This window comes from Furipterus horrens, unplaced genomic scaffold, assembly GCF_987537825.1.
Source record: "Furipterus horrens unplaced genomic scaffold, mFurHor1.1.pri manual_scaffold_1, whole genome shotgun sequence".
In the NCBI taxonomy this organism is placed as follows: Eukaryota; Metazoa; Chordata; class Mammalia; order Chiroptera; family Furipteridae; genus Furipterus; species Furipterus horrens.
In genome coordinates this window covers 187,674,844-187,819,022 of record NW_028327171.1, presented here as the reverse complement: position 1 = coordinate 187,819,022, position 144,179 = coordinate 187,674,844, and the positions used below count along the sequence as shown (strand labels likewise).

Sequence of the window (144,179 nt, the reverse complement as noted above, 5' to 3'; positions counted from 1 at the left end):
TATGAAACTAGAAATCAATTACAAGGGAAAAAACTGAATAAAACATGAAGGCTAAATAACATGCTACTAAACAATGAATGGGTTAACAATGAGAATCAAGGAAGAAATCAACGCCCTGGCTGCTGTGGCTCAGTGGATTGAGCATCAGCCTGTGAGCCAGGTGTCACTGGCTCGATTCCCAGTCAGGGCACATAACTAGGTTGCACGACAGGTCCCCAGTTGGGGGCACAAGTGAGAGGCAACCACACAGTGATGTTTCTCTCCCTCTCTTTCTCCTTTCCACTGTATCTAAAAATAAAATAAGTAAACAAACAAATAAATAAATAAATTACTTTTTTTTAAAGGAAGAAATCAAAAGATACCTTGAAACAAATGAAAAGGATCATTATGACAACCCAAAATCAATGGGACACAGTGAAAGGAGTCCTAAAAAGGAAATTCATAGCATTACAGGCCTATCTCAAGAAGCAAGAAAAATCTCAAACAGTCTAACTTTACACTCAAAGGAGCTAGAAAAAACAATAAGCAAAGCCCAAAGTGAGTAGAAGAAAATAAACAGACTATAAAAATTACAAAAGATCAATGAAACCAAGAACTGGTTCTTTGAAAAGATAAATAAGATCAATAAACCTTTAACCAGACTCATCAAGAAAAAAAGAGAGCCCTGGCCAGGTTCCTCAGTTGATTAGAGCATTGTTTTGTATACCAAAAGGTTGCAGGATTGATCCCTAGTCAGGACATATACCTAGGTTGCAGGTTCAAGCCCCAGTCAGGATGCATATAGGAGGCAACCTATCAATGTTTCTCTCTCACATTGATATTTCTCCCTTCGTCTTTTTCTTTCTCTCTCCCCCCTCCCTCTCCTCCCTGCCCCGACTAAAATCAACAAAAATATCCTCAGGTGAAGATTAATTTACATATATATATAAAAATACATGTGTGCATGTATATATGAAGTGTGTGTGTGTGTGTGTGTGTGTGTGTGTGTGTAAAAAACAGAGGGCCCAAATAAAATCAGAAATGAAAGAGGAAAAATACAAAGGATTATAAGAAAATATTATAGACAACTATATGCCAACTAATTGGACAACCTGGTTGAAATGGATAAATTCCTAGAAACATACAGTCTTCCAAAATTGAATTAGAAAGAATCAGAAAATCTGACTAGAGCAATTACAACTACTGAAATTGAAGCATTAATCAAAAAACTCCAAACAAATAAAAAATCCTAGATCAATGGCTTCACAGGGTAATTTTATCAAACATTTAAAGTCTAAGACTTACCCTTCTCAGACTATTCCCAAAAATTCAAGAGAAGGGAAGACTCCCAAGTTCATTTTACAAGGCCAGCATTATCCTAATTCCAAAACCAGATAAAGACACCACAAACAAAGAAAACTGTAATCCAATATTCCTTATGAACATAGACGCTAAAATCCTCAACAAAATACTAGCAAACCACATCCAGCAATACATTAAAAAGAGTATACACCATGATCAAGTGGGATTTATTCCAGGAATGCAAGGTTGGTACAATATCTGCAAATCAATATACATGATACACCATGTAAACAAAAGGAAGGATAAAAACCACATGATCATATCAATAGATACAGAAAAAGCATTTAATAAACCCCAGCACCCCTGTATGATAGAAAGTCTCAGCAAAGTAGAAATAGAGGACATACACTTCAACATAATAAAGCCTGTATATGACAAACCCACAACCAACAACATATTCACTTATGCAAGCATTTCTCTTAAGATTGAGAAGAAGAAAGAGATGTCTGCTTTCACCACTAATATTCAACTTACTACTGGAAGTCCTAACCACAGCAGTCAGACAAGAAGAAATAAAAGGCATCCATATTGGAAAGGAAGAAGTAAAACTGTCATTATTTTCAAGTGACATGATGCTGTTTATAGAGAATCCTTAAGATTTCACCAAGAAACTACTAGAACTGACAAATGAATCCAGTAAAGTAGCAAGATACAAAATAAATATCCAGAAATCAGTTTCATTTTTATATACCAATAATGAACCATCAGAAAGAGAAACTAAGAAAACAATCCCATTCGAAATTGCTTTAAAAAGAATAAAATGCCTGTTGTAACAATATAATCAATAAAAAACATTAAAAAAAAAAAAAAGAATAAAATGCCTAGGAACAAATTTAACCAAGGATATAAAAAAACCTGTATTCAGGAAAATAAGACACTGAAGAAGATACAAATAAGTGGAACATATACTATGTTCATGGATAGGAAGAATTAACATCACTAAAATGTCATATTACCCAAAGCAATCTATAAATTCAACAAAATTCCTATCACGATACCAATGGCATATTTCACAGTACTAGAACAAATATTCCAAAAAAAATTATGAAGCCATAAAATACCACAAATAACCACAATGATCTTGAGAAAGAAGAACAAAGCTGGAGGAATCACACTACCTGACACCAAACTATACTACAAGGCTATAGTAAGCAAAAGAGTATTATACTGGTATAAAAAACAGACATATAGATCAGTGGAACAGAATGGAGAGCCCAAAAATAAACCCACACCTTTATGGTCAATTAATATTTGACAAAGGAAGGGAGAACATACAATGGGATAAAAATAGTCTATTCAGTAAATGCTGTGGGAAAATTGGGCAAATACATGCAAAAAAATTAAATTACCTTTTCACATCATACACAAGAATAATCTCAAAATGGATTAAAGACTTAAATGTAAGACTCAAGACCATAAAAATTCTAGAAGAAAACATCAGCACTAAAATCTCCAGTATTTTTCATAGCAATATTTTTTCTGCTATAGCTTCTTGAGCAAGGGAAACAACAGTATGGTGCTTATCAGAGAGAGAGGGGATGGGGAGAGGTAGAAGAGGGTAAACGGGGAATAAATGGTGACAGATGAGACTTGACTTTGGGTGATGAACATACAATACAATGTACAGATGATGTATTATAGAACTGTGCACCTGAAACCTGTATAATTTTATTAACCACTATCACCCTAATAAATTCAATAAAAATTAAAAATAAAATTTATGGGGAGATGAACAATTAAACTCTTCCAGTTTGGGAATGTGCTCATGTAGCCTATATCAAATCCAGGCCAAAGAATGATGATCTAGTTAGATTTGTGTATATATTCAATAGATTTCAAGTATCTACTATACAGTAGGGAATTCTGCTTATTCCCATATGACCTAGTTTCTTAGTGAAACTCTTACATCATTACTGTAAGGAAATAGGACTATAGAGATCTAGTAACAAACCGCAAATTGATTAATAGTTGTGGTTGTGATATCAATCCTGTTTTCAGTGTACTTTGGTAAGGAAAGTAGTCATACTCTTGACAATAAAATGATGGCGATTACCTATTTCACACTCATATTTATGCTTCTGACCCATCCCATGTATTGGCACTCAATACCAAAACAGTCTACTTTAAGAAGCCTCCCCACCCTGTCCTATTTCCTCACCCCATCGTCACTCACTGCATTCCTTCACTGCTATTATCACTGTACTGCAAACTCAAAGTCTAGAACACTAGATTGAGTTGTTTCCAGCCAGTATGTGTCAGGCAACAGTAGGGGAAAAAAAGGAATGACATTAAAATAAAGTAAATTTCAAAGTAAAAAGCATTAAGTAAGTCACAGAAGGCCAGTTTATTGTGATAAAAGGTTAAATCTATAATGAATAACCATGTCTAATAATATAGCATCAAAAATATAAAGTTAATAACTGTTAGAAATACCAGGAGAAAAAAACACAACTGGGAAACTTTAATATCATGATTATATCTTAGATTTAAATAAATAAAACCTAAAAAATTATATATGAATAATACATACTGAATTTTGTACCTTGCAAGGAGAAAGATACTTATTTTCTAGCACCCATAGAACATTTCAAAAAATTGATTTTATTTTAGTCACAAATTAAAGCTCTATAAATTCAGTAAATTGTACTGGGCTATGTTCTCTGACAAAAATGAGTAAGAGAAGAGCATTGTGCAAGGCGGAATTGTTGAGAGACGGACTCCCTGGCAGGCAAGATTGCCTATTGAAGGGGCAACAAGTGGGTTGATACAGCCTAGATAATAGTGCCAAGAGCTCTGTCATGGACATGACAGCCTGACTCCTTCTCAAATGACTGCACAAGCTTAGGAGCTGGTTTGGCCCACTATCCATCACTCTTATTTTTTCCCACATACCTCTAAATATTACAAACCATCTTACCTATGATTTCCTCAGCAGAAAATTGTCTCAAGGCAAAAATCACAAAACATGTGAGAACAACAAAATAAGTGGGGTAAAATAAAAAAGAACAGACCTCACATTCACATCTAATTTCTCCTTTCTCTTGAAAGAAAAATAAAGTTTACAGATAACTTTTACCTCAAGCTTATGTAACCTGGAAATCACATATCTCTGTGGTCCAGTTTTTCTTCTTTCAACAAATGTTTATTTTTTAAATTGACATATTACATTAGTTTTAGGTATACAATATAATGAGTCAATATAAGCCGTATGTATATATTGCAAAATAATCACCACAGTAAGTCTGGTTAACATCCAAACCCTCACATAGTTACAAATATTTTCCTGTCATAAGAACTTTTAAGATCTATTCTCTTAGCAATTTTTCAAATGTATAATACAGTACTATTAATTATAGTTATCACACTGTACATAAGTGGTCCACTTGGAAATGTTTTCTACATGTTTGTATTATCAAAGCAGTAATTTCCTGCTCACTTTTTTATTACTCAGATAATTAACATAGGATTCTATCAATTTGAGTTCATTTTCTCCACACTACTATATCAGATAAGATACTTGAAATTTATTGTACATGCTCTTGGCCTTTCTTCAGTACTTTAGACTTTAGTTATACTGATATACTTCATCAAACAGTATTGTTTTAGAGTGTTGCATGTATTGCTTATCTTTAAAACTTCAGAATGAGCACATTAGTAACAGAGTGTAAAGTTTCTATAAATTGCAAAACAGCCTATTTTCCTTTATTCTTTCTACAATGAAATATTCTCAACCAAAACTGTATTAGCTCTTCATTGTGAGTTGAAAAAACAGCCTCTTATTTCATCTTGTAAACCCTTAAGAAAGTTATTTATGTCACTCTGAAGCTTTAACCAAGTTTTATTTAAAGGCTTCTTCTCTCAACTTTAAAAATTGGCCAAAATATTTTTTACTTGAAAACTATTCATAGGGTATATTTTCTGTTTCTCGCTGTCAATTTTATCTTTTTCATATAATGGTTATACCACATGGTATAACACAATCCCAAATAAAATCTTGGCAAGTTATCTTGTGGATACCAATAACTTATTCTAAACTTTATATGGAAATGCAAAAATCCCAGCATGGCCAACATAATGCTAAAGGAGAACAGCTGGAGTACTGACACTACACAACTTCCAGACATAATAAAGCTACAGTAATCAAGGTAGTCTGGTATTGGTAAAGAATAGACAAATAGATCAGTGGAACAGAAAAGAGATCCCAGAAATAGACCCACATAAATATAGTCAACCAATCTTTGACAAAGGGGCAAATACAATACATTTGAGCAAAAATAGTCTTTTCAAAAAATAATGCTGTAATAACTGGATATTCACATACAAAATAAATAAATAAATCTAGACACAAATATTCCACCCCTCACAAAAACCTCAAAATTCATTTCAGACCTAAAGATAAAACTATAAAACTCTTAGAAAGTAACACAGGATAAAATTTAGATGACCTTGGGTTTGATGATGAGTTTTTAGATACAACACCAAAGGCCCAATCCATGAAAGAAATAATTGACTAACTGGACCTCATTAAAGTTAAAAACTTCTGCTCTGAGAAAGACAGTGTCAAGAGAATGAGAAAACAAGCCACAGACTGAGAGAAAAGATTTGCAAAGAAAATCTGATAAAGAAATGCTATCCAAAATATACAAATAAATCTTGAAAATTAGCGACTTAGTTTAAAAAGGGGGCAAAGGCTTCAACAAACACCTCACCAAAGAAAATACAACTTACTGAAATAAATTTATAATAAATGTAATTTTCTATAAAAAAATAACTTTTTTTAAAATCAAGGCCATGGAAGAAATATTAAAAAAACAAACTTTTCAATATTATAAGGAAGTTCTTATGCTTTTGTAAAGTCTTAGAGACTAAACTTTTGATAGTAAAAGAATAATTATAGATTTAACTTAAATATTATATTAACTAATACACAAACACTTGTCTTCTTATATATTTCAGCAGGTCCTCGAGTAATACCATTTTGTTCCACATCATTTCATTATAACAATGAGGGGGGAAATCCTGGCCAGGGCCACCATCTGTGTGGAGTTTGCACATTCTCCCCATGTCTGTGTGGCTTTTCTCCAACTACGAGTAGCTGACTAGGCATGATGGCTGTATATATTACCACGGTAGATTTCATTCTTTTAACAAATATTTATTGAGTACCTACCATGTGCTAGCTAGTATTCTAGACACTGAGAATACATCAGTAAGCCTTATTAAGTGGTATTGGACAATCTTAAACAGGCCAAAGAAATTCAGGGCGATCTATAAAGTTTAGCAAACTGGACAAGTTTGAACCTCTAGAGCCATGCCGTTTCCAATATGGTAACCACAAACCACATTAGGCTAATTTTAATTTTAGATTAATTAAAATTAAATGAAATTTAAAATTCAGTTCCTCAATTGCTAATAGCCACATTTCAAGTGCTAAATAGTCCCATGTGGTTAGTGGCTACCATATTTGATAGTGTAGATATAGAACCTTTCCATCAACATAGAAAGTTCTACCAAGAAGTACTGTTCTAGAGATCTGGAACAAATAAGAAAATGTTGAGCCTATCTAAAATTTAAAATATGTCATAGAACAGCTTGGTTCCCTAAATTAGGAGCTGGCCTATGCTCAAAATGCCAAAAAGCTAGTAGCAACTAGGTTCTTTGTTTGACTCAAACTAATATTAACACGCACAAAAAAATCTCAGGATGATACAGATATATGGAATTACTCTGTATGCCTGTCCTACCAGTGCCAACTTGAAGGGTACATTTGGGGTTTTGGACAACTTTCTAAATCACCTGCTGCCAAACTCAATTCCCCTTTTAAAAACGTGTTTTTGAAAACCACGTAATGATGTCTTCAAAAATAGAAGGAATGTTATAACTCAACTTGTTTTCTATGTTCACATGTTCTTCATTTAAAGTACTAAACCACTTATACTATAATACTAGAAAAGAGATTATCTAAAATAGATTGTTAGTGGAGAGACATGTCTAGACTCTGGATGCCACCAGAAAGCTTTAAGAAATTAAGATTGGCCCAGCCAGTGTGGCTCAGTCGGTTGGGCATCATCCCACAAATCAGAAGGTCGCTGATTTGATTCATGGTCAGGGCACATGCCTGGGTTGCAGAATCGGTCCCCAGTTGGGGTGCTTGTGGAAGACAGCCAATCAGTGTTTCTCTCTCACATTGATGTTTCTCTCCATCTCTTTCTTCCTCTCTTCGCTTCCCTCTAAAATCAAAAATAAAAAGAAAATTTAAAAACTAGAAAAAAATAAACCGTAGTTACTTAAAAAAAGAAATGAAGATTGATTTTGGAAGTCGACAAAAGACCCTCAGAGATGGTCTGGTACCTTACTTATTCACATGGTTCAGGGCAGTCTTTTCACGAAAGGGATGAAGGTTGCTTTCCTAGGAGATGGCAAAGAAAACCTCAAGACATTTTTGGGAACCTCAAGACATTTTTGGGAACCTCAAGAACTTGAGGAATTCACCCAAATCTATAGGTGTTGCAGGCAATGTCTGATGGCAACTATGTAGCTTGGTTTCTTTGCCCTGAGGGGCTAATTAAAGTTCAATCTGGAGATTCCTTATGAGATTCCAGCAAAGCAGATTTAAGAGAGCCTGTATAATTAATTACTATTCTTGTGTTTATGCAAATTATCAGGCCAAATGGAAACTGGATTTAATGCAGTAAATAGTCTTGATTTGGCTGTCTTTGATAAAAATGAGGTTGATATTAGGGGGGAAATTGTGTTTCAGTAGAATCTATAATATACAGTTGTGGATATTAGGCTCTAGTTAAAGTTCTATTTTTCACCTGCAAACTAAATTGTTTTTATTTTTCTTCCAAATTAATGTTTCATTTTCCTCCCATCCTTTGACATAGAATTATTAGAATGGAAATTTTTTTCTAATCTTTGCACTTGCAACTTACATCCAAAGGACCTGATATAACCTTGAGAAATCAGTACAACTCATACTTAAACAATCTCAGTGACTGATGTTATGTAAACCATACAAAATTTATATCACTGGAAATGTTCAAACTGCAGATAAGGAGGATCTATCAGATTGTCACTGCTTGCTTTTATTCCAGCAAAATAAACTTTGAGTCTTGCATCTAAAACTCTTCTTGACTTCTTACAGACTCAGAAACTGGTTTATAATTTACTGTGATCATTAATCTTTTTTCCTTCTTTTTTCATAGGCATACCTCTTATTAAATATCTGATTGCTTGTTTACACAATATAGGTCTCACTTTGGGAGCCCATGTGAATCACCACCTCCTGAAATGAGACTCAACAATTTAACTGAACTGACTTATTTTCAGGAGTACATAATTGAGTCAATGAAATATGAAGCAATCTACCAACTTCACTTCTGGAATGATACAACAATTCCATATCAAGATGATGATGCTTCAGGGATTCCGGCCTATCCCTACTTTGGAAGAATTCAGCTAAAAGCTTCTTTGCTCCAGTCTTGGATCCTATTTCCCTTTTTCCTATTAAATCAGACAGGGAAAACATCCATAAAAGAGACAGGCGAGGACCACAACTCCTGTCAGCAGGAAACAGTTACTGAAGACAGATTGTCCTCCCTCATCACCCCTAAAAGATTGCAGGGGTGAAAGTCTCTGAGGGGGGAGTGAAACAGGCTAGTAAGCCAGGACAAATGGAATAGGTGAGACAGATGGTTAAACAGCCAAGCAAAAGTTCACAGCCATCTAGTAACTCGCAAAATCCTATCTTCTCTAACCAAGGACACTGAAGAAGAAATGGTTTAAGACTTCTCCCCAACCAGAGAATAAATAACCTAAAACACCCTACTCAGGGAAATAGCAGAAATCTAATTAGTGCCATTTGCCAATCACACCCAAGGAAAGATGAAGGGAGTAAATCTCATTTTGGTGCATCAGTATAAGCCTGACAAATATTGTATTGAGATCCCCCCCTAAAACCTCCCCCTGAAAAGCCCAGCTTTTAAAACCCTTTAAAATGAAGGACACAGCATGCATTCTCCCTCCAGGGAGCATCCTTGTACCTTTCCCTTCCCCTTCTGCCTCCCCCGTAGGTATGCATCTCCTAAACTCCCAGGAACCCCACAAGACTTGCAACCAGGAGAACAGTGGGCAGTGGCAGCTTGTCCCAAGCTCAGCCCCTGAACCTGTCTCTGAGGACCCCTTTTCTCTGACTTAGCCAAAGCAGCCCTGCCCAGGATCTCTCCTGTTGCTTTTTCTATCTATCCCAAGTCTATCCTTGTTTCACTGTCCCCAGTTTTAATAAACATACTCTCAAATCAAAAAACAAATAAAATAGATTGTAAGCTCTGAGAGAGCAATGAGTAAGCCTTTCCTGAGTTCTGGCCCCAACCTGATCTCTAGCCTCTCACTTCATAACACACTAATATAATTAGTATCACATGCCCTGCAAGTATTTACTAAATGTTCATCGATGTCCTACACTCATTTGCTCTAACTTATACTTATTGTTTCCCCTTCCGTCTTTCTGATTTGTATTTTCTTTCTCTTTACTTAACAGACAGTGTGGAGCATTCATTATTAAGACAAATGGGTAGCTCTAGTCCAGCTCAACTGATTTCTTGTCCAATGATCCTTGTGTGGCCAAGATCCAGCTTCAACAAATCGGCTAGAAGCTGCCCGTTGTGAAACTTAGGGTTAGTTAATACCTCACCATACTTATTTATTTCACTATAAAGTGTCTAAATTTGATTAAATTTGCTTTTTCAGCTGTTCTGCAAAATTATTTAGGTAGATGTGACATGTTGGATTTTTTAATGTTAATCTAACTGTAGTGATATTTTTACATGTTTATCCATTCCATAACTAATAACCACTGAGAATAATGAGGTGTCTTTCATTTTCTCTGCTTTGTGTTATTTCTTCTTAACTTTCTAGAAGTTGTTTTATAATTGTTGCTGTTTTAATATTTAAGATGAATCATTTTTAATTCTAATATAATTTTTAATACTTTCATGCCTTTTAGTATATATTTAATCTTAATGATTCAGTTCTACTGCTTGCTATTTTGTCATTTAATATACTTTTGTCTAATTTCTTTTTTTTACTACTGCTCTTTAACTTTGCATCTGTCATGGTTTTTTAAATTTCAGTAGTATTTATACTTTTTTTTATAACATTTACCTAATGTTACAAATACCCTCTACATGATCCGTATTCTTTCCTTTTCATGTTATTATTATAAGTACATTAAAATTTTTCTCTAATGTTTCAGATAATGCTGCAGTCTCCCTATAACATAAGCCATTTGGTATCAAATATTGCATAATACAGATCACCTAATAGAATCGTTTTGATAAAAGAAGGGCTCGCCTTAGACATGATCCCATAACATTGGCTGGTATTCCACTGAATTTTGTGTTCTTTGAATGTTCTAATCTTTTGACCTTGTCTTATATGTTATCAATATATTCAATTTTATGTTATTCTTAAAAGGATGATTACTTTATGAAAAGCAAAACTATTTCTTACACCAAAGGAAAACTTTAAATTCTGATTCTAAAACCCAGTGTGGTGAGAAAGGTCGCTGGGGCGTTTGGGGTGGAAGTGAGAGGGGGAGATCCTTAAAGAACACAATACTTTTCAGATATAATTATTGTCTCATCCAAGAGTTATCTTTTGTTGGATCACTAAAATTAAATCTTATACAAATTAAATCTTAGACACAAATAAAATGTCTATTCTAATCCTTTCAGCATCTGGGAGTTTGGGTTAAAAATTATTTTAATTCTAAAATAAATTGTGATAAACATGAAATTGTTTAATCTTTTGAGTGCCATGCATAATCTGAAGTTTGGATCAACATGAGAAAAAGTTATATCAATATATAACCTGAGGTACAAAAAAAGAGAACAAAACATAAAATACAAATTATTCCATTGTTATTTACATTTATAGCCATTGAAAAAAGAGTCGCTGGGAGCAACACTGGCACTTTGGGGAAAATTTGTGAGCATCGCTCACAGCAATGTTGGCACTCAAAGGGCTAATCATGCTTTTATCAGATAACCTAAGTATGTACAGTTTCCTAACCAAAATAGTGGAAATAGAATTATTCTATAATTTAGTTTAGACTGTTAATCAAAATTTTTCTCTAGAAGTGTTATACAACTCAGCATTCTGGGAAATATAAGAAGGATCACAAGGTAAGAACGGCCTTCTAAATTATCTATAGCTATAAGTGGTGCCATCTCCTCTTTCTATTTGGGGAACATGGCACATTTCCACGTTTTTGAAAGCATACAGTCCATCAAGAAAATCAAATGAAACTTTGGTTGCTTTTCTTCTTTCTTTCTCTTCTTCTTGCTAATAACTGCAATATAGGTATTTATCAGCCTTTGTATAAACCCTCCATGTAGTACTTGCTGTTTTGGGAAAGGGTTATTGTAATTTAGGGTTTTTTTAACATCTTAACAACAAGTACCAAACTCATACCACTCTTCATACTAACAAAATGCATTGTATAATTTTAAGATAAGTCAATTATTAACATAATTGCCTCCTGAAGTCTCCTTAGCTCAAAAATTGCAACAGTGCCTAAGGTTAAAGATAGCTCATGTTTTTGGAGTAAATTTTCTTACAACACTGATTTTGGTAATTTATTTTACAATAATTCATAAATGTTTCTTTTCTTGTTAAAAGACTGTTTTGTAACTTCACAAAGTATCCTGAAGTTATATGAATAAACTCGGTGTAATTGAACTATTTAAAACACTTTTTATCCTAGAAGCAGCGAAGTCTGATAGTCCCTTAAAAAATTACCCATTGTTTTTATGAATTACTTCTGATAAGTTACCTATTCTAGCATTGGCAAGTTGTTTCATTGTTAGCATACATGCTCAGAGTCTTCATAGATCAATAGAGTGTCATATGTGACCAAGTCATGGAAAATGCAATGGTATATTATCAGACATCACTATTTAGAGAAATTTTGCTTTTTGCTTGGACATTTTGGTTCATTTCCCTAATTATATGTAGGCTGCTAATTTTTATAACTACTAGAACACTTGGAATTAAATTTCTGTTGTCAGATTCAGGCAGGGCAATTGATTTGGCCTACGTGCTTCTTCCCAAGTTCTGTTCAACTGTATGAAATAAACTCAGGCTCCATGATTCTTGCATTTTTCTTGAATCACAACACTCAAACTCAAATCATTTAAAGCAGGCAGAGAAAATGATGAGTTTTCAGGCAAAAGCATTTGGCTAAACACTGATGCTCTGAAGTAGGCATTTAGTCATTATAAATGCCTTAGCTGAAATTTTCCTATTTGAGTGTCTTGAGCAAACCTGTATCTCTAGCAATCCTTATACTCAGCAGTGGATCAAATAAAAATCACTTGTTGGAACAGAGTCTGTTCATTGGATGTTTTACTTCACAATAGAATAAAATATTACTGTTAACATGAAAGTTTATTAAGAATTCCCTGATTTTCTCTGGATAGTTGCATTCTCAACCATAGGATCCAGCTCTAATTTTATATATCACTAAGTACATAAATCTTCTTCTTAACAAATCTATACCAAAATTCTGGGATAGCACAAAGGAAGTGTAACCTTATAATTTAGAAATACCATTAGATATGGCTATTTTCAGATCCTTTGTAGTTAGTCTTTTTATAGGCCAAGAATGCCTTTCTATCCAGCAGCATATTATAAGGTAACCTACTTTTCCTAACGGGAATTTTCTGAAACACATCTTGGCTCCTCAAAGTCTAGGCCCAGTTAATATTGTTCTTAAAATCTTTCCCTTAAGTAACTATAAATAAGAGCCATTTTAAATGTATTAAAATCCTAATTTTTTAAAATCTCTTAATAGGAACCAAGGTTACATTGTGTGAAAAGAAGCCTTTCTGAGCCTTCATCTGTAGGTTTGAAACCTCAATATTCTCGAAGCCCACACTTTCATCTGAGAAAAGATTTCAAAGCAGAGGATTCAATTCTTACTCCACCTTCCTCTATTGATTCTGTTAAGTAGAGTCTTGGATAATATTTTATCCAATATTAGAAAACAACTAGCTCCATGTGTGATCTGATAACAAATATGAGAATTTTGGGTGTGCTTAAGGTTAAATGATTTTGCTTTTTTTAAAGGGGATTAAAGAAATCTTACTAGGCAGAACATTGGAAGTGCAGGATAAAATCATGGTTTCCTTTATTACTTCACACATAGTTAAGTAACATAGACTTGTATTCTGTAACAAATAGAACAAAGGATATCTATAAAACAAATATCTTGATAAAGTTAGAAAAATTCAGTCATCATCTGGCTATCTTATCAACATGATAGTGTCAAAAACCACCACTTAAAAACATCTTTGGTGGTTGGATTTTTCAGTTTTATTCCAGATGTTTCATAGATGTAGAATTAGCGATGACATACACATAATATACATAACAACAGGCCATTTGATGTAATATGGAAAATTCAGAAAAACACTCTTTGGGGGGTGATAATATATAAAAGATTCTAGTTTCTACATTATTTTGGTTTCACTGTATTAAAGTTTATGTATATTTTACCTGTATAAAATTTTTTTATAAACTCTAGGTTTACATTAGAAATTTTGACAGGCATTAATACATTTTAAAATAATGTGTATATATAATATTTGGAAATGTCATATTATGACCATTTATTTTATACCAGTTACTATGGACAAAGTTGACACTGTTTCTGGCCCTCTTTTGCCATTCAGACAAGAAGTTTAAGGGTTCTTACAGCATCTTAGCAAGTATAAGCATTCACTGCTTATATCAGGTCAGACTCAGGACACTGTCAGTATTCCTTCTCGTCTTCCATTCAGGTCTTAGTCTGTGAGGTTATTTTATTCAGGCTAAATCCAACTGTTTGTGAGAACAGTTTTCAATTAAAATAATACATGAAATATCCTAATGTCTATGCCAAAGGAAAAATGAAAATAAAGTGAGCAGCAATCCTATGTTTACCAAATAGATTTTATGCCTGTGCCCTAGCTGTGTGTCTTTAGCGAATGACTTGCTTAAAACTCTTTTGAGTTCAGACTTACCTACCTTCACATACTGAATAGTTAAAAAGAAAAAAATCTACCTCTACAAACGTATAAATGATGAGTTTTGATATCTTGGGTGAACTTGGCTAGAGCTCTTCTCACTACTCTTGACATTAAGCAATAAGTTTTCACCATTTTTCCTTTGTTTTTCTGAGATCAGGATTGACTTTCAAATTTTTATGCTTAGGCATAGTTATACACTTATACTGGTTTTTATGCCCCAGAACTGATAGCTCCACTTTTAGATGGTCACCATGGATTATGGAAAAACAAAGAAGTGCTATATACTCTCCTTAGGCTAGAAAACTAATATGACATCAGTTACATCCAAAAATGCTTTATTTAAACTTTGTTATGAATTAACTACTTTTTAGAGGCTGACTTACTGTGAACAACATTTTAATAAGAAAAAACCTACTTTGAAGATTATTAACTAATAATTTTTTTATCCTAGGCCAGTGACATAATGAATATTAAAAATATTTCCTTTACATTTAGCAAAAAAAATTCCTTCCAAATCCTAAAATGGTGTGAAAATGCAATTAACCACACATATTTTCAATAATTCATTTTATTTTAGTATTTACAATTTTCTTCTATAATACCAAAATAAGCTTCTTACCTCTTGTTCAAATGCATTCCAGTAATGAGTTATAAATGAAACTAAACTCAGGACTAAAAAGTTTTGCTTTCTAAAAATGTAAAGCGTTTCCATAAAATAAGTTTTATAGAAATTAAATATAAAATGCAGTAATTTCAGTTTACCAGGATTGAAGAATCTTTGCTTTATGAAAGCCTTTATAAATTCATTTACTTAATGATTTTTTAAAGGTAATCAAAAAATGTCATATATTACTTGTAATATATACAGCAGTGTGATTCTATTAGCAAATCATAGTCTGCCATGCAAAAAATACTGAAAAAGTGCTCGTCGTGTCTTGCAAACTATGGGACTATGTAGCTTGAATTTAAAGAGTTCTGATTAAATTATTTACAACATAGAATAGATATAGGTGTTCTTGGCCTTCCAGTTAGCAAGGACTTTAATAACTTCTGATATGTTTTTTAAAATACAATTTACATGATAGCTAAGTTTTATATAAACATAGGTTTTATCACACTTCTTCAAGGTGTAGCCCATGTCCAACATAATAGCTACATCTCATAAAACATGTAAAACATGAGCATATTCTATCTGCAATTCATAATGAGGTCTCTAATTTTGGGAAGTTAGAACAGGCTTTGATGGTGATATATGAGACTATATTTTACTAGGAATTATCCAGTATGTGGCATTTTAGCTAATGGAGTGGTATTTGCTTTGGTTACAACTGGAGTCAAAAATTGTTTAATCTGGTTTCTGTAGGTTTGCTGGGAAAGATGTCATAAGTAATAAATGTTCAATAAATTCATGGAATTTAAATTGTTAGTAAATAGATGAGTCTTTATTTAATAAGTTCATTTGTATTAAAACTGTTTGTATGAAGTGAAAAAGTTTCAGCATTTGTAACCTCTAATAAAACTCTCTGGCCTTGTTACTATAATAGTTAATTCAAATAAAACTTTTGAGTATTAGTATGTTTTCATGTATAGAGATAAATGTGTATTTTAAGTATCAATTAGTAAAATGTTATTTCAAAACACTTAGCTTCATGCATATGTTAACATACTTTCACTTAGAGGAGAACTGTTGGAGCCAAGAATTTGGAACACTGTTCTGCAAATAAGAAACAAAATAATCTTAAGGAAAAAGAAAAATAGAGACTATAGCGTTATTTAAATTTTTTAAAATTTAAATCAGCACACATAAGCAGACTTAGGATAATAAACTAATGAAAGCAAAAGAGAAATACATCATATTTTATGATAAAGGTAAGAATTTTTTCTAAGTTTTTATTTTGGCAGCCATCTGTTTCATAATCTAGCTATCCAGAATTAATTCTTCATGTTGAAACACTCGATGTATTTCAATTAAGGATTCTTTAGACTTTTCACCTTCAGGTCTTTGGATCTGATTATACTACTTTCTCCTCCCCACAATACAGTGCCTTCAGTATATATACTCACTGATTGATTGTGGTTTTGCTGCTAAGGATGCTGCTGAATCTCCGGCATCAAGACAAGTTTAAGTCAAGGCTTTCTTGTTTCACAAACTGTATAACCTTAGCCAAGTTACTCAATCTCTCTGTGCCTCAGTTTTTTGTCAGTTAAACAGAAAGAATAATACTTCACAGAGTTAATGGGAACATAGAACTTTTGGTTTCTCCCTTCGCCTTCATTTATTACTGAGCTAACAATTTTAAAAAATGGCAAAATTATGTTCAGGAACTTCTCCCTTTTTAATACCATAGAGAGGATTTACTGAAGAGGTAATAGATTTCCTGATTTCTATTCAAAAAGCAAGTTATTATTTTCACAGAGGCAATGCATGGAAAAAGATGAAACGTCTAGTCACAAAGCCTTGCCTGCCATAAAATTTTTACTTATTTTTTCATACTTAGCAGTGATGATCCAGTTGGTAGTGAACATTAAAGACTGCAGTACTAATATCTAGTGTAAGTTATATTTTTACTTTCTCATTGCAGCTTTCTCTGAGCTCATGAAAGGCAGTTTTGGGGGTTTTTTTTAGACGAACATTTTTCATTTTCATTTTAGCTTTTTATATTTCAGATCATACAAGTTCATAATTCATATAATTTATTGGTATGATTCTACTTAGGTTGCCTCACTTTATCTTTAGTAATGAATTTCCCTTCAATATAGATTGTCTACTATAAATGTTATACCAGCTTTCTTTTGGTTAATATACACCTAGTGTTTCTTCATGACATATTTTGCTGTTTAAGAATGTACCTTCTAACTACATATAGCTAACTTTTTAAATTTAATCTTGAACACTGCTGTCTTTTGACAGAGGTTCATCCTATGATTTCCCTGGCTGGTTTGGCTCAGTGGATTGAGCGTCGGCCTGCGAGCTAAGTGTCGCTGGTTCGATCTTCCAGTCAGGGCACATCAGAGAAGGAAAACTCTGATTCCAAAAAACCTCCGCTGCCTTGCGGCATACCTCTTCAGGGGAAAGGCTAAGGGAGTAAACCCCGACAGAAAATCCGGAGCCGGAGTCCCTAAGGCGGTTTGACGTTGTAGTCAACACCGGCAACTCCTGCGGCGCACCTGAAGCCAAGCTGTATTGATTCCGTCTTTCCCTTGGACCCTTCAGCTGCGAAGAGGGGGGGGGTCTGCTGCATGGGCAACAGCAGACCCTCCATATCACCCTGCCCAGGCTCTGTAGCTTCAGCTTCACTGGAGAGGACACTCCAGTGTCATCGCAAGATGTCGAATCAACACAGGAGACAGATACCGTGTCACTCCCGAGTCGGACTGCACAGCCATTCTCGGCGGTGCAGATAGACTCTTAAGAAGCTACACCATCGTCTCTCGAGGCTCTGTAGCTTCAGCTTCACTGGAGAGGACACTCCAGCGTCATCGTAAGATGTCGATTCAACACGGGAGGAGACAGATACCGTGTCACTCCCAAGTCAGACTGCACAACCATTCTTGGCGGTGCAGATAGACACTTAAGAAGCTACACCATCGTCTCTCGAGACGGACGGCTGCCGACATCCTATGATGTTTTATTTTATTACAGTTACTGGTATATTTCTGCCATCTGATCATGAATTTTCTTTTACCAAATTTTTTGTTTTTCTTTGCCCTTTTTTCTCCTTCTATTGGATTGAGTTTTAACATCTCTTTTCATATGGCTTGAAGGAAATATTCTATTTGTATTATTTAATGATTAACCTAAAATGTGTAACCTGCCTGTTAACTTTATATTTTTAATATTTACAGCTTTTTAACCAATAGATGTTTCTAGTCTAGTTCAAAGGAAACCACAGTACTGAAACAATCTTATTTAATGTGTTTCAGAGTAAAAGATACTACCCTTTTAAAATATTTTAATCAGGAAAAACGTAATTTGTCATTTTTTTTACTGAATGTGTTGGATTAAGAGAATAGAATGATTCCAATCTATAACAATCACAAATTAGTTTTTGAAGGTTCACCTTTTATGTTAAATTCCATAAACCAGTAATTGTCAACTAATGGGGGTACATGCACAAGGCATAGCCTTAGAAGTAGTACAGTATGAGGAGGTTAGTAAAATTTTCACCATACTGTACACTAAGAAAGGTGGCATCGTCCACTTCCACAGTTATTCCTAGAGTTGTCCCTCTAGTTTACTGTGACTCTTCCAGGCCTTCTGCAGACATTTCATCCCAAAACCCTTAGTGACTTGAAGGCAGGTCCCATTTCTCCTTGGAGCTATAATTTTCTTCTTGCAGATGGAGCACTTTGTTTCCTGAAATATCCTGACATCTCATCTTGTTCTTGAGGAGGTATGGTGGACTTTAAAATCCATGATGAGTTCATCTGTGTCATAAACCAAATGGGGGTTAAATTCAGCTCACAACAAAGGGTGGAACTTCCGTACTACAGCCTCGCCTTACTTTGGGGAAGATTCAAGTGTGGCTGAACCTCCCAATATAGCTATTCATGGGAAGAGACACAGTAGAGTATATTAATTCTAGTTCTTAAGGCATTGGAAGATCTTCTTGGGGGTCAGCTCTTCCCAATTCCCTTTCCTCATCATGAAAATATAAGTAGAGACTGATGTGATATAATCTTAAGCAGTGTATTTTAAATGTGGTCAAAGATTTCTATCAGATGGTTTCCTTAATTCAGATGGTCTATACTGGGTAATCAAAACTACCTAAACATGAAGGAAGAGCCAATTTCACCTCCAAATGGATTAGTACTATCAGAGGAAAGCACCTTATGCTGGGGTTCTTTCATCCTTGGTCTCAGAAAAGAGTAAGACACTCGTCTTAAAAGTTAAAATCCCCACTAATTAACCTTAACTAACTTGGTTGTTACTGTCTGGCCCTTCAAGGAATATTAACCTCCAAATTTGGTGTTACTACTGTTAAAAGTTAACCAATCCTATCCCAAGCTTCTGCAAGAGAAAGGGGCAGGCTAGCTGTGTTGTGTTGAAATGGCATAGTTGATGCTTAGTTTTGCAACGGACTTAAAGGTTTTCTTCTAGAACTGATCCCCCTAACTTGTGCTCTTGGTTACCCCTAACCTGTACCCTAGCTCCCCCCAAGCTCTCTGAATTACGTAAACCTTTGCTGTAGAAACAGATACCTGGCTGTATGTCCACACCCTTTTAGGTCCACTGATACTCTGGAAAGAGTGCAACAGCCCACCAAGGCTTACAGCACCCCAGACCTCACCAACAATAGTTGTTCTATATCTGGTAGAACTGTGGAGAGAGTGCCCTCAGCAGGCAATTAGAGATTATCATACGCAGCTTTATGGATTAAATCTTAGTCAAGAGGCATGCATGGCCTCCCCCATAACTCAAGGTTATATTAATGCAGGCCAACACTGCAACTATATTCACTACGGGTCAGGCAGTTCCAGGAAACCATCCCCACCATAATGCCCAAGGAGGAATCTGTTGAATGCCACTGCCACATGCTACCCACATTACTTTATGATTATTAAGTCATTCTAGTTGGAGCCTCACAACCTGATCAACTACTGGTTTTATTTCAGTTTTAGAACTTCCCAAATAAAAAAGAGCTATGTCCCAATCACAGGTACAACTGCAAAAAAAAAAAAAAAGCCTCAGAGCCCATGTTTCAACCTAAGCATTCTTGAGTACTTTAGCATCAACTTAATAGTCAATTCATCAGGCTCTTCTTGGCACTAGTCACACAGATCCTTCAGAAAAATGATGAGGCCCTGACTGGTGTGGCTCGGTTGGCTGGAGCATCATCCCATAAACCAAAAGGCTGCAGGTTTGATTCCCGATCAGGGCACATGCCTAGGTTACAGGTTCAGTTCCCAGCCAGGGCATGTACAAGAGGCAACCGATGGATTTTCTCTCCCTCTCACTCTCCCTCCCTTTAAAATTAATAAGCATGTCCCAGTTGAAGTTTGTTTTTTTTAAGCAAAAGGAAAATGATGAAACCTACTTCCAGAATAACTGACATTTCAGTGAAATCAGAGATTACATCTTTTTCTTGTCCCTGCCTATTCTTGACCTCTATATAGCCAGAGGTCTTCTGACTTCAGAGATGCCTCATCTATGAGTTTACTTGTGGAATTGCCCTCTAATATAAAATGGTGCCAATTAACATACAGGGTCTGTCCAGAAGGTACCAAGCCATGTAATATGAAAAACAGATAATTATTGAAAAAGATACAAGAAACAGTGCACATAAGACAATGATACCTCAGTCAGCTGCTCTGTCGTATTTTCTTGAATCTCAGACAGTCTGAAATCTCTTCGCATTCAAAGATGATTTTAATTTTGGGAAAAACCAAAAGTCACAGGGTCCCAAACCTGGGCTGTAGTGGGTGCTGAGTCATCTGGGTGATTTGATGTTTCACCAAAAACTCTGCATGAGATGTGATGCATGAGGGAATACGTTATCATGATGGATCTGCCAATCACCAGCTGCACATAGCTGCAGCCTTCAGAATCATCCGAATAGTTTCCATGGAAGAACGTCTAAGCTTAATGCAAAATTTGATGCAGACTCGCTCTACTCACTCATTTTGAAATGCGATAGCCACACAGTACACATGCTCTTTCACAAGTGTCTACCACCCCCACTGACTAGTACAGTGAAGTCATCCTGTTCACTCATGCGCATTCCAGTCCTCTCTCCTTGGCTGCCAGGTTACATCGATGTTGCACAAACTATTCTCATTTTATTAACAATGGATGGACTTTTTTCCAGACAGACCTCATATGCATTGCCCACAGCCTCTTGCATGACTTCATAGATAGCACTGTAGTCTACTGAGTTGAAAGTTTGTTATTACTATAATGTGACATACTGTGAACACCTGATCAGTGGTCTATCATTACCTCTTGCAACACTGCCTCCCAAGAATAACCTAAAATGAAAACTTGAGAGTCTCCAGGGTAGTGTTTGGAAGAAACCTCCTTCCTGGTCAAGGGTTCTAAAGATGCCAGATAAAAGGTTAATAGTCCTGGTGTAGGGGGATGTCTACAAGTTTATCATCTCTCAAAAGTGATTAGGATATCTCTTGGAAGTGCATGCACTCAAGTTTTAAGTTTTACCTATCCTCCACTTGCCATTCTTCAAGTGCTGGGTCAAACTGGATACATCAAGTACCCAAAGGATATTTGCCTCCTGCAGGGAATCAAACTGGTTCATCTTCCATACCACCACAGAATAGGTGAGAGCCAACTATCTACACTTCTTCACTTTCTGAATCCCCTATTTCCTTGTGCCCTCCAGTACCACAAATACTCTGATTGCCATTTAAATGCCAGCACAAATGACATTAACTCCATTAACACCCAGCAAGCCAAGGCCAAATGTACTGACCAGCACTAGGCCATTCGAAAGCTAAGTCAAGTGGAAGACACTGTCTCTCCGTTCATGGTAGAAACTCTAAGACTGCTTAAAGGGTACTTCAAAGACAGAGGTTATCATTGCATTGGTTTTCCAACCCTGTTTTCCTTCATCCATGTAAATACATACCGTGTATTTCACTACTCTGCTCTATCCAGTCCCAAGAGATATTACACTCCATCCTAGGCCCCAGTAATCTGCCCTAATAATCCCAGCAGGTAACTGGAAGATGTCCTGTGGAAGCCCAGGATTCCATTAAAAGTATAAGAAGTGTCTGTAGAAATAGTCCTTCCACCTTTAGAATGCTTTCAAGCATTCTTTTTTTAAGCATGTTTCCAAACAAAGAGAAATCTCTCAACAGAAACTGGAGCTATAAATAACACATAGAATAAACTTGGGGGAACTAGCAGCCTAATAATTTATTTCATAGTGAGCCTTCTCTGCTTGCTACCATGCTTAGAATGGCTACTTCAAGGCAAGTTATCATTTTAAACTTCGGCTACCCATGCAATCAATCACCTATGAGATATAAAGTTGGCTTGTGTTGTAGTCATTGTATAAATTGATACCTTAACATCTTCTCTGTGGTGTTCCCTTATGGAGCCTTGGAGAGATCCCTATTGAGATTCTTGGACCACTGATCATTTCCTTCCTTAACATTCATCTTCAACAAATGCAACAGTACATATCTGAATAAGATACCTACAAACTTTTAAACTTTAATAATTTAAAAGAGCAAAAGAAATAATCAGTAAAAACTATTCAAAAGTAAATGTACGTTAACATTTGTAATAACTATTCTACAATTTATATATTGTACTGTAGGTCCTGATTGACCAAAAGAAATCAGATAAGGTAAATTATGTATGTGAATAACAAAATTAAGCAATATAAAGAAAATACTGCCCTTTTGAACAATTTAGATTTTTTAATCATACCTCTAAATCTACTGTTATTAAATAAGCTTAAAATTTTTAACATACCAAGTACCTCAAGAGAGCTTTATAATTTATCATAGATAGTTCAAACAAACTTGATACATTTACTTATTAGCTTACTAAACATTTAATTAGAGCAAATGCCCTTTTTCAGTAGTCTGAAGAAAACTGAGGATCCTGGTCTTTTTTAATTGCTTTTTTTGTAAAACAGCAGTGGTTGCAGTTATCCCTCATTTTAAGAAAAAAATTTTTTTTTAATTCTGCAAAATTAGAAAGCAGAAAACAGATTTATTCTAAAGATGCTGAAACCTCAGTGTTAATATATGAGACTAGAGCCATCTACTGGTTGACGTGTAATGCTACAAAGCACAAGTCGGACTATTAATATTAACAAAATACAGGAGTCGTGGTTGTAAGAACTGAAAATATAAACATTGTCAAAAATAATCTAGTCTAGGTCACTGATTTTTAAAGGTTTAATAAAAGAATCTCTTTTTAACAGGAGACCCAACATAAATAACAAAGTTGGGCTAAAAGCTGAGGTAAGGGGCCTCCAATCCCCACTCTTAATTTGCCCAGCAGAGGACAATGCCAATGGAAAAAAAGCCATGAGAGGTAGTCTGGGCAAATAACCTAACTGTGGTTTGGAAGGAGGCACAGTAAGAAGGAATAGTATCAGCAAACTTGTCTCTTATCCATCTTTCCCCTTGAGACATCTTAGAGACACTGGTGTGCAAAGAACAGTGGTTAATGGGTACAGAGAACTGAAGAGTCAGGAGCAGGCACCTGAAAGGTTATAAAACTTTTCACAGGGACATTGCTTATGTGCTCATCTGATGCAATACTTTAGAAAACATTAATATAACTTTCCTGAAAATGCAAAATAACTTTTTTTTTTTTTTTTTTTTACCACAAGCCATAAACCATAAGAACTGAGTTTCTAGGTCCTATGGGCTTTCACCAACCAGGCCCTGGACTGGTCCAGTCGTGGAAACAAGAGCCCAGTTTCAGGTCCCAGCCTCCTCCCTTCAAAAGGGCAAGGGTGACCATAGAATCGAGGCAAGAAATAGAGCTCTCCAAGGCCTCTCTCTGTGGCAGAGACCCCCAACCTGGACAGCAGCTTGTCAGCTAGGTTCGGGGTGACAGGCTGGAGCAAAGTTCCAAAGATTCGCAAACATTCCAAGGCCACATGAAGCACAGTACCCAGCCAGGGAGCATCCACTGGGCTCTCCCAGTTCAACTTCCATGGTGCGTGCCTTTGGACAAAGCCATTAGTTTGCCGGACACAGCTGGACACAGCCTCCAGAGCCTTATAGATCTGAAAGTTAGCATAGTGGTCTGCTACCTGCTTGGGCAAAGTGGCCACTGCACTCACCAGAGCATAGTCCTCTGCCTGAGCACGAACTGATGGCCCAGCCAACCCTGGCTCACTGGGAAAGCAAGTAGTGCAGAATGCTGGATAGGTCCCAGAAGGATTTATTCTACTGGCAGTGCATCGGTTCAAGAGACCTCCCAAAGCATCTGCCAGCTCAGAGTCTAGCAACTTAACCACCTTTTCATCATAGTAATCACAGTCCCAGTTGGGAACGCCCTGACGAAGGAGGAAGTAGCGGAAGCCATCCACAGTATAGCGGTCTAGGCAAGTTCCAGGATCCACCACATTGCCCAAGCTCTTAGACATCTTTTGGCCACAGACTGTCCAGTGGGAGTGGACATAGATGCGGTGCGGTGGGCTCATGCCGGCCCCTAAGAGAAGGGCAGGCCAATAGATAGCATGGAATTTGAGAATGTCCTTGCCTATGATATGAGAGGTGGTCGGCCACCATGACTTGAACTCAGCATCTGGGTAGCCAATTACAGTAAGGTAGTTGACCAAGGCATCCAGCCACACATAGATGGTCTGGGAATCGTCCCCAGGCACCGGAATGCCCCAGTGCAAGTGACTACTCCTGCGAGAGACTGACAAGTCTAGCAACTCCTCCTCCAGCCACTGAAGGACTGTGTGATGGAATGGCTCAGGGGTGATCACCTCAGGGTTGTCCCGCAGCCACCGCTGGAGCGGCTCCCGGAAATGGGAAAGCCTGAAAATGTAGTTTTCTTCCTTGGTCCAGGAGACGGGATGCCCGCTCTCGAGAGATACAAGACAGGAATCCCCCGACAGGCCCGGCTGCCGGCTGACCTTGGTCTCCGGCAGGAAGCACTCGTCCGAGGCGCAGTACCAACCTTCATAGAGCCCCTTGTAGAGCAGACCCCGGGCCTCCAGCACTCCCCAGAAGTGCTGCACTGCCCTCCGGTGCCGGGCCTCGGTGGTGCGGATGAAGTCGGTGGAGGAGATGCCAGCGTCCCGGAAAAGCTGCTGGAACTGGGCCGAGACTCGGTCGCACAGCTCAGTCGGGGCCAGGCCCGCAGCGGTGGCCGCCTGCTGAATCTTCAGCCCGTGCTCATCCGTACCGGTGGAGAATCGCGTAGCGGCGGCGCTGGGAACTCGTAGGCGACGGTGGCGGCACAGTGCGTCTGCCAGCAGCGCCGAGTACAGGTGCCCGATGTGCGGCGCCGCGTTCACATAGAAAATAGGTGTCGTGAAGTAGGCGCGCGCATCGTGGGCATCGTTGCGGGCACCGAGAGGGTCAGAACTGTAGAGGCGCGAGCTAAAGTACTCCAGCAGCGCGAGCCTACTGACCCGTGCGTGTCCTAGCAGCCGCAAAGCAGATATTCGCAACATGTTGCCCACCCGGCCCAACCGGCGGAGGGGGCGTTCTGGAGGCACGTGTGAGGCGCGCAGGCGCAGCCGGACCTCTGCGCCGTTTCCGGCCGGAAAGCCAATAGAGTCCGACCCCAAGCCCGCCCTTCCGTGCCGCAGCCCGCCGGCGCCCGCGCCCCATCCCTCCGCGAGTCTCGGACTGCGGACTTTTTAGCGATTCGTTGCAGTGGCACGTAAAAGGGTTTTAGCTTAGAGGAGATTATGAAAGCGGGTAATTCTTTATATAACATCCTGGATGACCTGCTTTGGGTTATAGTTTTATATTTACGGATCTGCTTTCCTCTCTAAACTAAGCCGCCAGAGGGCAAGAATTTTGTATTCGCGCGCTCCTAAAACCCCAGTCAGTACCTGGCACAGTGCAGGACACGGAGTATGCCCTCTGCATAGGCCCTGGTCATAATAAGGCTCTGAAATATATAAATTTTATCTCAGAACCTAGTGAACACAGTGTGGAAGGGGCGAGGGAGAAAGAAGGGAGAAAATAATTACCTAGAACAGCTGAGGGAAGGATAAGAACTGGAAAAGTAAAGGAAGTCTTTAAACACACTCAATATTTGGTAGAATCAACAAAAAAGAAAAAAATACATTTGTAATGTGCCAAGTCTTCGCCAAAGAGTATTTAGATCCAGGGAGCTGGAATGTAATGTGTTGTCACTGTGCACATAAGGAAGAATCAGTCTTCCAATTTTTTTCACAAAGTAGTTATTAATTTATTTTAAAATGGTCTGGGTTTCTTATTAGAGCAGTTTTTTAAAGTTTGCTCTTATTAACGGAACTCAAGCTCTATTGGAGGGGATGCTTCAGGAACCCAGAACTGAATTCATAGTAATCCTTGCTTCAGGGCATACGGTCATCTTTGAGCTATGGCTAGCTATCTTTTTTTTTTTTTTTTTTTTAATACCACAGTCATGTAATAATAAAATGGAATGGAACACCTGTGAACCCACAACTTAACCGAAGAACTAGAAGTGGTTCTCTTAAATGTGCTCCCAGAAGAGCAGCATTAGCAACACTTGGGACCTTGTTAGAAATACGTCTTGTTAGTTCCCACCCCCAACACATGCAACCCTACTGAATCAAACTCTTGGGGTGGGACCCAGGAATTTAGGTTTTAATGAGCTCTCCATGTGATTCTGATACACACCGAACTTTGAGAACCACTGAGCTAGATTACCAGTGATTTAGATGTGTTCCTTTTCTCCTTGTCTTCCTGTTCTCCCACAGGTAATCATTGTCAAATTTTGTACTTTTGCATTCACATTATCACATACATAGTATATCTAAGCAACATATTGTTGCATTTTGCTTGTATTTAAACATTTTTAAAATGATATTATACTACTTGTAGTCTTCAACTTGCCTTTCCCCCCTAAGCATTTTGTTGCTAAGATTCATCCATGTTTTTGCATGTAACTCTAGTTAACTCATTCTGACTGCCTTATAATAAGAATGGAGGCATATAGTAAGTTGGATCTGATTTCTGTGGTGAAATGGAAAGTGAACCGGTCAATATTCTATAGGAGTTACAAGTACAACAAATATCCTTTGGGTATTTAGCTGATGTGCTCTATCTGATTCAGCAGTTTAAGAAGGGCAAGTGAAGGATAGGTAAAACTTAAAACTGGAGGGTATGTACACCCTCCAGAGCTAGGAAACAAATCCAGGCTAAGTGACAGAGAAACCAGGCTCTTCAAGTATTCTGTGCCCCACACCCCTTTTCTTTCTATGGAATCTATTATTTAGCATACAAACGTGCTATTTTTTTTCCTATATCAAAAATAAATTCTCAGTTACCACTGCTGCTCCATTTTTTCCCTTCCCTTTATAGCAGAACTCCTTGAAATGAATAGCTGTTGATGCATATTTGAGTGGTTCAAGTTTTTCTTCTTCGGAACACTACTGCAGCTAACTGTCTCATATATATTTCCTTGTACTTACATGCTACAGTTTATCTTGGATATATATATCTAGGAGTGATGTTAATCATAGAGGATGTGAAGTTTCAATTTTGAAAAATAACTAAAAATAAAAAGTCAAAATACAAATCTTAGTCTATGTAGCTACTAAGTATGTGATAACTAAGGCAATTCTAATCATTAAAAAGTTTGTTTCATTAAGAAGTACTTTCAGTAAGTCATTGATTAACAAGGAAGTGTGACTACGTTATGAATTTAACAGTACATTAAATAGTTAAAACTTAATGTTGGCCTGCTAGCTTGTGAATTCTGGAGAACATAAACTAGCTTTTTCATCTTTGTGTCCAAATAGTGCCTTACATTTATAATAGGTGCTCCATAAAAACTTGTTGAATTACTGTTAAATTTACTTCTCTAGAGCAGGGCCTCAAGAACTTTTTTCTGTAGGAAATGGGTTGGATGATACATAATTATCTCTTAGAAGCATTAAAACTGGTTAATTCAAGTGATCTAAACTTGAGTAGTAACTGAGAATTATGGAGGATGTTTTCATAAGATTCACTCATTCATTAATGGACTAAGTGAGCCCACACTAGAACAGAGGCAAAAACTGATAATACAACTGCATCATATTCATCCACATTAAACTCTGCCTTCTCCGTTTAAAATACAGAACTGAAAGCTGTCCCTGAAATCTACAGTTGGCAACAAGCAAATATAATTCGGCCCTGGCCAGTGTGGCCTAGTTGGTTGGAGCATCATCCCGTAAACGCAAGGGTTGCAAGTTCAATTCCTGATCAGGGCACATGTCTGGGGTGTGGGTTTGGTTCCCAGTTGGGCCTGTGTACAAGAAGCAACAGATCAATGTTTCTCTCTCACATCGACATTGCACTCTCTTTCTCTCTCCCTGTCTTCCTCTCTCTCTAAGAGCAATGAAAAGCTCTCCTCAGATGAGGATAAAATATATATATATATATATATATATATATATATATATATATAATTCACTACAGAAAAAATAATTTGAGAAAACATTCACAAAATTTAATTGTTATAGGTACTCAATATATGATGAGCCTGGGAAACATGATTGGTAAAAGATTATCTGTGAAAACATGGTTGTAATAGTTGGATATCAGAATGGAAGAGTACTGAGTTAGACCCATATCATGCCTTTTATATTATAATTACCAGATGCATGAGAATAAAACAGGAAGTAGGGGTGGTGTGAATAGGTGAAGCATAGATAGTTAGGACAGTGAAACTACTGTGTATGATACTATAATGGTGGGTACATGTCATACATTTGTCAAAACCCATAATATGTATAACACCAAGTGTAAACCCTAATAATGATGTGTCAATGCGGGTTCATTGATAACAAATGCAGCACTCTGGTACTTCACGGTAGTAGAAGGTTGTGTGTTGTGGGGCCAGGGAACTCTCTCTACTTTCCATTCAGTTTTGCTGTGAGCCTAACATTGCTCTAAAATATCAAGTGTATTTATTTTAAAAAAAAACAGAAATCATAACATTTGTTTCAAAATGAGAAATATACTATTGAAGAAATGTACATTTTTCTTAAGGACAAAATGGAGGGGCAAAATTTTTTTTTTTTTTACTTAACGTATTTGTTTTAAAATGCAGAGGCAATAAAGAGATATACAATGGTCTGTCCAGAAAGTATCCATCCATGCAATATGAAAAATAAAGAGACATTTATTGAAAAAGATACAAGAAACATCATACAAAGGACAATGATGCCTCAGTCGCCTTCAAAGTCATGGCCTTCTTGAGGAAATCTGGTTCATTGGTAGCGGTTTGAATCAAGCCATTAGCAACTGCAGCACGATGTTCCTTTTGCTCTGGTAGCAGAAGCCACAGAGCAAATTTTTCCATGACACGTTTCATGCCAAGATCCTGCATTAAAATCTCAGAGACAGTAGTTTTTGGAATCCCCAGGTCAGCTTCTAATTCTCTCACTGTCTCTGGTGTTCTGCTTGTTGCAGGTCTTCCATAACGTGGATCATTTTCAACAGATTCTCAACTATCTTTGAAGCATTTGTGCCACACTTTTATTTGTGTTGCACTCAATACATCGTCCCCAAAAGCCTCCTGAGTCATCTGAATAGTTTCTGCTCACTCAGTCATTTTGAATGTGATGGCAACACTGTACAAATGCTCACTCCACAGAATCTACTGCCCCCACTGACGAGTACAATGGAGTTGTCACTGTTCGCGCATGCGCATTCCAGTCTATTCTCTGTCTGCCAGGTTACACTGATGTCACACAAACTGTTATGTTATATTAACAATGGCTGGACTTTTTCTGGACAGACCTCATATGTGATAACCAACAAGAGCTTATTACAGTGCAAAATACAGTTTTAAAGAAAGAACATATAAGGTTAGTACCTTAAATAGTTTTATTGCCAACCACATATTTCTATAAGTAATACAAAGAATTATTTACTCATTAGAATGCATTTTCTCTACTTTCTGATTCCTTGCATGCAAACTATTCTAACTGATTTCCTTGTATGTAGACTATTTCCTTTGACCAAATATAAAGTTGAATCTAAATATTTAGAAAATAGGTAGGGAAAAAAATAATTATTACAAAAATCTTCACTATAAAAATTTGAAAATAGCCAAAATGTTACTAAGCACTGTACTAATACAATGAAATCCCACATAATTGTTAAAATAGCAGAAATGTGTGCCATACTGATACACATACTGGAAATGTGTTTCTAAAATATCATTAAGGGTCAAATAAAATTTCATTTTATTAGAGTTTGGAGACAAAAATGATTACATGATGGCTCAATTGTGAACTAAAGGAACTATATAGTTCCTTTTACTAAAGATAAAAGAAATTATTTAAGGACATATGATGCATTATATTCATTCATTCAGTCAGTCAGTCAGTCAGTCATCAGCTATCAAACTGTGATACTCTCCTGACTGACCAGTCTCCTTCCATTCTAGCAGTGATGAAGACCATCTTCCTCAAAGCAGCCTTTGTGACTCTTCAAAAATACACACTGATGTTCCTTGCCAACTTCAAACTCCTCCTTTGATTTTTTTCATTTTATTATTTGATTCTCCTTTGTTTCCTACAAAATAAAGTCCAAATTCCCTTTGTATGGCATATAACCCACTACAATTTAGTTCTTGCCTGCCTTACAGCTTAGTCTTTCAAAATTTACAACCTGGTAATTTCCAACTGCTTCATGTTCCTTCAAGTGTATATCACATTGTTTCATGATTCTGTGGTAGTGCTCATGCTTTTCCCTTCTCGTGACACATGCTTCCCACATTTATTGATCTTGCCCCTGTTCATCCTTTAAGACAGTTCATATATCAACCTCCAAGCTGATTTGGAGACTTCTTCTTGGATTCTATAGCATCCTATGCATGCTTTATCTCAGCAGCTACCAAATCATGTTGGAATTATCTGTTTATAAGCCTGCCTTCCCCATTAAACCATAAGTTTCTTTAGGGCAGAAACCATATTTAGTCATCTTGTGTACCCAGCCTGCATCTAGTTCAATGCCTGGTATGTAACAGGGACTTAATAAATATAGTGAGTACTTAATAAGTAAGCTTTAAACACTGCAATAAAAACTAGTGAACTTTAAATATTTCATTTTCTATCATCCAGGAGCTCACAGCCCATCCATCATACAAAAAAGAACATGAAAAATGACAGGCAACCTTGACTGGTGTAGCTCAGTGGATTGAGCCAGCCTGCAAACCAGAGGGTTGCCGGTTCGATTCCTGGTCAGGGCATATGTCTGGGTTGTGGGCCATGTCCCCAGTTGGGGCCACACAAGAAGCAACACACATCAATGTTTCTCTCTCTCTCTCTCTTTCTCCCTCCCTTCTCTAAAAAAAATATAAATAAATAAAATCTTTTTAAAAAATTCTTTTTTTTTTTAAAGAAAGCACTGTGAATAGTCAAACAAGTCACACTGGGTCAGAGTCTGCTGTCTTTTTATACAAATTTACCTGGAAATTGCTTACCACCAGCCACGCTCATCTTTGAGAATGAAGGACTATGAAATTTTCCTCTGTTAAACACATTTCTGAGAAGTAAACCATTTTTTTAATATGCTTTATTGATTATGCTGTTACAGTTGTCCCAATTTCTTTCCCCTTTGTTCCCCTCCATCCAGTGACCCCCCTCCCTCCAGTTGCCCCTCCCCTTAGTCCATGCCCGTTGGTTGTGCATATAGTTCTTCTCAACATCTTCCTGTCTGCTCCACTCCCTCCTACTATGCTTCTTAATTCCTATACCATCTCCCTCCTTCTCCCCCCTTCCCCCTCCCCGCTGACCTCCCCCCATAATGTTCCCCATACCTATAATTCTTTTCCCACTCTCGTTGCCTACTTAGTTTGCCTTTGTTTTGATTCCCTAGCTTCTGTTGTTGGTTGTTGTGATACAGTTTTCATTTTAATGTTCATAGTTTTGATCCTCTTTGTCCTAAACAAGTCCCTTTAACATTTCATATAAGAGAAGTAAATCATTTAAATACAAGTAGACACAAGGAAGAGGTCATAGTGATCTCCAAACTAATCCACCCCTCTACCCCCAACTCCCAACCCCACTTTGAGAGTTTTCATGTGTCATCTTGAACATGATTGAAAAAAATCTCTTCAAGGTTGTGTTCTCTAGAATCTGAAATACGATCGGGGTTTATTTTGTAAAAAATGGGAGTTGTGGCAGAATCACTTCCTTCCTATTGCTATTCTCAACCCTGTTTTATAATGTAAGCACATTAACAAATTTATTCTGTGTTATTAGGTAGACATAGTGTTAGGATATGAGATAAAATTATCTCATTCACCCTTCATAACAAGCCTATGAAGTAAGTACTATTATTAACTCCATTTTATAGGAGAGGAAATTGAAACTTGAAGAGGTCAAGTAACTTGCCCAATATCTCATCTCTAGTAGGCATTAGAAGCAGGATTGAACCCAAGCCACCTGATTCCAGGGCTCTCAGTTTTGATGAATGCATCATACCACCTGACCTGTAAATGGCAAAATACAATAAATACTCATTGCAATTGGTCCATCATAAATTGCTCTTAATTTCAGGTAAATGGCAGTTTATAAGACTGAATGAATCAAGTCATCAGTTATTTTCTTTTTTAATTATGGATACTTTGGGACATGTAGAGTGTTATTAGTTAACTATCATAAGCCTTCTAATAGCAGAGCATTTTAAACTTTAAGGATGTTGGAAAAACTAATCATTCATATATCTGTCTCTCCTTTGCAATTAAATAAGGTCTTTTTATTAAAATATTTTAATATTTTTTTTCTATTTGGCAGTTTTAATTAGTATAGAATTTTTCCCAGCAAAAAGAACCTCATGTAGAAAAAAATCCTCAAAAGTGCTCCCTAAAGACTGAAGTGTTTAGTTTTTTGTTTTGTTTTTTTAACTTTACTTTTCTCCTTTTAGACTCCAAAAGTTTCCTCATAAAGCTTACTTCCGTTCTGGAAATGATTTTTGTTTCCCACCATGTTGACATGTTGAGAATCCATTTCTTTCATCCCTTCTCTGTCTCTCTCTGTCTCTCTGTCTCTCTGTCTCTCTCTCTGTCTCTCTCTGTCTCTCTCTCTCTCTCTCTCTCTGTCTGTCTCTCTCTCTCTCTCTCCTTTAGCTCTTGGTAGAAGCCGGGAGGGAGGAGGGGGTGGGCACAGGAAAAGGGGGGAAAGAGAAAAAAGAAAAAAATCGCATGCCAGTGTCTGAATATATCCTCTGCTTGTAGATATTTCCATCTGAGTTGCACTTTTGCCTTTTTATTTCCGTTTTTGGACACCTCTTTTATCATCCAGCCAACTGGAATAGACAAAGCACAGTTGGTGCCCTGAGCGACAGAGCTCTGGTAGGGGGCTGGCTGTAAATTGACGTGGCATGGAAATTCTCCGCTAAGTTGTAGCAGCTTGCATGTTTCTCCTAAGATCAAGCCCAGCCTCCCGGAGCTGTAGCTTAATCATGATGGGCTCAACGACTGTACAGAAAAATGGATAGAAAAAGTCTTCAGCTCCTTTCTTCGGACTCAGATGTTTTCTTTTTGAGTATCTATGGTTTAGCTGAAAAAATCAAAGCAGTTAAGTCTATAACTTCCTTTCTGCAGCTTGAACAACAGAATTTGCTGCTCTCCCTCCCCTGTCCTGCAATTTAATTCCTTACAGATTTTGCCATGGGGTGCGGACTTAGAAAGCTAGAAGACCCTGATGATAGCAGCCCTGGAAAAATATTTTCTACCCTGAAGAGACCGCAAGTGGAAACAAAGACAGAATTTGCTTACGAATATGTATTGCTGGATTTTACTTTACAAGGTACTGTTTTCTTCTGTTTTATTCGTTAAATTAAATGTTTCAGAGATAAAGGACTACTAGTTTTTCTAAGTGTTGCTTTGTGAATTTTTAGAGTATTCTTCATAATAAGATTGTATAATCGATCTAAAAAAAGCACTTTGTCTCTTAATCACATATTGAAAGATTTTGTTTTGTTTGTTTCATTTTTTGTAACCGGCTCATATGTACTTTATAAGATTAGAAAAACAGCTTAGAAATATTTCTTTCATTTATAAATCAAATGCTTATTCATAGAACGGTACACAAAAAATGTTTGATTTCCAGGCCAAATAGCCATAAACTTAATGACAGTTTGTGTTTTGAAAAAGATCTGAAAAGCACAAGAAGGTAGCATGCAGGAAATATTACTTGTATCGTGTGGAAGACCATTTGCTAAGCCAATTCTGAGGTTTCCAACTATGTTGAATTTTGTGACTATGCTAGTTATTTGATATTTTTACCAAACTAAACTTGAAGTTTGAACATACAATGAAAAACAGAAAGAAAGAAAAGAAAAGATAGTCTTCTGTAACACACTTCCTTGCTTGGTGCCCTGTGCCTAACAGAGAAACTCCCTGTTCCAGAAAGTTGGAAACACAAACAAACAAGCCCAGATGGCAGCCTGTGGAAGCAACAGAGGCAGCTCAACTTCACAAACACTTTGCTTTGCTTCTTTTGAAAACTTAAAACTACCATGCAACTGTAGAGCTAAAACTGAGTTTTTAAAAAGCAGAACTGTTATCTTTAATAATGGGATACTAAAAATGGAATTTAGAGTGTCGTGCTTGCTGTTGGAATTTCCTGATATTCATATTTTAAGTTCTTATTACAAAGCTGTGCTTTTAATTTAAAAAAGCCGTACATGTTATGCGAATAGAAAGTTTATACTAAGCATACTGTCATGTTGGGTATTATCTTAATTTCTTTTCAACTTAAAAACAAATCTCCATTTTTTTGGTTCGCTCTGTGAACAGTGCATCTTTGTGTGAGAAACAGGAGCAGCCCATTTTTCTTTGTCAAAAATTGAGTTAGCCAGCAAGCAAAGTCCCTTCCAGGGACATGCACAAAATCTGCACAAGTATATACTTTTAACATGTTCAGATTTCCATTTTTATCTAAGGCTAAGGCTACCAAAGAAAAAAGTGCCTGCATTCTTAATTTTCTTTTTAATTATGAAAGTTAAAAGTCAATTAAGATAATGGTGATCGAAGAAGTAATCAATCATATGAATTTTTTCTATACTTTCTCAAAAACCATTATTTGAGAAAATTTCTGTGATGTAGCACTGTGTTTTGTCCATTGATTGTCCTTGTTAATTATTTTTTAGGACTAGTTTCTGTAAACCCATAGGACACAAACACAAACTCTCAAACTCAAAACCTGTCTTCATAAACTTCAGGCCAGAACCATTTTGATCTGCACTTTAAGACCTACTGCATGATCCCTCATTAGGATCAGCAGGTTTAAAGTAACTTAAAATTTTTTTCTGATTTAGTTCCTCCCAACAGTGTTAAAAATCTCAAGCAAATGTGTATAAATGCAGTCATCCTTAAATCAGAAAGATCTACAGCATTTTTTAGAAGTCATTTGGGTTTTGTTATTATCAGAAGTCCTTCTCGCTGTAAAAGGAACATAATTTATACTTTCCACTCTAGGTGTTTGGAGGAGGTAACAGATTATTACGCCATAAAGTCTAAGTGTGGGCATAGTTTGCAAATGTTAAGCCACAAAGCAGGCATATATTTTAAAGTTGCACCTGGTTCCTATTTGGTCCAGGCCCCTCGTCTCCTGATGTCCCTTTTCTCTCCAGTTAGTCCACATGTTTTTGTTTTGTTTTATTTCTGTCTTTGCCTCAGAAACCAAGACTTTGCATCAGCCCAACTCCACAAACCACCTTCCTCTCCCATCCCTGACCTCCACCTGCCACTCTAGCGTACGGAGCAGTGAGTCAAGGGGAGGTTAAAGATGCCAGCCTTGCATTTAGCAATCTGTCCTGCGGCTCCTGTAAGGAACACCTCCTGCCTCTCAGAGGCCACTGTGCAATGAGCAACCTTTCAGGGAACAAAATGGTCCACTGACAGCTGTGTGCACTCATGATGAGCCTGTCACTTACCTTGTCTTCCTCTGTTTTTCCAAGCACAAGACACAAGACAAAGAGTCAAGTCCCAGTGGGGCAAGAGGAGAGACTGAAATTTCCAGTGTCCTGTCAGGGGGCCTATAATTATCTTGAACAACTTATTTATTTTCCATTCAGTTACATTCTTTTTTTTCTCCCTTTCTCTGCCTTCTCCCACACTTGTTTGTTTGTTTGTTTTCTTTGTTTTGTTTGGTTTGGTTTGGTGGTGGGGCATACTTTCAGCCATTATTTACATCTCTACGGGAGAAATAATAGCATAGTCATTAAGCATATAAGGCTCTGAAGTCAAAGTTCCTAGGTTCTGAATATAAGCTCTTTCACTCACCAACTGTGGCAAATTTGTAAACTTTGCTATATCTCAGTTTCCTCATCTGTAAAATGGGGGTTCTAATGGTGCTTGCATAATAGAGTTATTCTAAGTATTCAAGGAGATAATATAAGATGATTTACTTGAAAAGGTACCTGACATTTTAGTAAACACATAATAAAAAGTTAACTATTATTATACCCCTTGGCTTTATGCCAGGTCCACCAACTGCACTAGTGAGATTTCAGTACATTATTTATAATAAATTTATGGTTTATTGAATAATTATGTATGTATATGTATCAGTGTGTGAGTGTATATGTGTTAAATATAATTTATTAATGAAAAGTTAAATTAACTCTGCCAATTATCCAAAAGGGTTAGTTAGTTTACATCCCTGTGCAATCCCAGAAAACAATCTAAATAATAATAGCCTTAAGGATTTTTAGAGCATGTATAGCTTTATGACTAAAAAGAGCTTATACAATACTAAAAACCCAACAAAAGGACAGATGGGAGGTTACTTACTTGAATTTCTAGTAGAATTATGTAAAATATATCAAGTAAAATTTTTCTGGCTTCTAGGTTGCTTCCTTATTACTTGAACAAGAACCTCTCGTTGTCCTTTATCATCACTATTAACAGCAATAAGTACATATGATGTATGTATTCTGTAGAACATGCCAATAAATACTGGAAGTACAAAGAGGAATAAGACATAATTTCAGCCCTCAAGTATTTCATATTCTAATTGGTCAAACTGAGCAAGATGGTGAACTTCACAATGTCAGGAACTATATCTTAACCAACTTTGTATACCCAGAGTCTAGCACAGTGTTTGACACATTACCAATGGCCAATAAGCTGTGTTGAATTAATGAATGAAAAATTGCAATAGATGATCCAAGAGGTATCAGGAAAAGGAAAAGACAATAAATATGTTTAGTTAGAACTCGAATTAGGATTTTAACTGACTCTTAAGAAAAAGTAGGGCTTAGATAATCAGAAAAAAGACTAAGAGGTTGAGTCATGTTCAAGGGCTATTGAATAGAGCAGTGAGCTAAGGGAGGTTTTGTAGGAGAGAAACAGAAAATAGTTTGGAAATAAAGAGAGAATGGAATGCTCTGACTTGTCTGAGGAGTGATTCCTTGATGCTATGGGGAATAAATAGCTGTAAAGACTTGATAGATACAGATAAGTGTTTTCAGAAGATTCATGTGAGATTGCAATGGGGAGAGATGGGAAGGAGGAGAAAAGTTAGCAGACTGATTGTAGTGATGAAGGCCAATCAAGGAGGACCTGCGCATGAGGGGCAGTAATAAGGATAGAATGCAAGGGGTAAATATAACAGACAATATGAGGGAAGAAGTTAGTCTGTGGCTGACTGGGTATGAAGGAACAGAAAGAATGAGGAATCCAGGATGACTTCCAGGTTCAGAACCTGAGTAACTGGAAATACTAATGCCTCTTACAGTAGAAGGAGGCGTCCCAAAAAGAGCCTGTGTGTGGTGAACGAGCAATTCCATTACAGCCATGTTGCATTTGAGGTGGCCAGGGAATGTCCTGGTAAAAACAGTTACAGATGCAAGGCTGAGAATGATTTCCAGGAGGAATTGAAATAAAGTCTTAAAAAGAGGGAATATGGGCAGAGCACAATGTCTTGGGCTGAGCCATCAGGCATATTTAGCCATATTGAGCACAACTCAACAAAATGGCAGAGAATTAATGGATAGCACCAGAGAACACAAAGAAAGGGAGGTTTTCCAAAACAAGAAGTGGTCAGTAATTTTAAATACTAAAGAACTTTCGAGAAGAATGAAGATGTAGCACTGAAGAGAAGCATTTAAAAAATCAAGTGATAAATAAGGGATCAGAAATGAGGGAAGAGAGAGGGAAGAAGAAATGGAGGGAAGCAGGAATAAGGAAGAAAGAAAAGAAGGAAGGGTCCAGCTAAATTTTCTATTTCTGTCTGAATTTAATAAGTTGTTGGGCATTTCCTCAGACAGTAAAAAGATTTTCAAATGTAAAGTACTACAACAAATTAATTTAAAAATGACTAAATTTACTCAAGCAGCAACATAATCTCTATCATGGTGCCTAGCCTAAATTCCTATCAGGTGGAAAAAAATATACAAACAGTTCCTTTTTTTTTTTTTTTTTTTAATGGTGAGGTATTTTGGTTTATTGAAAAATAAAAAGTCCTCACAAATTCAGACTATTGTAGAAGAGAAAGATTCCATTCTGAACTGGGAGAGGAGAAAATCTCTGATAATAGCATGCAGTTGACCCACTTAAATAAATATTGATGTTGGGAGAAAATGCATATACATTTCTATTGGCAGTCTACACAATATTGGTTTTTTTCCTGTACATATATGCTTCTTATATCTAGTTGGGCATATATTCGTTGTCTGAACTCTCACTTAGTGATGAGCACATACAGAGCTAAGAGCTAGGGTACAGTGATAAATAGAGCCTAGTCCCTGTGCTCCATGAACTTACATCCTGAGCATCCTACTGAGAGACATCAATAAATGAGCCTTCAGTTACAACACATACACTACATACTGTGATATGAGGCATGAAGGTTATAGAGACAGAAAGAAGAGCATCTCCACCTGATTGGTAGTATCCAGAAAGACTCCTTTAAAAAAGTGCCACCCCATCTGGGATCTAAAGAATGAATGGGACTTAGACAAAGGTTTGTATCCAGAATATATAAAATATAACTGCAAATAAATCAGTAAGGAAAAGACAAACAATGCAGTAGAAAAGTGCACAAGAAACTTGAACAAACAGTTCACAAAACAGAAAATCCAGATGGTCAATAGACATATGAAACTGTGCTCGACCTTGTTAATAATCAGAAAAATGCATGTTAAAACTACAGTGAGATACCACTGCAAATTATTCAAAATAATTAAAATTTAAAAAGACTGCTAACAACCAGTGTTGGTAAATTGGTGTGATCATGTAAAAAAATTGCTTTGACATTATCTAGTTAGTTGAATATTTACCCAGCAAAAATGTGGGCACATGTTTGCCACAAGGAACATGGAAGAATGTTCACAGAACCATCATTTGCAATAACCCAGAAGTGTGAACAACTCAGATATCCAAGAACAAGAGACAGGAAAAATGAACTGTGGTATAACCACACAATGGAACACTATCCTGAAGAAGTCAGCAACCTTCTTCTATTAAGGGCCAGTAAGTCTTTTAGGCTTTGCAAGCCATGTGGTCTTTGTCACATTGATTCAGCTTTGCCGTTTCTGTGCCGGCATACTGTGTTGGTGGGGACCCCCTCACCCACAGAGATCCCCTGGTGTCGTGGATGAAATGAAGACTTCCCAGGCAGCTTGTGCTAGGGGAGAGAAGGCCAGCAAATGTCTGAGAGACAAATGCCTCGATTGCCTTCCTCCAAGGTCTTTTATTGAGTGCAGTAAGCTTAAGGGCATATAGCATATATATAAAGCTCATCAATTAATGTTAAACAGTGCTGATTACAGAAAACAGATATTGTTCAGGGATAACAATTGAAGGAATGTTGAGATCTCCCTCAGGTCAGGGTGTGTTGGACACAAAGACTTCAGATGGCCATAAAATAGGGAGGGTAAGTTCATTTTGAGTTAAAGTTAAAACCTCTGCTGCTTGTATGATAAAGCGATCAAGTGAGGTAAAAGAACAGGGCAAGCTTCAAAGGACATAAAGCATTTTCTCATGGCCTGATTCCCACCAGGGCCCACGGGCTATAGCATCGAGGCACATATGCACCCAGCTTTCCTGGTTTTCCGGTCAGGTCTTACAGGCTTCATTTCCTTCACCTGGCCTGCGCGGGGCTCCAAGTCTTGATACTTTCCCAGGGGGACCCCAACAATACCATACGTAATCAAACAAGCGATAGGCAGTACTTTGCCATCCTCTACTATGCTGCAATGAAAACGAATGAATGGCACCTACCCAAGCAATACCAGGTGAATCTCATAAACATCACGCGTGAAAGAAGACTGACCCAAAAGTACATACTGTATGGTTGATTCCATCTATATAAAGCTCAAAAAATTAGCAAAACTGAACGATAGTGTTCAAGGCTGTATTCTTGGATGACAAACTAAAAAGAAGAGCAAAGAAGTGATGACCATAAACATTCACGCAGCACAGGGAGGGAGGGGGGAGTTTTATTGGAAAGAGTGAAATGGGGAGTTTTGGGAGTGCCCGCCAACTTCTGATTTTTAAATGGATGGTGGTTGCCCAAGTGTGGGTAGTTTTAAGTCTGTTTTGTGCCTTTTTTGTGTGTTACATTTCTGCCCCCACCCAAAAATTTTAAAAAGGTCAAAAAAAGACTGAGTAGGAAGTGGGTGTGAGGCAAACAAGGCTGAAAGACAAGGTGTACCGACTCAGAAATGAGAGAAAAGGTTAGGGTCTGTCCAGGAACTCAGAATGAAATGGAATGGATGGGGGATAGCACACAAAGGAGGCAACAGTGGGACACAGGCTGCGGGAGTTTGAGAGAGTCATGATTGGATCCTTCTTATATCTGCCTGTAATAATGAACTGCATAGTTTAATAGAGTTTTAGTGTATTTCAAAACTGCTGTTATATTCAATTAACTATATTAATGAGTGACGACAAAAAATGCCAACTTTTATTGAAAATATAGAAGATTACACATTTGGATGTTGTTTATAGAGTAGTTTATATTTCTAAGTAATTTAAAACATTTTGATAAGTAAACAGGATACTCCTTTCTGTTAGGATTTTACTTATTTATTTTTAGAGAGTGGGAAAAGAAGGGAGAGAAACATTAATGTGAGTAAGAAACATCTATTGGTCACTTCTCATACGCACCCCAACCAGAGACTGGACCCGCAACCCAGGCATGTGCCCTGACCAGGAATCGAACTGGTGATCTTTTGCTTTGCAGGATGATGCCCAACCAGTCAGAGACAGATACTCCTTTTAATACCAACACAGTAGTTACTTAAGAGTTTATTGTATGTAGTCCAAAAGCTTTAGCCCAGCTCAGGTCTAAATTTTCACAGATTCTGAATTAACATAATGCAAATCAATGGAGTTTTACTTTCCTGTAGGAACTAGCATGTCCTTAGACTGGAACACTGGCTTTGGAGTCACTTTGTCTGGTTCAATTATAGTCTTACCACTTAGTAGCAATTTGGGCAATTTCTCAAATCTCTCTCTTACTGAGTTTCCTCATCTGAGAATAATGATAATATCTACCTTATGGAGTGTCATAAGGATTAATTAAGATCAGACATGTACAACCATAATTATTGTTTTGTAGAGTCAGCAATAAATCTTTGAAATTTGCAAAAAATAAAAAAGATTAAGCAAGTAAAGCATTTTGCATAGTGTCTGACACAAAATATATACTTGGTGTACATTACTTCTTATTTTTACTATAATCACTAGATAGCATATGGAGTTGACAGTCTGTTCCCTTTTGAAAACACAGTAAAATTAGTTGTTAGTATTTGCACATTGTATTTCTTTATCTGAGGAAACAGTATTTCATAGTATTTCAAAAATACATACTAATGTTCAGAAGTAAACTGGTGGAGAGAACATATATATATCTTGGACTATTTTCATAGAGTTACATCATCAGAGCAAAGCTTTTGGCATTGAACAAGTTCTTGGCTTTATACTGAAAAGTGACTTTTTCTGCATTCAAAAGCTGGTCTTTGTCCATGAAAACTTTAAGCAAAGGAACATATAAAAGTCTATTGATCATTTTATTTTAGAAACTATAGGGATAAATGATAGATTGTTGCTTAACCTTCAGCATGTTTCCATTTTAATCATAAAAATTCACTTTGCACTTATATAGTCTTCAAAGCAAATTACAAAATGCTTTCTTTCATCAGTTCTTCACAATAGCCTTGTAAGGTATAATGAAGCTTTTACAAATCATGTAGCATCATCATTTTAACAATAACCAACCACATCCATTAATGTTATAAACGACACCTCTTGTTCCTTCTCCCAAAGAACTGAGAAAGAACTGATGGTGCAGAGCTAAAAGGAAGATGATTTGCAGCTGCTGCCAGCCACTGGGGCTGTTCAAATTCTAGCCAAAACAACCACCACCTTCCCCTTAATTTCCTGTCTTTAAAAAGTAATTGAGCCCCTGATATCACTGCCCCAGTGCAAGAACATCGAATCAAAGGCTTGCCCCACCCCCACCCCCCCACCCCCCCCCACCCCCCGGCACTGAGCCTATCATGGAGATGTAATTATTCACTTGCTAAGCACTGATGAAAATTTCTCAGTCTATGGGCATTCTCCCCTTCCTCACATTTCTAAGCTGAATCAGCCTTCCTGTCTCATTTCAGCACAATTTAGAACATTATTAAGATTCAAGGGAATTACATGGAGAAAAGTTCTCCACAAAATTCCCAGCTTATTTTTCCTATTCTTACTCCTGGGTTTTACTTTGTTGACTAATGCCGGCATGTTTAAAGCCAAATCCCGATGCAGGACAATGTGTTAATAGAGTGAACTGCAGCCTATCCCCACTAATGAGGAAGGCTTGATCCTTTACCCGTGTCCTAGGTTGTTAAACACTGTCTGAGGTGGTCTGGGTGGCCTGGCCGAGACCTGGGAAGACTCTGGTCTGCAAAGTCCCAGAGGTGACCCAAAGCAGAAATCACAAACCAACAAGACATAGGCCATATTTTAGCCATCAGACAGGTCTCACTTGGTGTATACAGTGTTAAAATATTTGAATTAACTGTCACTTTTAAAAATGGAAAGATATTACATAAGAATCTGGATTTGGTGTGGTGGTGAAAATTATAAGATCCAATAACACCAGGCCTACTTGCCCATGAGGCAGCACAAAGCCAGGGCTGCTACAATCTTTGAATGAGGTTTTGAGAATTCTCCGGGTCCCACAGCCTCATTCAGCACAGCTCCTTTCTTTGTTTTATCAGCCTGGTACCTTTGGGCATTTGAGTCCATGGTATGGTAGATCACTGTGAGTTAGCCACATTTGATATGGAGTGTGAGCTAGCGACTCCTAATCTACAGTGTGAGTTAGGGACCTGAGATCCAGGGACCTCTGATCTAGAGCCCGAGTTAGAGGCCTGTGATCTAGAGCATGAGGTGGGGACCTCTGATCTAGAGCATGAGTTATGGACCTGAGATTCAAAACAGGAGTTAGGGGCCTTGATTAGAGTTCTATGGGTTGGGAGCCAGGCCATGTTTTTGAGATAAAGTCAAATCTACAATGATCTTCTTCATGGAGATTTCTAAACCAGCAATGACTTATCTCTGAGGACAACTTCATTTGAAATGATCTTTTTCAGAGCTGGGCGACCAGCAGACAGGAGCACTCTGATGTTTGAGTGTTTACTTTGCGTCAGGCACTGGGCTCACGTTGTACAGTTACTATCAAAGCAGCTGTGTGGAGTTAATGCAGTTATTTATCCAGGCCTCAGAGAAGTATAGACCTTGTATCAGATCACAGGCCTAGTAAATGCCATAACCAATATTTGAACCCAGGCGATTTGCTTCTAGAGCCTAATGCTCTTAGTAAGAATAGTGTGTTTCCTCTCTAAACAGAAGAGGACTTCATCTAACAAAGCACTCACTACATGGCAGATACTTTCTGAGAACAAATATTAATTTATTTACTCCTCCTAGAAACCCTCTAAGTTAGATTCTATTACTATTCTCACTTTGCAGATAAGAAAACTGAGGCACACAGGTGCAAAAGTACTTTGTCAGGCTAGTCAGTGGCAGAGCTGGGCTTTAGAGCCCCACAGTCTGCTCCTAGAATCTATTCTCTAAACTCTTGCTCCATGAGCACCCTGGATAAGTAAATGTTACATCCAATTTTTTATTCAGTTAGTTTTTTCAAAAGTAGTTCTTAAGCATTTACCATAATTGTCATGACCATGCTGAGTGCTATTTATCAAAAGACAGACCTCCGTATAGGAAAACGTTCACACTTGAGACAGTTAAATAATTAACGTGAAGCACTGGACCCAAAACAAACATGATCTTTATATATGTGTTTGTTATGATGTGTTTATCAGTACTAATGTACAATTTTCTTCTCCCTTTGTAAATATTCTGGATTTCTCAGTTTGTAAACCTCCTGAAACTCTGTGTGTGTGTGTGTGTGTGTGTGTGTGTGTGTTTCGTGCATTAACATTTCTTTTGCATTGAGTTTCAAGAAATAACCTTACTTTATTGAAAATGCAAGAGGATGTGAATTAGACAGAAAAGCTGGATTTATTCCATTGACACAAAATTTCTCTGACATGTCCAGAGAATGTGGTGTTCCTTAGAAATACATTCTCTACCTGAAGAGGGACTTCTTTAAGCACCAATGTTATTCTGTTATAGCTGTCTCATTGTTTTTAAGGTGTTAAATAACTCTGCCTTTGAAAACCACATTCTGAAACAATGCAAGGGCGGGAATGACTTTCATTATCACCAATTTGGGCCAATGTAGTGTGGAAAGCTCTTTAAGTGACCGCAGACTGTAGAGTTTTTATAGTTCTTTTATCTAGTTTACAATTCATTTTATTCCTTCTGATGTCATCTGTCCCTTTGCTACTGTCATTATGTCCCTGCTACTTCTAATCCACTGGGCCTCCAAACCTCCACCCAAGGACTTGGCACTGGGCATGAGATGCTTTTAAGTTGTACACACAGACACAGAATTACATAACATTGAATCACATAAAATTGTGTGCTATTCATTCTTTTTAAGCCTTCCGCTCAATTTAGAGTTAATGTCCTTAACATCTCTCTAATAACTGATTTTCCTTTTCAACAAGGAGCACAGCTATGGCTCAGAGTCTTTGGCAGATAACAGTATCTAGCTAGAATCTAATAAGTGTTTTCTTTCATTGTATTTATTTGTGTGGCAGTTGATTCTATTATTATAGTTATACAAGAGATCAATTCTTTTTTAAATAAATTTCAATTTATCACCAATTAACTATGACTATTTTCTTATCACTTAGTAATTTTATTTTAACCATCTTAACCATTTTTAAGTGTATAGTTCAGTGGCCTTAAGTACATACACATTGTGCAGCCATCACCACTATCTCCAGATAACATATAATCTTTAATGACAAAGGTGGTATTATACAACTAAAATAGTCAAATACAGTTGACTCTTGAACGACACAGGGGTTAGGGCTGATGAACCATATACATGCACACGTTGAAAAAATCCTAACTACTAATAGCCTACTATTGACCAGAAGCCTTACCAGTAGCATAAACAATTGATCGACACTTTCCTTGTATATTATAGGTATTATATACTGTATTCTTACAATATGGTAAGCTAGAGAAAAACATAATAAGGAAGAGAAAAATCCATACATAAGTGGACCTGTGCAGTTCAAACTTTTGTTGTTCAAGGGTCAACTATAATATTACTAACTACTGAGCATCCGGTGAAAATAAAGAATAATTGAACTATTTTCAAATATTCCATGTTTAATGACAAAAACTGAAGTGTCTCTCTGAGCACATTAAATGCCTTCTACGTGCCCCCTCTCTGGGAAAGTACTGAGACCCCAGAGAGCCGGCAGAGCACCAGGCTGCCTACAGAGCTCTGGACCCTCACCGGGGCTCCAGGAGAGGGCACATTTCCCAACCCTGAGCTCTTGACTTCTGGGGTTTCCTTCTAAGCAATGCTGCCAGAGTAGACTGGATGAGACAGCAAAGGATCTAACAGCGACTCCAAACAAGTCACAGAGAAGGAGGGTGAGCAGCATCCAGAAGCTCTCCCAGACCCACAAGCTCATTCCTTAACCGGGGTGCAGTCCTCTCCCAAATTTCTCTCAGATTTCACTCCAAGATGGAGCTAATTACACCCAAGGTAGCTCCACCTCTCATAACTTTCTACCTCATTTGCAATTTGGGTTTTTTTTTTTTGTTTGTTTGTTTTCATTATAATGTCATTAACTTTTTTTTTTTTTTTGATCTTTTTTTTTTTTTTTTTTATTTTGGTTTTTCAATTACAGTTGTCCCCTTTTCCCCCAATTTCTCTCCCCCACCCAGCCCACCCCCTCTCCCGCAATCATATCCCTCCCCGCTGTCCATGTCCATGAGTCCTTCATACAGGCTCTTTAATTAAACCCTTCCCTTACTTATCCCCCTTCTCTCCCTCTCCCCTCCCCCCTATTGACTGCTACTCTGCTTTTTGTTCTATTTAGTTCCTTTGTCTGTGTTGTTCTTTAGTTTCCTGTATTAGGTGATATCATATGGTATTTTTCTTTCTTTGCCTGGCTTATTTCACTAAGCATAATTCTCTCTAGTTCCATCCAAAAATGTCATTAACTTGAAGGGCATAAAGTGGGGCCTTGAAGCTAGAACCTTCTGAAGTAAGTCTGACCTTTAACTCAACCCAGGTGGATTCTCCCTAGGTTCTTGACCACCTTCACTTTCATGATCAAAAGAATAACAATTCCACAACACTGTCTCCATGCTCTTTCCCCGTTTTGTCTCTCTCCTTTAAGGTCTAGATAACTTATAAAATTGTTCCTGCATTTGCTGACCTCACTTTTTGTACATGTATTTCCACTAGCTAACCTTGATGGCTTTCCCTCCTTTCTGAAATAATTTCATCTCTGAGTTCCCCTCATGAATAGTATTTCCAACCTAACATAATGACCTAGGAAAATGGTAGGCATAGAAAGACAAATAAGGTAGGTTCCTTGTCCTTAAGGAATTCTCAAACAGCAGAGACACGCATGTAAACAAGTAACAATAACATAGCCTGATAAGGGAAGTAGTAGAATGAAGTAGAGCATAGAGGAGTGGTTAATTCAGGCTTGGGATCAGGGAAGGAAAGGATGGCCTGGTGTCACGATATGAGGTGTCAGCTTCAGGGGCACCAGTCATTCAGTCCTGCTGGAGCAGGACACGCAGAAAAAGGACGAGAGTGAAGACTGAAAAGCAGGCAGAGCCCAGACTATGAAGATTCTTTTATAGCATCCTAAAGCATTTCCACTTTCTACGAGAAGCCATGAGACTCATTAGAAGCTGAAATTGTCTTTAAAACTTTGTAGGATAAGTATATAGTTCTAAAAATAAGTTTAGGTTATGTTTGATTCCTAGTCTTCACAGTTTATTCTATTTTATAGTTTTTCAGTTCCTTTGTTTGGAAATCAGCATTGGTAGTTAAAATACTGAAAAATGGGAAAACCGGATGACTCACAGAGTGAATGCCACACACCAGGCCAAACTGGGTCATTTTACAATGAAACCCAGCTGTTTCTTCAAAGTTCAGTCTCATCTTTTGTTTTTATTCCTCTTTGTAATGATGAAAAAAATATATTATGAATAGATTAGTTTAAATCCAAAAGAGAATGAAAATATGAGGAAATGGAGTCATCCTGGTTTATATAACTTTTCTATTGAGCACTATACTTTTGTTTGAGAAGTTGGCATGAATACCCACCGATATTGGATTTCTGTTCCATTTTGTGGATATTAATGTAAGAGGAGGAGGGGATTCTCTCTGACCCTTCTTTCTTGTCTGCTTCTGAACCTCCTTCCTGTGCTCAGGCCATTAGCAGCAGTTCTTTGCTTTGCTAGACACCACTGACTACATTTGACAGAAGGCCAAGAGCCAGCCCTGCCTATACCTGGAATTAATTTCATACCTTTTGCTACTCAAAAGATACTCAAACTGCAGGTCTAGTTCTAGATATTAATTCTTGATTGTTTTCCAGAAAATGAGAAATATTGTTACAGCAAGTTGTTTTCTAAATTAATACAGCTAGAACACTAAAATCATTTTCCCAAGTAATATACCCTTTTCCTTTTACTAAAATCTGTATAGATTGTACTATTTTTAAGATTTTTCTTATTTATTTTCAGAGAGAGGGGAACTGAAAAAGAAAGAAAGGGAGAGAAATGTGTGTGAGATCAGTCAGCTACCTCTCACACACCCTCAACTGGAAACCTGGCCTGCGACCCAGGCATGTGCCCTGATCAGGAATCAAAACTGCAACCTTTCAGTTTACAGGTGTTCAATCCACTAAGCCACACCAGCCAGGGCCAGATTGCACTATTTTATAGTTTCTATAGATTTATCCTGCTTTAAAGAGACGGTTCAGTTGCATGTCAATTTTAGATTTAAATTTCCTATACATTTAGAATTCTTATTTATTCAAAAGAACTTCTGGATACCTTTACTTTTTAATTCCTTTACTCAAACTTAAGTGTCATAAGAAATCATATTTTTAGCTTCCCAGAGAAACTTAAAACATGGTGGTTTAGAAGTGTAATTGGAAATGACAATTCTTGCTTAACAAATACCATGTCTTCCATTTTTAATTTTCAGATTTGTATGAAGTTTATTCTTAAGGAATTATGCATCTCATCTTGTTCCAAATCATAAAAACAATTGGCTCTTCTTGTTTTTCTTGTGTGTGTCTTCAATATCAATTAATGGAAATATAATCAAATGAAATCCTAAGAAATAAAGCTGTCTTAATTGAAAAATATATGTATAAAGCATTATTTTTTGCTTTAAGACAGTGGTTCTCAACCTTCCTAATGCCGCGACCCTTTAATACAGTTCCTCATGTTGTGGTGACCTCCAACCATAAAATTATTTTCGTTGTTACTTCATAACTGTAATTTTGCTACTGTTATGAATCGTAATGTAAATATCTGATATGCAGGATGTATTTTCATTGTTACAGACTGAACATAATTAAAGCATAGTGATTAATCACAAAAACAATATGTAATTATATATGTGTTTTCTGATGGTCTTAGGCAACCCCTGTGAAAGGGTCATTTGACCCCCAAAGGGGTCACGACCCACAGGTTGAGAACTGGTGCTTTAAGATATATTGGTAATATTATATATCTACCAGCTCATAACGTTACTGTTTCTTTTTTCTGAAATTAATTTAGAAAATATATAATACATGTTAGTGTAACTTCATTTAAAAATTAAATCATATGGCATGTTTCCTATTCAGTATTATTACACATAGATAGAAATAACGTATAATTCAGCTTTATGAATGTGCAAATTTCTCTTTGCATTTGATATTTCAGCTTCAGCAAATACAGAAGTTATCAAGATAAATTCAATTCCAGACATAGTAACAAAAGTGGAAGGTTACTACCTTAAAGGATATATTGTTGGGGCTATTCATCCTGTCATACAACCTGTGCGGCAGAGAAAACACCTACCTGCAAGTTACCTGTACAGGGTGGTGCTGTCGCGCTTGAAATTAAGGTAAGCCTGCTGCTCAAGAAAAGACAGACTAAGAAGCTGTTCAGAATGGCAGTTTTCTTTAGCTAAAAGAACAGAAAATTTGAACGAAGTGATGGAAGTAAAAGATAAGTAGGGGAATTGCTTGCACTGGATTAGGGGAAGGAAACTTAGGTTTCCTCACTGATTTTAACTCTTTGCAGACAAACGGGTCCTAAGTGAGGATGTCCGTGATCAAAGGGAAAGGGAAAGGGAAGCTCCTGTAGCAACTTCAGCAGACAAGGGAGTAGCAGTTAGCTACGAGCCCTATCGCTGGCCCTATCACCGGGCTCAAAGAGCTGATGGGACCATGCAGTCCACTTTCTCTGAGTGTTTTTTTGAGTTTTCCTATACTGCTTTATTAAGAGTAACAACAGAAAGTATCTCTACCTTCTAAAACTTTTACTTCAGAAAGACCTACATACCAAGTTCTCACAAACTGGATAGACCTCTTATCAGCTTTTTCCAATAAAAAATAGGTTGTAAAAGCCACCTATTTTTTACTTTTTAACTTTTAAAAAATAGCTAATTTGCCCTAGCTGGTGTGGCTCAGTGGATTGAGTGCTAGCCTGTGAACCAAAGGATCGCCAGTTCCAATTAGGGCACATGCTTGGGTTTTGCAGGCCAGGTCCCCAGTTGGGGGCATGCAAAAGGCAACCACACATTGATGTTTCTTTCCTTCTCTTTCTCCTCCCCTTCCCCTCTCTCTAAAATTAAATAAATAAATGTGGTTTTGTTTTTTTTTAAATAACTGATTTCCAAAAAAATACTGCAACCATTTTCCAGCTTAGCCTGTAAGTTTGGTAGATAGTAAATACTGTTGCTCCTTCCAATGAAGAATGAAAAGAACCAGACCAATTTTCTTTAACACATTACATTTTTTTAAACAACTTTTGAACTATATCAAAACCATCTCAAGGACCAGAGTAAAAACTGTGCTATCTCTTTATAATAATGGTCTAATAATCAACCACTTTAACTATGAAAGGATTAGGCAGAGAAGAAAAATGAAATAAATAAAAGGAAACAGAAAAATTGAAGAAAAAAACGTTTTTAAAAAATTCTATATATGCTTTTAAGGGACCCTGTCTGCTACTGAGTAGCTGCCTACTTATCTATGTCTGACAGGGTGTATGTAGACTCACCCTTCACTGTGAGGTGCAACCTCATCAGATATTCACTAGTTCAAGTGTTCCTAAATAAGCATGCCATCTTATCACACAGTAGTAACGCTCATTTCCTAATTACCAACCTTATAAACAATGTTGACATTACTTTTTCTCTTTTAGCACTACTTAAAATAGACTTAGTGCCCTGACAAGGCTAAGAATAAGTAAGGGGTAAAGATCAGAAAAGAAGAAAAAGAAGAAATACAAGACAGTATTTATCTGCATTTGAACAAGATTTTTACTTGTGCTTTTGTACAATAATGAACTAAACAGTAATCTAAAGTTATTTCTCATAACTTTTATTAAAACAACAGATGTGAAACTTTTCTTCCATACTAAACTAGAAATCAAATTAAGAGATTTAATGTAAGAAATGTTGTTATTGATTGATTTTAGAGGGGGGCAGCGAGAAACATCAATTTGTTGTTCCACTTACTTACACATTCATTGGTTGATTCTTGTACGTGCCCCAACTGGGGATTGAACCCACAATCTTGGCATATCAGGATGATGCTCTAACCAACTGAGCTACTGAGCCAGGGCTAAATTAAGAAAATTTAAATTAATAAAAATCACTGTGCTTTTCTGGTATTTTTGTATAAGTAGACAGCCATTAGGCTTGAAATAACAACAACAAATTGATTACCTTGACTTTATTTGTGAGTTGCTTACTCATTTTCACATGGACACATTAGCAATAGGCTTCCAACTATGAACATATTTTCTGTTACAGCCCGAAGCATTCAGCAGCACCCAGTGGACAAAGACGCCCACGACTTGTGATTGAGGAATGTCCTCTAACTTATGAGACACAAACAAGTGACATAGCAAAAGAACTGATAGAAAAGGTACTAAATATATACATTTTTTTCATGGGATATTGATAATTACTTGGTATTTCTTCTTCATCAATTTCCTTTCCTGCTTTAAATAGAACAAGAAAATAATAGGTGACATTCTACCAGAGTTTAAAACATATTGTAGCACATATACCAATTGTAAAGAGTTAAAATAAAAAATGCTGGCCAATGAAACAGAATGGAAATGCCAGACATAAATTTATACACATAGAAGTTTTATAACAAACCTGATGAAATAAAGGGGGAGAGTGACCATCACTTAATCAGTGCCTCTGAAAAAATGGGCAGTTATTCCGTAGAAATACATGCCACAGATTTCAAATGAGATAAAGGGATAATTTTTAAGTATAAAAAATATGAAAGAAAACGAAAGAGTAGACATACTACAACTATTCAATTATAAATAGATTGAGGAGTTTAGGTTTAGTATATATATATAACATTTACTCATAAAAGTAAGCTTTAAAACAAAAGAATCCAGAGGGAAATCTGCAACAAAAGTATCCTATGGAAATTAGTTTCAGAATATATATGAAATAAATACATATGCACCAAAGTGAAGTCCAATCTTGAATGGACAGACAGAATCCATGAAAAGCAAATTCAAAAGGAAACACAAAGAATTGACATTTGGCAAAAGGTTCAACCTCATTGATAATTTTTAATGTAAATATAAAAACTGAGAATTAACACCTCACCAGTACTAACTGAGAAATTGAATTGAAAGTATTAAATCCAGTGTTGGAAGAGCTTTAAGAAAGTTCATATATTGCAACTGACATTGTAACGCATTAGTACAGTGTTCCTGAATATCAATTTGGTAATAAAAATTATAAATCCCATTTTATTTCATGACTCAGTAATTTTCTCTTTAGGAATCTATTCCAAGAAATTAATTGAGAAGGTAAAAAAATCATTTAGATGCAAAAATACTTTAATTAATAGTGAATAAGGGGCCAAATTCTCAATAATTGGAAAACTGAGAAGAAGGCAATGGTATATCAATACAATATAATATTTTATAGTTATTAAACATGACAACTATATTGACTATCAGTCCATACAATATAACCTAATTGAAACTGAAATATAAAAATTTGTATAGAGAAGGTTAAATGGTGATAGACGGAGACTTGACTTGGGGTGGGGAATACACAATACAGTGTACAGATGATGTGTTATGGAATTGTACGCCTGTCAAGAGAAAACTTTACACTTATAAGTATTCTAAACTGATGGAATTTTATAGTGAAAGTTTTCCTTTTTTAGTTGCATTGACATATTTCTAAGGTCTTAGCTTTTATTTAATTAATACAACCAAAAACCTAAGGCATTTCCTTTCAAGTACGACCGTGGAACTTGTTCACTGTTAGGCAGTCAGTCATAGCTGCTAATGGTATTTCCCATTTCAGCATAAAGTCACCATTCAGTAAGGTTTTTCGGGAACAGTCTTTGAGACTAGATTTTTGTAAACAAGGTACATATACTGTTTACTACTACTATTCTGGGAAATTTCAATTTTTTTCTGGGAATAAATCCACTCCAGAAAATTTCTTTTGAAAACAAAAATGTAACTACTAATTTAGTCTTACTAGATCACCATCAGAGCTCCTGTTTTGCACTTGACTTCCTGGAGACAGTTAAAGATCTATTTAAACAGGAAAGTATTGTTATTTCAGCAATTAGAGTAATGGGGTTGTTTCATAAAGAGAAAAGCTTCAGGAAACATAGCACATGAAATATTTGAACATTGCCCCATGTATGAACAAGAGCAATAGAGGAATGCCAAATGTTATTTTTGAATGGCTGCCTGATACAAAGAGTTACTGTTGAACAGCTCGATTTTAAGTCATTTTAACATTATATCAATATTTGCTCTATTTCTAAAATTAGGTTTACAAGTGTTTTTCCCAGGTTTTTAAAATAACAATAACATTGGAAAATATCAATCTTCCAACTTAAAAAATGGAAAAGACTAATTAATATAGTCTATTTCTTACCAGACTTTTCCAGATAAAACTTTCTAGTAATAGAAAAAGGCTTCTGCATTGTTTCACCCAAATCAACTAATAATATCTAGAGAAAGCACTGGCAGTAAATTGGTTTCCACTGGCCAGAATGCCAGGTAAAGAATGCTTTTTTACCACCTCCCTCTCCTCCCCCAGGACACTTGATGTAAAGAACAATTGTGGTTATTTTTAAGGCTCCCTTCATTGTTACAGTGTCAGTATGTTAACTTATAGGAGTAAATCAATGGTATTGTGTCAGCATAGACCTTTGTCCTAGCTCATACACCCACACTCTCTGTCCTTCTCAGAAGTCTTCTCTTTATCAATGGAAGTGAGATTACAGTCACCCCCTTTCTTTCGACATTGATCTCTGGTTTTGCTCCCCTCTTCCTGGTCTTTTTCATTCCATTCCGTATCTGACTATAGAAGTTTACATATGAAATCTCCATCATAACTCATTCTCCCCCTCCCAGGTAATATTTAAAACATTTAATTTACATACTTAAAACAGTGACCATGTAAAAGACATTGCTCTTTCTTCATTTTAACTTATTTAACAAGTACTTATAGGCCCCTACAGGCACAAAACATTACAGTACAAAGGTGAATAAGACACAGTCCTGCCCTCAAAATAACATGGGGGCAGGGAGGGAAGACATGGACACAAAAAGAACAAAGAAATGAAGCAAAAGCAGAGAAAAGGAAAAGTGTGTGCGTGAAAATAGCCACTGTTAATGTCTAGAATCATTGCATGAGAATGAGGCCCTATGCTTCTGAATCCTATTCTTTAACTGATAGGATTGACTCCAATCATGTTTATTGGGCCCAGAGAGGCAACAATAGCATCAAGATATAAGCAGATTAGAAAACTTCCTAAGAAACATAGTATGAATTGGGTTTATGCATTATACATACACATTTGTCAAGAATTTGTCTTTGAACAGTTTTCTTTACCCACATCAAACGAACAATGATTGCCAGGTGTTATTTTTGTATGGCTATATTATTTTTTGCATTTAAATTAATATCTCTTTTTATTAATTAAGATATATTTTGAGGGGAAGAATTCTAAATCTCAGTACAGATGGAGGCCAGGGTAAACACAGCTCACCTTCTCACACAACCACAGCAAAATTACAGTTAAACTACAAAATAACTATCACCCAGAATTGTCAGAAAATTGAGCTGTTTGGCAGTTTGACAACCAAGAAATTAAAGAAGTCACATTCATTCAGATGGGTAGGAGGGACAGAGATGCAGATATACAGAACGGGTAGTCCCACACCTATATGTGGTAGATAAAAATCAGGAGGGATATCTTCAGAGTGAAGGATCCCAGGCCCATACCAGGCCCCCCCACCCAGGCTTCTAGTGCCAGGAAGATAAGTCATCATGACTTCTGGCTATAAAAGCCAGTGGGGGTTGGGGCAGTGGAAGAAACTGCAGGATTCTCAGGCATCTTCTCCTAAAGGGTCCACAACAGACTTAGGACTTACACAGACTCACCCACTGTGGGCTCCAGCACTGGGGCAGCAACTGGAATGGCACCAATGGCATACAGGGAGAAACTGACATGTCTAGCAGCAGGGCGAGTGCCAGGGGACAGCTCCCTCCTGGACAAAACTCCAGAGGCCAGCCATTGGCCATTGGTCCCTTTCCTGAGCCCTCCTCAAACACAGAGCCACAGAGTGGTGAAACCATATCTGAGATCCCATCAACCTGGTTCACACGGGTTGCCCCACCAAGACAATTACCTAAGGCTCTGCCCCATCCAACTTATGGGAGCACTTTTCTACATTATGCCATGCTACTGAGACAGGGAGTCAAAGCAGCTCTACCTAATAAATAGAAACAAACAGGGAGGCTGCCAAAGCAAGGAAACAGAGAAATATGACCCAAATGAAAGAACAGAGCAAAACTCCAGAAAAAGAACTAAATAAAATTGAGATATGCGATCTATCAGATGCAGAGTTCAAAACGCTAGTTATTAGGATGCTTAAGCAACTCATTGGGTACTTCAACAGCATAAAAAAGATCCATGCAGAAATAAAGTTTACACTAAATGAAATCAAGAAAAATGTACAGGGTATCAACAATGCAGTGAATGAAGCTGAGAATCAAAGCAATGATTTAGACCTTAAAGAAGAAAAAGTTCAATCAGAACAGCAAGAAAAAAAAAAATCCAAAAAAAAATTAGAATAGGTTAAAGAGCCTCTGGGACAACTTTAAATGTACCAACATCTCAATCATAAGGATGCCAGAAGGAGAAGAGAAAGAGCAAGAAATTGAAAATTTTGAAAAAATAATGAAAGAAAACTTCCCTAATTTAGCGAAGGAAATAGACATACAAGTCCAGGAAGCAAAGAGAGTCCCAGACAAGCTAGACCCAAAGAGGACCACACCAAGACACATCATAATTAAAATGCCAAAGTTTAAAGATAAAGAGAGAATCTTAAAAACAGCAAGAGAAAAGCAGATAGTTACCTACAAAGGAGTACCCATAAGACTGTCAGCTGATTTCTCAAAAGAAACTTTGCAGGCTAGAAGAGACTGGCAAGAAGTATTCAAAGTAATGAAAAGCAAGAACCTATAATTTAGATTACTGTATCCAGGAAAGCTATCATTTAGATTTAAAAGGCAGATAAAGAGCTTCCAAGGCAAGATAAAGCTAAAGGAGTTCATCATCACCAAGTCATTATTTTATGAACTTCTTTTAAGAAAAAGATCAAAACTATAAACATTAAAATGGCAATAAATTCAAACTATCAACAATTGAATCTAAAAAACAAACTGAGCAGACAAGCAGAAGAGAAAGAGAATCATAGATATGGGGATCATGTGGAGAGTCATCAACTGAGAGGGGGCAGGGGGAAAAATTGGGACAACTGTAATAGCATAATCAATAAAAAAAAATTTAAGTTGTGTTTCAGGGAGGGGGGATAAATGATAATGGAAAAAAATACAATTTAAAAATCAACAAAAATAAGTTAATTAATTAATTAATTAAATGCCCACAGAAGTTATGATGCAAAAAAAAAATGTGTTTGGTAATGTTATTTTTGAGGATTTCTTGGAATAGTTTTAATTTGGCCTCAACCAGAGAGACCATTGGTTAACAGGTCTGTAAATATTATGCTATAGAATTGTTAGTTCTTCCTGAATAGTAGCCTTTTAAAGAAATATATGATTCTTGTTTTTATAATTTCTAAAGTGTATGAGTTCTGTTTGAAGGTATCACATTAACAGGGTGACATAGTCTTAAGAGTAGTGCTCTATTAGAGGTTGTTAATCTGTTTATGAATGGGCCTTTAGTTACTGGCAAATTTACTTCTTCTTCTAATGGATTTCCTTAATAAGCCTAAATGTTAATTGATAAAGTAATCAATTCAAATGAAATTTATATTTTGTTCTACCATCTCTTTTTAAACCTCAGATTAATGTAGCTTCTAAAAGAGGAATGAAATTTGTTGGATTCATATCACAGCATTATCCACCATTCTGCAATGGAACCAACCATGATGCGGATATAGAATCAACACTACATGTGAGACACACCTCTGATGAAAACTTTAAAAGTTGGAATGAAGGAACATTAAGTGGGCAATCATCTGAAAGTGGAATTGAGGAAGAATTTCATCGTGAAAGTGGACAGTGTCAAATGGAACGAGATGGCAGCCCCGGTTCCTCTAAATCAAAAAAGGGAGAAGGTAATAGACAAGATGAATAGAAATAGAACATACATAAGGTTAAATTTAGCAAAATAAGTTCTTTAGAAATATGAGGCAAAGTAAATTTCTAAAGGTTATGATAACTAAGTAAACTAATATAAACTTGTCTTGATTCTTTAAAATCATTATAGCCAGACATAAGGTAGGATAGCCTTTCAAACAGTTATTTCTAGTGTGGCCATATAATGCCAACCATGTAATGAAACTGTGTTGAAAATTGCTTTCTGTTTAGTCATTCACCACCTCCCCTATAAAATGGAGGCTGTGCATACATATCAAAAAAGTGATTCTATAAAGAAAGCTGTTCTGATTTATGTTTGTCTTTGTAAACAGTGCATGAGAATTTTAGTTTTGGTCTTTCCCATTTCATGGATGGTTTTCACCCTTGAAGTTAATTGGCTTTCTTCTACCATCAATTAGAATATGAAAATGGCACATCATGATGAAACAATTAATGTAACAATAATGCCAGTATCCTAAAATATCTTTAAACAATAGTTTTATTGTTCTCAGTCAACTAGCAAGTCTTTTGAAGAAACTGGGTATTTTTCTCATGTTTTTGAACTGTTCAAAGTTTCCTAATACCTTAACAGGCATGCTTTAAAAAGCACTCTAAGAGAAAATCTAAGACTGTATTCCTTAGAGGTAAGAATATACTTAACTTCTGGATTGAAAATAAGACTACCTCAACTTCTTTATAGAAAGGGAGTTGTGAGAAGTAGATAAGAGATGTCTACAAAGTGCATAGCCCATGGCCTGGCACAGAATAAACTCTGTATTAAGTTAGCTGCTATTAACTGATCCTTTAATCAGTGTTAGTGTTGCAGCTGTGCAGACTGGTGACATCAGCCTTCTGGGTTGTGGTTGAGATGTGCTTAACATCCTGTATATGACAAAGACCCATATGACCTCGGTCAGCACAATCTCCTTAAAAAAACCAGGAGGAAGTCCCAACACATCATCTCACCCATCTTCAACACAGCCACCCTCCCCTCTTTTTTCACCAGTTCCCTAGCTAACCACCACCCTGATTTTACTGCAGTGTAAAAAATTTAGGAATGTAAGAGTGAACAAGGGTGGGAGCTATAGTCAGAGAGCTATTCATTATCTTCTACCCATTGCTGCCTTTAAACTGCTGGTTCCCATTCTGACCTTGATTAGGTCAGATATCTATTGCCAGTTCTTTAAGTTCTAAAACCAATATACTACTCACTTAATTTAAGTATCAACCTTTAGATTCCACTTTCTAAATAGTTTTTTTTAATCATATATTTCTTAGTAACTTTTCTGTGGCAATGGTTCTTAGAACCACTAAGAGGGGTCAGAAGAGCAAACGTGCAAAAGACCTCTTAGATAATTTGATGACATTTGTGAGACTCAAACCAGAAAAGTACACATAACACACACACCAAGTACTTTTGTCTGTAATGCAAGTGATGTTAGCTTTCTAAAACACAATCAGAGATATGGGTCTATAGGACCCACAAATTAAGAATTTGCTAACTTAGACATGGCTCACCTCTTCTCACAACCACATCAAAATTACAACTAAAATATAGAACAACCGTCACTCAGAACAGTCAGAAATCAAGTTGAATGGAAGTCTGACAACTATGAAATCAAGTTGAATGGAAGTCTGACAACTATGAAATCGAGTTCAATGGAAGTCTGACAACTACAAAATTAAAGAAACCATATCCATCCAGACAGGTAGGAGGGGCGTAGACCCAAAACAGGCTGGTGTCTCATGCATGTGTGGTGGATAAAAATTTGGGAGAGATATCTCAGGAGTGAGAGGTCCCAGTCCCACACAAGGCCCCCCAGCCCAGGGTTCCAGTGCCAGAAAGATAAGTCCCCACAAGTTCTGGCTGCAAAAACCAGCAGAGATTGAGTGGAAGAAACTGCTGAAGCCTCAAGCAGTTCCTCTTAAAGAACCCACACATGGACTCACCTACTCAGACTCACTCCCTCTGAGCTCCAGCACCAGGGTAGCAGCTTGAAAGGCACCAATGGTATACAGGGAGGGACTGAAGTATCTGGCATCAAGGTGAGCAGAAGCCATTGTCCCTTTTCTAAACTCTCCATCCATAGGATTGTCAAGCTGGTGCCATATCTGAGACTCCATCAAATTAGCCAACACTGTTTGACCTACTTTGGAGATTCCCAGAGACTCTGCCCCACCTAACTTACAAGTCCACCCAAGCTGCTTTTCCATATGAATGGCTGGTCTTGTCTCATGCTTCACAACTTCCTAAATCCTCTCAAACAAGCAACAGCAGGTCTCAGTGAGCCCCATGCCTGGTACTGGCAGCAGCCAGCTTAGATTCACAGTTTGGCTTTGACTTGTAATCTCCAAGCTCACACAAGTAGCAGACATCCTAGGTTGCTTTATAGCTCAGGCAGGGTGGCCTTGGAAAAATACAGATGGGGACTGACATTGGCCTGCACCACCTGGGAAACCCCAGAGCCTGAAACCCAGTAGACAGCTACAGACCACATCAGAGCACCACCGCCCTGCCCTGGCCTAGTTGATCCCCTACATAGAGTGGAGGTTGGTGGTCAGTGGTCACAGCCAGTCCTTGCAGCTGACTGGCCTGGGTAAATCCCTCTCATTGATCTACCAACAGCAACCAAGGCTCAACTACAAGGGAGGGTATACTCAGCCCAAATGAAGGGTGCACCTCATGTACCCAGCTTGAGTATTAGGGGAGGCTGTGCCACTGGACCCTACGGGACACCTACTACATTAGGCCACTCTACCAAGACATGGAGTCAAAGCAGCTCTACCTAACACATAGAAACAGACACAGGGAGGCTGCCAAGACAAAGAGACAAAGAAACATGGCTCAAATGAAAAAACAAATCAAAACTCCAGAAAAAGATGTAAATGAAATGGAGATAAACAATCTATCATAAGCAGAGTTCAAAATACTGGTTATAAGGATGCTCAAGGAACTTAGTGAGGACCTCAAGAGCATAAAAATGATCCAGAAAGAAACAAAAAATACACTAATTGAAATAAAGAATAACTTACATGGCAACAACAGTGGAGTGGATGAAGTCGAGAATCAAATCAATGATTTGGAATATCAGCAACCAAAAAATAACCAATCAGAACAAGAAGAAGAAAAATAATCTAAAAAATGAGGATAGTATAAGCTGCCTCTGGGACAACTTCAAGAGGCCCAACATATGCATCATAGGGGTGCCAGAAGAAAAAAAGAAAGAGCAAGAAATTGGACATCTATTTGAAAAAATAGTGAAAGAAAACTTCCCTAACTTGGTGAAGGAAATAGGCATGCAAGTCCAGGGAGCACAGAGAGTCCCAAACAAGATGGATATAAAGAGGCCCACTTCAAGATACATCATAATTAAAATGCCAAAGATTAGAGATAGAGAGAGAATCCTAAAAGCAGCAAGAGAAAAGAAGTTAGTTAGTTACAGGGGAGTTCCCATAAGACTGTCAGCTAATTTCTCAAAAGAAACTTTGCAGGCTAGAAGGAATTGGCAAGAAATATTCAAAGTCATGAAAATCAGGGACCTACAGCCAAGAATGCTCTACCCAGCAAAGTTATCATTTAGAATCAAAGGGCAGATAAAGAGCTTCCTAGACAAAGTAAAGCTAAAGGAGTTCATCACCAGCAAACCATTATTATATAAAATGTTAAAGGGACTTATTTAAGAAAAAGAAGATCTACACTATGAACAATAAAATGGCAAAAAATACATATCTATCAACAACTGAACCAAAAAAACAAACTAAGCAAACAAGAACAGAGACAGAATCATGGATATGGAGAACATTTTTGATGGTTGCCAGATAGGAGGGGTTTGGGGGAGAATGGGTGAAGAGGTAAGGGAATTAAGACATATAAATAGGTAGTTATAGAATAGCCATAGGGGTGTAAAGTACAGTATAGGAAATAGAGTAGCCAAAGAACTTACACAGATGACCCATGGACATTAACAGTGGTGGAGGGATTGCCTGAGGAAGTGAGGGGTGCTGGGTGGAGGAGGGCACAGGGGGATAAATCAGGACAATTGTAATAGCATAATCAATAAAATATAATTTTAAAAAAGAATTTGCTAACTTACAGTAAATTGTAAGATATGACTCAGCAATGTCATGTCTAATTATATATTCTAGAGCCATTCTTACACATATGTCCAAGGAGACATGAATAATATTTGTAATTACAAAAATTTGGAAGCGGTGTATATGTCCATCAATAGAGAATAGTAAACTGGAATACTCTATAAACCGAATGAGTAAAATCTATAAAGTATTTATTATTTCAAAAACATAATATTGAACAAGAAAAACAATTTATAGACTGACATATAGTATGATACCACTTTTAGAAGTTTTTTAAACTGTAAAACGTTGTATGTAATGTATGGATATGTAAATCTATATTAAAATAAAAGCTTGCATGAGAGTGATAAACACCAAATTCATTATAGTAGCTCTTTCTGGAGAATAGGGTAAGGGAAGATTACATAGTGAGCCTCAACTATATCCATTTCTCAACTCCTTGAAAAGAACCTGAAGCAAACATGGCACAATGTTAATATTTTATAAAGATGAGTGGTAATTTTATTATTCTCTATGTTTATATGTTTGAAATACTCATGATTAATAAAAATATTTTAAGAATCTTTTCAATGAAATTATAGTTTTTCCCTTTTTTCTTCCCTCTGAATGTTATTCCTCAGATAACAAGCTGTATATAGCCTTCAACGTTTTTGATGATGAATCAACCTGCTGGACCTATCAGGAGGGCATCCTGTCAGTGAAAGTAACAAGAAAAGGATCTGTCATTAGTACACTTGATGCCGATTGGTTGGAGTTAACTACATTTTATTATAAGCAAGGCTTGTCTTTAATTGATTCTTTTCTATGCTGGGAAACATCAAAAGGTAAGTTTTAAATTATGATATATTGCTATCTAAAAAATTTGACCTTGTGTTAGAGTTGGTGAAAATAATTTTGCCTCGTAAGTTCTATGGGTAAAAGGACAGATATTATTCCTATGGAAATAGTTCCAATCCTTAAACTGCTGTGTAGCTTTAACTTAAAAGTTTAATCATCCTGTGTGATATAATTCTAATGTAATGTTTGCTGTTGGGGTGCAACTGTCAGGACTAGACAAACTACTATATGATCGATTAGTAGGATTTTCCAGACATAATGTACTATAACAACCCAGTTAGGAGGCTTACAATGGCATTTGATAATTACTATCCAAATTTATTACACTGTCCCAATTTTGGACATACTAACTATACATACTTGGTCTAGAAAAATAACTTTTGGTTCAGAAAATAACTCTGATCCTATACTTATTTGTGCCTTCCCCCTATCTTTCATCTGTCTCTAGCCTTCTTCTTTCAGTTATAATGAAATATGTAATCATTCATCTATATCACAAAAACAACCAAACTTTCTAAAAATGGCTTTCTAGGGAAAGTGTTTTTAAAAAGAGATTAGTGCTAACTAAAAGAAAAGAAAAAGAGATAGCACAGAAACTGGAAACATGGCAGGATGGACATTATAAAAACAAGAATAATTGAAGACCTAACTCAATGAGGTTAGAGAAAAGAATGAAAAAGTAAGTAAGATGAGATCTGAAAGTACTTTATTATCATTAAATCAGTCTAGTAATAACTTCATTAATACAACTAAAGACTTTGGATGAATATTTTAAATTATCAAGAGTCATGTTCCAGGAGATCCTTTCAACTAGCAACCAAGAGTAAGGCTCAAGCCCACTGGAACACCCTGAAATACAGCACCTTGCGGTGCTTGGCACATAGCAGATGCTCAACAAATAATTTTTAGTTTTTTTGTTTTGGGTTTTTTTTTTTTTTAGTATTGGAAACTTCTTTCAGGTTGATCAGATGGATCAGGGTTTAAATCCTGTGTTCTTTAGTTATTAGCTATGTGATCTGAAGAAGTTAGTTGAGCTCACTGAGCCCCAGTTTCCTCAAAGGGGGATAAAAATCCTCCTGCTCTAACTCATAGAAACAGAGGCCAAAGGGATGGTTACCAGAAGGCATGGGTGGAAGGAAGGGTAAAAATGTGAAAGGCAATATAGTCAACAATGTTATGAAAAGTTTACATGGTCACAAACGGTCACTAGAATTAGCGGAGTGACCACATTGTAAGGTACAACAGTGTCAAATTACTACATTGTACACCTGAAGCTAATATAACCCATATATGATTGTATACTAACTGTACTTAAATAAACTAAAATTTTTTAAATACTCCTACTTTATTGTTGTGAGACCCTAGTAAGATAGAGTGTGTGCAAGTGACTCCCACAGCACCTCACCCTCCATCAGAGTTCATTTTCTGAGGTTTTCTTTCCTGACACTTGTTATGAGCAGTTGCAATACTTGAGTATGAATCTTCTCTTTGGAGATCAGTTCATGCTTCATATTTCTCTCCTTTCCTCTCCACCCACCCCCTTCTCCTTCGCTCCAGAGAGTCTAAGTTGGAACCATTTCAAATTTTGGTTTGTGACTAACTGCTGAAGGAAAAACAAAAAATACTCCTTTCACAATCTCTTTCAGGCATTTGCCTGAAGAAAACAAAATTAGCCACAGCAGTTGCCAGTTAGAGACTCTGTAGGGCTTTTGTTTTTAAAGACTCAGAAGCTATTTAGGGAGCCCAGGGGGAGCCTCTCCCCTCCGCAGCTCTGGCACGCCTCCCTGGGTAGACATTTTCCGTTGCAGACCCTGCCAAGCCCCTAACCAGCCACCTCAGTCTGCGGGGTCTGGCAATTGGGTGTGTCACTCGGGACTTCCCTGGGTGTGTACAGGGAAGCTGCAGAGGGGAAACTGTGATCAATGCCTGTGTCACTGTGAGAAGCAAGTCAAGAGGAAGCAGGGCTGAATTGGTCACTTTGTTCTGGGACAGTTGATGCCTGACATCTAAAGCACATGGGGGACCATGCATATTTTCTTTTGTCTTACTTCCATCCTCTCCAAGAATATTGTCAGAAGTCAGCCCGCCGCAGGGAATAGAAGTACAAAACCAGACATTGCTCAGAAATTTAAATATATTACTCCACACATCTCATTTTATAAAACACCTTCCTCCAGAAACAGAGAGAAGGGAAAAAAGACTTTCAGAACGTTTTCTCCTTGGGCAGGGTCATGGTGGAAAAGTCGTAAAGTCTGTGAAATCCCTCTTCAGTGCCCCTTCCCAACCACTCTCGAAGCCTCTTCTGCTTGGAAAAGCCCCACAGAAGATGTGCCCCCGGCCCTTTTGCAGCCCGAGGGTTCTCACTGCCATGGCCTCCTGTACCTGAGCTTCTCCAGCCTTGTGGGGCCTCTCCTGGGCCAGTCCTCAGCTGGATGCAATGCACACTCACGGTGGGGGCTGACACAGAGACAAAGCACTTGACCCTACCAGAACAGATAGAGATTCAGTGGGCAGCTGGCATGGGGTGAGACGGGCAGCTTTGCCCACTGGTACAAAACACACACACACACTTCACAAGCCGATAAATGCCCCATCGACCTCTGAGCACATTCTCTTCCCACCTTTAGTCTATACCCACATCTTAAGGCTACATTTTAATTCTTTATGAATTTTTTCACACTTCACTTGATATTTAGTCCAATGTCTTCACCCCTAAAAAAGTGCTTGTATGGAATTGGCGGGGAGATAGCTAAGAATGAGCAGTGGGGTAGAGTAATGGCGCTGGAACAGGTGTTTATTCACTTCATATGTAATATGTATATGCCTGGCCCTGGGTTTCCAGTGATGAGTGAAATGGACATCTTCCCTGCCTTCAAGGAGCTAGCCATGTGGCATCAGGCAGTAGCAGATGTCAAAGTATATACTTAATTTCAAAATCGAGAAACATGTTGTGATGTTACCCAACAAGATATTGTAATGAGTGTTAACACGGAAGAACACACTAAGAGGGGGTGGTCAGGAGGTCTCATCTGACCCTGAGACTGGAAGGCTGGGAAGGAGCCGGCCCAGGAGAGCCAGCGGTAGACAGCTCTCAGCAGAGGAATCGCCCCAAACGTATAAAAACTCTAGGACAGGAAAGAGGACCTGGGAAAAAGTCTCTGTTGCAGGACAGAGAGTGGCTCCAGACAAAGTGCAAGCAGCAGCCCCTCCATGAAGAGCCTTATAATATAAACAATGCAACAAGTGTTGGCGTGAGTTTGTACTTACTACGTGCCTGCACTGTCCTAAGCACTTCACATTCATTAGCTCCTTTCATTCCCACAGCAACTCTATGAGGAAGGTATGATTATTCCCCTTTTCCAGATGAGGAAAGGGAGGCACGAGCTATCAAATAATGTGCCCCTGTTCACACAACTAGAAGAGGAGGGGCACCTGGGTAGGTGTATGCTCTGAAGCAATTTGTTGCCTGTCAGGACTTTTATTCCAAGTCATTCATGAAGAATGTGAAGAAGCAGTTGTGATGTGATCTGCATTTTTAAAAGAACCTCTTTGGCCTCCTTTTGGGAAATGGACCCCAGAAGGCAAGCGTGGAAGCGGGGACGTTGTTGCAACAGTCCATATGGAGAAAATGGCGGGGATGGAGAGAAGTCGGCTGGCATTCGTCTTGGAGACAGATGTTCATGAACGAAATTCAGACTGAGGGTTCCCATATGTGCTGCCCTCCTCTTCTCAGAGATGGTCCTCGGCCCACCTCTGGGCAGGGTAATGCCAAAAAGGACACATGGACCAAAAATACTGAAGTGGAATATTAACATCCTTCCTCACGTTTACAGGAATGTCAATGTTACATCGAGCTGAAGTGAATGTGTCAGATCACATGCCCAAACAAGTAAACTATTCCCTGGGAATCCTTTAAGCTTGTGCCTCTCAAACCAGGGTCCAAGTACCCCTGGGGTATGCAGCCCTGTGCCAGGGAGTACACAAGTTCACAGGGTAAACCTCCTCCTAGAGTCAATGTTACTTTAAGAGAGCAGAGGAGAACATTACTTCCTGACACAATATGAATATATTTGAAAAAAATGCAAAGTTTGCATGGATTTTTAAGATACAACATTAGACTTTAAAAAAGCTTTATGCTTGCCATGAATCACTTCAAACTGTACCTGGAGACCATCCTTCCTCGAAACAGGTGTCCTTTCCTTTGCTATTGATGGTATTTGGCTGTTTAAAAACTTTTTTTTTTTTTTGAAGAAGGAGTAGGTCAATGCTTTGTCACTTTTTCATATTATGCACACATAGAAATTGGTAATATTGTAGGGCACACAGTGTAAGTGGATAAAGCTGCTCGGGCAGGAGGAGGTATCCTGTGTCTTGTCACACCTTTATCTGTTTCTCAGTACCCTAATGGGTGGGAAGTTCTGGAATAGGTAATGTTAAAGGTGACACCGTGGGCAGACAGTTATTAAGTAATTGTTCAGAATTACCACTCTACCCCATTACCTGAAAGATTTAACACACCCCAAATGGTCAATCTCCATGAGACCTTCCCTGCCACCCTACCTAGATGCACTTCTATTAGGGAGAATTTCTCAAAAGACTTAAGTACTCTCCCCTGTGAAGTGTCAATCTGCTATGGCCCTGGCTCTGGGGACAGGCATGAGCCCTAAGCAAGCCACCCAGGGATCCTGGGGATCCCTGAAGTGAGAAGGATGGACTTTTCTTTTTAAGTTGAGTATAACATAAATATAAACAATGAATTAATCTTACATCTACAGCTGTTTAAGATACAGAACATGCCTTGTATGTCAATTATATCTCAATAAAGCTGAAAAAATCATATCTATTTTATCTCAACAAACATGGGGAGGAAAAGAAATGCAAAAACAAAAACAAAAGAGGTACAGAACATTTCCAAAATCCAGAAGAGCCTCCTCATGACCCTTCCCAGTCAACATCCTCCCTCCCAGACAGAAGCATTATTCCGACTTCCATCACCATAGATCAGTTTTGCCTCTTCTTGAACTTTACGTAGGTTGAAGTATAAAGTATGTAATCTTTTATATTTTTTATATCTGGCTCCTTTTGCTTAACATAGTTATCTCTGAAATGCATCCGTGTTGCTGCATAACAATGAGTTTTTCTTTTTTATTCTCATTGCTGCATTGTATAAGTCTACCACACTTTCTTTTAAACTAGAAGTCTAGAAGTACCAGGGAACCCCAATACTTAGAGTAAGAAACAGATGTGGAGCCATAAAACCTATGGTTCTCACATTATACTATATAATCCCAAAATAAATAGTTTATAAGTAACTATATTGTTATCAAAGTATATAATTATTTTAAAAATTCATACCCACTCCCAATTCTAAAAAGGGATTTAGGACATACATATCTATTTTTAAAGATGATATATGATACCCCGAACTTACAATCAGAAACATATTTTATTCTTCTGGTCACTCTGGGGTAAGAGTGGTCAAGTACATTTAAAGAACATGGAGCATATACTGTAATGAGAAGACCATTTCCAACTAGTGAAGTAAACTTTACAGGGTCTTGGAAACCACTCTGAACAATGTAAATTCTTCATGATATTCCACCTTAACTGTAAGATAGCCTGTTAATAAAAATTAAAACTAAAAATTATATTAAAATTATTTTTGTCTTTTTTATATTTAAGGTTAGTATATCATTTGAAAACTTTGTAGGCCTTTGTTATTTAGATAACTGTCAACCAGGGAAACTTAGATGTGACATTTTGCCATATAAAAACCAAAATGTTTAACCACATGTGACCATGGGAAAAGTGTCTCCTATTGCAAAATTGGAGACAAAAGAACTCCCATAGAGTTAGTTCAGTTTTGGCCAGATGGTTATTGTCAGCTATTCAAGAATATGTCAAAGAGACCCTCCCTTAAAACTTCCTTCCCAGCAGGAATTCTTTTGACAATGACTTCTGTTTAGAATCTTCCTGTTACCATTCTTTTTTTTAAGCATCATTGAAGTAAAGAATTGTTCTGTGTTTATACTTTTTGAAGTCATCTTACCTCACATGAGTTTTAATATCATACTGTAAATTTCAAGGATTAACATTTTTGACGTTGTTTCTCTTAATGGTATAATTAAAATGCATACAACATACAGATCAGATACCAAAATCCAAGGTGAAGTTATTTCCAGACGCTGTTGAGGCTTAGGAAATCTACTTGCCTCTCACAATATGATGTTATTTTATCATGTTTTTGTTTTTGTAGTTTTCATGTTTACAGTTTGATTTTAATCCAGTGAAGTATAAAACTGTCTTGACCTTTGGAAAAATGAATAAGTAAACCTTCAAAGAGGAAGAGGATGTTATTGATTGAGCCATAACAAGTGTTTATTAATGTATATGTTTTTCTTTGTGCTTCCTACAAGGGTTATTTAAGGACTTAGATGATCTTGAGAGACACTTCGTAATTACAGCTCTTCTTAATTGTATCCTTTTCCTCACAGGAGACCATTTGCCTAAATCTTTGGAAGGATTCTTTATCTATGAAGAAGAAGGTTCTGGAGTGCCAGGTTCCAGCAGAAAAGGAAATGATGCCATCGTAGTAGAACAATGGACTGTTATTGAGGTAAACTTCAGGTTTCTGATGATTTAGCTTTACTTTTATATTTAGTTTTACATGTTCAAGTTCTTCCTGTCTAACACATTGAAGTCTCCTTCTAGCATGTTTGTGCAGTGTTCAGAATTTCCTCACAAATGCATGAACAGACTTCTTTCAGATTTTTGAACATTGCATTACCCAATGTTCTTAGATAGCAAAACAATCATCTATACATAAATAGCAGTATATTCCCAAAGACTGGCATTCAATTCCTAAACAAAGTCCCCCAGCTCTGAGATTCCCTTTATACAACCCCATGACAACTGGTTGAAAGTGAAAAAATTGAGTCAATAACTAGTATTTTATCTCCAAGCAAGCAATGTGGCTGATCTTTTACCTTGTGAACCATCAAAGGCAAAAAGATATCCAAAAGATGTTCTCTCTCTCACCAGGTCTAATGTGTGCACACAGCAGTATCCTTCCTAATCAGAGATGACATTGCTGCTGACGTGCACTCTGAATTCAGGGGTCAGCACCTGAGGTGTGCAGACTGAATTCGGGTACATGGTGGGGGCGGGGCGGCCTCGTGACAGGCTCTTCCGCGGACACTTCTGCCCTTCTGGTCTTTCAAAGGTCAGAGACATGCCCCATTTTTCAAAGAAACTAGAAATCCCATTGAGAGGAATCAACAGGATTTGGGGGAAGAGGTAAAGCTCCAAGGAAAAATCAAGGCCAGTTCTAAGCTGAAAAACAAATCAACACCAATCCAAGCTCCTCTCACCTTTCACTCGCCACTCCGCACTCTCCGGTGTTGTCCTCAGTTCCCAGTCACTAGACTGGCGTTCCTGAGAGCGTGATCTGTAAACTACTTGGATCCAAATCACCTAGGGAACCTATTTAAAATGCAGTTCCCCCCCCCCCCATTAGTGTTTGAGGCCAGAACAAGACCAAGGCAACAAGATCCAAGGAAGGCCCAAACTTCAGAGAACAGATGAAAAGCTCTCCCTACGCTGATCCCCAGTGTTTCTACCTCAGTGCAAGGGTTAAAAGGCAACAGGTCGCAGAAAACGCAGCCCAAGAAGACTGCACCCGGTGAAATTGTACTTAATGGAGTATAAACTCCCCTCTTCAGAACACCCTCCGCCCTTTATTGTAATCACTTATGTGGCCGGTTGTCTTTGCCTTGAGACTCTGAGCTCTGACGCTTACTCCCGCAGGGCTGTGAAATCAAGACGGATTACGGTCCCCTGCTGCACACTCTGGCGGAGTTTGGGTGGCTCCTGACCAACGTGCTGCCCACACCTATACTGAGACATGACAGGTAATGCCAACGGATCCTTACACACTCTGTCCTAATTCTAAAATATAGTTCATTTTTTAGGTTATTCAATTTAACAAATTCCTATTCAATGCCTACAAAAAACATTTCACTGAACTTCCTAATCTGATTTCATGGATCTTGGAGATCAGCAAATCTAATCCCCTCGCGTTACATATGTACAAGCTATTGCCTCTCCTTCCCGACGGCAAACAAGTTCCCCATGGCAGAGCCACAGCAGGGACACGAGAGGCTGCCTCCCAACTCAGTGCTGCTTCTGCACTAACTCAGGATGCTGGTTCTTCCCTAGAGTGAAGACTGAGTCCAGGTAAATCTGCAAACAGAGAAATACAGCCCCCTCTGCAGGGCCCGTGGTCCTGCGCTTCTGCTCTGCGTGGGCAGAGCTGCTCTTGCTCAGCACACAGCCAGGGCTCGGACTCCAGGGGGCCTGGAGAGGCCAGGACCGGGCAGGCAGCACTTCCGCCTGCATTCATCCCTGAGAGCACAGGGCTTGTTAGCTGTTTCCACCGAAACAAATGCCTATGTTAGAACTAAAACACCAACACTTCACCTATATCAACTTTTCCTTTCCTGTTTTTACTAATTATCCCTATTTCCTTTACTCTAAAGGAAAAATAAAATTGTACTTTTTTTTTTTTTGAGAAAGAGAGACCAATTAAATCTGTATAAAGTGCTTTCCCAACCCTTGGACTCAGATGTTCCCTCTGCTGGATTTGACATCCAGGAAATGCTTAACTGTGAGGCTGTCTGGGCCAGCGACTACCTGCAGAGGACAGCACAGTCCCACCTGGGAATTCCCTTCTAGCAGAATCAAAGGCAGTTTAACATTCCGAGTATGTAATTGTTATGTGTAGCTGAGGAAGACAACTCCCTCCTCAGTCTCATCCACCTTCTCTGGTTTTTCCAGCTTAGCAATTTACCAGTATCCCAAGGTACCCACAAACTTTTTTTAAAAGTTGATTGAGAACCTCACCAGTGTGGCTCAGTTGGTTGGGCATCGTCCCACAAAACCAAAGGTTGCTGGTTTGATTTCTGGTCAGGGCACACGCCTGAGTTGCAGGTTTGGTCCCTGGTTGGAGCGCGTATGAGAAGCAACCAATCGATATTTCTCTCTCACATCAATGTTTCTCTCCTTGTCTTCCCCTCTCTCTAAAAATAAATAATTAAAGTCTTTAAAAACATTTGATTGACCTGGCTTTATAATAAAGCCACACCGTCAGGTGGAGAGAGAGATAAAGGTAGATACAGTGTAAATGTGCTCAAGCTTTAAGAGGAAGGATTAGAAGTAAGCAAAGCAGTTCATCTGCTTTTCTTCTCAGAGATCTGTCGGTAACTTCTCAAACTGTGAGTGACAATTCCCTGAAGCACTATTTCCCATCTTTTAAAAATCCATGACATACTTATCAGATCACAGTACAGCACTAATTTTCAAGATTTTGTCTTCAAACCAAGCAATATGAATCTCCCGGGGAGCCCACCATAGTGAGACAGTCAGACACTTTGAGGGTGGAACCCATGAATCTGCATTTCATAAGCTCCTGAAGCTTATTAACATTTGAGGAACTTTGCAGCAGGTGGTGAGAAAGGAATTCCTGTTCCCTGTCTTTCCATGACCCCTCAGTGTCACTCTGTCAGGCCATTGGTCTATCCCACTCCTCAGCTTTACTCAGAATAACTGAGCATTTGGACTTCTCGCCTTCCTGGCAGTTCTCCCAGATGCATAATTTAGAGTGTCATTTAGCCCATTATAGTTAATCCTTCCTAAAAGTACTCTGAGTTCTGAGCCTTTCCTGTTCCTTTTCCCCAGTGAAAGGCATATTTATCATTCCTTCCTTACATTCACTCAGGCCTTCTTCTCTCATGAGTCTAAATATTTCCTGAAGTGACATGAGTGACTGGCTGGGCACTGGATTAGACAAAGCCCAGCGGGCTGGATGCTAAGCCATGAACACTAGCTGGAACTTCTTCAGCATCTCCGGCTTCCAGTTGGTTTGGCAATGAGGGCAGGGCTGAGACCAAAGATGGGAAAGAAGAGGTCTCAAGGCTGTGATGGGGAGGAAGGAGGGGCCTGGAGCCACACTCAACTTAACCACCTAGTCCTGCATGACAAACTGCATAAGGTCACAGGCTGTCCCCAGGGATAAGGGGCCCACTCGAACAAGGAGTATCCACTGAGGCAGCGTGGGGTCACAGCGGACCTTCCAAACCCTCCCCATGGAAGCTCTTCTTCATGTGTAATAAAAATAGCAAAGGGGCTAGTGCTGGACTGCTTGTTAAACTATTGATCATGACAGCGAAATGTTGGACACAACATAAAAGCCTGCCAATAGAAACTGGTTAAATAAAGTATAGACTATCCATACAATGAAATACGTAATAATGAAGCTGACTAAAGAATGAGAATGCAGATCTATAGACGTATTGTCATAGAATTCTCTGTTGATAATTGTTGAGTTTTAAAAAAGATTTTTGGTCAATTTTATAGTACAATACAAATTTTTTAAGTTTGTACATTTTGAATGTATTTAGCAAAACTCTGAAAGGCTACCTAGAAATTCTAGTGAGTGGTTAGTTCTTGGAATTATGGGTAGGGGAAGGGGAAAGAGAAGATTTCTACTTGTTCTTTTCACGTTTCCTATGATTTGGCTTTTTTTTTTTTTTAAGGGAATATATGTTTATTCTGTGTGTGTGTTTTTTTTTTATTTTTGTTTTGTTTTAGTTTTAAAAGGCAAAGAATTGATTAATAAAAAGATGTGGACTCTGTCTATAGTGCCTCCCCTGAAGAAGCTTGTAGCTGGTTAAGCTTACATTCTGTACATAACCAGGACCTTGCATTTGGATTGGGACAGGTCAAGTTTATGCATTGTACAGTATAATATAGTAACTAATCAAGAGCTGTGAAGTACTTTAGTCTATAGGTTTCATAGAAATATTAAAAATAAGAGAGTCTAGGCTGTCAAAGATAGACAAAATCTTCAATTAGTAATGATATTAAAAGGCAGTGTCACCATTTAGCAGAACTGCATTTAGGAATCTGCTCTTCACCCTGGATAGAAGGTAGTAGAAAAATGTATTTTAACAGTAACCACCTTATGCAACAAGGTACACTAGAACACACAATGTCAGCTGCTCTTTCATATGCCAGGAACATTTTGCAATATTGGTGTTTACTTTGTTCCTTTACATTTTAGGTTTGGTCCTCCCAAGTGCCTGCAAGGTAGATGATTTAAGATGAAGGTTAAGGTTCATAGTGATGTGATAACAAAGATTGTTGGAAAAACCTGTTTATCCTCTGCCTTTTGATTCTTGTTCAAACATGTTGTCCCTGTGACAGTCACATGCTGGTCTTAGCTGCTTCAGCACACACAGAGATAGTACTGATTGTCAGCTATGTCATCTTTCTATAAACAAAAATATTACATACAGTTCATCTTGGTCTAGGTGGACGATAGAGCCTGAAAGTTTTTAGTCTCTGAAACTAGAAGAATGGTCCATTTTAATTACGAATCTCATTTTAATTGGTTTCACCATTAACTAGCTGTTATGATTTTGGGACGTCACCAACCTCTTTAGGTCTCAGTATCTTAATCTGGAAAATGGTACATTAATATCAGCTTTATTGGGTTGTCATGATGATTAAGCAAGATAACATATACAAAGCATCTATGCAGAACCTACGGTATCATATGGGACCTAATCCTTTAGCAGAACCCAAGTCCCTAAGAAGTTGAAACCAGTTGGACAAGGATGATAACTTGGCCTGTTCTAAATCTTATTTCAGAAAATGCAAATAGTATAGTTCACTCTACATAAAATCAGTACTAAGGATTACAAACCAGTAAAAGAAACAGAAATGAATAACGGCACTGCGAAGACATACGCTTACATGTGTGCTCACACCCAGAAGAACGAGCACCTGTCCTGATCTTTCTTTGGGAGCCACATGTTTGGAAACAGCTTAGAGCCACTACCAGTGAAAACTTTCCTTCTTAATATTGTTGTCTCTTATACAATAGTGTCTTAAACAATTTCAACTTTTTCCTTCTTTTCTATTACATAAGCCATAACTTGAATGGTCTATTCATAAGGTACTTTCCCCTTATTTCTTTCATTACTCAAATATATCCTGTTATCAGATTGCCTTAGGGTATTTTCTCAGTAGATTAAGGTTATTGCTTCATTATTTTAGGCAATATCACACCACCAATGTTTAAAGCTATATTACCACGGAAACATTACAATGTGGTAATCTGATAGCACTGTATTATTCTAAGATTATTGTTGTCAGCCCTGAAAACTTTCCAGAATCCCTTCTTAATTGTTATCACTACATAATTATACAAATGGGACCAATTTTTTCCTTTTCAAAAAATTGAGGTGAAAATTGACAGTCTCTTTAGGGCAAATCTGGTAGAGGATCAAATTAGCAGCTAATATTGCTGACCTTAAAATAACCACAGGAACAAGGACATGGACAACGGGGAGGGATATGATTGTGGGAGAGGGGATGGGTTGGGTGGGGGAGAGAAATTGGGGGAAAAGGGGACAACTGTAATTGAAAAACCAAAATTAAAAAATTAAAAAAAAAAAAATAAATAACCACAGGAACAAAATGGGAGTTTGACCCTCAAATGACAGTCACACCTCTCTCCCCAAATAATAATGGGGGAGGGAGTCAGGAATGTACACTTCAACAAGAATCCAAGGTGATTCTAATGCAGTTTCATAACACTGAATTATACCCTTATATTAAGACAAAAAAGAACGTTAGAATCAAGTGATACTTTACTGAGAATATAAAAGTCTGGTCCTTAAGGACAAGGTATGAATGACAAAAAGAGAAAATTGTCTCCTCACTGCCAGCTCCCCCACTGCTCTCTTCCATTTCCTGCAGCCCCTACAAAAAGGGCCCCTGGCCTTGGCCCCACAGCCCAGAAGCACCAGAAGCCTCTGTAGTTATTTGAGACACTTAAGTGCACCCATCATTTCCTCTAAATCCTCAAGTGACAGCCAAAGCAGGACTTGCATATTTATATACAGTCGAGGGAGAGGCTAGGGTTTCATGTTCGGCCCTTTCCATGCACTTCTCCTCCCTGATTTAAGTTCTGTGCAAACAAAGGAACTAGTATAAATGACCCATGGACATGGACAATGAGGTGGGGGTTGACTGTGAGAGAAGGGGTGGATGGGGTGGGGGTTAGTTATGGGGGAAAATGTGGGACAACTGTAATAGAAAAAATTAAAAATAAATTTAAAAAAAATAATAAACAATGAAATGGGGGGGGGGGCTCTGTGCAAACAGTATTGTGCAATTAATTCCACTCTGACCTAAATGCACAGCAATCTTGCAGTGAGCAGCATTTTGATAAGGCCACATTTTTTAGAACAGTCCAGCTGTCTATGTACTTCCAGTAATCACTCTTCCTAGTCTGAACTTAAATTTTTAGCATTTTGTCAGGGGGAGGAGCTGGGAAGAGCTAAATCATGGTCGTGGCACACCCAGACTAATCCCTGAGAAACAAATTAGGGTCAGAAGGCAAAGGAACTTTATAACTAAACACATAGCTAGCTACAAAGGTGCAAGCTAAAATTTAATTTTATAATTTTGCTTTTAAAGAAAAAGTTCATTTTTATTTCACGTTTTACTTCCAAGTTGTGATCATATACCATGGCAATTAATTAATGTACAAGATGATGCAAAACTAATCAGAAAATGCAAATTAACATAACCGTTCTGTTCCCTCTAGGGTAATGGATTTTGAAACTGTAACTGAAAGCTTTTTATAGGAGTATTTTTATTTCACTAGTGACTAAGTAGTTGCAGATAAGCCACTCATTTGAAACCAGCCCAGTTGTGTTCAACTTGACTCACACGATTGCATTTTATTTTAAACAGAATGTTTCTTCAGTTCAACTCAAATATTTATTGAGTGCCTGGTGTGTACAGGCAGTATTTGACGCACACCAGGGACAGACTCTGGCTTCCAGGAACTCATAATCTGCTTGGAGAAAAAACACAGTCACAAATAACTAATGCAGAACAGATCATGACTCCCTCAATGGAGGTCTAGAGCAAGTGTTCTCAATAAGGGGATATTGCTCCAAGGGGTGAAAATTAGTTACGGTGTGGTGAGAAAATCTTACACACTACACTGGTTTGTGGTCCTCCAAAAAGTTCGCAATACATAAACGAATAGCATATCTTAGGTATTAAAATGTAATGGGGGAGGGGAGAAGAATGAGGGGGAGATATCTAAAAATGCTCCTTGAGGAAGCAATGATGAAAAAGAGCTGAGTGTAAGGCAGGTGAGTATGGTAGAGGACATTGGTGAGGAGGGGAGCAGGTCTGTGAAGGCTGTGGTGCCTTATCGTAAAAGAAGAGAGCTTCCAAAAGCATTTTAGAGAGGAGAGTATTCCTGGTGGCTGATGGGGCAGACCAGGAAGAGTCAATAGTCTGCATCTCACGTAGCAGCGCTGGTCTGTGTACAGTGGCTGCCTGGAACATTGTACAACGAAGGTCTCTGAGACTAGACCCAGGCTCAGCAAAACAAAACTGAGGTGATCAGTTAGTGATGTCTCCTATGAGCATAGAAGGTGGTAAGTTGAAGCATGAATACCGCAAGTCATTTCCTCTCTCTGGCAAACTTAAGCAAAAACGGCAGGGAAAGCGCAGGATATATTCAAGGAAAAGTGAGTACAGGTAAATGAATTCTTAAAAACCTCTCTTAATTTAAAACACAGAGAATTCGAGACTGATGTTCCCCAAACAATAAATGTGAAAGGAAAGGGGGGCATTGTTATCATGTGTAAATCTACAGTCATTCTCCTACCTATCACCATTACATATACAGTCCTCTTAAAACAATTTTTGTTAAATAAAACACACATATAGAAAATGCATCAAATACAAATGTGCATAATTACAAACACTGGACAAGACAGAACATTGCTGGCATTTTGGAAGCAACCCATGTGTTTCCTGGCATACCCACTCCCTTAACCCGGAGGTAACATCCCAACTTGAAGATAATCACTTCCTCGCTTTGCCTAATAGTTTTTACCACTTACGTGTACATCCCTAAACAATACAATTTAGTTTTGTCTGTGTTTAAATTTCATGAAAATGGAAATATATATATGTTCTTTTACATGTTGTTTCTTTCACTTAACATTGTTTGTAAGACTTCTCTATGTTGTTGTGTGTAGCAATTTATTTATTCATTCTGCAGCTGGGGATTTGGTTGCTCCAGGGTTTGGCCCTGACAAGCAATGCTGCTCTGAACAGGAGCAGGGGTCCTAGCACACAAGGGTGTTTCTCAAGGGTATAGATCTGCAAGTGGAATTGCTAGGTCATAGGTTATTTCTTTAGCTTTATTAGATAAATGCCACTCTTTCCAAGCAGAATGTTGACGTTTCTGCTCTCAACAGCAGAATATGAGCCTTTCCATTGCTCTAAAAAAAAAACAAAAAAAAAACATACTGTCAGACTTGTAAATTTTGCCATTCTATAAGCATGTATAAACTATGATCTCAGTGTGGTTTTAGTTTGTATTCATCAAATTCTATTAAAAGTAGGCACATTTTCATGTTTATTGGCCATTTTGATTTTTTTGTAAAGTACCTATTTAAACCTTTTGCTCATATTTTAAATTGTATTTATGAGATTTTTAAATATATTGGATATGAGTTCTTTATCTGTTATATGTGTTGCAATTAATTATCTTTCTTAATTCTGTGACTTGTCTTTTTACTCTCTTTATGATGTCTTTTGATTAACAGAAGTTCTTAGTTTTAAAATAAGCAAATGTATCTTTTTGCTATATTGTTTAAGCAATTTTTACAAAAGCAACTGAGGGTGGGGAATAGTAAATTATTTTTACATCTGAGTATAATGAGAAATTTTAATATTCCAAATTAACATAAAATTTTCTAAGCTATAGTTATTACAGGCTAGAGTGCATGAAGAACACATTTTGTGAGGAGAAGGAACACTTAAAGCTTAAAAGATTCATACTAAATGCCAATGAATTTCATAGGTGTAAAAAGACCAAAGGAGGTATTGCTCTTCAGCTGAGGATCATTGAAAGCTTTCTGAAGGTAGTTACACTTGAAACGAACCTCAAAAGATGGGCAGGCTGAGAAAAGGCAGGGGTGGTAGCAGGGCATCCAGGTGCAAAAATACCACCAACAGGAATTTAGCCTGGATTGAGGGAACAGTTCCCATTCACCAAGCAAACGTGACCTTGGTTTTTATATTTTAAAGACTGCAGAATGTTTCCCAACTCCCCATAAATTCTAAGTACTCCAGCTCTGTTTCATAGATGCTTGAAATCATAAGCAATATAAGACCAAGCAGAATTTCATGTTGTCCTCATAACTTCTCGCAAAAATAATTTTAAAATTTAAATATTACCACAGATATTATCAAACTTTGATAGAACGACTTTTTACTTTTATTGCTTGTTTCTTTTTATAATTGAATTTACGGGAGAAGTTTTTTAAGGCAAAGCTTTCGTTGATTCATCTTTAATGTGCAGCTTGAATGCCACAGGTCATGAACTTGCTCCCATCTCTCCTTCCTTTTGCCATACTAACACCAGGACCTGTATGGTCTGTTGAAATAGTCTAATTGCCCCAGAAAAAAATGAACGTTTGTTTTTATTTTCTTTGTTATTCTCCACTACAACCCTGAACTGTAATGCTAAATTTGGGAGATGCTACAGACAAATCTGAACTTTGCAAAATTGTCTACACTTATCCATGTATTATAAAGCTTTCCAATCAGAATGGAATTAAACTAGGCCACCCTTCTCTGTAGTCAGGGCTTTATTGAGTTTATTCTACACTTGCTATAGGGATAGTGTGGTGGTGTAGAAAGGGTGGGAACTAGAGCTGACCAAGACAAAACTCTTAAAGCTCTGGGTCTCAATTTCCTTATCCATAAAATGGGGAAAAATAATGTCTTCTCTGTGTACCTTAAAGGGCTATCATAAGAAACAAAAGCTGATTTACATGGACAGTACTCGGTATGCCAAAAGCACTACACAAGATGAAGTTACTGTTTTTAGTTTAATCCATGAGATCTTCAGTTATTGGGAAGCCTCCAACCAGGGACCTGGCCGGCAACCCAGGCACGTGCCCTGACTGGGATCGAATTGGTGACCTTTCAGATCGCAGGCCCCAGTGCTCAGTCCACTGAGCCCCACCGGCCAGGGCCAGGCTTTTTCGTGATAGTCTATTAATACCATTGCAAAACCCTCTCCCTTAAACAACACTCAAGTAGTCGTCTTTTTGTTTCCTTGTAACATACCTAGAAGATAAGGGAGGGAGGAAGAAACATTTATTGACCATCTGCTGTGCTCAGGTTCTGTGCTAAGAACTTTGTGTCCGCTATCTCTCTGCTATTGTAAAACCATCTCTGTTTTACAGAAAAGAAACAGGAGGCTCAGAACGATTGGGTGACTAACCTGGTGTCACATAGCTAGTAAGCAGCAGAGCTGGGATGCAAACCCAGAATCCGTCTGACTAAAGCCACGCACGCTGCGTCCCTCATGTGGACTGCCTCTCTGATAAACATACTACAGGAAAACGATGTCCCTGGCATTTTGTCGTGTAAAACTGTAGAACCAGTTGAACCAATTACCTTCTCCGTTTAGCACTTTTTGGATGAAAGTTTCTGTAGGGAGAGGCGATGTACGCCCTGTCCTGTGAGAACCTCCAAGGGCATCTGAAGCACCCTCTAGTCCCCTATGACTTCACCAGTCAAATCCTTTCAGACGTTTGTGCTGCTGCGCAAATGCAAGGACCGGCAAAAATAGGTTCACAATTGTTTGCATAGAAAATAATACAATAATTAATCAATACTACTACAAGAATAAACTCTGTGTTTCACATCCTCACAACTGTAAACCTGCTTTGCCCCTTCCCAACCCCTGTGTTCTGTCTGAGCTCAGTAAATACAATGACCTCAGGAGCCACGGAGACTGTGAGGGACTCACTTGCCCTGACAAATAGCTATTGCTCTGTAAGGCTTCAAGCCTCTTTCCCTTAGTTCTACCATGGTTAAATTCTTCAAACCAAAAGGGCTTCCACATTTCACAGGCATCCTGAAAATAGCTGGACCTGTTTGAAATCAGAATGGCCCTCAGAAAGCGAGGACATAGAGGTCTCAGGCATATTTCAAACTGAAGATCTGGCTCTAAGGACCTCTCAAGATGTGGGAAGATGCTGACCTTCCAAAGTTTTCTCTGGACACCTGTAGACAGACCTAAGGTAGTCAGCCTTTGAGAAACCATCTCCACGTTTACCATTTCACTGTTAGGAAAGAGAGAGAAGCCTGCTCTAGGACAAACGCAACATCCTATTGCATTCAGATGTGCCCGCCCTACGAATCCTTCAGCGTCACCCACAATCCCTGCACTGATATTCCCCTTCTTACTAGTCAAGAAGAATTCTACCCTGACCTTTCCTTCTCATTTCTTGGATAGCTGCAGGCCTTTGTTCCCTCATGTGGTTCTTTGAGTGGATCACACTCTAGAACGTTACCCAGAAACCTCTTCTTGTGTAACCATTCCCTTAACTTTTCTATTCTTGATTGTGTGACATTTCCCTCCCACTTAACTCTACCCCACATTTCATTAAACGAATGGAGGAATTGGAAGGAAGTTACATTTGTTGTGCTCCTCCAGGTGGCAGACACAGTGGAGGGTCTTTGTGGACATGGACTTATTTGTCCTTCACAAGGTCCCTGATAGGAAAAGAAAGTCAGAGGATTTAAGGACTTTCCTAAAGTCAACATCTATTAAGTGCTATGGCAGAGTCAGGATTTGAACCCAAGAATTTCTGGTTCCAAAGTCATTTCTGGTTCCTTTTCCAGTACATCCCGGGCCTCCCAAACACAGGCAGGGCCATTCTGTACATTGCTGCTCCCTTCCCTGTATGCCTATGTCACAACTGAGGTCTCCTGGTGATTTCAGTTGTTCCCAAAAGTTACAATATATTTTCATACCAAGTCTTTTTCTTCTGAGGTCAAACTAAAATGAGATTAGACTAGAGGCAGTCTTAAAAAGAAAAAGAAAAAATAAATAGTCTCCCATGACCACTTTGGGGGAAGATTTGCTTGTTTCTCAAACTTCAACAGTGTTAGTAAGTTTGGGATGCTCAGATGGTGTGGGTTTGACATATACCTCTAAGGGCCAGAGTTTCAATGTTGCATTTGTTTTCCAGAAAAAAAAAAAAGAGCTCAGCATAAAATGCAGCTAATAGTGAGGTTTTGTTTGAGTTTTTTGCATAATAAAAGTCGTAACTGAGCAACATTAGCTACAGACACTCCTCCCCATAAATCCATGGAGACTCTGTGAAAAACATTTCAGAGAAATCCAAACCCCAAGTACTCTTTGGCAAAGGGTAATTTGCCATGATGGTTGTTAAATAAGGAGAATACTGAGTAGCTGCCTACAAAGGAGCATCTGCAAAGAAAACTAATAGCTGTGGCTCAAGTCCCTTGACTGAAAAGCTATATAAAATTCTTCACATGTGGCAGCCCAAATTAGTCTCTTCTCTTTAAAAGACAAATTTCACAAAGCAAACAAAAAGTTTAAATCATACACTTTTGACTTAATAATCCTACTTCTGAGAATTTATTTCAAGATTTCCTTGAGTCATAAGAATAAGAAGACTATACATATTTATTGAGTCATAAGAATAGGAAAGCTATACATAGTTCTATAGCAGCATTATTTATAATTACAGAAAACTGGAAATAACTTAATTTTTTAATAATAAATGAAAGACTTAGTACATATTGGTATCTTAAGTCTTTGAGATACTATGCAGCTATTAAGAATACAATCACATGCAGAGACAAGTAAAGGGTGTTACATGAAGAGCACAGAAATGCAAATGCCCAGTAGTTACAGACATGCAGAATTGCAGTATGTAGATAAAGACTAGAAGGGGACACAGGTGAAAACAGTATGTTAGTGTGGGAGGTCACAAGTCTTTAAAACTTTCTTTTGTAATGACCATATTCAGTTTCTCGGAATTTTATTTCCTTGTTTTTCCAGCTGCAACTTATATAAAATTATTTCTTAATTATTTCTGGATCAGGAGATTATTTTACAAAGGAACATTCTAGCTAAGTGTGAAATGTAGAGAATTACTAATTCACAAATACTAATACTGTTGTTTTAATTTGCAGTGAAGGGAATTTGGCTACAAAGCAGGTTATATTTCTTCAGAGACCAGTTATATGGAATTCAGCAGCTCAAACACCAGAAGTGAGTAATATTGATGCCTTATGAACTGAGTGTTATATGGAAGTATTCAATCCTTAAACTCTCATTGTAATTCTAAATGGTGAGTACAGATGGCGAAGTGTGGTTTTGATATGAAAATAGTCTTCTGAACCAACATATAACAAGGGAAATGTGCAGGCAGCCAGGCAACATGAGACAGTTCTGAAGGAGATCAGAATATGCCACCTCAAAATAGGCCACTTGGTCGTAAGTATGATTTTGAGCTGAAGGCAATCAAGAAATAGCAGGCCCAGGAGGAACACTCCACCCTCCTCCTTTCTGAGAAGAAGCAGGGCATAAACTTCCCTTTATAAAGGTGACATAGATTTCCATCTGTAAAGCTGTCCCTTTCTCCTATACCAGGAAGGGAAGACAATGACAGAGATGACTGGGTCACGGGGGACAGCACTGACTTGAGTCTGCATCAATACACCTGTGGGAACAACCCTCATCTTCCATTAGTTTCCCCATGTACTTACCTTCCCACAGTTTTCTTCCCCTGGAAGCCCAAAGGTCATTTTCTTCGTCTTATCACCCCTGTACAATGTATGTCCTTTGTTACAGTGGTATATAAGCTCCTGGGTTCCACAGCCTCTTTGGGTTTTCACTTCTCTGTGAAGCCCCCATGCGCATCCCCAAGAAGCTTTTTCTTCTGTTAACCTGTCTTTGTCAGTTAAATCTGTGTCACTGAACCTAAGAAAGTAGAGGAAGTTCTTCCTCTCTTACAGTTCTAAGTTTTGTAAGTGAATGTACTTAATCCTGCAACAAATCTGCTGTGACCTTGTCTATCGTGGCCTCTGTCAGTACCTTTATATTGTCTCCTTAAGTTCATGTATGTTTAGCCCTGTGTATTTTCTTTCTCTGTATATTGTCAATGTAAGAGATGTCTAAACCTGTAGAGTTTCAACAAGTGTATCTGGACCAAACTGATGACAGTTGCTGGGAAGCAAAATCTCAACAGATTGAGAAAATGCTTCAGAGAATGGAAGTTTCGCAGTTAACTTTATACATTACAGTCAGTGAGGAAGCATAAGGAGGGTAATGTGAAATTCACTGGTGGTAGAATAAGGAGATGCAAGAAAGCAAAGGGGAGAGATCTCTGAGACCGGATAAAGGGTAGAATGAAGGGACACCTACTTCTGTTATATTGTTGGGTACAGGATAGTTAACAATTAACATTGACAGTACCTATGTGCTTTCGGACAAGAAGATAACAATGAGGGGGTCAGCGTTTCATGCTCTGGTGCAAGACTGCCCTGAGGGGTCTGGAACAAAGGGGGGATTACTCAGACATTCCCAAAGTATGTTATGATGCCAGAAAACAATAGACAAGCTCAGTTAAGGTAAAGATTGACATTTGTTAAGGAAGTTACCAGCCTACACATGACCAACCACCATGATCTGCTTTTAATTTAAAAGTTTTAATTTTAGACCATCCTATGTGGTTACTTTCTTCAGTCTCTGAGTTTGTAAGGCCACCATTTAGGCCTCCCCTGACCTCATCAGGTTAGTATGTGGCTCCTTTTTTGTCCACAATAGTAAAAAATATTGTTTTAGAAAACTCTAAAGATTTTAAACTAGCAAAGCTAGACTAACAGTATACAGGGTGGGGCAAAAATGGCAGATTTAGAGTTGTTTGTATGAAAAATAATACAATAATAATAATACAAGAATAAACTCTGTTTCACAACTGTAAACCTACTTTTGCCCCACCTTGTATATAATACAGCCATGCTAAGATGTCTCATATTAACTTTTAAAAGAATCTTCAATTTAAAAAATGAATGCAAGAGTCTAGCTGGCTTAACAGCTGAGTAGGTGGAGAGGTAATACCGGGAATAGAAAGATAACTCCCTGTAGCAGGAAAGTAGAGCCATAAAGCATACAGATGTGAGAAAGACCACACTGGAGCCCATGAGTGAGCAGTCTCTCACACACACACACACACACATACACATACGCTTCCAGTGAAGATGACTCAGGTTCACAAGTTCATTAAGAAACATTCTGTCAAAAAAGAACCAAGGGTGGGTATATGTAGAGAATGTCCAGAATGTCTTTTTTCTCCTAACCCAAAGCAACTTTGAACCATGCCACAGCCTTTTCTTTAACAAACAAACAAAAAGTGTTCTACAAATGGCCATCATTTCTGAAGAAAGATCAACAAAATTGACAGCCTCTTGAGATTTTGTTGACTGAAGGTCATGGAGTTGGTGTTTGTGATGGTAATAAGACCCAAAATTCAGCTACTTCACGGTCTCTTTTACTTAGTTCTCTGATTCTCTGAAAATATTTAGGCCATTTTTGTTTAACTTTAAATACTATTTAGTAGTCTAATGCTAGCTTTTCTTTAGGTAATCTTTATATTTGCATTCATTGTAATATAAAATTACTGGTTCATTTATATAAAGCAGTCAGCTTGTATTAATGAGAAGCCCAAGAATATTTATAGCTTAAAATTCTGCTTCTATGTGGATTTACTATTTCTTCCTTTGACAGTGTTTCATTTTCCTAGGAAGAAATCTTAGGGCATTGAGATTACCTCAGGGCAGAACATGTAGGTGGTTCTGTCTAGAGCTGAAGTATCTAACAGCTATAACAGAAAACTAATTTGTAAATTATTTTCATTTTCTCTAGTAAAAACAATTTATTATTTTATCTCAAAAAAGGTAGTGGTATTATTGGAAAAGAAGACTATTACATAGAGTTGATTTAGCTATCTCATAGGTATTTTGTGACAGTTATATTTATGATAAGCCTTGAAAAAATTTATGTAGTTATAGGTGCACAATGGCACAATTCTTTGCTTGTACCTTGAAATAAGTTGTTGTTTGGAAGAGGTTGATGAAGGAATTGCTTAATTTGTAGTTTTTTGAAGAATTTCTTCGAAGGTGTAGAGTTGTAAAACCAGTTGATGGAGATTTGATACATTACAACTGTTTCCCTGGCATTGTCATTGAGTTTTCATTAAAATGATAAATTTCTTGGGCTGGTAGAAACTGATCTAGAGTTTGACCCTTAAAAGAAGTTTCTCTCTTTCTTCTACTGACACTGATGTCAAGATGTATAAAGTTTTCCATATTCAATTGCACCCAACATAAAACAGTACTTTTATGTTAAACAAATCCATTTCATGCCCCCTGTTTGGGGGAGGGAATTGAGAATTTCATAAAGAAGTATATTGTTGGAATTTTTTCCTCTAAAGTTATCAAGACCTCTACCTTTCAACTTTGTTTTGTTTTTCACAGATATGTTATATGCAATATTCTAGGTAGCTTTAAAATGTTTTAAACATAGAAAATGTCCGTTCAAAATATTTACACTTCCATTTACTGCCTCAGTTTTCTTTAAACTATTGAAAAATTGTTTGTTTTAATAAAACTGGATAAGTTTTAGGAAAAATAATAGGAGAAAAATCTTCATGAAGTAGGGCTAGACATGCCACCAAAAGCATAATCTATAAAAAGTTATAAATTAGATTTTATCAAAATCAGCAACTTTGCTCTGCTAATAACATGAAAATTAAAAGACAAGCTACAGACTGGAAGAAAAAAACTTGCAAATCACATGTTTGACAAAGGACTTGTACTCAGACTGTATCAAGTACTCTCAAAACTCAACAATAAGAAAACAAACAACCCAGTTAAAAAATACTTAAAAGACTTGTATGCCTCATCAATGAGGATATGTAGATAAGAAATAAGCACATAAAAAGACACATAAATCATTAGCCATTAGGGAAAGGTGAGTGAAAACCATGATGAGATACTACCATACACCTATTAGAAAGACTAAAATAAAAATTACTGATGATACCAAGAACTGGCAAGGATGAAGACCAACTGGAACTCTCATACACTGCTGGTGGGAATGCAAAATGGTACAGCCACTGTGGAAAACAGTTTGGCAGCTTCTTCCAAAATTAAATATAAACTTAACATATGACCCCGCAATCCCACTGTTGGGTACTAAAAAAAATAAGAACTTGTGTTCACACAAAAACGTATACATAAAGATGTTTATAGCTGTTCTATTTATAATCTCCAAGAACTGGGAACAATCAAAACATCTTCCAAAGGTGAATGAATTGGCAACTGCGCTACATTCATACAACAGTACTCAGAAAAAGGAATGGAATAACTATTGATACACACAATAACTTGGATTAAGGCATCCTGATCAAAAGAAGCCAGTGTTAAAAGGTTGCAGACTGCACTATTCCATTTATATGACACTCAAAAAACCAGAATTATAGTGTGGAGAACAGATTAGTGGTTGCCAGAGATTAGACGTTTGGGAAAGGTTTGGAGGGAATAATGGAATTGTTTTGTGTCCTAATTGTGGTCACGCAAATCTGTACATATGTGCTAAACTATACATTTTATGGATGAAAATTTAAGAATAAAACTTAAAAGATTGTTTGCTTTATAAGTCACATAGACTACTTTTCTATCTTTTCCTTTAGTAAAGACTCTCTTTGAGTAATGGACTTCTTACTAAGTTAACCTTTCTTTCCTCTGCATGAGGCTGCATAGTGTAATAAAGCAAGATTCTTTTTATCTTGCTTTCTTTTCTCTATTTTCATTGTTCTTTATTTTTGGGAAAGGCCTCTAAATGGACTCAAGGAAGTGAGCCATGCTGAGCAGGGTAAGAGACTCTAACCAGGATTTTACCTCTATCTGTTAAGTGTTCACAATTTTTCTTCCAAGTTTTCCTGTCTTAACTTTCTTTTGAAGATTAAAATAAAACTCATCGGATTTTTTTAGTACCTAAAATTCTCCATTTCAGTTAAATTTTTCAGCCTACTTCCCTTTGAATCAAAAGGTCAGTTAAAGGGATTTAGTTTCCACTAATTTGGAGTAGGGTTTCCAGTGTGTGTGTGTGTGTGTGTGTGTGTGTGTGTGTGTGTGCGCGCGCGCATGCGCGCGCGCTGTGTCTGCTGCTCTGTGAGCCTCAGTGTCCTCTTCTGTAAAATATGGGCAACATTAGTATCTACCACAGGGTTGTGAGAAGGAGTCCATTAGAAAACATGCAGCAGGCTGGGCACAGAACCTCTTTGTATGAAATATTGCTTTTGTTTCCATAGGAAGGTTTTTCTTTCAATATTAAATGATTAAACATACCTAAACTCTATGGAGAAACTGTAGAAAATCCAGAATTCCTAACAACCCTCTATTTTCTCCAGCTAAAAATTACCTTCAGCTAGTATGTAGGAAGAGACTGGCAAGAAATATTCAAAGTAATGAAAAGCAAAAACCTACAACCACAATTACTCTATCCAGCGAAGCTATCATTCAGAATCGAAGGGCAGAGAAAGTGCTTCCAGGACAAAGTAAAACTGAAGGAGTTTATCAGATCCAAACCACTGTTATATGAAATGTTAAAGGGACTTGTTTAGGAGAAAGGATCAAAACTATGAACATTAAAATGAAAACTGTATCATAACAATCAACAACAGAAGCTAGGGAACTGAAACAGAGGTGAAGTAAGTAGGCAACGAGAATGGAAAAAGAATTATAGGTATGGGGAGCATTATGGGGGGAGGTCAGCGGGGAGGGGGAATGGGGAAGGGAGGGAGATGGTACAGGAATTAAGAAGCATAGTAGGAGGGAGTGGAGTAGATAGGAAGATGCTGAGAAGAACTATATGCACAACCAATGGGCATGGACTAAGGGAAGGGGACAACTGGAGGGTGGGGTGTCACTGGGTGGAGGGAAATATAGGGAAAAGAAATTGGGACAACTGTAACAGCATAGTCAATAAAGCATATTAAAAGGAAAAAAAAAGAGCATTTCGCTTTTATCATTAATGAAGTTGTTCATCTTGGGAATGCTTTCCACTCAAACAAGCAGGTTTTTCCTGGTGTGGGCAGATGATGGACAGTGGTCATTGCTGCCATCGGGGAAGGTTCTGGCTAGGCTGCACCCCTTTCTGGGCCACCCACACTTGTTTCCATATTACATATCAGTATCCCTTGGGACAGGAACCCTGCTCAGATTAGCCTGTGTAAGGGAACTTGTTGGCATCTAGGTAAGAAGGATACAGTATTGCCCCACTTATCACAGGTATTACATTCTAGACACCCCCGCAAAGTACGAACCTTACATTTATTCTACACTCTTAAACCTACGTAACTTTAACAACATACGTATACAGTATCACAAAATTCCGCAATATAGCAAAAAACCTGTGATAAATAATTAAATATAATATTTTTAAAAATCCCGCAATATCATGAGGCCGCGATAAGTGAACTGCAATATAGAGAGGAACTACTGTACTGGTATAGCTCATAACATCAAAAAAAGAGCTACAAGAACTGAGGCCTTGAGTACTGATAGCAGAGATTTACCGTTTTCATCTGTTTGCTCTTGTGTGCGTATGTGCAAAGTGCTTCCTATGGGGTGAGCGTGGCCACCTCAGCGAAAAGCAAGCATTGCTTTATCCTCTAATAAGTATAGCATCCCAGGGAATGACTACGATTAAATCTGATTAGGTCACGTGCCCACTCTGCAGCAGAGAAGAAGGTGGATAGGAAAGCTGGCTGGAATTACCACACCCTTTTCTCTCCAAGGCTAGAAGGATTTTTGACATCCCCAAGCTGGTATGACCCAGGAACATATTCTGCGAGCACACAGGGGTGGTGTGTCTCTACATGTTTGAAACCTCTAACTTCCATGTGGTACTAGAGCTACACTTAGGCTTACAGCAGCTTCCTAATCCTCCCCTAAGCCTGAGGCACACAGGCAAGAGAGATCCTGAATGTCTACTCCATGTTCTATTGCTCTATAAACCATATATTTCAGCTACTCCTTCACTCTGTGCATCATAACACTGTCCAACGCAATGCTTCATGGTTGTTGGTATAATTCTGACTTTGTTCTTTTGTTTTTGCTTTTAAGACACTAACAGTGAAAAATTAAAGAGAATGGTAGGACACCCTAAACTCTACTGACTTGTCACGGAGCCTCATGTATTTGAAATGGGTCACCCATTTTTAGTAAATGAAAATGGGTCTCAAAAGTTAATATACTTTATCAAGACTGGCATTAGATCTGCATTCAAATTCAAATTCTCCCAATCTTATAATGAAAATATCAGAAAGAAGATATATGAATAAGCCTGGCAATGTAGCATGGAAAATCTCTCTTTATTGACATAAAGAATTATTTCAAATATAATGCTAAGTGGAAAAGTGAGCTGTACACATCTATTTGTACATATGCAAATACATTGTAAATTACACCAAATTTAACAGTGAAATTTCTGCAAGATGGTACTGTGGGTGGGTTTTGCTTTTTTCTTTGTTTTTGCCAGGTTTTCTACAGTGAACATGTATTTTGTAACTGAAGGAAATTTTCATTTGAGAACACACAATCTTTGACCACAAATCTACTCATATTTTTTGCCCATGTGGGTAATACTAAGTGTGAAAAGAATAAGGTAAGACACTCATAGTCCAGTTTGAGTCCAACCTTTCCCTAACTTTGGATAAATCCCATCTTCTTTCTGGGCCAGGGGCCTACCTCTGTAGAATGAGCAATTAAAGTAGATGATCTCCGAGGACTGGTTGGGCCTTAGACTCTTACACTCTAAGTTATAAGAACACTGCAGTTTGATTTACTGGAAAAGCTATTATTTCACATGGAGTGATAGTGGAGTAGGGAAAGCATTATCATTGCTAAAGATGTATTTATGAAGAGTCATATGGTAAAAAAGAAAACTGTTCTGAAATCTTTTTTAGAGTTACTATGTTAGGTATTTGTCATCTTCTAATATTCGACATTTACATTTGGTGGCTGTTTACTTAATACTTATCAATGAACAAAATTAACAAACAAAATAGAAGCAGTCATAGATACAGAGAACAGACTGACAGCTGTCAGAGGGAAGGGGGGGTGGGGGGCTGGGTGAAAAAGGTAAAGGAATTAAGTTAAAAAGCTCTTTATAAATAAACACATAGACACAGACAAGCATAGTGATGGCAAGAGGGAAAGAGGAATTTGGGGGAAGGTAGAAGAGGGTAAAGGATTTGGGGAAAGGTAGAAGAGGGTAAAGGGGGATAAATAGTGATGGAAGGAGATTTGACCTGGGATGGTGAACACACAATAAAATATACAAATGATGCAGAATATAATTGTACACGTGAAACCTATATAATTTTATTAACCAATGTCACCCCAATAAATTCAATAAATAAAATTTTAAAATAAATTCTTATCTAAAAGTGAATTACCATAAATATCTTATTATTTTGGAAAATATCCAATTTTGGCTAAGAAAATTCTCATTGAGTAGATGAAAGTTAGCCTGTTTTTGGCTGATATACAATAGGAATTTATTGCAAAATTTACCTTTGGCCCTGGTGCTGGTGAGGGAGGAAAGATCCAGGCAGCCAAGTGCTCCCAGGCACTCTGTCCTCCCATTTTTATTCAGTCAGCGTTAAAAGGTCATTCAAGAGTGAATGCATTCTTTATGCACGTGGGAAAGGGAGCCAGTAGCCAGGCTTGAGAAAGGAGCCCAGTCCGGCAGTACCCATCAGCACTGCCTACAGCCCAAAGGCTGGATGCTCCCAATGCCAGGAGAACATGCCATGAAGCTGGGCCTTTGTTGAAGTAGCACCCACTTAGATTTGTTCCCTTAAACGTGCCCAAGGACTCCAGTAACGCTCCTTTGCAGGCAGCATGCAAAGGGCTGCATCTTCCTTTACAAACCACATCATAAACAGGGGTTACATTCCACAGTTGCCCATAAAATCCAATTTAATAAAGCTGTTTGCTTTATATATTTGCCTTGAAAACCAGTAGAAAATACTTTTGTATTTTAAATACTACAGTTTAACAAAACCTATACGTTAGCCAACTTTTCTAAGACTAGCCTGGGCATCTGAATCCTATGTTGTTGTCTTTTCTAATAATTTTATAATTTTAGCTCTTACATTTAGGAAAGTGTAATCCTTGTTACCAAATAACATATAAATGAACTTTCAGCAAATAAACTCTTTGGTTTTTTTAATTTAAATTTTATTTTAGTTTATGCTATTACAGCTGTCCCAATTTTCCCTTTTTTGCCCCCCTCCACCCTGAACCCCCCCTCACTCCCTCAGGCTGTCCCCACACAGTTGACCATGTCCATGGGTCATGTATATATATTCTTTGGTTACTATAATCCCTATGCTGTACTTTACAGCCCCATGACTATTCTGTAACTACCAATGTGTACTTATTAAGCCCATCACCTTTTTTTGCCCATCCTCCTACCCCCTCCCATCTGACAACTATCAAAATGTTCTATGTTATCTCTGATTCTGTTTCTGTTCTGCTTGTTTATTTTGATTTTTAGATTCAATTATTGATAGTTATGTATTTATTGCCATTTTATTGCTCATATTGTTTATCTTCTTCCCCTTCTTAAAGAAGACCCTTTAACATTTCATGTAATACTGGTTTGGTGGTAATGAACTCCTTTAGCTTTGTCTTTGTCTTGGAATCTCTTTAACTGCCATTCCATTCTAAATGATAACTTTGCTGGATAGAGTAATCTTGGTTATAAAACCTTGCTTTTCATCACATTAAATATTTTTTGCCAATCCCTTATAGCCTGCAAAGTTTCTTTTGAGAAATCAGCTGACAGTCTTATGGGAGCTCCTTTGTAGTTAACTAACTGCTTTTCTCTTGCTGCTTTTAAGATTTTCTTCTTGCTAACCTTTGGCATTTTAATTATGATGTGCCTTTATGTAGGCCTCTTTGGGTTCATCTTTTTTGGGACTCTCTGTGCTTCCTCGACTAGAATGTCTATTTCCTTCATCAAGTTAGGGAAGTTTTCTGTCATTATTTTTCAAATAGATTTTCAATTTCTTGCTCTCTCTCTTATCCTTCTGGCACCCCCATCATATGAATCTTGGAATGCTTGTAGTTGTCCCAGAGGCTCCTTACACTATCCTAGTTTTGGATTTTTTTCTTCTTGTTGTTCTTCTGGTAGCATTTTTGCTTCTTTATATTCTGAATTAATGATTGTTTCATGGCTTCATTCACTCTACTCTTGATTCCCTGTAAATCGTTCTTATTTCACGTAGTGTATCCTTTATTTCTGATTGGTTCTTTTTTATGGTTTCCATGCCTTTTATACTATTGATGTTCTCACTAAGTTCATTGAGCATCCTTATAACCAGTGTTTTGAACTCTGTAACTAGTAAGTTGCTTGTTTCCATTTTGTTAACTTCTTTTCTCTGGAGTTTTGTTCTGTTCTTTTGTTTGGGCCATGTTTCTTTGTCTCTTCATTTTGGCAGCCTCCCTGTGTTTGTTCCTATGTATTAGGTAGAGCTGCTATGACTCCCTGGCTTGGAAAAGTGGCTGAATGTAGTAAATCCTATAGGGTCCAGTGGCACAGTCTCCTCTATCACCCAAGCTAGGTATTCAAGGTGTGGCCACTGCATGGGCTGTGTACACCCTCATCTTGTAGTTGAGCTTTGATTGCTGTTGGCAGGTCAATGGGAGGAATTTACCTAGGCCAATTAGCTGCAAAGACTGGCTGTGACCACTTACCACCAACCTCGACTACCATGGAAGATCAGCTGTGCAGCGCCCACTCCACATTTGGGAACTTACTTCAGCGGGACTCTGGTGCCCACTGAGTCTGTCCCTTGAGTGTGTCACTTGTGGTGGTGGTTGGGTAGTGGTGCTCCAATGTGGTCTATAGTTATCCCTGGGAGTGTAGGCTCTGGAGCCTCCTGAGAGGTGCAGGACAAGGTCAGCCACCTCCCAGAAGGCTCCAGAGCCTATATCTGTGGCGACCTGGCATAAGCTGCAAAGGGACTTGCAGTTGTTTGCTACTTATAGGGCTTGGAGGTGCCCAACTGAGTTTAAACTGTGAACCAAGGCCAGCTGCTGTTAGTGCCAGGCCTGGGGAAACTTTGCAATAGGTACAGGGCAAGCTGAGGCCAGATGCTGCTTGCTTGAGAGCATTTAGGAAAAGCTGAAGCATGAGCCAAGACAAGCCATTTGTATGAAAAAGCCACTGAAAACAGCGTGGATGGGCCTGAAAGTTGGCTGCGGCAGAACCTCAGGGAATAACCAAGGTGTGGCAAACAGTGTGAGCCAGTTTGATGGAGTCTCAGATAAGCTGCCTACCGGCTCGCTCTGTTGGAGGAGGGCCCAGAAAAGGAATAATGGCCTCTACCAGCACTTCTGTCTGGGAGTAAGCTGCCCCCCAGTTCTTGCCCTAATGCCTTTGGTGCCTTTTAAGATGCTACTACTGTCCTGGAGCTCAGAGGGAATGAGTCTAAGTAAGTCTGTGCATGGGCCCTTTAAGAGGAATTGCCTAAGACTCTAGTTTGTCTTCCACAGCCTCAATCCCCACTGGTTTTTACAGTCAGAAGTTATGAAGACTTATCTTCCAGGCACTGGATCCCTGGGCTGGGGGGTTCTGGTGTGGGCCTTAGACCCCACACTCCCAAGATATCCCTCCTGATTTTTGTCTGCCACATGTGGGTGCAGGACCAGCCCATTATACATCTCTGCCCCTCCTACCCATCACAATGTGATTTCTTCTTTAATTCATAGCTGTAGAATTTCCATTCAGCTCTATTTCTGGCAGTTCTCAATAATGGTTTTTCTGGAGTTTAGTTGTAATTTTGAAATAGTTGTGTGAGGAAGTGAGCTGAGCTGTGTTTATCTATGCTACGATCTTGAACAGAAGTCCCTGGTTTGCTCACAAAAAAACTCTTTGTAAACTGGGAAATTACTGTGCTTTTTAAATTTATCGCTTTTATTTATTTTTTTAAATTTACATTTATCCTTTTTATTTACTCTTATTTCTGTGTGTGTGTGTGTGTGTGCATAAGAGTATATGATCGTATTCTAATCTATGTCATGTTTTCAATATTAAAGAAGCCTCATCAGAGTCTGAACATCCACATGTTGAACTGCAACAGTTCTCTCTCTGAGCTTTCCATTTATTGACTTAGACATCTTATTCTTACTTCCTTGGCTGAGACCATGTCCTGCTCTTTATTCTGAACTGCACCAAGAACATTGTCAGCCCTCAGTAAATATTTCATAGCAAAAACATCCGCAGTTTATCAGGCAGTGTGCAGAATGAGCTGGTCCAGCTGCTGAGCATCCTCTGCCAACCTCAACCTCCCAGCCCCATCAGGCAGGAGCAGTTTGTGGCAGGACAAGGCGAGGGGTCTGCTTGACCCAGGAGGAAGCTCCAGGCATAAACTTGCTCTGAATGACCTGTGACTCTTCTGTGCAGCCCATTCTCCAGTGAAATGGGTGTGAGGTGGCCACTAGAGACCTCTTTCCATTGTTATGTCCCAATTAACACCAAGAAGAAAAATGGGGTCTTGAATGTACTTCTACCCTGCTTTGTTCCCCAAAGTGTGATCTCAACAGGCTTCTCTCCTCGGAAATGTCGATGAGGGCCCAGACATACACACAACCAGCCTGCCACTGCTGAGAACACTGTGCCCAGAAGCCACAAAGGGCTGTGAAACAGAGAGGGGGCAGCGCTTTTTCACCTGGGGGAGAGGGGAATGCGAGGGATTCTGAGCTGCCCATGAGAAGGGCAGGACTTTGAAGAGCAGCCGGTAAAGGACATTTTGGGCAAAGCACGGAGTGTGCTAGATCAGAGGGACAGGTAGGCACCCATGTTTTTAACTCCTGGTGCCCATCTCTGTTTCAGAGGAAAGCCAGTCGGCATATAAAAGGTGAAGACAGGAACAAAGTCACCAGTAGGAGCATTGGACTTGACACGGCCACGTCCCCACCTACGGAGAACAGGAGCCCGCCCGCGGAGGGGCCGCTCTCTCCTTCCCGAGAGTGTTGGCTGAAGGAGAAGAGGCCCGCACATGGCAGCAGCTTCTCGGGCCTCAGCAGCAGCGACAGCGTCCTGCGGGAATTCGACGACGGACAGTTGGACCAGGAAGATGCAGTCACTCAGGTCACATGTATGTGAGCAAGGCAGTCAAGCAGCAGAAGGCCCTGTACGTAATTATTAAAATAACTGCCAGTTGACTTGATTGTATTACTTTATCTGCATTTATGGGAGAGTGAATTTTTCCAAGCTCAGGCTTCCTTCTAATTATGGAAAACTTTGGCTCAACCTCCCAGACAAGGAAGAATAACCAACATATTTGTAAATTTAGAATCATGTTTACACTGCTCTCAAATAAAAGCATCTGTTTAAACAGATGTCTCATTACATTATTAATGGATAATCTACTTCATTTTCCCATTAATGTACAAGGTATGATTTCTTACGATTCCTGGTAAGAAGGCTAAATATCTCAACCAGTATTTTATCTAATTAGAAAGTTCTCAGGAAGTTAGAGTTTTACTTAAACTGAAACATAATCTCTCTCTATCCCTTTCTGGTGTGAGCACACACACACAAAGGGCTAATAATGAAATACCTATTTCCTGAATATAACAATGAGTCCAAATTTTGTCTTTAACTGTGGCATGTATATACAAAGCAAACCCCTATTTGTTAAAATATTCTTTAAAAAAAATCTTTTTGTATGTCTTTGCTTTTAAAGGGTCACCATGTTACCAACCCTGAACTGATTTATTAAGCTTAAACTCTGTTCTTTCTAATCGCCTAGAAATAGAGCATCCCTTATGATGCAATATGGGAAGAACCCAATCTCAACATTTAAAAATCTTAATAGACAGAAAGAATTAATTTTATTTCTTTTACGCTGCAAATACTATGAAAAGGAAAAACATCAACTTTGAATGGAAACTGAAGCCTTTTACGTCTGTCTAGATTTGAATTATGCTTTTATTTTGATGGCTAAATCATAAAGAAGGGGGAACCCCAGAATTTTCCTTCCTCCAAGAATAGAAATGTGCTCACAGCACATGGGATGGGTCTGGTGGCCTAGCTGTTCCATCTCTGCTTCTCATGTTCTGCTATAGGGGTGCTCTGCCTTGCCCAGGCTTTAACAGGCAAAAATCAAAATTCTACAAAAGAGAGGATTTTCATTGCTCTGTGAAAGTTTCACTTTGAAATGCAGGAAACTTCAAGTGAATTACAGCTGACTTTGCCATTTATGAATTCAACATATTATATATTTTTATTAGAATTGGTGTTGACATTATAAGATCATTTGAATAATAAAATGGCATTTGTTATTGGGCTATCATTTTACTGAACACAAATATTCATAATATATTTTATAAATTTATGTATTATGTGTTATCAAATATATAGTGTAACTAGGCCAATCTCTGTGAATTGTAGATAAGGTTAACATGGTATTATTCTGAAGCATTACCTTTACAGGTATAAAAATTTTAATAATATTCTCAGAATTATTCTTTGTAAACAGCTATCAACAGTATTTGCAGAAATGGTTTTTGTTTTGATAGATGAACCAAAGTCCCATATTCAAGAGTTGGTGAATTTTTGGTAAAAACAAACATTACTTCTGCAGCCCACAATATGTCATGAGTTATGAAATACAGAAAAGATACTCAGAAAGGGCAGACAGCTTTTCCCAATGCTGGGGTCTACAAAAGGCACAGTCCTATATCATTCTATCTGTACACAGAGGGGATTTGAAGTGTTAAAAGCAGACATAGAAATTTATGTTTGCCCTGGTTGGTGAGACTCAGTGGATTGAGCGCTGGCCTGCAGACTGAAAGGTTCATGGTTCAATTCCTGGTCAGGGCACATCCTGGGTTTCAGGCCAGGTCCCCAGGAGGGGGCATGAGAGAGGCAACTAATTGCTGTTTCTCTCACATATCATGTTTCTCTCCCTCCCTTTATCCCTCATTTCCCTTCTCTCTAAAAATAAATAAATAGGACTTCCGGCCAAGATGGAGGCCTAGATAGACATGCTGAGTCTCCCTCCACAACAAAGAAGGAATACAATTACCTCAAAACTAGAGACTACCAGAAGTTCCAGAAACTCTGCCTGCATGGAAGTCCAGCAAAAAAATATATAATGAAAAAATACTCATACAGACAGGTAGGAGGGGCGGAGCCAGGGTAGAGAGGATGCGATGTGGTGGTGGCAGGAGCGGCGGCAGTGGCAGCAGCAGCAGGCCAGTGGAAAGCACAGTTACACATTTTAAAAAGTGGGGAGGGATACCTAGGGAGCACTTCCAGCACTAGACCAGACCTCACAGCTCACAGTCCCAGTGCCAGGAAAAATAAAGCCTCATTGCTTTTGACTGTGCAAACCAGTTGGGGTTGGGGCAGAGGAAGAAACTGCTGGTCTCTCAGCAGAGTCCGCTTGTTTAAAGGGACCCCACAGTCCTAGAATGTCTGAAGACCCACCCACTCTGGGAACAGCAGTCAGGGCAACAGCTAGAGAGGCATCAGTCCCATACAAAAGTGGGAGAAGTGCCTGGAAAAGAGGCAAGTGCTGAGCAAGTGATATTGCTCACTCTCAGACCCCCTCCCCTGCACACAGCGCCACAATGTGGTGAAACAGGTCACCCTGTACTGACAAATACTTAAGGCTCCGCCCCTTACAACTTAACAGGAGCGACAGCTCTACCTAAGACACAGAGGCAAGCAAACACAGGAGCCTGTCAAAATGAGGAGACAGAGAGGTATAGCCCAAAAGGGGGAACATATTAAGGTTCCAGCAGGAGAACTAAGTGATGAGGAAATAGCCAACCTAACAGACTCAGAGTTCAAAACATTGGTGATAAAGATGCTCACAGGTTTGACAGATATGCTTAAGTATGGCAAACACATAAGGGAAGAAGTGAAGGCTATGCTAAGTGAAATGAAGGAAAATCCACACAAAACCAATAATGAAGGGAAGGAAACCGGGGTTCAAATCAATTATTTGGAACATAAGGGAAAAAAAAAAACCCAACCAGTACAGAATGAGAAAACAAGAATTAAAAAAAATGAGAAGCTTAGTAACCTCTGGGACAACTTTAAACATGCTGACATCCAATCCATAGGGGTGCCAGAAGGAGAAGAGGAAGAGCAAGAAATTGAAAACTTATGTGAAAAAATATGAAAGAAAACTCCCCAATTTGGCAAAGGAAATAGACATACAAGTCCAGGAAGCACAGAGAATCCCAAACAAGCTAGACCCAAAAAGGACCACAGCAAGACACATCATAATTAAAATGCCAAGGGTTAAAGATGAAGAGAGAATCTTAAAAACAGCAAGAAAAAAGCAAAGAGTTACCTACAAAGGTGTGCCTATAAGACTGTCAGCTGATTTCTCAAAAGAAACTTTGCAGACAAGAAGGGACTGGCAAGAAGTATTCAAGGTAATGAAAAGCAAGAACTTACAACCAAGATTACTCTATCCAACAAAGCTATCACTTAGAATGGAAGGGCAGATAAAGTGCTTCCCAGACAAGGTAAAGCTAAAGGAGATCATCATCACCAAGCTATTATATGAAATGTCAAAGGGACTTACTTAAGAAAAAGAATATCAAAATTATGAACATTAAAATGACGACAAAGTCACAACCTTCAACAACTGAACCCAAAAGATAAAAACAAAATCCAACTAAGCAAACCAGAATAGGAACAGAATCATAGGTATGGGGATCATTTGGAGGGTTATCAGCTGGGAGGAGGGAGGGGGAGAAATGGGGAAATGGTGCAGGAATTAAGAAGCATAATTGGATGGTACAAAATAGACAGGGGGAAGTTAAGAATAATATAGGAAAGGGTGAAGCCAAAGAACTTATATGCACGACCCATGGACATGAACTAAGGGGGTGGGATTGCTGGAGGGAAGGGGCATACTGGGCAGAGGGGAGCAAAGGGAAAAAATTGGAACTACTGTAACAACATAATCAATAAAATATTCTTTTTAATAAAGGTTTTTTTTTTTTACTTTTTTAAAGATTTTATTTATTTGTTTTTAGAGAAAGTGGAAGGGAGGGAGAGATAGAGAGAGAACATCGTTCACCCCCAACTGGAAACCTGGCCCACAACCCAGGCATGTACCCAGACTGGGAATTGAACTGGCGACCCTTTGGTTCTCAGGCTGGCACTCAATCCATTGATCCAAACCAGCCAGGGCTAAATAAAATCTTTTTTAAAAATAAAGAAATATATGTTTGACAAAGCAAAACTGAGGAATATAGCAATCATTTTTAATTTTTTTAAATTCATGTAAGCTTACTTTCTTTTTACAGTTTGCTTTTATCTGTTATTTCTTCTAAGTTAAAAATCTTATTAGAATAAATTTAGCAGTCATATCCTCAAAATCTATTTCATAAGCATTTATTCCAACAACTACCCTTAAATTACATGGCAAATTTGTATTATAGGGAATAAATAATGACCAAATGGTTCTAGAGTTATATACATACAAATCTAGACAGGTATATATATATATATGTCTTTGAGTCTATTCTTCTAAAAAAGTAACAAAACTTTGACTCTATATGCCTAAGGAGTTGAATGTGACTAATATTATCATTATCTGCCAGTTGAATATTCAGTTCTTTTCATAACATTATGGAATTCCTGAGGGACTCTCGCATGTGAATTTTTAATACCTTTAAGTTAGGATGAAAAAGGTTCAAGATCAAAGATATGGGTGTGAAGTTCTGTCACTCCCCTTGGTACAGTATCTATGGCACGTCTGTCTTAGGTTTCACTAACTCCTTGCTAGTTCCATCCCATTTGGATTGAATGTCACTGTTATCTTTCATGGACATTAGCACCTAATCACCAGAGAAATTCATTGAGCTGAGGAACAGCTCTTTTGATGTCACCACCGTTCTCCTCAGGAGAGAGAAACAAAAAGGTCAGTCTGTTTAACACTCTGGGGCTTTCAAGAGTCTTCAGACATGCACGCAAGCAGGAGCTGGAGCTGTAGTCAATCTAAATCACAACTATCTCCAAATGATTTGTTTTATCAGGCGCAGGTGTTTACATATATGAATATAACTGTCCCAGATGCATTTTTCATTTCTTTCATTTCATTTGGGAAGAGCTAAAGAGCTTTCTTGTTTTTCCCAGCCTTTCCTCACTATCTGATCCCTCACTACTATTCCCTCTGGGCTAGCAGGACTGTGACTCTTTTGGTATAAAACTAAAAAAAGATTTCCTTCTCTCAAATCCTTAGCGTTCCAGAGTATCTCTGTCTGGAAAGTTAGAACTCAAATGGAGTAGTAGATTCTAACAATGGGAGGGTCTCTAACTAAGAAAGCATGCTAAATCAAAATTTACTGGTGGATATGTAGGAAAACTAGACCATGCAAAGCATCAGAACTTGTAGCACATCCATTTAAACCATTATTTGTTGGGACAACTTATCATACCTTGAGAATGAATTTTACTTGTGCAATGGCCCAAAGTTTATAGAGCTAGGTCTGACAGATGATTAAGTTCTAAGACAGTGTTTGAGGTGGTAAATTAGGCAAAAAATAATGAATCTTGTTTCTGGTGAGGCTTATAAACTTTTTTGTGGAGATAATTCCCAAAACAGATTCCTAAAATGCTTTGAGCATCAAAATCATTGCACTTGTAAGTATCAAGTAAGTAAAAATCAAGGTATGTATAAGTATCAAGGTGATTCTTTGCAGGCTTATATCAGCCAGCATTCTCAGCTGCAAACAACAGAGCTAACCTTGGCTCACAGCAGTAAAAGTTTATTTCAAATGATATCTAGAATTGGACTTCATCAAAATTTAAAACTCTGCTCATCAACCTCGCAGTTTAAGAAATGAAAATCCAACCACAGACTGGGCAAATACGTTTGTAAAACATGTACATGACAAAGGATTCATATCAAGAATATAGAAATGGCTCCTATAATTCAATAATAAAAAGACCAAGCACCCAATATAAATGGGCAAAAGGTTTGAACAGACATTCCACGAAAGAAAATATAGAAACTTCTGCTTTCAGAAAGATGGTGTAGATTCCTCCCATGAAGTAGAACTAAAAACCATGAACGTTATACATAAACATAAGATAACCAGTGGTAAGTTCCTTGTTTTTATTTTTGCCTTATGTATCTCAGATTTGGAAACTGAAGAAGCCAGCAATCTAGAAATATCAATGTCATCAATCAAAAAACGCTAGCAAGACAGCAAATGTTTTGACAATAACTGCCCTCCTCCAGCTAAACACCACAGAGAAACCCGGGACCTTATCCTGACCTACACCAGCAGACCAATTGGGAAGCCTAGATTTCCACCCTCATGAGGATATAACACGGGATCCCACACGCTGGCCAGGGTGGGGTTAGAAGACAAGCAGGGAGTTGGAAATTTCATCTCCACTGGCCAATAAGAGCCTTCCTACCCTCACTCCATGGTGTTGGTGGCGATTGTGTATGTAGCTTAGACTTCACCTCCACCCAGGGGTAATGAAGCATCTCTTTCCCCATTTGGTGGTGTCAGGGGAGGCTTAGTGGTAAATGAGGCTTGCCTGGTGGTAATGAGGCCACTCCCACCAAGGTATCAGTGGAAACCACCTAGGGAAATGGAACTCCTACCTTTGCCCAGAAGTAGTAAAGTGTCCCCCCTCAGGTGTCAACAGAGGTCAAGAGGAGAACCTGGATTTCTACCTCCACCTGGCAATTACTAGGCAGTACCCCCATTCCCTGGCTGGGGTAGAGTTAGTAACAGCCAACTAATGCAGAAAGTATAAATAAGATTCAGAATCTCATAACATAATATGAAAATGTCCAGGTTTCAATAGAAAATTTTTCATCAAACCAAAAACCGGAAAGATCCCAAACTAAAGGAACAAAGACAATAGACGCCAACAATGATAGAGACATTAGAATGATCTTCAAAAGATTTTAGAGCACACCGGTCAAGATGGCAGCATAGGCAAACATTGCTTGCCTCTTCGCACAACCACATCAAAATTACAACTAAAATATAAAACAACCATCAACCAGAACCATCAGAAATCAAGTTGAATGGAAATCTGACAACTATGAAATTAAAAAAACCTCATCCACGAAGATAGGTAGGACGGGCGCAGACATGAAACGGGCTGGTCTCTCACCCATGTGTAGTGGATAAATATTTGGGAAGGGATATCTCAGGAGTGAGGAGTCCCAGCCCCACACCAGACACCCAGCCCAGGGTTCCAGTACCAGGAAGATAAATGCCCACAACTTCTGGCTGAAAAAACCAGTGGGAATTGAGTCAGTGGGAGAAATTGCTGAAACCCCAAGCAGTTCCTCTTAAATAACCCACACATGGACTCACCTACACAAATTCCCTGCCTCTGAGCTCCAGCACCAGGGTAGCAGCTTCAAAGGCACCAGTGGTATACAGGGAGGAACAGAAGTGTCTGGCATCAAGGTGAGTAGAGGTCATTGTATCTTTTCTAAATCATCCCCACACAGAGTTGGCAAGCTGGAGCCATATCTGAGACTCCATCAACCTGGTTAACTTTGTTTAACCTGCCTTAGAGATCCCCAGAGACTCTGCCCCACCCAACTTATGGGCCCACCAGATTGCTTTTCCATGTGAATGGCTGGTCTTGGCTCATGCTTCACAACTCCCTAAATCCTGTCAAACAAGCAACAGCTGGTCTCAGTGAGCTCAGGCCCAACACTACCTGCAGACAGCTTAGGCTCACAGCTTGAGCTCACCTGGGATGCTCCAAGCCCAGCACAAGTAGCAAGTATCTCAGATTGCTTTATAGCTCAGGCAGGGTGCCTCAGGCAAAAGACAAGCTGGGGTTGACTTTGGTCTGCACCACCCAGGAAACCCCAGAGCCAGTGCACCCAGTGGACAGCTACAGACTACATCAGAGTACCATCACCCTGTCCCTGCACAGCTGATCCTCCACAGAGAGCTGAGGTTGATGTTCAGCGGTCATAGCCAATCCTTGCAGCTGACTGGCCTGAGTAAATCCCTCCCATTGATCTGCCAACAGCAACCAAGGCTAACTACAAGAGGAGAGTGTACTCAGCCCACATGAAGGGCACACGTTGAGTACCCAGTTTGAGTGATAGGGGAGGCTGTGCCACTGGACCCTACAGGACACCTACTAGATTAGGTCATACTATCAAGACACAGTGTCAAAGCATCTCTACCCAATACACAGAAACAAACACAGGAAGGCTGCCAAATTGAGGAGGCAAAGATATATGATTCCAATGAAAGAACAAAACAAAACCCCAGAAAAAAAAAAAAAACACTAAACAAACAGAGATAGCTAACCTATCAGTTGCAGAGTTCAAAACACTGGTGATCAGGATGGTCAGAGAAATGACTGAGTATGGTCACAAAATAAATGAAGAAGTGAAGGTTATACAAAGTGAAATAAAGAAAAATATACAGGGAAAAAAAACAGTGATGGAAAGGAAGCCTGGATTCAAATCAATGATTTGGAATAAAAGTAAGAAACGAACATTCACCTGGAACAGAAAGAAGAAACAAGAATTGAAAAAAAAAAAAAAAAAAACGAGGAAATGATTAGGAACTTCTGGGACAATTTTAAACATACTAACATCAGAATCATGGGGGTGTCAGAAGGAGAAGAGGAAGAGCAAGAAATTGAAAACTTATGTGAAAAAATAATGAAAGAAAACTTCCCAAATTTGGCAAAAGAAATAGACATACAAGTCCAGGAAGCACAGAGTTCCAAACAAGTTGGATCCAAAGAGAACTACACCAAGACACATTATAATTAAAATGCCAAAGGTTAAAGATAAAGAGAGAATCTTAAAAGCAGCAAGAGAAAAGCAGAGTTACCTACGAAGGAGTTGCCACAGACTGTCAGCTGATTTCTCAAAAGAAACTTTTCAGGCAAGGAGGGACTGGCAAAAAGTATTCAAAGTGATGAAAAGCAAGGACCTACAATCAAGACTACTCTATCCAGCAAAGCTATCATTTAGAATGGAAGGGCAGATAAAGTGCTTCCCAGACAAGGTAAAGCTAAAGAAGTTCATCATCACCAAGCCCTTAGTATATGTAGTGTTAAAGGGACTTATTTAAGAAAAATAAGATCAAAACTATGAACATTAAAATGACAACAAACACAACTATCAACAACTGAATCTAAAAAATAATAATAAAAACAAAATAAACAAAATGTCAGACCAGGATCAGAATCAGGTATGGGCTTTATTTGGAGGGTAATCAGCTGGGAGAGGAGAAAAGGGGAAATGGTGCAGGGATCAAGAAGCATAATTGGTAGGAACAAAATGGGGGTGAGAGGGCAGGTGTTAAGAATAGTATAAGAAAGGGAGAAGCCAAAGAACTTATATGCACAACCCACGGGCATGAACTAAGGTGGGGGAGATTGCTGGAGGGAAGTGGGGTACTGGATGGAGAATGGCAACGGAAAAAAAAATTGGGAAAACCATAACAACATAATTAATAAAATATACTTAAAAAAAGATTTTAGAACATGTATGATGAAAATGCTTCAACAATTAAGAATGTGCTTAAAACAAATGAAAAAATACAAGAACCCAAAGGAAATTTTAGAACTGAGAAATACAATAATCAAAATAAAAATCTCAGTGAATGGGCTTAACAGCAGAATGGCGAAACAAAAGAAAAAATATTTATGAACTAGAAGACAGAGCAATAGAAGTTACCCAATCTGAACAACAAAGAGAAAATAACTTTAAACCAAACATACCAAAAAAACCCTTCGGGGACACAGACTATAACAAAATAACAAAGATCTACATGTCATCAGGGTTCTGGTGGAAGAATTGGAGAAATAGAATGGGACTGAAAAAGTACTTGAAGAAATAATGGCTGAGAACTTCCCAAATTTGGTAAGAGACATAAACTTACAAATTCAAGAAGATGAAACTGATCTATAGGGACAAAAATCAGAACAGTGGTTGCCCATGGGAGTGGGGTGAGGGAGGCGGCTTTCATCTTAGTCTGTTTGGCCTGCTGTAACAGAACACCATAGACTGGGAGGCTTATAAACAACAGAAATTGATTTCTCACAGCTCTGGAGGCTGGAAGCGCACGATCATGGGCCAGCAGATCCAGTGTCTGGTGAGAGCTGCTTCCTGGTTCAGACAGCTGTCTTCTCTATATATGTAACTTCCCATGGGTGAAGGGGCAAGGGAGCTCTCAGGAGTCTCTTTTATTTGGTCATGAATCCCATTCATGAGGCCTCCACCCTCAAGACCTAAAAAACCTGTCAAAGGTCCCACCTCCTACCATCACAGTGGGGATTAGGATTTCAACACAGGCACTTCGGAGGGGCCCATTTAGTATATAGCAACTAGAGAGGTGCATGGGAACTTTCTGGAATGACAGAAATCTTCTGTGTCTTAATTGTCAAAACTCACTGAACTGTACACTTCAGATAGGTACACTTTACTATGTGAAAACTGTATTTTAATAGAAGAAATACTTATTGGAGAATTCATAGAACTGGTAAAAGACCAAGCTCCCTGCTAACTAAGCTGGCAGGAACAGGGTGCAAACCTACACAAAAAAACAGCCTGCCAGTGGAGAGCTACAGGGGGGAAATTGGGACAACTGTAATAGAACAACAATTTAAAAAAAAGAAATTAAAAAAAAATACAAATTTAAAAAATAAAAATTAATTAATTAATGTGGAATATTATAAAAAAACAAAAACCAGCCTGCTCTTGCCAGTACCAAGCCCTGCTGCCAGCATCCAGCTTTCCCGTGCACAACGGCAACTCTTGCAGGACCTTGCACCTTCCACAACCCCAAAGTTTCTGCTGCCACCTTTTCAGCAAAACAGCACCCTTTGCTCAGCTTTCTGCCTCTCATACTTACTTGTGAATCAGTCTCACATGGGTGAACTTGTGCTCTAGATTGGGAAAAAGCATTCTGGGGTCTGCAGAATATGAAGAATATGAGTATTCTGGGCAGGCAGAACTCATTAGGCTCAAGATTCCCAAACATAGCACACGTGTGTGTGTTGTCAAGCCAAATTTTGATTGGGCCTTAAACCAAGTGATTGACATTAACATCACCAATAATAACAAGCCAACATCCTGTGACTCCTGAGATGATATGCTGGAAAGGACAATCACTTCTGTGGTATTCCTGGCAAAAATGCACAGCCTGAATGCAATCATCAGGAAGCAGTAGAGAAACCCAAATTGAGGGACATTCTATAAAACAACTGACCTATATATCTTTAAAAATATCAAGGTAATGAAAGACAAAGAAAAGCTGAGAAACTATTCCACAATAAAGAAGACTAAAGAGACAGGGTAACTGACTGCAATATATGACCCTGGATTGGATCCCAGATGGAGGGAGGGGGTGGCTGATATGTAAATGTGAATATGATATCTGGAACTATGAACCATTGATGAATGTTGTATAAATGTCAAACTTCTTAATTTTTATTACTGTTCTGTGCTAGGCAAAAAAAAGTTTATTAAATATACACGAAAATAGGTAGGGGTGAAGGAACTGATTGATGTCTGCCACTTACCACATGACTTGAAAATTGCGTGTGTGTGTGCATATGTGAGAGTGACAGGGAGACAAAGAATTTGAGAAGCAAATGGGCCAAAATGTGAACATAAGATACTAGCGTCAAGAATGGAGGCCATGTCCCAGGATGATGAAATGGGAAGGAAGATGGGGGTGCCTGAGACACCAGTGAAGGGCCATGGAGCTGCTGCACTAACCCAGGTTTGCCAACCTCTGGTCTTATTACAATGAAAAGCAAAACCTTACTTGGTTAAGCCACGCCATTGCCAACACCTAACTTAGTCCTCCTCACCTAAGAATGAAAGGGTTTTTCCAAGGATGAGTTGCAGCAATGCACAGGAACATAGCACAGCAAAATAAAAAAGCCTGAGCTTTGGAGCTAGGCTGAATTCAGAGTATGACCTTGCTGCTTGTTCCTGTGGACACAAATTAAATTGTATGACAATTAACTAGGAGGTCATGGGACTGTACGTACCCCAGTTTAGGACACCTACTTAGGTGCTCAATAAATTGAAACCATTATTTTTTTAAAAGGTCTAGTTTTAAGTTTGCAAAGTCTTTTCTAGTGTGGTAAAGAAGATTATGCCTGGGGAAATGCCAGAATAAATACAGGGCATCTTTAAAATAAGAATATAATACTCGCAAACATTTAAATATATTTCTATGTGGTTAAAAAAGATTCATCACTAACTACTGTGCCAAGTATATTAGTTAGTTCACAGAGCTTCAGAAGAGCCGGAGACCCAAAACCAGATGCTAAGCAGGCAAAACACATCATGTCTGCAAAAGACCATGCTGCTATCACTATGGGCACAGACATTGTAAAGGCAGATGTCCTTAATAAAAGACAGAAGAGGAACAATATATCTCTTAAGAATTGCTCAGGTTCTTGACAGCAATGAAACCCTCCTCCTGAAACAGAAACCCTGTGAGAGGATGCAGGTTCACTCTTTTCAACCATTGAACAAATATTTATTGACCCTTGGTCAGATGCCATACCAGGGACTAGAGAGCAAGCAGACACAGTCTTGCCCTCATGGAATCAATAGGCTAGCAGAGGAGATAGTAGATGAATAATAATAGAAATAATCATGTAATTGTAGTTCATGGAAATACTCTTATAGGAAGTAAAGTTTGCTAGGAGAGCATATAACAAACAAATCTAATATATTCAGGGTCAGGGAAGGTTTCCCTGAGCAAATGATATTTGATATAATATTTATAATAATGACATGTGTTTGTATTATAAAATTATAAGCAGATAATTTTAAACATGAGGACCTATGAACTTTCCAGGTGTCCCAAAAAAGGTTTGAGACTTCTTAAAAATTGGCTCTAAAATATGAAAACTGCAAAATTTAAATAGCTATAAAATATATACCACCATTTCTTTTCATATTCATAAAAATGCCACTAATGCTAAAAAATAATTTGTAGAGTAGCTTTTCTCAGTTCAAAGAACTTACAGAGAATATGTGATGATTGATGAGAAACCATGGTCAGTTGTAAACTAAGTAACCAACGGAGAGCCCAATTTTTAAAAATCAATTACAAAAAGCTGGTCAAATTTGTTTTAAGTATATGACATGGGGCTACCTTTTAATATATTTGGCCTTATGTGGGTGGAATCTGGTTCCTACAATGAGAAAATTGTCTGAGTTTAGTATCTTGGGATGATCTCAGACAGTGCAGAGCAGCAGATGGCTGTGTCCAGGCCTGAGACTGGGGGATGCAGATGGGTCCTTATCAGTAAGTATAGGGTTTCACAGGCATCGGGCATGCCCAGGGTGAAAATGCTTCACCTGGTGAGAGAAATCTATTCCTGTCTGTCGCCCTCCGCCTGGCCTCCCCTTCGCTATCACAGTTCCAGGCATGTTGGCTCCTTTCTGCACTCTATTCTGTTTCTGAGTAATGATTTAATTTCTGAGTGAGTATATAATGAGCTCTCAGGTGCTGGGGAGCCCTAGAATCTTGCAAGTGAGTGGAATGGAGGCTGAATGGCAGAGGACAGGACACCTTGGATTTGGAGGGCCTTGACAGCCAGGAAGGCACACTCCTCAGGCCCTCCTTCTGATACTTAACACTTCACTTCACAGGCTATGGCCTCTCCTAAAGCCTCAGAAATGTGACACTAATCAATATGGTCACATTCTATTTGATATTATCCTGTTAAATCTGAGCTTTCTACACTCTACTGATGGGTTCTTCCCACAGTCATTGCACTATATCTGGGAACTGGTATGCAATTAAAATAACAAGGACTTAGTCTGTACCCTTGCTCTAAATGTTGGCATCTTATTCAAAAATAGTGAACTCCCACTTCATTTCACCCATAATCCTCTCACCAATAACTAGCAAGCTTATTTTTTAAATATTTTATTTCTTTTTAGAGGGGAAGAGATGGAGAAAAACATCAATGTGTGGTTGTCTCTCACATGCCCCCAACTGGGGACCTGGCCCACAACCCAGGCATGGGCCCTGACTGGGAATTAAACTGGCGACCCTTTGGTTCTCAGGCCGGTGCTCAATCCACTGAGCTGTGCCAGCCAGAGGTTTTTTGTTTTGTTTTTTTCAAGCTCATTTTGCATGTACCACACTACATCTCCCCTGCTCCAAGCAGTGCTTGAAAAGCCCCTCTCTTCCTAATTCCTCCAAACCATCACGTTATTTTAAATCTTGTTGTATTCATATGTTTAACTACATACATACAAACAGAACCAAAGGAAAATCTTCATTGATTGTTAAATGGACAGGTTGTGAATATGGCTTAGGAAAAGCTTATTGTGAATAAGCAAAAAGAGTTTTCATAAAGGTTGTTGCCAAAACATATAGCCTCTTTATCTCTAACTAGACATGAGATTTTTTTAACTTCATAGAATTTTAAAACTATAGATTGTAAGATATTCCAAATTTACTTAGGGAGAAATTGAAAATCTATAGTTAAGATGCACTTTTCCATAATTTATTGCTATCCTTTTAAGGTCACAAATATCACACTTTCTTTATTCTCCATTGGTCTCATTTCTAGCTTCCAGAAGGCTGTGCGGTCTACCTAGCTATAATCTAAGATTCATTTTCTATTTTACTTCCAAGATCATAAGTACAGTCCTTAAAGTGCTTCACTGACTTAACGAGACAAAATGCAAATATATTCTTATCAGGAGAAAGGCTTCTTTTAAGAGAAACCTTCCGACAAACACAGAGTGGAGTGAGTGTGGATTTCAGAGGGAGAACAGGGAAGGGAGTGTGGAAACAGCATGAAAGAGGGCAGAAAGCTCGGCCTGCGCTCTCCAAGCTGAGTCACTGGGCTTCCCAGCCCGGTGCCTCTGCCACACCACACCCGAAAGGTGCAGCTGCTGACCGACTCATTAACCGGGATCTGCTTGAAAACTTTGCCCTACCATAGGCGCCATGACCAGCAAAGTCCCAGTAGTCAGTGAGGTTTGGTTGAAACAGCTGGAGGTGTGGGAAGACAGTTAACAGCCCAGACTGTGAGAAACTGTATGAGCTGAGTCTAGGTGGGAACTCCCTAGGCAGGAAACACTGGGCTGACAACACTCTGCCCTGAGCGTTTGCACAAAGGCTCCACCAAACAAAAAGGCAGAACTGAGCCGGGGAGAGGGGCCCACATGGGAAAGCTGCGGCAGAACCACAGACTCAGTAGGGACCCCAGGCAGGCAACGTGGTACACGCAGGTGCACAACAAGGCTCCACCAGGCAGGGACACAGGCCAGTGCTTCAGCATGGAGGCAACACAAAGACTTTTTGGAGGAGCAGCAGAAACAGGAACTGAGGCTGGGCAGGGACTATGGGCATGCACACTGGCTCACCAACAGAAGAGCGTTGCTAGACAAGCCTGAGGAGGGCTGGAGGGTGCTGCAGGACCAGAGGGGCGGGGACTCAACTCAGTGCGGCTCACAGCGGAGAACTGCGGCAGACCCACGAGTGAGAAAATAGCAGCCTTAGAATCCAGCTAGAGCTCCTCATGGCCAGCCGGCCAGAAAAGATTTGAAATCCATGGAATTTTGACCAGGGGCAGATCCAGAAAAAGAAGACAGCGCCCAAAGGTTGTACTTGGGAAAAACTTTCTTTAATCTGTTTCCTACCTTCTCTCCCTCCTATTCTTCTTAATTTTTTTATTTTAGTAATTTTTTTAATATATTCATTATGCTGTTACAGTTGTCCCAATTTTTTCCCTTGGTTCCCCTCCACCCAGTGACCTCCCTTCCTGCAGTTGCCTCCTCAACTTGTCCAAGCCCTTTGGTTGTGCATATAGTTCTTCTCAACATCTCCCTGTCTACTCCACTCCCTCCTACTATGCTTCTTAATTCCTATACCATCTCCCTCCCTTCCTCCCTCCCCCCTCCCTGCTGACCTCCCCCCCATAATGTTCCCCATATTTATAATTCTTTTTCCACTCTCGTTGCCTGCTTAGTTTGCCATTGTTTTCATTCCCTAGCTTCTGTTGTTGGTTTTTGTGATACAGTTTTCATTTTAATGTTCATAGTTTTGATCCTCTTTCTCCTAAACATGTCCCTTTAACATTTCATATAACAGTGGTTTGGATCTGATGAACTCCTTCATACACTGGACTTCCATGTAGCTTTATTTTCTGGAACTTCTGGTTATTTCTGGTTTTGCGATAGTTGTATATCTTCTTAGTTGTGGAGGGAGACGGAGGGTGTCAGTCTAGGCCTCCAGCTTGGCCAGAAGTCTTAAATTTTTTGTTTGTCTGTTTTGTTTATCCTCCCTCTCACACTAAATATATAGCATATAACTGCTATATAAACCTAATACTATACACTTCCACTTCATTCTTCCCTCCCTTTTTCAACATACAATGTAAATATTACTTACTGTCTCACATAGCCTTGACCCTATTTGCTACTATTATCATTCTACCATCTTCCCTCTCAAAAATCACCTTTCTTTCAGTTAAAACAACTCTTAGCTATTTTTCCTATAGTATAATAGCCTTAACCTCTGTACATTTATATTAATACTGGCTCATTTGCTGCTGACAGTGTGATTGTGGGTGGGGGATATTTTGGAGGGTGTGGGTTTCTTGCCTGGGTTGTGTGTTTGTTTTAACAGCATCTCCACAAAAGAACTCAAGACAAGGTGGGCAGAGTGACTCTCAATCAACTAGCAGAGGGAAGGATCTGCCAAAGAGTAACTGAAATACAACCAGACAGCTTAAACAAACAGCATAAAGGGCATCCCAGGAGCATCAAGCTCAGGAGATCAAAGAGACTGCACCACTGAATCCCCCAAGTCTCCTATACAGAATCTCTTATCACAAAGGCCGGAAATCAAAGCAGACAAATTTAAGAAACAAGAAGCATCCAACATGGGGAGACACAGAAACAACCTCCCAATGAAAGGAAAAGAAGAATCGCCAGAAAGGGAGCTAGATGAAACAGAGGTAAGCAAACTATCAGACATGGAATTCAAAAGAATGGTTATAAGGAAGCTCAATGAACTTGACAAACTCAGAACAAACTACAACAAACTCCAGGGGAATTACAAAGAACTCCAGGGAAGCTACAAGGAACTAAGGAAGAACTATACCAGCATTAAAAAGGACATAGAAACTATCAATAAGAACCAAGAAGAAATGAAGAATACAATTTCTGAACTGAAGAACACAGTAGAACAAATCAAAAACAGGCTAAACAAAGCAGAGGATCAGATCAGTGAGTTAAGAGGGCAAAGTAGAAAAAAATTCCCAGAAAATACAACAAAATGAAAAAAGACTGAAAAAGAATGAAGAGTGTGTAAGAGAACTGCTGGAAAACATGAAACGAAAAAATATTTGAATCATAGGAATACAAGATGGTGAAGAAGAGGAGCATGGGATAGAAAACCTGATTGAAAAAGTAATGACAGAAAATTTTCCTAACTTGATGAGAGAAAAAGTCAAGCAAGTCCAGGAAACACAGAACCCAAAAAGGCCCACTCCAAGGCACATCATAATTAAAATGGCAACATACAAAGACAAAGCAAGAATCCTAAAAGCAGCAAGAGAAAAACAGCAAATAACATACAAGGGAGCTCCAATAAGGCTATAAACTGATTTCTCAACAGGAACACTACAAGCCAGAAGGAAATGGAAAAAAACATTTCAAGCAATAAAAAACAAAGGCCTACAACTAAGAATACTCTACTCAGCAAGGCTCTCTTTCAAAATGGAGGGTGAAATAAGGAGTTTCCCAGACAAAGGAAGATGAAAAGAATACATCTCCGCCAAAACCAGTATTGCAAGAGATGTTAAAGAAAATGCTTTAAGAAAAAGAAGACTTCTGGCCAAGATGAAGGCATAGACAGAAACGTTGTGTCTCTCTCCACAACTAAGAAGGAATACAACTACCTCAAGACTAGAAACAACCAGAAGTTCCAGAAAATCAAACTGCCTGAAAGTCCAGCAAACAAAGATATAAAGAAGAAATACTCATCCAGACAGGTAGGAGGGGTGGAGCCGGGGCAGAGAGGACACAGCACGGTGTGGTGGTGGCAGCGGCGGCGGCAGCGGCAGGCCAGCAGAAAGCGCAGTCACATGTTTTAAGCAGTCAGGAAGGACACCTGGGAAGCATTCCCAGCTCCTCACTGGACCTAGCAGCTCACAGTCCCAGCACCGGGGAAAATCAAACCTCATTGCTTCTGACTGTGCAGAGCAGTGGGGGTTGGGGTGGAGGCAGAAACTGCTGGTCTCAGCAGAGTCTGCTTGTTTAAAGGGCCCCCTCAGTCCTAGAATATCCGCAGACTCACCCACTCTGGGAACAACGGCCAGGGCAGCAGCTAGAGGGGCGCCAGTCCGGTGCGGAAGTGGGAGAGATGCTTGGAAATGGGGTGAGTGCTGGGCAGGCGGTATTGTTCCCTCTCAAACCCCTCCCCCACATACAGCGCCGCAATATGGTGAAACAGGTCGCCCTGTACTGACGAATCTCTAAGGCTCCGCCCCTTACAACATAACAGGAGCGACAGCTCTACCTGGGACGCAGAGGGAAACAAACACAGGAGTCTGTCAGAATGAGGAGACAGAGAAGTATGGCCCAAAAGGGGAAACGGATCAAGTTTCCAGTGGGAGAACTAAGCGATAAGGAGACAGCCAACCTAACAGATGAAGATAAGACAATCTAATAGATGAAGAATTCAAAACACTGGTGATAAAAATGCTCACAGGCTTGACACATATGCTTGAGTATGGCAAACACATAAGAGAAAAAGTGAAGGCTATGCTAAGTGAAACGAAGGAAAATCCACACAAAACCAATGGTGAAGGGAAGGAAACTGGGGTTCAAGTCAATGATTTGGAATGTAAGGAAGAAAAAAACAGTCAACCAGTACAGAATGAGGAACCAAGAATTGAAAAACTGAGGAAAACTTCCCAAATTTTGCAAAAGTGATGGACATACAGGTCTGGGAAGCACGGAGGGTTCTGGGCAAGCTGGACCCAGAGGGGACCACACCGGGACACATCATGACTGAGATGCCAAAGGTGAAAGATAAAGAGAGAATCTTAAAAGCAGCAAGAGAGAGGCAGAGAGTTGCCTACAGGGAGCTGCCTATAAGACTACCAGCTGATTTCTCAGAGGACACTTTGCAGGCAGGAAGGGACTGGCAAGCAGTATTCAATGTGAAGAAAAGCAAGGACCTACAACCAAGATGACTCTATCCAGCAAAGCTATCATATAGAATGGAAGGGCAGATGAAGTGCTTCCCAGACAAGATGAAGCTAAAGGAGGTCATTATCACCAAGCTATTATTATATGAAATGTCAAAGGGACTTACTTAAGAAAAAGATAAAAACTATGAACCCTAAAATAACAACAAAGTCACAGCTATCAACAACTGAACCTAAAAAAATAAAAACAAAATCCAACTAAGCAAACCAGAATAGGAACAGAATCATAAGTATGGGGTTCATTTGGAGGGTTATCAGCTGAGGGGGGGAGGGGGGGAAATGGTGTAGGGGCTAAGAAGCATAATTGGTTGGTAGAAAATAGACAGGGGGATGTTAAGAATAATATAGGAAAGGGTGAAGCCAAAGAACTTATATGCATGACCCATGGACATGAACTAAGGGGGGTGGAATTGCTGGAGGGAAGAGGGGGTACTGGGCAGAGGGGAGCAAAGGGGAAAAAAACTGGAACTACTGTAACGACATAATCAATAAAATATACTTAAAAATAAGAAAAAGAAAAAAGATAAAGAGGAAAAGGAACACAGGTGCAAAGGGAAATGAATAGATACCTGTTAATAATAACCTTAAATGTAAATGGATTAAATGTTCCAATCAAAAGACACAAGGTAGCAGAATGGATACAAAAACATGACCCACATATATGCTGTCTACAAGAGACACACCTCAAAACAAAAGATATACACACTGAAAGTGAAGGGATGGAAAAAAATATTCCAAGTAAATGGACATGAAAAAAAAGCTGGGATAGCAATACTTATATCAGATAAAACAGATTTCACAGCTAAGGCCATAAAAAGAGACAAAGAAGGACACTTCATAATACTTAAGGGAACAATCCATCAAGAAGATATAACCCTGGTAAACATATATGCACCCAACACAGGAGCACCCAAATATGTAAGGAAAATACTAGAAGACCACAAGAAGGATATTAACAACAACACACTCATAGTAGGGGACTTTAACACCTCATTATTAACAACAGACAGATCTTCGAAGCAAAGAAACACCAAGGATACTGAGGCACTGAACAACACACTAGATCAAATGGATTTAACTGACATATATAGAACTTTTCACCCCAAAGAAGCAAAATATACATTCTATTCAGATGCACATGGGACATTTTCAAAGATAGACCACATGGTAGGACACAAAACAAGCCTCAACAAATTGAAGAAAATTGAAATTATATCAAGCATCTTCTCAGATCACAATGCCTTGAAACTAGAAATCAACCTCAAGGGAAAAATCAAAGACATTCAAACTCATGGAGAATGAATAACATGATACTAAATAATGAATGGGTTCACAATGACATCAAAGAAGAAATCAAGGAATTTCTAGAAACTAATGATAATGAAAACACAACAGCCCAAAACCTATGAGACACAGCAAAAGCAGTCCTGAGAGGAAAGTTCATAGCAATACAGGCCTACCTAAACAGAATAGAAGAATCTCAAATAAAAAATCTAACCCTACAGCTACAAGAACTAGAACAACAACAACAAAGCTCAGGGTGAGTAGAAGGAAGGAAATCATCTAGATCCGAGCAGAATTAAATGACAGAGACTAAACAAACAATTCAAAAGATCAAAAAAAGTGAGGAGCTGGTTCTTTGAAAACATAAACAAAATCGACAAGCCTTTAGCCAGGTTCATCAAGAAAAAAAGAGAGGATCCAAATAAAGAAAATCAGAAACAAAAGAGGAGAAATCATGACCGATATCACAGAAATACAAAGGATTGTAAGAAATTACTACAAACAACTGTATGGCAAGAAACTTGACAACCTAGATGAAATGGACAAATTTCTTGAAACATATAATCTTCCAAAACTGAATCAAGAAGAATTTGAAAGCTGAACAGACCAATAACAAAGAGTGAAATTTAATAGTAATAAAAAAATCTCCTTGCACACAAAAGCCCTGGACTGGATGGCTTCACAGGCAAATTTTACAAAACATTTAGGGAAGAACTAATGCCTACCTTTCTCAAACTATTCCAAAAAATCCAGAAGAGGGAAAACTCCCAAACTCTTTCTATGAAGCCAGTATTATCCTAATTCCAAAACCAGGTCAAGACACAACAAAGAAAGAAAACTACAGGCCAATATCACTGATGAATATAGATGCTAAAATCCTCAACAAGATATTGGTAAACAGGATCCAGCAACACATTAAAAGATCATACACCACGATCAAGTGGGATTCATCCCAGGGAAGCAAAGATGGTGTAATATCCGCAAATCAATAAATTTAATACACCACATAAACAAAATGAAAGACAAAAATCACATGATCATATCAATAGATGCAGAAAAAGCATTTGATAAAGTACAACACCCATTTATGATGAAAACACTAAGCAAAACAGGAATAGAGGGAGCACACCTCAACATAATTAAGGCTATATATGAGAAACCTGAAGCCAACATCATACTCAATGGACAAAAACTGAGAGCATTCCCCCTGAGATCAGGAACAAGACAAGGCTGTCCACTCTCTCCGCTCATATTCAACATAGTGTTGCAAGTTATAGCCACAGCAATCAGACAAAAAATAAATAAAAGGCATCCAAATTGGAAAAGAGGAAGTAAAACTGTCATTATTTGCAGATGACATGATAGTATACCTAGAAAACCCTATAGACTCCACAAAAAAACTACTCGACATAATAAGTGAATTTGGAAAAATAGCAGGGTACAAAGTCAATATTCAGAAATCGAAGGCATTTCTGTACACCAACAAAATATCAGAGATAGAAACTAAAAAAAAAAGAATCCCATTTACTATAGCAACAAGAAAAATAAAGTACCTAGGAATAAACTTAACCAAAGAGATAAAAGACCTGTACTCAGAAAACTACATAACACTGAAGAAAGAAATTAAAGAAGATGTAAGTAAATGGAAGCAAATACCATGTTCACGGATGGGAAGAATCAACATCATTAAAATGTCCATACTACCCAAAGCAATTTATAGATTCAACACAATCCCTATTAAAATACCAGTGACATATTTCACAGACCTAGAACAAATACTTCAAAAATTCATATGGAACCACAAAAGACCCCAAATAGCCAAAGCAATCTTGAGACAGAAGAACACAGCAGGAGAAATCACAATACCTGACAGCAATCTATATTACAAAGCCACTGTGATCAAGACCGTCTGGTACTGGCATAAGAACAGACATACAGATCAATGGAACAAAATAGAGCACAGAAATACACCCAGGTCTAAATGGTCAACTAATATTCAACAAAGGGGGAAGCAGCATAAAATGGAATGAGAAGAGCCTCTTCAACAAATGGTGCTGGGAGAACTGGACAGGGATGTGCAAAAAAATGAAACTAGACCACCAACTTACACCACATGCCAGAATAAACTCAAGATGGATCAAAGACTTAAATGTAAGCCGTGACACCATAAAAGTCCTAGAGGAAAACATAGGCAGGAAAATTTCAGATATCCCACATAGCAATATTTTCACCAATACATCTCCTAAAGCAAGAGAAATAAAGGAAAGAATAAACAAATGGGACTACAGCAAACTCAAGAGTTTCTGCTCAGCAAAAGAAAACATCAGCAAGATGAAAAGGGAACCAACCATATGGAAAAACATATTTGCCAATGATACCTCAGACAAGGGATTGATCTCAACACCAAGAAGACAGACAGCCCAATAAAAAAAAGGGCAAAGGACCTGAACAAACACTTCTCCAAGGGGGATACACAGAGGGTCCATAGACACATGAAAGAACGCTCAACATCACTAGCCATCAGAGATGCAAATAAAAACCACAATGAGAGACCACCTCACACCAGTCAGAATGGCCATCATCAACAAATCAACAAACAACTTGTGCTGGAGAGGATGCGGAGAAACGGGAACCCTAGTGCATTGCTGGTGGGAATGCAGACTGGTGCAGCCACTGTGGAAAACAGTTTGGAATTTCCTAAAAAAACTAAAAATGGAACTGCCTTTTGAACCCGCAATTCCATTGCTAGGATTATATCCAAAAAATCCTGAAACACCAATACAAAAGAACCTATGCACTCCAATGTTCATAGCAGCACTATTTACAATAGCCAAGTGCTGGAAACAACCTAAATGCCCATCTGTAGATGAGTGGATCAAAAAACTGTGGTACATTTACACAATGGAATTCTATGTAGCAGAAAGAAAGAAGGAACTTCTACCATTTGCAACAACATGGATGGAACTAGAGAAAATTATGCTTAGTGAAATAAGCCAGGCAACAAAAGAAAAATACCCTATGCTGTCACCTATTACAGGAAACTAATTAACAACACAAACAAATGAGCAAAATTGAACCAGAGGTATGTAAACAAGAAGTAGACTAACAGTAACAAGGGGGGAGGGGAGGAGGAAGAGAAGGGTGTAAGAAGGGGAAGGGTCAAGTAAAAAGAAAAAAAATATATATATATATATATGAATGACCCACGGACATGGGCAACTGAGTGGAGACTAAATGTGGGGGAAGGGAGGGACAGAGTGCAGGAAAGCAAGAGGGGTAAAAAAGTGATACAACTGTAATGGAAAAACAAAAAAAAAAAAATTTCTTTAGTGGGGGAAAAATGAAAATATGAAGAATGGAAATGCCAGTTCAGTGAATATTAGGACAAAGATTTTCCTTCACGTTGTATATTTTTCTCCCTAATTGATCCCTCCAGAGTTTGGCATTCTAAACAAGTAAGTAATGACATAAGTTTCTTTGCATAGAACTAATAAGACCAGTTGTTAATAGAGGTTCCTTTTTTTTTGGACCAAGTCTTTGACTGGAATGTCAAGCCTAAAGGAAACATACTTGGACTCAGAATGTTACCAAAAAGCCCTGAGGAACAGGGAATGACTTTCAAAGGTAATAAAAGCCCATGAGATAAAAGGCCTGGTACCATGGTTGGTTGTGCGGTCCACAGCAATCTTTCCAGGGAAGGAACGAAGGTTGTTTTCCTGAAAGATGGCTAGAAGGGACCTTAAGACACAATGAAAAACCAGAAAGACTTGGAAAAAACAGGTGTGTACAGGCAAGAATGAATGCCAGATATGTGGCTCAGCTTCTGTGCCCTTAAGAACAGACTGAGGGTCACCCCAAATAATCCTTGGGTACGTTCCAGCAAAGCAGAACTAAAGATCATAAGTGATCATTTGCTGCTCTTGTTATGTTTATGCAAACAAACAGGATAAATTAAAAATGGACTTAATGTAGTCCCTTTAAAGACAGGGAGGGTAACCTTAGGGAGAAAAATTATTATTCAAGGAAAATCACAATGATCAGTAGTAGACTATAAAATAGGGCAACTAACCGTCTTAAAAGTTTCTTCTCATTTAAAATATGGTTTCACTTGAAAATTAAACCATGTCTGTGATATCATCAAAGATATTGAAGTTGCAGGCAAATAGAATTTCAAGTGCCTTGCAACTGGATGTCTTCCCAATAAGACAGTCTTACAGATTTAGAGACTTGTTTGTGGGTTATGTTACATAAATTAACACGTGTTTTCTGTTTTCAAAGGACATAAGCCTATGATCGCATTACCTGAGTGATTGTCTGTACGCATAAGCCTCACTTAATCCTGTCTGCAGTGCAGCCTCCTGAGACTCAACGTTTGGCTGAACTAAATGGCTGGGTTGGGGAAGAATGGGGTGGTCTGTGGGCTTCACCTTAAAACTGGTTTCTCTTTTCTATCCTAATGGCTTGGACAGAAAAGGCCCAGAGGTCTGAGAGGGGTAAAATCTAAACTATTTACCTCAGCCCAAACTAAGTATAATGGGCAAAAGGGTTTTGGACAGGTGAGATGTGCCTAGCACACCTTCTTCCTAGCCCCCCCCCTTTTTTTTTTCCTAATATGGAACATTGAAAAATTAATCCCTGCCTTTTGTCATCTAGTAGTTATGGAGTGAATGATGTCTTTTAACCCTTTTCGCCAAATCTGTTGCCCCCAGAACACAACAAGGATGCCAGCCTGTTAAACCAAGCACGCCGTTGACTGGAGACAGCCAACTGACCTGGAGTCTGCACGATCCTTCCCCATGTGGGAAGGCCACCCTCCCCTCCACACTCCCACTCTTATTAGGGTTTTCTGGACCCCAGGGTAGGTAGGACGACGACCATGTCCAGCTTGAAGCAGCTAGAGGAGCTTGAGACCTTCGCCCATTGTCCATTACAAGATTACAAAGGGTCCTTATATTTGAGAGGGGGGGATAGTTAATTTTTACGAACCAGGGGTATGGACTTGGGGGGGGATTGCTGGGGGAGGGGGGTGCTGGGTGGAGGGGAGCAAGGGGGAGAAAATTGGAACTGTTGTAACAATATAATCAATAAAAAAAAAAAAAAAACCCACAATGAGATACCACTTTACACCAGTCAGAATAGCCATCAACAAATCAACAAACAAGTGCTGGCGAGGATGTGGAGAAATGGGAACCCTGGTGCACTGTTGGTGGAAATGCAGACTGGTGCAGCCCCTATGGAGAACAGTATGGAATTCTCTCAAGAAACTAAAAATGGAACTGCCTTTTGAACCAGTGATTCCACTGCTAGGATTATACCCAAAGAATCCTGAAACCCCAATTCAAAAGAACTTATGCATCCCTATGTTCATAGCAGCACTGTTTACAATAGCCAAGGGCTGGAAACAGCCTAAGTGTCCATCTGTAGATGAGTGGGTTAAAAAACTGTAGTGCATTTACACAATGGAATAGTATGCAGCAGAAAGAAGGAACTCCTGCCATTCATGACAACATGGATGGAACTAGAGAATTACGCTTAGAGAAATAAGTCAGGCAATGAAAGAAAAATACCATATGAATTCACCTGATACAGGAGACTATGAACAACACAAATGAACAAAATTGAACAAGGAACAGAATAACAGTTATCAGGGGGGAGGGAGGAGGGAGAGAAGGGGGGTAAGTAGAGGAAGGGTCTAGTCAAAGAACATGTATAAATGACAGATGGTGAATGACTGGGAGAAGGGGTGGGCTGGGGGGGCGTAGCAATGGGGTAAAAACTGGGACAACTGTAATAGAAAACAATAAAAAATAGAGAAACCTTCCAAGAAATATGTCCTCTGCATTAACAGCTAAAAAAAATTTCAGTTTATTCACTCAGCTGGATCTAGATGATCATAACTGAATCTCGTATTTTATATAGATCAGCTGATGCATACACAGAGAAGGTGACGGCCAAGTAACAACTGCAGTGTGCAACTGACTCAAAGCAGCACATTTGGGTTCAACCTGAGAAATCCGTCAAGTTAATACTTGGTTGTATAGGAAGCCCTGGGGAAGAACAGGTCCAATGTGAAGCTTTTGGCACACTGTTCTTGTAAATTAGTTAATAAAAGCTAAAGAAAAATGGTATTTTAGCCAGCTGATGACTGGCTTATTTTTAAATTTAGAATTGTAAGCAGGTCAAGGGACTGTTTATAATCAGCCAAATCACAGAAGTCATTAAGATATGCCTGGAAATAAATCAGGGATTTTGGAAGTCCCCGAACACCCCTACTATTTAGTGTACTACACACTGACATACCAAAGACTATTTGATGAACAGATTTCACACAACTCCTAAACTCTATCCTACTCCGAGAGACTTGGGAGTCAAGAAGCACTTTTGGGCTTTCAGACCCTAACATTCAAGTTCACTTGGGTGTGTTAAGGATGGAGATTACCTGACAGTGTGTGCACCTTTATAGTACTGGTACTACTGAGAAGTTGCATGGGAGGGGATGTTGGTTTCCTAGGCCCCATCAGATGAATTTTTCTCCTTTTTTCACTTGTTCTACATTAATTCCCACACCATTCAGGGAGTTGAGGCCCCAGCTGTGCCTCAACTGGATAAGCATTTTCTCTCTGTGGTCTTGGTTTTTTGCTGTTGTTTTGTTTTTAAATCTGTAAAACAAGAGGGCAGAAAAGGGAGGCTTAACTCAATGACCCTTAAGATCCCTTTAATAGTTTGGAATATATTTTTCTTTTTCTTGGGATTTGCTAAATACCATCACAATGGAGCCCTCTTAGCTGCGTTAAAGGGCGGCCAACTCTTTAGATTGCTTCAAATAAAGCAAACCTGAGTGATTCAAGAGTGGTGATCAAGGGCTGAATTTAATATCTGTACTGCCCCCAAACAGACAAATATGCTCCTTAGCCTAGAATATGCTAAACACAGCTGGAAAAAAAAAAAATCTGATGGCAAAATATTATTTTCCTACTAAGTGCCCTAAAGAGTCCAGACCAGTCACTATGGGGCATAGTCATTTGTTCAGAAAAGAAAAACTAGCCCTGATCATTGTAGTTCAGTTGGTTGGGCATCATCCCACAAAGTGAAGGGTCACAAGTTCGATTCTCAGTCAGGGCACATGCCTGGGTTGCACGTTTGGTCCCTAAATGGGGCACAGCCGATTGATGTTTCTCCCTCACATCAATGTTTCTTTCTTCCTTCCTCCCTTCCCCTCTCTAAAAATGAAAAATTTTAAAAAGAAAAACTGAATAGCAATTTCTATCCATAACCATCTAAGGATGTACTTGAAAATTATGCAATGCCAGCATTATCACTTTGCAAAGAACATTACAAACCTGTTAGAATTTACCTGATTTCCTTTAATCAAATCAAACCAAAATACAAGTTATCTTCAGTGTCCTCCCAGTTATTAGTCTCATAAAACAAGGCTCTTGAATTCTATCAAGTAGTGAGACTTAACATCCCAAATTTAAAAGGGCTCTCACATTTAAAAAGCAAAACATAATTCTGGCAGCAAAGCTTGAGGGACAGGTCAGCCATGGAGCCACCCTCTTTCCCCGCTTTGCTCTATGTAGCATTTCATTGTCCGCGGCAACCCTGGGATAAGCAGACGGTAGGCGCCCAACTCACTCCTTCCCTTAGGAACTTACCTTAGAGGTGAAATGTTGCTATGGCCAGATTTACCCTCCCCTGAGAATGCTGGCTACAAATACTTATTGGTCTGAAAAAAAAGTGTACTTTTTACCTCATCTTCTCTATTTCCCAGTGGTTTCCAAAACTGATTAGCACATTAGTGTCACCCATGAAAGCTTTTATAACCCAGATAGGGCAGAGAAATATCACTAAAGGAGAAGGCAACACGATCATAGAAGTATAGGCTGGAATGAAGCAGCCACAAGCCAAAGAACGCCAGCAGACACCAGCAGCAAAGAGAGGCAAGGAACAGATTCTTCCTTGGGGACTTGAGAACCAGGAACCTAATTTTAGCTCAGGAAAAACAATTTTGAGCTTCTGACCTCAAGAACTGTAAGAGAACAAAATTATATTGTTTTAAACCACTCAATCTGTGGCAATTTACTACAGCAGACATTGAAAAAGAATACAGTCACTAATATGGTATCTCAACCATCAGAATGCAAAATCTTCATTTGTAAAATGATGTTTAAAAAACCAGAAGCACCAACTATTTAATGTGGTTTAAATATTACCCAAATCAAGGCAAGCATAATCTCTGTGTATAAATATATACCTGGTTTTAAAAACGCAACAATATTTTTTAGGACAGTTAACTAGGAACTTACCCACAATTTTTAAAAAAAGTCTATTGAATTACTGGAATTAGGTGAAGGGGGTATCTCATCTGCTAATGCAATAATGACCACACCCACCATTTCCTCATCTCCAGGGCTCCCTTGTTCCTTTGACTCCCCTCACTCTATCTTCTCTGTGAAAGGAGTTGGGGAAAATACAAGGGTAGAATCCTATGATTTCTCTCTGATTCAACCTCTTATTTTTAGAACAAGGTATAAAGTGTTTTATTAAAAATAAATTTTCTTTTAGACACGTAAAAAATCAGCAAATATAGATGGAGAAAATTCTTTTACATTATATTTTATGAGAATGTTCCTTTGACATTGTTACCCCCCAAAAAAAGGCAGAAAATCCTGTAATCTGCAACAAACTAGTTTTTAAGTGAAAATTGTTCAATGTCATACAAGATACAGATGGATCTCATGAGGCCCACCCAACATAGAGGTAAATACACTATGGAATTATAAACTACTTTTAACAAGGTTTATAGCAGAAATTAAATCAGAATACTGACTTTTAAAAAAATGATTATCGTACTAATTTTGAATGTTTTTCTATCACAGTTGTCCCATTTTTCCCCCATTGTTCCCCCCTGCCCTGCTCACCCCCCTCCCACATTCAATCCCCATTCTGTTGTCCATGTCTATGGGTCATTCATACTAGTTCCTTAATTTTAAATTTTGATGCTGTAATTAATCCTAGAATCAATATCAGACACTTAATTGACATAAGATCTTCATGGATGTAATTTTAGGATGTCAATTTTTTTTTTAAATATAGATTATGAAAATTTAGTATTTAATTAACCTAGGTTCTTGGCCCACATAAAATATCCTATAATATGCATCCCAAATATTAAGGCTCCTAAATGAATCTTTTAGATGAGTAATATAACCCTCTAGTATAGCAATTTTCAACCTTTTTCATTTCATGGCACATATAAACTATTAAAATTCTGCAGCATACCAAAAAATATATTTTTTGCTGATCTGACCAAAAAATGGGTATAATTTTGATTCATTCACACTGGATGGCTATTGTGTTGGCTACTGTCATTTTTTTAACTTGACAATCTAAGGGAAAGAGGTCAGTACTCCTGACTAAATAGTCAGGTATTGTATATTTAAAAAATTCTTGCAGCACACCAGTTGAAAATCACTGCCCTAGTAGAGTCATTTGGTAATATCTGGTTTTAGTGTACTCTACTAACAATGCTTATTTTTTCAGCAAACACATTTAGATATTCTGACCATCTCAAATAAGCTGCTAAATGTTTTGTACCAATACATCTGTAGCATCTGCTTAAACAATAAGCTGCATTCAAGGAGTGAAAACTGCTTTTACTAAAACATTGGCATAGCATATAATAACTATACCAAAAAACCTTTAGCACATTTGAAAAGTATGCAAAAACAAAGTATATAAAATATAGAACTTAACTGTGCAATTGAATTATAGTAACCTTCAGGCAAAAAGGTGTCATCCTATAGTAAGGGCAAAGTACAGAGGGAACAAATAATTCTATGACAATAAATTTGGCATTAGTTAGTAAATATGCTTTTTTTTTAAGTTATTGATTTTTAGAGAGAAACATCACTTCTGTTATTCTACTTATAAGCATTCATTGGTTGTTCCTTGGATGTGCCCTGACCAGAGATAGAACCTGCAACCATGGCATTTTGGGACAACGCTCTAATCAACTGAGTTAGCTGGCCACGGCAGTAACACAGCCCTTGCTAACAATGTAATTATGGATTTTTAATGTTATTCTGATAGTAAAAAAGTGTTAACTCATTAAGAATTTAAGCTGTGGGAGAGGGGATGGGGTGGGCAGGACAGGGGAGAGCAATGGAAGAAAAATGGGACAACTGTAATAAAAAAACAAATTAAAAAAAAAATTTAATGCAAATTTGACCCCAAGTCAGAGAAAACGTACACACACAAATGAACGAGGGTACTTACGAGAACATAAATTGTTAGCTCTTTCCAAGATATGACAGAAGAAAAAGAGTAAATTGACTATGTGCTCAAAATAATTTTATGGGAAGAAAATTTTAGCTTTTGGAGTTGTATTAGATAATCAATCCAAAGGATGGAGCTTAACTTCCTGATTACACAGAACTGTGATTTTTCTATTCCCCTCTTCTTAGAACACTTACTTTATAAATCAATGGTTTGTTAAGCATCATTAATTTTTTCAATACCACTTAGGTACATACATCTATATTTTCAAAAGTCTGTAGAGTATTAACCAAAAACAGTAACTGTTCCATTTAGGTCTACCTAGTATATTGAGTCAACTTCACATGCAATGAGTATAAAGGAGATGTTGATATGAATACAAACGCAAGACTACAAACTGATGTTTCCTTTTGGGTTTTTTGGTTTGCTTGTTTTCTTAATAATCAATTTCAAACACAGCAAAGGGAAGATAGAATGAGTAAAAAAAAAAGCATTTTATTTCCCCATTAACACTAAGCCATATTATTTAAGATATGTTTCAAAATACTTAGCCAGATTGCCAATCCCAGCCACTGCAACAGAAATCCACTGACTCACCATCTAGAGAGAACAGCTATACTGCTATATATAATTTATTAACTTAGTAGTTTAGTCTCTCAGTATTTAGCAAGTTTGTGTAAAAATTAATATTCCCATTGGTTTACAGTGACATTAATATAAATGTATAATTCCAAAGTCAATATTCCTTTCACTATAACCATAAAACTTCTTAAAAGATAGTTTGGGTTGTGGTAAAGTAATGACTGGCTGCTAGAATAGCATTGTTCCAAAATCAAATATACAGGTAGGCTTAGGCATAATAAGTATATATACACACTGTCAGTCTGCTACTATTTCCTACATTTTTGCTGTATGTACCTATCTCATTATATAAAATATTTCTTCAAATTTGAAAAAACACATTAAGATGAATACATTTGCATCTTCATTCTAAAACAACCATTTTAAATGAAAAAAATAAGTTCCCCATGTTTGTTAACTCTGTTCAAGAGATGGATTTCTGTATTTTTTTTGCTACATGTATAGTTTTTTAGCCTATATTAGTGTCTCATTACAAGCAGTTTAGCAATCAGACCTCCAGTGCTTTGTTAAAAGCTGTATTCAGCAAATTTTAAGATTGTAAAATCTGCAGTTGAATCCTTATTAAGATACTGAATTATAACAAAGTCCAAAAAATGTGTGACTATTCATCAACACCCTTGGGACCTATAAATAATTGCAAAAAAAGGAAATCACATGCATATAATTCAAACATAAATTTTGTAGGGAAGGGTCATTAAAATAAATACAATATTTTTCAACTCAATTTAAATGCTGCCTTGATGGTTAAGAGTAATATTACCAACAGAGAGAATCAAGCTATTTAAAAAACTGTTTTCCAAGTAGTTAGAACAATTTTGCAAAACAAAGCTAAGCAAGAGCCTATGCCAATACATTTTTCCTGTAGTGTAATTGCTAACATGAGGTATAATCTGTAAGCAATTAATACAATATAAATAGGTATAAGCCACCACTAAATCAAGTCTGGTGAAAAACGTCTCAGCGCTAATGCAGTTTAGTGCGGAGAGGGGAAGGGAAGTGGATATTAAGAGAAATGAGAAGGGAAGGACAGAGTAGGTTTCCAGTGGGAGCATCATTTATGCACCTTATCATTATCACTATCTTGTATGTAACAGTCCACTGTTGCAAAAAGGTAAATCCTTTCCTAGTATGTGGGTCTAGAATATACTTTATGTAGCATTAAATTTAGTTCAGTATTACTAATGCTTCATTTGAGTTATATTTGGATATACACATAATCATAAATGTGTTATCTAAAACTTTATCTCATTTTTGAAAAGTTAACAGTTAAGACTAAACTATGTACTACAGAATTTTCTAGACTATCTAAACTGAGGGGTAAAACTAAAGGAAAATATTACTATTTCTTTAGTAAATGGCTTGCGCAAAACCACAAGCTCACTCATCCTTTTATAGATGGTTTATTTGATGAGGATTGTGATCCAATGATTGTTTAGCAGCAATTTTACCAAACTGTAAATTCTTTTATTAAGAGGCATTATAAACAGATAATACTAATCTTATTTAAAAACCATGAGTGCCACACCGGTGAATATACCACTTATGAATAACTTAAAAAGTTTTTCCCATTTTAAAAGGCAACACTCAGCATACAAAAACCTATATACTAAACAAAGAGGCTCTAATATGGATACATGATTGACATGTCTAAAATGATGTATATATATATACACACACACAGTACATAATGAATGTTAATTATGTGATCAGTACACTTTTTTCTATATGATTCCCTTCATGCTTCACTTTCCCCAGAAACTGAATTCTGAACTTCCTCTTCTAAAATTGGTACAATCAGGTTATCCTTGGACATCAAATTGTATTTCATCACAAATTTAGTAAACCGATGACACAAAAATGTTTCATTCTGTAGAAAAGAAGAAAAAGAATGTTATTTTAATTTACTACCCCAAACCAAAAATACTAGACGTAATACCAGCATATATTATTGTCATTATGATAAGAATGCATCAGGATAACTATTAAATACACTTACTTCATATTCATCAAATATCTGACGATGATGAAAATAAGCATGTGAAAATATTCTGTAAATCCTACGGCATACTGATCCTAGTTTTGCTACAGATGACTCCTTTATGCTAACCCTAGAAACAGAAATCACAGATTTATAGAGCTGGATGTATCTTAGGAACAATATATTCCAATCTTCTCAATTCACAAGTGTGGAAACAGACACCTAGGAAAAATAACTTCTCAGTCCAAGGTCAAAGTGCTAGTAAGTGGCAAGAGCAGGCCTAGACTTCTGTTCACTCCTGGGCCAGTGCTCCTTCTATGTAACCACAGTGCCTAAGAAATTCAGTATCATAGTTTTGAAACATTGTACTTTAACGCAATTAAATACCTGACAAATCAAACCATACACACACATTAATACTTTCTACTCTAGAGATAACTAAAACTACTAAAAGGAATTAGTGTTATTCCATAGAACCTGATTCTTATGTTGTTTTTTGAAAAATAAAAATTGTCTGCATATTTCTGACTTAAAAAAAAATGTATACAGGATACTGAGGCAAAACCCAGTATTTTTAACATATTTTATATGAGCTCTTTGGAGTTAATGATATTGGGGAGGGGGACAGGAGGAATTCCAAAGTGATCCATCCACCTGATAACAAATATCTTAACAGAATAAAAGACCAGTCACAAACCTCCCCAATATATTACAGTATATAGAGGCTTCTTCCCAGATCTTATTTGATGAGGCTTGTGATAGGCAAGAATAAGGAATCCTTCCAAAACAAGCAGTCCAACTAAGTAAAAGTCTGCTCTTCAGGCATCCTAAGAGGAGGCTGACTATCACAGAGATTCAATCAAGTAATCAAGTGTGTAAATACCCCAACTCTAAAGCACCAGAAAGAGAACCTGGACAATAACACACAGCAGGAGGAACTACCCTCGACTGAACTGGCCTATGAGCTTTGCAAGCTAAGTTCTGCTAGCTTTAGTCTAACCATAACCCTAATTTCAAAACGTGAAAAAAACACAAAGTTTAAAGAATATAAGACGTTTACCAGAAGCCTCATTTTGGTTTTAAAAACAACAATCTTTTAAATTAAATCCAAAAAGTTTAATACCATGTTTAAAAGTTTTGTTTACCTGCTAGGAAAATATTTATTGCTATTCAGAAGACATGCTGCACCATCAAGGGTGTGTCTGGTATAGTCTATAGCAGGGCACTATAAAAGAAAGAATATAAAAATACATCAACAAAGAGCTCTACCTCTTAGGTTAGGTGTATTTATTACATGTGTCTTATTCCAAAAACCTGAGTATATTCTAAGAAAAAAATCGCCTTACAATATCAGAATGACTAAAATTCAATGTTATATCAATAAATAAGGCTTTATTATCCCCATAAACTGTATCAGACCTCTAGAAGAGGTCTTCTAATTTCTCGCTCCCAAAACAAGAAGAAAACAACACCTGATGATCTAATCTAACCTTCTAACTTTACAAATGAGGAAACTGAAGCTGGTCAATTTGCAAGTATGCACAGGCTTCTTCCAGGTATTAAAATTATCTGTAGGTAGGATAAGGATCCAGCTTAGAAAAGATCACAGAGATTCAAGTAAGCAAGCATGTAAATAACCCAACTCCAAAGCATGAGAGGGAGCGTGCTGAGATGATGTACAGCAGCAAGCATTATGACTTAAGCAAGATCACAGTTAGGAAGGACTCAAAAACATGTTTAGAGTAGAAATATACTGACTCTTGGTCCACTGATTTATACTTTACCAAGAAGCCCAGAAACCTCCATCTATTCACAAATACCTTGAGTGATCCTGGTCTTCTAACATCTTAGAAAGCATCCTTTACTATATGCCTATTCCCCTAGCAGCTCTCTAAATAATTTTCTCCTTGAACCTCCTGTGAAATTTAACATGAAATTTATATCCTTATAATTTAACGAACCTGTCTAATCCTATTCTATTTATCAGAAACAATAAAACCTATTGTTTCATGGCAAATCAGCAAACCTATAAAGGAAAAATAAAACTGCAAAGGAGTCACTCAGTTCTTTTGAGGACAGACAAGGAAAAAAGACCAAAGAAAAGGTACAGTGAGAATGAACCAGGCATCTACTTGAAGGAAAAAATGAACCAGAGAAAAGAATAACAATGATTCTAACTCTACCCAGTAATTAGAATACTTTTCAGGTGTTGAGACTGAAGGTAGCAGTTAGAAGTGTAAAATAATAGCTACTAAACATGGTTTTTTATAGTGCCGTGGCAAATGTATAAAGATTATCTGAACAAAAATATTTTTCTAACTACACATCCACAGAAATTTACAGTTAGTGGACTCACTGCCTAAAACAGTACCATGAGCAGTAATTATTGAAAATATTATCTTTCTCCATGTATATGATTCAGGTGATTTTTCAAAAACAAATACCCCAAGTCACTGTGTTTCTCACACTGATCATTTGGGACAGTTTTACAACCTTTAAGTCAGCACCTGTCCAATGGAAATATAATACAAGCCATACATTTAATTTTAAGTTTTCTAGTAGCCACATTAAAAAACTAAAATGAAACAGGTGAAATTAATTTTAATAATATTTTAACTCTAGATAGCCAAAATTATTTCAACATAAAATTGATATAAAAACTATTAATGAGTTTTTTGAGGTTATTTTAAAATTAAGATATAATTCACATACCATAAAATTGGTTTTAAAGTTAACAATTCAGTAGTTTTTAGTATATTCAAAATTTATGCAATTATCAACTATGTTCCAGAACATTTTTATCACCCTCCAAAAAACCCCATTATTTCTCATTCTCTCCTCCTTCTAACCCTAAGGAACAACTAATCTGCTGTCTTCTATGAATTTGCCTATTCTGGATATTTCCTAAATATGAGTATGTGGCCTTTAAAGTCACTTAGCATGTTTTCAAAGCTCATCCATGGTATAGCATGAATCAATACTTCATTACTTTTATTCAAAACCTTTTAAAATTTTAATATATATAAATACACTGTAACATGTTTCTCCCTCCGTAGAGTTCATTCCTCCTCATGGCTGAATAATATTCCATTGCACACATTTACCACATTGTTTCTGTACTACTCATCAGGTGATGGAAATTTGGTTGCTTCCATTTTGGATTATCATAAATAATGTAATGGAACATGAGCGTAAAATTTTTGTGTGGACATGTTTTCATTTCTTATGGGAATATATCTAGGAGTGGCATCATTAAGTCATATGGTAACTGTACACTTATCATTCTGAGGAACTTCCAAACTGTTTGTCCCAAGTGGCTACAGTAGTATTTTACAAACCCATCAGCAATGTAAAGGGTTCCACTTTTCTCTACATCCTGGCCAATACTTGTTATTATATCTCTTTTATATTTTATTCATGCTAATGGGTGAAGTGTATGCCATTGTGGGATGTCTTCTTTTTTCCATTTAAAATTTATGGTAAAATATAAAAAACATAAAATTTGCCATTTTAACTTTTTATTTTTTTAAATATTTTACTTATTTATTTTTAGAAGGGGGAAGGAAGTGAGAAAGAGAGGGAGAGAAGCACTGATGTAAGAGACAAACATCAATCAGTTGCCTCTTATACATGCCCTGACTGGGGACCAAACCTATAATCCAGGTACGCGCCCTGACCAGAGATCTAACCAGAGGCCTTACGCTTTGCGGAACGACACCTAAGCCACACCAGACAGGGCTTACCCATGTTTAAATGTACAATTTGCTGGCATTAATTACATTCAGTACGTACAATCAACATCACTATCTATTTCTAATCAAAGGCTTTTCATCATCCCCAGCTGAAACTCTATACCATCAATCCATAACTTCCCACACCCCAAACCCCCAGTCCCTGGCAATATCTAATCTACTTTTTGACTCTATTCATTTGCCCTTTCAAGGTATTTCATATAAATAGAATCATAAAATAGCTGTCCCTGTGTTTGGCTTATTGGCTCAGCATGATGTTCTCAAGGTTCATCCAAGCTGTAGCATGTATCAGAACTTCATTCCCTTTTATGGCTGAAAAATATTCCACTGCATGTACATACCACATTTTGTCTATCCATTTTCATTGTGGTTTTGATATGCATTTATCTAATGACTAATGATGTTGAGCACTTTTTCATGTACTTATTAGCCATTTAAATATCTTCTTTAGAGAAAAGTGTATTCAAATATTTTGCTCAGTTTTAAACTGTGTTACTGATTTTTTTTTAATCTCCAACTGAGGATATGCTTACTGATTTAAAGGGGTGCAGGAGGAAGAGAGAGAGAAAAAAACGTCAATGTGAGAAACACTGATCAGATGCCTCCCATATGTGCCCCTGACCAGGGCATAAACCCGCAACCATAGGCATGTGCCCTGACCGGGGATCGCATCTGTAACCTTTTGGTGTACATGATGACACTCCACAAACTGAGCCACCTGGCCAGGAAAACTGAAGGTTTTTTTTTTTACTATTTTATTTATTTATTTTTAGAGAGAGGGAAAGGGAGAGAGAAAAAGAAGAGAAACATCGATTCGTCTGCCTCTCACACACCCCCTGACCAGGAATAGAACCAGAGACCTTTCAGTTCACAGGCCAGCACTCAATCCACCGAGCCACATCAGCCAGGGATAAGCTGTCTTTTAATTGCTGAGTTATGACATTCTTTAGGCATTCTGGATACTAGGTCCTTATCAGAGCTATAACTTACAAAAATATTTTCTCCTATTTTGTGAGCTGTCTTCTTGGCAGTGTCCTTTGAAGCACAAAAAAATTTTTTGATGAAATCTGAATTACCTACATTTTCTTTCATTGTTTGTAGTTTTGGTGTCATATTTAAGAACTCACTACCCAGTCCAAGGTCATGAAGATATATACTTATGTTTTTCTCCAGAGTTTTATAATTGTAGTTGGTACATTTAGGTCTTTAATCCATTCTGAGTGAATTCTGTACATTACGTGAGGTTGGGGTCTAACTTTATTCTTTTGTATGTATATATCCAGTTATCTCTGTTTTTTTTACTAAGTCTTTAAAATCAATTTTGTATTTTACACTTATAACACATCTCATGTTAGGCTACCCATAATTAAGTGCTCCAGAGCCACATGTGGTTCATGGTTACTGTATCGGACAGCATAACTTTAGATCTTTAATTGACTTCTGATTTTTTGGGGGGGGGGGCTGTTGAGAGTTTTTCCTTGTTTTAGCTGCTTTCCTCCACCTCCCCCAATTCACAGTTAACTAATCCTACTCTGCCTCACGTGCAACAGTAAAATTTGACAAAGTAGGTGATAAAAGAGTAATATGTTCACAAACTTTTATAAATTAGATTTTTGTAAATGTATATTCATAATGATACAAGTGATCACAATATACATATGACTGAAAGGGCCAGCAGACAGTAACAAGTTATAACCTTTGTCACTTACAATCACTGCTTATACAATTAACTATTTGCTGCAATGCCTCTCAAGGACACACCTCTCAATGTCTTTAAAACTTAAGGACATTGAGTGAAGGACTACCAGTAGTGAGTATCTTGTCTATTCTAATTCAGATTCTGCCCAGCGCTTTTAATTTGTAAAAGCAACTTTCTTAGCACTAATCCATCAGTTGCTATTATTTTCTGACCACTATTCCAAGAGTTCAGAAAGTGTTATTTCATTATTTTCTTTTCATGTTTATAGCAATCTATTCCATATAGCTACCACTTAGAAATTTTATCATTCTCCCTTGACGCATGAACAATTCAAAGGAAGTTCTTCAGCAAGAAGGTTGCAATTTTAAGACTTATATTACATTTAATATTAGTGAAAAAAAAGTTGATATAACAATGAAGTATATGTAAATTTCACAATCCATCACAAACTGGATAGCACACCTTTACTAACTGACAAAACTAGCTTTCATGATATAGTTTAATTACGATTAACACATCATTAACTATACTATGTACCCGATTTCAGTGAATTATCAATGAAACTACTATGTAGTTTTTCCCAAATATAGAATGATACACAATCTCAATATTGCTTCAATTTATTAACACAAAAAAGCAACACCCCAAATGAAATCAAGTCTTCCAGTACTATTTGCTTAGACAGGTACCAGATATTCCTTAGAGAGTTTACCTTTTCCAAACAAAGTAACACCATATATTGATTTCACAATTAGAGTCACTTGTTTTCAAGTCTTAGAGGTCTGTCAATATAATAATTATTTGAAGCTCTGTAATTTCACAGAACTGGCCTAACCCAATTATATTCAATCAAATCATTGGTAAGAAGTATTACAGATTAAAAGGGAATACAGATCAAGGGGAAAGCAATAAATCGGTTGCAAAAGACATTTCTGAGATAACTAACAAAAATTGAATATGCACTAGAATATCAGATAAAGGCATTATATAAAACAAAAAAATTATATAAATATTTACTTCCTATACTCTCACCTCAACAATAATTGAGAAAAAAAAACATAAATAACTTTTTCAATGCAGGACCAAACATGAAATGAAAAATCATTATGGTGGGTTTCAACTTAATAGTGAGAAAAATTAATGAAATGTACATAAAAAATATTGACCTATAAAGTTAAAAAGCTCAAAAGTAACACTTCTACTTAAAAGAGTAAGCATTAACTAGTAATCACCAACAGTTGTTTCTATTAAAAGAAGTTACACTGTAAAAAAAAAAAAATTTTTTAAATCACACTGAATCAAAAATCTAAACAGGTATATGTAATCCATTACACATTAGGATTGGCACAATTTGACATATGTTATTCTGTGATAGCCAATGAATCATAAACAGTTCTAACCCATGTAACTGCCCAATTATGAAGAATGATACCTCTAAGAAATCCTAAAATAGCACTATGGCAATAACTTTGCAGCAAAGAACACTAAACCAAATGGCAAAATAAACAGTGAACTAAAAACCCTAAAAACTTGTCTACTACCGCCCTATAGAAATATAGGTTATGACAATTTTACTAGCCATTCTATTTTATCATTCTCACCTCTTTTGGAGTTTTATGAGCTGCACAAAGAAAAATCCATTGTTCAGTTGCTGTCATCTGAGTACATGTATCTGGATGGCATTCACTCTGTTAAAAATAGTTACATTTCTTAATATGTAAAATAACAAAGTTTATCATTTGGGTTACTATATTTCAATGTAAAATTCTAGCTTAATTAGAAATTTTGGATAAATCTTTGTGAGCACATTAAGTTACAAAAACAGAAAGAAAAATCAGAATTTTCAATTACAGCTTTAACTTGAAAATATTACCTGAAGTTTGACAGCAAGTCCATTGAGCTCAAGACAAAATTGCCTAAAAATGCAAATAGATAAATGAAAAGTCTTATCTATTTTCCACATTATATTTAAAATACTAATTGTGAAAACAGAATCTGATCAGTACCATCCATCCTCCCTCATCATTAACACTACTTGATATTACATGCACATTTCCTACAAAGACATACAGATTAATTAAACAAAATCCAAAAATAATGACCCTAAAAATGTTCATTATCAGAGTTCAGTGAGTTGATCACTTTTAACCCTGCAAATTGGTACAATTTTTCTGAGTATTTTGAAAATATTTATCAAGACACTTAGGAAGGGTATATTTTTTGACTAAGTCATTCACCCAAGAATAATTCTAATGAAATCATCAGAAAAGTATGCATATATACAAAAATGTTTGCAGAAATTATGTATATATATAAAAAAAATTTTTTAAACATTCTAAATGATTAGCAACTGGAGAGTAGTAAAATATTGGCAAAGGACATACAAAGGATATAGGTTTATATTCACAGTAAAATACCAATTATGGAAAAAATTATCTGTGTGTGTATATACCCATATAAACAGATATACAGAAAAGACTATACTTTTTATACTATGTATTTTACAAGTTTTATTCTGATTACAAATGACATGCTCTTTATAAAATCTTCAAACATAATGTAGAAGAAAGTCCTCCATAATTCTACCACCTCATCCAAAAAGATAACTATTGCTTATAGCAAATTTGATTTTCTATCCACAGATTAATAAAATATATTGAGATCACAATTTTGGACTTGCCTTTGTGTCACTTAACAGATAGTGGGTATTTTTTCATGACATACTTTCCTACTAAAATTTCCATACTGAGAATTGTAAAGCCTAAAACAATGCTTGGAACAGAGTTAAGTGCTCAAAAAATACTTTTTTTAAAGACTATCCATTTCTAGAGAGGGACAGAAACAGCAATGTGTGATTGCTTCTCACACACCCCCAACTGGAACCTGGCCCACAATCCAGACATGTGTCCTGGCTAGGAATCGAACCAGCAACCCTTTGGTAAAAAATATTTTTGAATAATGAATAATGTAGAAAATTTCATGATATTGAGATAATCATTTTTTAAACTGACTTTTAGAGAGAGGAGATAAGGAGGGGAAGAGAGAGAGAGGGGGGACCAAGAGGGGGGTGGGAGAGAAAAGAATCACTTTTTGTTGATGTTGTTCCATTTATTCATGCATTCACTGGTTGGGTCTTGTATGTGCCCTGACCAGGATGGAACCTGCAATCTTGGCATAGCTAACCAGTTAAGCTACCCAGCCAGGAACAAGATCATCATTTTTAAACAGACTTGTTAACTGATTATTAATGGGCAATTTATCCTCTATGTCACACGATAATTTACTTTATAATTGTCAAAATACAGTATTCCCTCACTTATCACAGGTATTAAGTTCTAGACTCCCCGTGATAGGTGAAAATCCGCGAAGTAGGAACCTTACATTTATTTTAGTATTTATATATATTTTAAGGCTTTATAAACCCTTACCACACACTTATAAACTGTTCCCAATCCCTTACTAACCTTTCCCACTCCCTTATTAACCTTTTCCACAGTTTTATAATCACTTATGTTCATAAACATATTCTACGCTCTTAAACCTACTTAACTTTAACAACATACATATACAGTACCGCAAAATCCCACGATATAGCAAAAAATCTGTGATAAATAATTAAATATGATACTTTGAAAAATGCCACGATACAGTGAGGCCGCAATAAGTGAACCGCGATATAGAGGGACTACTGTACTGAATGTGTTCTAAAAATCCTAGCAAATTAATCACTACTATGTTTCCCCGTCAAACAAATGAGAACACTTTAATTTTTTAAAAATGCAAAACCAAAACATATGTAATTGGTAGATAAAACTGTCCCAAATGAAAAAAACTGCACTTATATAAAAAGAAAAACTAAAAAAAAAAAAAAAAGAAAAAAAAATTTTATTTACTTATTTAAAGTACATTATACCGCTGGCCAGGTGGCTCAGTTGGTTGACTCATCATCCCATACACCCAAAGGCTGTGGATTCAATTTGCATCAGGGCACATACTTAGGTTGTAGGTTCAATCCCCAGTAGAGCTATATATGTTTGTTTCTCCCTCCCACCTTTCCTCCTTCTCTAAAATCAATAAACATATCCTTGACTGAGGATTTTTTTTTAAATCACATTACAATTGAAGAAAACAAAAAGACAGTGGTTAAATTTTCAGTTGTCTATAATTTTATTTCACTTCCAGGTGCCCAATAATAATGCTCTTCTTAGGTTACAAAAATATTATTTCTGAATCACCACATCACCCTCTACTGGCCCTTATCTGTAGACTGCATGTTATATATTTTTTATTTGTTACAAGTTTCTTGTCCAGTCAACCTACTCATGGCCAATAGCAAAATTAAACTAACTGATTTGGCAATGTTTATGGGCACTATCTGTGGTAAATAGTGCAAACTTAACAACTTCAAGGTAATTCAACACATTAAGTTGTATGACTAAAGACACAAGCCAGAGCTGAAATTCAGTTACTAAGTGACTCTAGTCGCTAAGCCATGAATCCTGGCATGAGACTGCACCCTCTCAAATGAAGGGGCATCTTTTCCTAATTATACAAATTCAGTACTGGGTAGTGCGAGATTTGACATGACCCACTTTCCATTAACATCATAATATAACCAAATGTATTAACCAATAACATTAAGTATTAATCCTCAAACGAATAACATCAAGCACATACTCTTCTTGGTCAACTATAAAGATGTATATAGTATGATAATCAAAAAAAGATATACATGAGATGTATAATGCATAAATATAAAACCAAAAAGAGAAGCTAATATTCAGAAAAAATAACAAAAGTACAAACAATAGCACCAGGACAAAGAAAATATGCATGAGAAAAATTTTATAAGTTTTGTATAACGCATATTTCACAGTCTAGGTTAAAAAGGGAGGAAAAGGTTTTCTTAGATCTAAAATAAAAACCTTATAAACTAAAATCAGTCCTCACTTGTTAGATATTATGCTACATAAAATCCTCATGGGGGAAGGTAGGTAAAAGGGGTTAAATGGTAATGGAAAAAATACAATTAAAAAATCTTCATTTTCATCATTAATCCTCCCAGTTATTTTCAAAGCTGATTAAAATAAGACAGAGAATATATTATACTAAAGTGTTCTCTACCTTGATTTATGAGGGCAGGGAAATATCTACATATTCACACTTTCAATCATGTACTGAGATGTATTTTTAAAAACTAGATCAAGTAGTCAAGTGATTTGTCCAAGACACTGGCAGAGTACAAAGAAGTCTTAGCATCTTGAAATTGCTGAACTGTATGACAAGACACTATGTCTTTGCAAAATCTAGACAACTTGCCTGCAATATCAAAAAAAAGTGACCTTAACTATAGGTTGAGGCACTCATCACAGGAAATGTGGTCTAATTTATTGGGGAAAAGTCTTATTTCTACTGTAATTATTATTTTAAAATCACCTCAAAAGTAATAAACCCAATTGAACATATATCCATACTGCATTCTCTATATTTAACCTACGAACTCATTCCAGCTCCCATTTATATTAGCAAGTTTATAACTTCAAGAAACAACCTAGTAACTTCAGGATATAACTGCTTCTAAAGTTAACTAGTCATTCACTCATCATCAATTTTATCATTCAAAGGATATTATGAAAAGCCCCAAAACTCCTTAGTTCAGGATTACAATTAATCACTATTTACCAAAGGGAAGACTGAAAGTTCCCAGTAGTTAACAGGGAACTCATCAGGTACCAAGCCTAAACTAGAAATGTGATATGATCCTTTATAGGTAAATACTGTAAAGTTATTCATGAGTAGGTAAATGAAAATAATGCATCTGTGGTTAAGAGATGTAATTAAAGAAAACTGTAAAAAAGATAACACTCAAATTCATAAATGTAGGGAAAAAATCAGTAAATAACAAAGTTGAAAGTCTTTATAACATTGAAACTAAAAAAGCTTTAGAATTTGCCTTCTGATTTGCAGTTACATAAAGATTTTATTTATAATTCATAATCAATATTAAAGATTATTTTTATCAATAGAAGTACTATTACTATTTTGATGTATCATAAGGACCTACCTTAAATGTTCATACTTCCATACACCTTCATCTTGGCCTTCTGGTGGTTCAAGAATTTTGTCAATATTGGAACAATCTGCTCTTATGTTCTGTTGAATATACTATAAACGAAGAAGTTCTTATAGTTAATGAAAATACTAATGGTAAATCTTATGTTAAATACATAATTTTTGAATACAAAACTGCTCTTGTGGTTCAACTTTTGGGTTATAAATGAAATAGAAAACCCAGTACAGAATCATAATCAGTACAGCTAGTCTCCGAATAACATTTCATTATATAATGTTGATGAGATGCCATAATGACTTAAATCTTGTTTATATCATTAGTCTATGGTAAAACTGCTTTCCTTAAACGACATTTAACTGTAATTCTAAGAACCTATCAACTGTTGTTAAGTGAGGATGTAATATAATTCAGAAATTCTCCAATTCAACTTCTTTGGAATAGAATTTACTACAAAAATGCCTATATTTACCAGGAATGGAACTGGGATCAAAACTTCAAACCATAATTTTCATATGAATGTACAATATAGACAGTGCAAATGTTAACTGTGGTCTCCTAATCAGTGTGGCTCAAGTTGGTTGGGCGTTGTCCTGCAAAGCAAAGGTCACTGGTTCAATTCCTGGTCAAGACACATGCCTGGGTTCCAGGTTCAGTCCCAGTCGGGGTGCGTATGAGAGGCAATTGATTGATGTTTCTCTCTTACATTGATGTTTCTCTCCCTCTCCCCCTTCCTCCTCCTCCTCTCTAAAATCAATTAAGCATGTCCTCAGATGAGGATATAAAAAATTAAATTCACATCACCAGAGTCCCACAAAAAGAAGAAAAAAATGTGGTGCTAAAAAAATGTATCTGGACTTCCGGCCAAGATGGAGGCCTAGACTGACATGCTCTGTCCGTCTCCCTCCACAACTGAGGACTACAACTACCGCAAAACCATAAACTAGAAGTTCCAGAAAATAAAGCTACATGGAAGTCCAATGTATGAAGTTATAAACAAGTGGTGCTCTTCTGGACGGGTAGGAGGGGCAAAGCCAGGGCAGAGAGATCAAGATGCGCGGTCAGCGGTGGCTGCGGTGTTGGGGGGGGGGGGGGGGGGGACGGGCGGAGGTATGGCTATAAGCACAGATACCCGTATTTTAAGGGGAGGTGAGAAGCGCCTGGGAAGCACCCCTGGCTGAAGACCAAACCCGTCAGCTCACGATTCCAATGCTGGGGAAGGCAGACCCCATTGCCTCGGACTGTGAGGCCCAGAGGGCGTGGGGACAGAGGAGGAGGCTCCAGGTCTCCCAGCGGAGACTGAACAGCAGGAATCCATCTTGGACCCCTGCCCCCATACAAAGCGCCACAGTGTGGTGAGAAGGGTCAACCCCTACTGGTAGTGATGTGATTAGTGCACGGAGCTCCGCCCCCTATAGCGTAGGAGCTGTGACAGCTCTGCTCAAGAAGCAAAGGTAAACACAAACTGTCAAGATGGCAGGGATCATGATAGAGATCCTAATCACGCAGCTGACCAGACAACAAATATATGATCTATCGGACCAGCAGATAAAAAGTCTTTCTGAGGCTCAGTTCAGAGCCATAGTTATAAGAAAGATTACAGTCCTAACAGCGGATCTTAAACAAGACGGGGAAGGAATGAAGGCTAGTCCTGCTGAAATGAATGAAAACACATACAAAACAAGTGGTGAGGGAAGGAAAACCAGGGATCAAACCAACAAATCGGAACACAGGGAAATAACAGTCAACCACCCAGTGCAGAAAGAGGAAACAAAGAGTGAGGAAAATGAGGAGAGGCTCAGAAACCTATGGAACAGCTATAAGCAAGCGAACATCCAAATCATAGGGTTGCCAGGTGAAGAAGAACTAGCAACTGAAAACTTATGTGAAAAAATAATGAAGCAGAACTTCCCTAACTTGGGGAAGGAAATAGACTTACAAGACCAAGAAGTTAGAGAGTTCCAAATAAACTGGACCCAGGGAGAACCACACCAAGACACATTATAATCAAAATGTCAAAAATTAAGGATAGAGAGAGAATCTTAAAAGCAGCAAGAGAGAAGAAGAGAATTATGTACAAAGGGGTCCCAATAAGGCTATCAGCTGATTTCTCAAAGGAGACTCTGCAGGCAAGAAGGGACTGGCAAGAAATATTCAAAGTAATGAAAAGCAAAAACCTACAACCACAATTACTCTATCCAGCGAAGCTGTCATTCAGAATAGAAGGGCAGAGAAAGTGCTTCCAGGACCAAGTAAAACTGATGGAGTTCATTAGATCCAAACAACTGTTATGTGAAATGTTAAAGGGACCTGTTTAGGAGGCAGATGATCAAAACTATGAACATTAAAATGAAAACTGTATCACAACAACCAACAACAGAAGCTAGGGAACTGAAACAAAGGCAGACTAAGTAGGCAACGAGAGTGGGAAAAGAATTACAGGTCTGGGGAACATGATGTGGGGAGGTCAGTGGGGAGGGGGAAGGGGAAAAGGGATGGATGGTACAGGAATTAAGAAACATAGTAGGAGAGAGTGGAGTCGACAGGAAGATGCTGAGAAGAACTATGTACACAACCAATGGGCATGGACTAAGGGGGGGGAGACAACTGAAGAGAGGGGTGTCACTGGGTGGAGGGGAACAATGGGAAAAAGAAATTGGGACAGCTGTAACAGCATAATCAATAAAGGATATAAAAAAATGTTTAGCAAATAAAAGCAAAAAATATAACACTGACAGGCTTTCCAAAACTATAGGTGTATATAGACAAATATAGCAAAAAAGGGGAGGGGAAAGGGCTCTATATTAGGGTCGTTTCTACATTTCAATCAAAGTGGTAAAATATTGATTTTAAGTAGACTGTGAAAAGTTAAGTATGGTTATGGACGGGTGACTCAGTTGGAGTGTTGTCCCACTTCCCAAAAGGCTGTGTGTATGATTGCCCATCAGGGCACATACCTAGGTTGTGAGTTTGACCCCTGGTCAGGGTGAGTATAGGAGGCAAACGATCAAGTTTCTCTTGCACATCAATGTCTGTCTGTCTGTCTCTCTCTCCCCCTCTTCCTATCTCTCAAAAAAAAAAAAAATTCAATAAAAACATCCTCAGATGAAGATTTTTTTTTAAGTATGGATTTTGTACTTTCTAGAGCAATCATCAAAAAAGTATATAGAGATACAGTCAAATTAGAATAAATTAAAACAGAATACTAAAATGTTCAAACAATCCATAAAGAGGCAGCAAACAGAAACAGAGGAACAAAAACACAGGGAACACCCTGGCTGGTGTGGCTCATTGGATTCAGCGCTGGCCTGCAAACCAAAAGGTTGCTGGTTCCATTCCCAGTCAGGACACAACCCTGGGTTGTGGGTCAGGATCCCAGTTGGGAGTGGGAGAGGCAACTGATCAGTGTATCTCTCACACATCGATGTGTCTCTCCTTCTTTTTCTCTCTCCTTTCCCCCTCTTTCTAAAAAATAAAAACTTAAAACAAAAAAAATAACAGGGAACAAACTGAAAACAATAAAACTGTAAACCTAAATCTAAACATAGCTATCAATAACTACATTAATATTAAATGCCCTAAATATATCAGTTAAAAGTCAAAGATTATCAGAAAGAACAAAGAAATATGACCCAACTAATGATGTAGGTAGGCTTAAAGTAAAAGGAGGGAAAAAATATATACCACATCAAAATGAAGCAAAAAAAAAAAAAAAAAAAAAAAGCTGAAAGAAATTAAGGGATGGTTCAACATTTAAAAAAAAAGTATACCATTCAATGTATTAATTAATGTATTAATACACTACATTAAAATACATAGGAAGAAACACACAATCATCCTAATTAAAGCAAAAAAGATATGTGACAAAATCCAACACCTTCTCATGATAAAAACACACTGAAAACCAGGTATAGAAGAGAACTTCCTC

The 144,179-nt window shown here is 37.9% G+C and overlaps 3 protein-coding genes across 3 annotated transcripts in view; 1 reads left to right on the top strand and 2 right to left on the bottom strand.

Annotated features, from left to right (window-relative positions):
• Nucleotides 1-22,562: 22,562 nt before the first annotated feature.
• On the bottom strand, nucleotides 22,563-25,585 carry MARS2 (methionyl-tRNA synthetase 2, mitochondrial). The gene has a single exon (XM_090282222.1). It carries the CDS (start codon nucleotides 25,526-25,528, stop codon nucleotides 23,747-23,749), a length of 1,782 nt encoding a protein of 593 aa, XP_090138348.1. The 5' UTR covers nucleotides 25,529-25,585; the 3' UTR covers nucleotides 22,563-23,746.
• A 7,700-nt stretch (nucleotides 25,586-33,285) lies between these two features.
• On the top strand, nucleotides 33,286-95,685 carry RFTN2 (raftlin family member 2). The gene is made up of 9 exons (XM_090268336.1): nucleotides 33,286-33,841; nucleotides 49,375-49,558; nucleotides 51,476-51,590; nucleotides 57,045-57,318; nucleotides 62,056-62,259; nucleotides 68,767-68,888; nucleotides 70,079-70,182; nucleotides 82,400-82,478; nucleotides 95,181-95,685. The coding sequence occupies exons 1-9, from the start codon at nucleotides 33,703-33,705 to the stop codon at nucleotides 95,451-95,453; spliced, it is 1,494 nt and encodes a 497-aa protein (XP_090124462.1). The 5' UTR covers nucleotides 33,286-33,702; the 3' UTR covers nucleotides 95,454-95,685.
• Nucleotides 95,686-126,580: 30,895 nt separating this feature from the next.
• The window catches only part of MOB4 (MOB family member 4, phocein), a 24,641-nt gene continuing 7,042 nt past the window's right edge, over nucleotides 126,581-144,179 (bottom strand). Inside the window, exons 3-8 of the mRNA XM_090282199.1 lie at nucleotides 140,246-140,346; nucleotides 136,055-136,097; nucleotides 135,783-135,869; nucleotides 129,876-129,955; nucleotides 128,749-128,860; nucleotides 126,581-128,619 (exon numbers count right to left, since the gene is read on the bottom strand). Coding sequence (XP_090138325.1) covers nucleotides 128,488-128,619; nucleotides 128,749-128,860; nucleotides 129,876-129,955; nucleotides 135,783-135,869; nucleotides 136,055-136,097; nucleotides 140,246-140,346 — 555 coding nt within the window. The 3' untranslated portion in view covers nucleotides 126,581-128,487. The remainder of the gene's footprint in view (nucleotides 128,620-128,748; nucleotides 128,861-129,875; nucleotides 129,956-135,782; nucleotides 135,870-136,054; nucleotides 136,098-140,245; nucleotides 140,347-144,179) is intronic.

Bases quoted from the DNA above. Each gene is read 5' to 3' on its own strand.
- MARS2 (XM_090282222.1), bottom strand. From the start codon at position 25,528: ATGTTGCGAATATCTGCTTTGCGGCTGCTAGGACACGCACGGGTCAGT.
- RFTN2 (XM_090268336.1), top strand. From the start codon at position 33,703: ATGGGGTGCGGACTTAGAAAGCTAGAAGACCCTGATGATAGCAGCCCT. The intron at 57,319-62,055 runs GTAATAGACAAG...GTTATTCCTCAG, and splicing joins TAAATCAAAAAAGGGAGAAG to ATAACAAGCTGTATATAGCC. The intron at 62,260-68,766 runs GTAAGTTTTAAA...TTTTCCTCACAG, and splicing joins ATGCTGGGAAACATCAAAAG to GAGACCATTTGCCTAAATCT.